Genomic DNA, 114,567 nt, shown 5'->3' with positions numbered 1-114,567 from the left:
TAATGTTTTTAAGTTTATATATAGAGTATTTTTTTTAAGGAATATATAGAGTATATGTTGTGTGATTAGAAGGGGGAAAAAAGTATATTGGGTCGTTTAGACACACAGTTTTATCATAAGTTTGTTGTTTTTTCTCTTATTCAATGTGGTATCTAGAGTATATTGAGAGACAATCCTAAATTATTGATAATTTAGTGGACCAACTATTCTTCGTGAGAATTCTTTTAACAAACCTTGTTCCAAATACATTTATCCGTTCTCTTGTTGCCTAAATCATCTCAACACTCAATTTCTACTTATTTCAAGGAAGAACATTGTTTATTTCTCTTTGATTAGACTCGCTCCACTAGTTCCATATTATGGCCCGCTCTTTGGTTTTGGGCTATAGTTACACATATTATGTTGCAAACAACACTTTATTTCTCGGGTTTGAACACATTTTCTCTCTAACAGTTTCAATGTCTGTTGTTTGTGACCCTTTGTCTACAATTTATGGTTGTTTTTATTCTCATGGACGACCATCCACATCAAAGGCTCGTCCCAAATGCAACTATTGTCGCCGTTTAGGATAAACTATTGTTCGATGTTGGAAACTTCATAGTCACCCTCCACGTCCTTAGATTTTCTCTATCTAGCACTATCCAGACCAGACCAACGGTTCTCCCAAGGCCTTTCAAGCTACTTACTGAAATTGTGTTTTAATGCGTAAATACGTGCAAATTTACATATTTTAGGTGCCAAAAACGAATCAACTCTCCAATAGATTCGAATTTCAATAATTTTGTGCTTGAGACTGCCTTCACATGCGTGGAATCGTGAATTTACCCTTAATTATTGTGGATTTGTACCGGTTGGCCCAAATTTACCCTTAATTTTTTATTTTTTTTAGAAGTTGTGTATTTTTTAATGTGGTGGATGACTTACATAGTTTGATTTAAGTTTATGAGCGTGAAACTTTATTATGATGATTTGGTATATTTTTGCTTTATAATTAAGTTGAAAGTTTGGACTATGGATTATTGAAGAATGTATTGTATAAGTATATATATGTCATGCATACATAATTTTTATATTATTTGAATATGAAATAAATTCAATGAGTTTACGTGTTGAATCCACTCAGACCTTTCACCTTCATGCTATCTTATAAATCGCATGCCCTCCTCTGTCTGACTGTCCATGGTGACCAAGTCTCCCACCCAGTAATTTTTGCTAATACTTTGTTACACTCTCTTCTCGATGTTATTTGGGTTCAAATGTTTTGTTTGTAGTATTTGTCATAGTCTTTGAAAAATTGTTGGCTTGGTAACTCAAGTGTGTCTTAATGATTAAGTAAGTAGTAACATTATCAATGTAATGATATTTTATGGTCTTATCAATGACATGTCATAAAAAGAAAGTGATTTGAAATACGAAACATGAAATTTTGTATAAAAAAAATGGTTAATATTGAAAACATGATATTTAGAGGGACAAAAATTGGAGAATTTTTTTTGATGGATTCTTGTAGCTGACACATTTTAGTGCGACAAGGAACTATTTAGCCAATAGATATTTCTCGTAGTTGACACATTTTAGTGCGTCGAGGAACTAAGAAAACAAACAGATTAAGTTAAAAATTAATATAAAACAAGAAAATCAATTGAAGTTAATAAGGCGGAAGTATCAGACATCTGCCTCTCTTATGTGTCTGGCCACACAGTTCGCACACAATGACATGGATGACAAATCGTATGGGGCATTGAGAGATGACTCCCCCAGTAGTTGTGGCAGTGTCTCCTCCTCCTGATCTACCTTTGCTCGATGCACATCAAGTTGGTTCTAGTTGTGGCACATGCGCAAGCTCTAGTTGTGGTGCATCAGGTTTGCCTCTCCCGGCTCTGCACCGTAGCTGAAGCTCCTGCATAACAGAGGTAGTGATCCACTCCATGTTCTCAATAATGTGATAAATGTGTATGTCCATACCTGAAACATTGATAAAAGGCTTACAAAAATAAACTTTTCCTTAATTCTCACACACATTTCAGATTTTAGAATCCAAAACGTCAAAGAACAAATTTCAAATTCGAAATATGAATGAAATAATTCTGATCGGAAAAAAAATGCAAATCAAAACACAATATTTGAGCAAATATTTACTAACATCTTGTGTAATAGTTAGAAAACTTTATATGTAGTAGTTAGAAACCTTTAAAATGTGATGGATTCGAGCTAGTTTAGACAAATTACAATACGACGGGTTTTGAATTTTGGGATATTTTGAGAGATTCTTAGGTTGAAATACAACACCGAAGAAATTCAACAGAGAGATTAAAAAGTATGTTATTACTTTTCTCACCCTGTTATCTTCTCACGCGCCCTATTTATTTTTTTACAAAAATGTCCATGAGATTTCAGATTATAGAATTTGAACATAGTTTGGATTTGAACACCCTTATTGCTACTACACCTATATCATCCAGAGGTATGCTTGCTTGGACACAAACCCAAATAAAAATATTTGGGCTCACACACAAAACTAAACAAATTTAAAAGAGAATGAAGTTAAATAATGTCAATTGATGTGACTAAATTATTTTCCTAAAAAACTGTTCCTTTCATGCGAGGGTGCCCAAATAATATTGATTTCGAGGTGTGCCCATGAAAGAATTTCTCTATCATCTAAGTTGATTTTTTTGGGGTCTGAGATTATCAAATTAACAAACTAATTTTTTTTTTAAAAATATAATATTAAATCAATAAATATATTAGTAATCAATTAACCTAGTTTAAATTAATTGAATTAATTCCTTTGAGTTAATTAAAGTAAATTTTTTTTTGAACAAGCCAAAATAAAATATATTAACAATAAAAAGCATTCCTTATAGCATAAGATGTACTAGAGAGGAACACAAGAGTCTTACGGTTGGAATATAGTCGATCCGGCGAAAGTAAAAAGAATAAGAGTTATTAACCAATGCCCAAACATGAGAACATTTTAAGCCACCAACCATACTAACCAAATTTCAGTAATAAGTGCTTTAATGACATGTTTTTTAAATTCAAAGTTATTTTTGTACTTTAATAAACAATAAACAATTCTCACTCTTCCATCAAATCTTTTCTATTTCTTTTTATCTCTTTTCACTCTCTCTCACCGATTTCTTTCTTTACAATTTTTCTTTAGAACCAAACACACCATAATTGATATGGTGATATTACCATGGGGATGCAAAAGGGTGGCTGAATGTGGCATTGATAACCCCCAACTTTTTAATTTACTTTTTATTTTATTTTTTGTTTTTATAAAATAATGTTTAGATGAGCTGGATTTCGATGACTCAAAAGAGTTGAGACAAACCTTAAGGCTCAGTGAATGTTAACTGAAGTACTTATCAATCATCTACCAAGAAGGTCACAATAAGAATTGAATCCACAACCTTGTGTGTGAATCATCTCATTACCACTTGAGCGAACCTTTGTTGGATTACTTTAATTACTTAATATGCCAAATGCTTTTTACACCTTAAATTTGTATGCTCTTCTTTAAGTTGCCAATTAAATTACAAAATAATACTTGAAATCATGTGAATCACTTTGCAATTTTTTTTCCTGTGAACTAAATATCAAATGAACGCAATTGTAGATACTAATCTCTCAAGGTAGTTACGATTATAATAAGTGACAAAACTTTTCCTTAAGAAATTTAAAACAACTGTATTTTCAAAGCTGGATTTGAACCCATGACATTTGGTTTAGTTCAAAGAGATCCTCTATGTGTTTATCTCTCATGTATAATACAAATAATGCTAAAGTTAAAAAAAAATATTAAAGAATTCCTTTTTTTTTCGTTTGTTCATATAGTCTAAGATAGTATATATATTGTGTTTTCTTATTCTCGATTTTTCTACTTTTTTGCTACAAAAAATTATTAGTTTTTTTTTTTATAGCAAAAATAACTAATTAGTTTACACTTGTATGCTATCTATATTAATTGTGAGCTACTGTCTCTTTTACTCAACATAATTATGTAATTTTATCAAAAAGAAATATATAATTGTGCATTCATTTTAATTAATTTTGTTAAGGTTATTAAAACTATAAGTGATTAGTTTTATATTATATTCTTTCAAAAAAAAAAGGTTTTATATTATATATAAAGATATATACGTGTGTGAACTGCATTTAAAATTTTGAGATTTTCTTAGTTTAGTTATGCTATTTAGAGTCCGTTTGTTATAGTTTTTTTAAGAAAAAAATCATTTTCAAAAGTATTGCATGCGTTTGTTACAACTTCTTACAAAAATCAAAATCAAAATAAAATCTAAAACAACTTTAAATGAGAAGCTTGTAGCTTCTGAAAAAATAGATATTTTTTAGAAAAGAGAGAAAATAAGGTCAAACGATTGAACTAATTTTGTAACAAAAATTCTATTTTTTTTTGCAGTTGTATCAAAACAAACTAAATTATTCAAAACAATAATAATTTTACTATGGTAAATGATCGCAAAATATATTATGATTTTTATATAAAATCTGTAAAAAACAATCATTAAAGGAGTTTGCTAACTTAGACCAACAAAAAACATGAAGGTTCAAGTTAACAAAAGTGCACATTTTCATTTGGACAAAAAAACCAATATCCACTAAGTTTAAACCAATTTAAAGTAAGGGATAGTTTAGTGAATATCCCTCAAGATATTTGTTATAAAATAAAAGCGGGTCTAAGTTAGCAAATTGGTGTAAGTTAACAAACATGTTTTAATGAAAATTATTAAAGTAGCCCTCAAGCTATTTGTAATAAAATAAAAGTGGGTCTAAGTTAGCAAATTGGTACAAGTTAACAAATATTTTTAATAAAAATTACTAAAGTAACCCTCAAGCTATTAGTTTTAAATAATAAAGATGAAGGATATTTTTGTCTAAATAAAAAGGTGCATTTTTGCTAACTTGAACTTTCATGTTTTTTGTTGGTCTAAGTTAGCAAACCCCATCTTTAAATTATCGTTTAATATAAGTTTTATTTTGACTTGTTAAAAAAAATATCAAAATTAATTTTATTTTATTTTTACCAAAAAATTAATTTTATTTTAATCCACCCTTAAACATGGTCCCACTCAAAATCAATTTATACCTTCGCAGCTAAATTATTAGAGGAGATTTACTTTTCCCACCCTACTGCCTTCTCGCGCGCCCTGCAAAATTTCCAAAAATACCCCTAGTCCGGATTATATAATCTGGACAAGATTGTTAGTGATTTCCGAAATATGAAATCCGAACCAGATGTTGTGTGCTTTTTTGTGTCTTTCTTTGATGTCAAGGGTCTCTGTTGACCGTTATTAAACCCCACACAAGCTGCAATGCAATTGCAGGGTTCATATGAACGGTCAACAATGACCATGACACCACCGACACCCCTAAAAAACTAGAAACATTTGAAGAAAATGGAAGAAAAGAGGTGAAGTGAGGAATGAATGTATTTGTTGAAGATGGAAGCCTATTTATAGTCTAAAACAAGTCCTAGGTCATTAATATAGTCAATGAAAACGTGTTAGTGGTTGCAACCGTCCAAACCCACATTAATGGCTCTCTTTCAAAAGAATCCAAGCTCTCTTTCAAAAGAATCCAATGCTGAAGCTTTCCGGATTTTACATTCCGGAATGTCCTTAGCCCTACAAGAAGTGCCAATTTTTCCCTCGTTCACCATTATCGCATTAATCTGGAAAATATATTCTGGAAAGCAGACGTGTATTCCGGATTATATATTTCGGAATGCATCAGTCGTGGCCGGTGGTCTGCACCACACGTTTTTGTCGGTGGTCAAGTAAAAAAAAACGCGTTTTACCACGTTTTTTGACTGCATTTATGGCCTCCCAACCGTTTTTGACCCACCCCTCCCTATAAATAGCCTTCTAAACCCCACCATTTCTCACACCATCCTCTCCCACCCTCTCCTCCTCTTCTTCCTTCTACAACCATGGTTTTCCATAGTTGGCCTTTCATAGATAAGGGCCTCGTTGAAAACTTTCATGGTTTGTATGAACGGTCAATGAGGATGGAACCGCGCTGCAAAGAAGTGCGGTTCATCTGAGGGTCATGTGGGTCAGTGTGGTTCTTAGCTTCGTCTGTCTGGGCGTAAGTTCGAGCACCCCCTCCTCCCTCAGGGGCATTGTTTTCTTCTTCCCGCCCTCCTCTTCCCTCCTCCTCCGGTTTTCCTCCAATAGCCAAACTACTGGTATGTCCTATCACATACAAGTGGTTAGACTCTTAGGAGATTAGAATTAGGCTCTTAGGATATTAGAAATAGATTTAGGATCTTATGTAATAAGCTTAAAAAGCTTGAAAATTATTGTAATGTATTGTTCATATATTAATAAAATGAGTTGTTTTTATGTTTGTGTCTTTTTATTTCTGTTTTTTATTTTATTCGCATTTTATTTTACGAATTGTAGAGCTTAAAATTGCAAAAGTTCTGCTAAAATACTATTCCGGATTTTAAAATCCGGAAACATCTGAAAAATTCTAACAATTCAATCCGGAAAACGAAGTCCGAACCAGGTGTAAAATTGGAAAAAAATAGGGCGCGCGAGGAAAGACATAGTGTGGGAAAAGTAATACTCTTATTAGCGTTGCTGATAGTTTGGCCCATTTAGCCCATACAGATCCTAACTTGGTCTGGATAGAGGAGGTGCCACCAGCAATTAATGATGTATACTTTCATGATCTTATAAGCTAATAATATCTCGTATTTTAATCAAAAAAAAAAAAAATAGCGTGAGTTCCTTAAAAAAAAAATTATTAGCGTGAGTGGTTATGTGTACGAAAGATATTAATTTCCCACAGCTTAGCAATTAGCAAATAATCACTATGTTTGATTTAATTTTTAGAGGGGTTAAAATTAATTATAGAGATATATAATTGATTTTGACATTTTTTTTGAAGGATAATTGATTTTGACATGTTTGATTGTTATGGAGTATAATTTATTTTACCTTTAGAATTGATTTACTTAAAATTAGAAATTCAAGCTTTTGATTATATAATTAATTTTAACGCTTAAATTTATTATTCAACTGACTTTTAAATAAATGTATCCAAACATAAATCAATTTAAATTTATCCGCTTTTTATCAAAATCAATTTTAGAGTCAATTTTTTTCAATGCAAGCAAGCCATTGTCCTAAAAAATAATGTATATGACTTAAACAAAACAAACTAATGTATGTTTGGTTTTACTTATAGAGGGGCCATAATTGATTTTGGAAGCGTAGAATTCGTTTTGATGTTTGGTTGTTCTTAAGTAGAATTGATTTGTCTAAAAAATTGATTATGCTTGAAGTAAAAATTTGTGGTTTTTGCTTTTAGACATGATTTTTTACGTATAAATCTATAGTTTAATTCACTTTTATATAAATTTTTTAAATACAAATCATTTTATATTTAACTCACTTTTAGTCAGAATCAATTTTACAAAATAAAATCACTCAAAATCAATTCTCGGTGACACAGAACCAAACACAAAACCAAACATACACACACTCGTTGAGTTACAATGCAGTGGTTCCTGCTGGATGATGTTGGGCGCCATTTTCCTTAGTGGGCTCAGCCTCAAAGCCTGTGGATCTAACAGCCTGTCAGACAGTCGCTTTTGTCAAATTATCCATACATCAACGAACCAATTTGTTGCTGACATGTGATTTCATGCCTGGAACTGGAAATTCATTTATCTACCAACTCCAACTTTGGAGCAGTTTCCTCAAAGCAGATAAACTAGTTGGCATTCTGCAAAAGTAGAATTAGTGTTTATTATGCATGCATTGCTAAACTGAAAGCTTTAATTTGATATAAACTATGCACTTGGAAGAAAATAATTGTTTGACACTGATCGGTTGTAGAACTATGGTTCAATTTTTGTATGAAAAATGCTGACAAAGTGCTTCTTAAGCATTTGTTATGTAACGGACTATAATAAAATTATCTTAAAATTTGTGTAATCAACTTTCTAAAAGTACTATAAAAAAGATCTTTTCAATACATAATTTACCATATTTTTTGTTTCATGACAAATTTCAACACTAGTTATCATGACCCTTATTTTTTGATTTTGGCGTGCGGTGAAACTTGTATACATGCTAATAATGGGAAATGTTCTAATTTTTTATTTATTGTACTTATAGAACATAACTTATTTATGTGAAATAAAATGACTTTGAAGGCATACAATTTAAAATTAAACTATTTAGTATATGCGAAATAAAATGATAGTGACAATGTTCTCGTGAGCTTAACTCAGTTAATAGACACAATACATAATATATGCAAGGTTCAGGGTTCAAACCCCGATAAAAAAATGACAGTGATAATGAGAGGAAGGGACTATAAGGGAAGCTATTATTTAGGGGACTCTTCCATAACAAACCAATACCTTATGGATCTTAGAGAAGTAGGGACAGACCAAGGAAGAGAGTGAGATGCCTTTTGATGGCTATATATGATTGGCATTGACTAACTTGTCCAAACCCTCTTTGGAAAGTTTACTTTTTCTGTCCCACGGTAGGGGAGGGAATAGGGATTATTATACTAACACCTTGCCAAACCCAATACCAATGTGTGTTCATATTACACACTGTCTCTATCTCCTTTCTCCCACACGTTTAACTAATAGACACCACTAGTGGATATAGGCAGTGAAATGCAATGTAACATTCAAACTATGATTCAAATTTTGGAAACAACACCACACCTGTGATTTTGCCACTTCACTATAGTGGTCTCATAAATTGGCCAACACATTCATACTTTGTTTTAAAACTGTCACTTTCATGGCGGAGCACCTACATTTATTATCAAAGATGTGTCTGATGTCCAATATGCGTCAGTATTGACACTAATACACACGTTGAATTATATTATTTTCCAATATGTGCCGGTATATGTATCTTGTGTTCTTGTTTGTGTCTGTACTTCATGTGCTAGATAATTAATTTTTCATTTCTCAACTTCATTTCTCTAATAGCAAGATAGAATATGGTTTCAAAGTGAAAAAACTTGCCAAGAACAATAGACTAAATAGTAAATACAAAAACAACGACTGTCATTGTTCCACTAGCTTGTGTCACTTTAATCTAATTTCTGTCGCAAGTGTTCATATAAAATTATTAAGGTTCTCATGTGACAACAAAACACACCAGTTAAATATAAACAACGACAAAAATATCACAGATTGAAAGTACAACTTCACGCAAGTTAGTAAGCCCTAGAAGCTTATTTTGAACTTCTGCATATATGAAATAACTTCTAATTTGTCTTCTTTGATCAATTCAGCCAAAATAACCGTGTCTTGTTTGTTTTTTTGACTAACCGTGTCTTGTTTGTTAAAATATATCTTGATATAAAACATATTTGCGGGCTTGTTTGCTATTTCAAATACTATGATGACATTGTTTGCGCTCTCTCTTAGAATTTGAATTGGAACTAACTCAAATCTTACAAAATTGGTTTATAATGTGATGATTGTCATCAACTAACAAGCACATTTGCGGGCTTTATCTCATCTAGAGCATTACCCGAGTTTCTCAATGACGGATAGTCCAATGAATATTGGACACTCCCTCACGCCTATAATTGGACACCTGGAGCATGCATGACCTGAATAGTCTGATTGCGGATGGTTCAATAGATATGGATAAGCTCTTATACTATTTAAGAATTTGGACTTGACCTAATTCAACCCGTACAAAAATCACTTGTAGGGTGATGGCTATCCGCCACTTATAAACACAATTTTAGACCTTATCTCATCCAATTCAACACGTACTCTACACACACTATAGCGTTCAATTAAAAATGTTTAGGCAAAACAAATATTTTACCATTTCAGACTTTCAGTGAGCTAGTCTAGTGGTGATAAGTGGATTTTATTGGTTGCTTTTAGGAGAATCTCAGTTCTATAGAACTATGTGAATTTTGATCCTTACTAATTATTGGGATGCCACAGTTTTTTGTACTCTTGTAATCCTATTTCTTAATTAAAGAGTTTTGCATTATATTTTTTTCGATGATTACATGGATCAAGGAAGCATGTCTGTCAGATTCATTTGAAAAATTGAACCTTCAATTCAATTGATCTGAATCCATATATTATATATTGATCTATCTCCTGTTTTATAGTGTTATTTTTTAGCATTATATTGAAAATGGTTCTTCTGACTTATAATAAGATAAAATAGAAGTTTCATTAGTTTATTTGTTGGGAGCAGATACATATTTGAATTCACCATTGAAGTTAAAATATAAGATGAGTCCAAATAAGAACCCTGCATTTTGTTTTTATTGTTCATAGAGAGACTAACTTCACAAAACTTTTGTCAAATTTTTCACTTAATATTTGAAAAAAAGAAAAGTAAAAAAATAAATTTCAGATGTTAATTAGAATTCATTTTCCATACAAGTAATACCAAAAAATATGTTGCATCCCAATAATTAATAAGGATTAGGGGTTCGATCTCTAACTTATGCATATAGAAAAAATCCAGTTGTAAGAGAGAACCTACCTTGTGTGCTTCATATGTTATTCATCAACTGTTGAACAGCAGCGAAAATTTTGTATCTAAAATATGTAATCCAAAAGTAAAAGAAAACTAACATTACTTAAAGTGAAATGAGTTAAATTTTACTTATATTTTGGATAGCTAAATATGTTTTCTTTGTTTATATTTGATTTCAAAATAGGAGGGAGGTAATATATTAGCGTGTGTTTGGTATAGCTTTTCTCACACCAAAACCACGGCACGCGTGGTTACCAATGCAAATCTGCCGTGAAAAAGCAGAAGCTCCAAATTGGAGCTTTAGTCAAAACGGCGTTTTTCCCACTTCCATCGGTATGGCAAACACGTACTTAGTATCTCTCTTTACGCCTTGATGCACATAATCTGGATCCTCCCTTCGCTATGATGGTATAACTAAGTATTTTTTTTACAATTTTTTTTATATGAACATCAACTTTGATCTCCAACACATTAGTGAGATTTTCAACCCTACATCTTTAGTTAGCCCCCCAACCTTTTTTTAAACTGGTTATTGATAAGACGGCGGACATGTTGACCCTTTTTGCGATCCATACATAGAGCCCAAGTTGAAAATTTTGTAAAATATAAAAAATAATTTCTTACTAACCATGGTTAACGTTCTTTTTCTTTTAATGAGTCCTAATTTTTAAGCTCCACTCTTGCACTCTTTTTACCTTTTTCTTTAACACAAGTGTGCAAGCAGCAAAAAAGAAACTTTATTTATGAGTAGGGTTGTATGAGAGAACTATCACCTTAGCGCACTCCCATCCTTTTCTTTTGTTGTATTGGTTTTGGAACCAAAAAGGTGACTCCACATTACTATATTATATTTGTGGATTCTATGACAAACGTTAGTTTCTTTGATACTCAAGGACAATTTAGGTATCTCCCTTTAAATAAAAGCCATTTTGACAAAGAGAACCCCACAAAACCTCTATTCCTTTCAAGTATCCAATGCCCTTTTCTGCTTAACTTTCATCACTTTTTAGGTAAATCCTTGCTTTTCTTTCTTGCAATCCAGCATTTTGTTACATAGTCACTTGTTTTCTCATTATTGTTGGTTTTTACCCTAAACTTTACTCTTTTTTTTTTTTGGGTAACCACATAAAACTTTAGCCTAACACTAAAAGTCCTAAAAAGTAAAAACTAAATAAAAATAAATACAAAATCAATGAATTAAACAAAAATGTTCAACTATAAAGATTGAATGTAAATATTTAGTACCACACCAAATATATTTTTTTACTTAGGCTTCTCTAACACTAAACATATTGCTTAAAATATACATAAAAATTAAATGGTACCATGTTATTATATTACTTACCATACAATGAACCACAATATTGTATCTTTTGAGCTAAGAATAAATAAGTATTCAATTATTGTCCCATTATTTTTTGTCCTCATTGTTTTTTGTCAAATCTAATGGCTTAATTTCTAAGTATAATATACATAACAAAATGGTAGATGTAAAATGAGACAAAAGGGTGGACGAAATGTCACCAACTCCCACTTGCTTCCCAACGAGAGAAGAGAATGTTGAAAATAAATTTGTAGCTATTCATTTATAGGTACATTTTTCTACTTAGCAATTAAGAGACTTGCAATTATTTATTTTCTTCTTTTATAGACTTTAGAGTGAGACTTCACTTTTTATATTTATGCATGTTTTGACATTTTCCCTTAGTTCACATTTGTCAAAGTTATTATTCTATAAAGACTTTGTTCTTGTGTTAAAGCCTTAAAGGTATTCTCCAATAACTCCTTTTCATGCAAAATGCAAAAAGTTCATCCTTTACAAAGGCCATAGCAAAAGAAGAACACTAAACTTGAGGGAGAGTCTTGAAAGAGAAGGCTCATTTGGTCAAAAGAGTTACTAGTCTTTTCTTAACATTCTTGCTCATGTGATTTTGACATAATGCATTAGTAGCACATGATCACTTTCAGGATAGTTCCTGAAATGCAAAGTGACTTGTGAAATATTTGGACTCTTGGAAGCTTTTTTTTGGCTCATAAGTGTTATTCATTTGAGTTCTCTCTACTGTGAAGTTTTTAGGTAGGATGGTGAATCTTTTGTAACTTTGTTATTATTGTTGTCTTGTGAATTGTATGTGAATAGATATGGTTTTTGTGGCTTTCAGGTATGGGACTTGAAAAGTGTGGAGAAAATAAAATGTTAGGACTTAGATTTACTCCAAGGCACAACCGTTCAAACAGGTTTGTTTCTTTCTCATGTTGCTTGAATTGAGGTTCTTTTTGGTTATTTGTGAATTGTGATTATTTATATCTTAATATATACCTGAGGTTCAAACCTGTTGTTTTAAAGTAGAATTGGGTTAATTAAGCTGCAACTAGCTAAGTTTTAAGCATCTTAATAGTGAAAACAATTTCAGAAAAAGATGAACTTATTTTACTTTTTCTGTGTTTGCTCTTTCTATGTGGCAGTCTTCCTGATAATAAGAAAGGAGTTGAAGGGGATAATCCAGATAATCATGTTGAGGCCTTTGATACAATGAAGATGGTATAATCAATCACTCCATTCTTTTTCATTATGAAATAATCATCACTTCTTTCCTTTTGTTTTTTACATCATCTTACAATTGAATGTACTATTCCATACATACGCATTCGGTTGTAGCACGAAAACTTTAGATTGAAGGCATGTCCACTGTCTGACACGTGTCGGTGCAGACACATGTGATCACATTCAATTGCTTCTATTTTCTCAAATTATTAACGGTGTCGACATGTCAGTGTCGTGTATTTCTGTTGGTGCCATGATTCATATTTGGCATATTGAGTCAATTATGTATCATGAGTGCCAAGGGGAGCCAAAAATTCAACACAGAAACTATATTTTAAAAAGTTTGTTATGAAATGGATGAACAGATAGTTGACCTTTTTCTTTTTTACCTTTCTCAAAGGTATATGATTGTTGTTATTAGTCCCAACCATAATGTTGGGACATTAATGGTCCATATTGTTAATCATTCCTTATAGTCCCCCACACACAACAATTTTAATTTGCCTCAAGTATTTGTTTGAATTGGTTTTAGGATATGGGCTACGTCACTGAATGTGCTAAATCAAGGAATAAACAAAGCCCTAAAGGTGAAGTCCATAGTGCTATGAAGCAAGAGGTACAATACCAGAACCTCATCATAATTGGTTTGGTGCATGTTTTCCTGCAGTCATATAATACTTATTGACATTTGGACCATTTAATCATGTTCTTTTGTTTGTCCTTTTCTGTTTGGTGCATTGCATTCATCAATTTCTAATGACTTTGTGCATCCTCTGAGTGTGACTTTTTGCCATGTTATTTTAATCATGCTTCTTCTTGGCCTAGTTGCTTTATGCCTATTTTTTGAAGAAAAATAATTACCTTGTGACAGATTCTACAACTAGAGAGAAGATTACAGGATCAGTTTGAGGTTAGATCCACTTTAGAAAAGGCACTTGGAAACACATCCTCATCACTGGTCCATTCAAATGAAAAGATGATGCCTAAGGTAGCAACAAGTTCAATATACTTAGGAACTATAGAGTTACATTGTTGTAGGCTTTGTTTGTCATGTTTTAATTTTTGTTTATTATTTTTGTTATGCAGCCAGCCACAGAATTGATTAAGGAAATTGCGGTGTTAGAGTTAGAGGTTGTGTATTTAGAACAACATCTTCTCTCCTTGTACAGAAAAGCTTTCGATAAAAAATTATCTTCGGCATCTCCATCTACCAAGGAGGAAACTGTAAAACATTCTCCGACAACACCTCAAGCACCATTGGTTACACCTTCTATGCCTGAGGTCTTAACCAAAACTGAATGTTCTACGCTACAATATAATGACTATGATGAGCTCGAGACTTTGCAAAATGAACATAGTAGATATGAACATCAGAGTTTGAGGAAAGAAAATGACTTAGATTCTCGTGTTTATCGTTGTCATTCGTCATTATCACAGTGTACAACATTTACAAGGGCATCTCTTCCAGAAGAATCATTAACGAAATCTCTGCGCGCTTGTCATTCGCAGCCATTGTCCATGATGGAGGTAAATCCAGTCTCATGGAAAATCATTTTACCTGGTAAATGCAGTTTAATAATTAGAAAATACTTTTGATAGATTGAACTTCGAAACTCTTGCTTCTCTCTTTTATAAACATGACAATAGGTCATGCACTTCATTGTGAAATTGATAACGATATCATCAAAAATTCTGTTATGTCCATTTTTCTTTGCAACTATGTTATCAACCTAAGGCTCTAGTTGGATATACAACTTAATTAAGTGCTGATGTATAAGTTATTTTTGTAATAAAAGATGACAATAAAACGGTTTTCGTATACAGTATAAATAAATGGTTTTCATAAGTTATCGTGAAGAGCTTATTTTTACAATGAGTTGATTCTGTGCAGTATATCGAAAGCTCATCATCAAATATAATCAGTCTTGCTGAACATCTCGGTACGCGAATATCTGATCATGTTCCAGTGGATCCAAATAAACTTTCCGAGGACATGGTAAAATGCATATCAGCTATATATTGCAAGCTTGCAGACCCTCCTATGATACATCCTGGCCTTTCATCTCCTAGTTCATCATTGTCCACAACGAGCGGCTTTTCTATTGGAGATCAAGGCGATATGTGGAGTCCAAGGTTCAAGAATAATAACTTCTCTTTTGATGTGAGTTTAGACAATCCTTTCCATGTTGAAGGACTCAAGGAGTTTAGTGGACCATACAACACCATGGTTGAAATATCATGGATTTATAAAGAGAATCAGAAATCAGGTGATACAAAAAAGTTGCTCCAAAATTACAAGTGAGTCTCTTATATTCATGTGATTAAGATAATGAAGATCTTATGTTATAAGCACATAGTCAAGTTTTATTGAATATGTCATTTTTGTTGTTTAAGGTCACTTATTTCTCGATTAGAAGAAGTAGATCCAGGGAAGTTGGAACATGAGGAGAAGCTAGCTTTCTGGATCAACATACACAATGCATTGGTGATGCATGTAATATTGTTATCTTGTCAGATAAAATGCTTCCCTATAATATTTTTTCCAATGCATTTATCTAGTTTGATTATAAGTTGGATTTATAATCTGTTCTTTGTCTTCTGATAGGCATTTTTGGCTTATGGCATTCCACAAAACAATATGAAAAGAGTATTTCTTCTTTTGAAGGTAAAAAAATTAAGGACTGATACCTTATGCCATTTAAAGATGAAACTGTTAAGTCTTAAGTGTATGATATATTTGTTTGTTTGGTCTTTGCAGGCTGCATATAAAGTTGGAGGTTATACAGTTAGTGCAGACACAATACAAAATACTATACTTAGGTGTCGAATGTCTCGCCCCGGACAGGTGAATCCTATGATCCAAACCACTTCCATATACCAAAAAAATAAAATTATAAAGAAAAATGATCCTCAGCATGCAAATTTTTACTAAAAATAAAATCCTATAATGTAGTGACTGACATGGGAACATGTTCAAACTTGCTTCCTTTTGTAGTGGCTACGTTTGTTTTTTTCTTCAAAGACAAAATTCAAAACAGGAGATGGACGACAAGCATATGCATTGGAACATCTTGAGCCACTTTCACACTTTGCTCTATGTTCAGGAAACCATTCTGATCCAGCGGTATTCTCCTAATTCCCATTTTTACACAAGTTCATTACATTTCTAACATACTCATTTTTGGATTAAAAGGATACGCACTGTTGGTATAAATCAGTTTTACATTAACATCTTGTAAAAATCCACAAATTTTGCGACATCAGCTTATTTTTGTAACCGGATTTTAAGTGTCGTAGTCCATAACAAAGATACTAGGAATTTCTTCATTATCATTTTCCTTTGCTTAACTCTAATGAGTTGTTTATAATTCTGATGAACTATGATAGGTACGTGCATATACACCAAAGAGGGTGTTTCAAGATCTGGAAGTAGCGAAAGACGAGTACATTCGAGCTACATTAGGCGTACGAAAGGACCAAAAAATACTTCTACCAAAGCTTGTTGAATCATTCGCAAAAGACTCGGATTTGTGTCCTAGTGGTGTCATGGACATGATCCTAGAATCTCTACCTGAATCACTAAGGAAAAGAGTTAAGAAATGTCAGATTGCAAAATCCAAGAAGTGCATTGAATGGATTCCACATAACTTCAATTTTAGATATCTCATATCTAAGGATGTCTTAAAATGATACTTCTTGGTAGTATTACATCTTAATGGAGAAACGGTTTTACATTGTTTGCTCTATGTAATTCTTTTTGTACAAAGTATATTGTAGTTGTATGATTGTGTTGTGATGTTGGTAAATAATTTCCTGATAAATATAATGACAATTTGACTTTTGCACCAAATCATTTTTTCTCATTCAATTGACAACAATCTCAAGAAACACAAGAGTTAAGATAACTAAACTCGTAGATTGATATAACATATAGCCCTCGATTTTGTAACCAAATAGTTGGAGACTCTAATCCAAATCACATCATTTTCTCCAAATTAAGTAAAGAAGGAACAAACATATGGCTCAAAAATAATCAAATGCAAATATATAAATCCCTTAAAAGTAGAATGCTTGAAACAAACAAATAAATTATGGAAAATAAATAAATCTTAAACATGTTATCAGAGAAAGGTTTCTGTTGCGAAAAAATGTTATTGTTATAAGGCATCATGCTTGAGGACTCTATCTTGATTCCAACTTCTTGGCAAAACTTATCAGAAATTCCTCTAGCTTTCGTACCCTCCACCGTGCCTTTACTGCAAAATCAAACATGTATAACTTCTGCTCTCATGTGCTCTTGACTCTGGTTTCAACTGAAAAAGTAACCCATTAAGAATGTGAACTTGTATTCACTTTCACACAAATTCATAGTATAAGCCTTACATATCAGTCACGTACAATTTATGCAAAGGAGTTAACAAATAATCAACATTCGTATATAAAACCTGGCAGCACCTAACTATCACTCACGTACATTCGATAAATCCACGCCATTGCACCTCCCACACAACAAATACCGTAGCAATAACAACTAACTTATCATTCGTGTCTTCTATGAGCATTTAATTACCAATAAGAAGATGAAGTAATCAATATTAATTCCACTACTCACAGTTTCTAGTTTCTGTGTTCCCTTAACATTTACAAATAAGTTTGTTATTCCTTTCTTCTTGTCAACCTTTATTGACCTCAAACACAAAATATTTTCTTTAAACAACCAATAACTAATATCCACATTTTCATGGAGAAGGATGCAGAAACAAAATTACTAAAGCAAAAAATATCTCTTTAAAAAAGTTGAATGCACATCTAACCTCGACCATTCTATGATGTCAACGTTTGCTGAGGGTGACTTTTGAAGCAAAAAATCCACTATTCCATCGGGTATGGATACATGTTCCACATGTACTATCAGTGACTTCAAGTTACACAAGGAAGGGAGCTCAACCTTCAATAAGTTAGGAACTAAGGAAAGAACCTAAGAAATCAATGCGAATTAGGACCAGTTTAATAAAAGTCATATTTTTTAAGAAATTTATAAGTAGAATAAAGAAACATCTCAAAACAAACATTGGCTTAAAGTACCTTAAGAGTAGTTGAAGTGACACATAATGATTGAATATTAACAAGCTCAAGCAGCCAGTTGAGTAGAAGCAATGAAGTCTGTGCAGAATTTTTCAAATTGATTAAATCAATATCCACATGTTTGATGTTGGGGAGATTGGTGTTGCTCCCACATAGTTTTTGAAGAGGAATACCCCTAAAACAAAAGTCAATAAGACTTGGAGTGGAGAGCTCGATTCCGAAATGGGGTCGGGAGCCATTTATTATTCTTAAAGTGACAAGTGTTGTACTTGATATGTAAAGGTTTTGTGCATCCATAACTTCACATTTGCGAATGACCAAATGCTTCAACCTTTTTAATTCTGAAAATGGTTCGGCACGACCATCATATCCAAGAGGAAAGCAAAAGTACCATAGAACTAAGCTGGTTAAGGCTGGCAAATTAAGAGAATATGGAAATAATATTTTGCTAGAACTTGTAGGGTTATTAACCTGTAGGTGGAGAGATGTTAAAGTGGGAGATGAAAATAAGCAAGGAGGAAAGCATTCAATAGGAGAATAGAGATAGATATCTAATAGCTCGATATTGTGTGAAACAGCGTATTCAATGATTGTTTCGAGTAGGCGAGGGTCAATGATAAATTCAATGTAGCTAAGATAGACGTTGTTGAGGGAGGTTGAGGAATCGCGAAGAGACAAAATGTTAGAAATAAATGTGGTGAAAGCATTGACAGTGTTAAATTGCGAAGAAGTTGTTAATATAAGGTTGGGAAGATGCTTCCAGATATTCTTCCATCTTGTGGATAAAATGCAAGTTTGAATGGCTTCTTTGGTGTCCAAAAAGGAGAGTATGTGAAGTACAAGACAATTAGGTAAATCACTTAGCCTGTCGTTGTTTTCATCATTGTTGTTATTCTTCATAATTACTTCACTTGCAACTGAAACTAACTCAAATAATTGTAATTGTGAATAATCAATAATCACGCAGGATAATGAATGAGTTAAGGAGGGAAAGAGAAAATTAAAATACCTCGCGTTGTCGTTGTTGTCGCTGTTGAGTTGTGAATTGTGAGTGATGAATATTTAAGAATCTTAGAACTGAGAAACACGAACGAACGTCTGGTTTGATTGTGCAAACAGGCAGCCACAACGGAGAAGCTCCACAACCAAAACGAATGCCACTTAAGGGACGAAGAAGTGAAGAGGAAGAAGAGGGTTGCAAGAGAGATTGAAAGAGTGAAGTAGAACCAGATAGATAATCGGTTGTTTTGTTCTTCTGTTATGATCACCATTAGGTTAGAGAGTGATTAAAACCTCTGAGATTAGGAAGTTTTTCGAAGCAGAATTCAGTTTCATTTCAAAGCTTTAAACTTTGAAAAGTTATGGAATCTGATCAAATTAGAAAGGGTTGGTTTGATGAAATCCCCCAACTGTTTGTGTTTTACAGGTAATAGGTAATTGCTGCTCTTAACGTACAGAGAGAAAGGTGTGCTTGATAGGGTTTATATATCTTTCAATTTGTCGATAAAAAAATTAGGGTTTCAATTTGTCGATATATCTTTCAATTTAACCACGTGTGTGAATTAGGGTTTTGGCGGATCTAAGGTAAAAAATTCATCCGATTCAATAATTTAAATACTTGTATTTCGTTTGGTTTGAATGACTTCAAAAAAAAATGATTGGATCCAATTTTATGCGGTTTAGCTTGGATTGATTTTGGATGACTAAATTACAATTTTATGATTTTATGAATTTTTGTATTAAAATTAATATTCTAATTCTAATAATAACATGGTGAAATCATCTTGTCAAAAAAAAAACATGGTGAAATCATAGATTTGAAGAAAAATATAACAAATAGTATACTAAAAACTAACAATAAGGAATGAAAATAATTGATTGTGTTTAAAACATTTGATATAGTAAAAAAAAAAGAATAAATTTAACGAGCAAGTTTTACTAAATAATAATAATAATAATAATAATAATAATAATAATAATAATAATAATAATAATAATAATAATAATAATAATAATAATAATAATAATAATAATAATAATAATAATAATAGATTAATGTATACATTAAACTACCAAAAAAATAAAAAAGTTTTCATGTATATATATATGGCTTTTTTTAACATGTGCAATGTTGGCTTAAGAAGCTGTAAATGTCCTCTTTAATTCACTGTCATTTAATTAGTCTTTAGCTGAAAATGATTTCTGTTTCTTTCTCTCTCCTATTGACTATTCTAGAGAGACATTAATGCAACAATATTATTTAGTCTATGCTAATATGAAGAAATTATTTAAAGTTTCAATATAATTGAGTATATGAAAATAAATAACGGGACTAACGAGAAATGTGGCCTCCCCTGCAACATATTAGCTTGTCGCCGAACAAACTTCACCCGAGAGGTGGTAAACTTGGACGAGAGCAAAGACCGGGAAGCAGTGATGATGTTACCGACTTCAGTCATGTCTTTCCGACCCAAGTAAAGAGCTTCTTTTGTGGTTTTAGAGTCGACTTCAAAATTCATATTATCAAGGTGCATATCACTCACCCATTGGAGAGCATGTAAAGACCCAATGCTTCCCCAATATCAACCGGGTCTACACAAGTAAAACTGATTGTTCTAGCCAAAACAAAGACTCCACCTTCATCACGGATGCAAATGCCGATGCCGGTTCTATTACAGTGACTGGAGAACGCTGCGTCAATGTTGCACTTCATGCGGCCATGCTAAGGAGGCTGCCACTGCAGCTAAGCAGAAGATGGAACAGCAAGTGTAGCAGCGCTAACAACTGCTGGTTGTAAAACAGACGGAACAACAGCTGGTGCAACAGAGGTAGCAGCGCTAACATCTGCTGGTTGCATGACAGCAATAGTCGCATTCAAGGTTTCAGCAGTAGTCGCATTCAAGGTTTCACAAGTTGCAAATCTTCAACCAGACCGAGCTCTTTCAACCACTGTTGCACAAGTTTCTGTAACATCTTCTCTCACCTTTATATTCCTATGTTTCCAAAGACTCCAAAAGATTGCAGCCAACAGTTGAGAAAGTGTGGCAGATAGAGATTGTAGCAAAGAAAGATAGCCTCAATAGCCGAAGGTGACACTGCCACCACACCTTTAAATCTCTCCCCATAAACCTGCCATTGACCAGACCTGAACAACAAAAGGGCACTCGAAAAATATACGAGCTAAATCATCATGATTAGAATCACAACTTACAAACTGAGTGGGACAATGGACGCCTTTATCAAGCAACCGAACACGAGCTGGTAGGCAACCCCGACACATACGCTAAATCAGATTTTTAATATGAAGAATGACTTGATACCAAAGTTATTTTGATGATGCAAAAATGTCAATTGTTATTTACATACATCTCCCGAGTCATATGAACCAAACCAGTTCTATATAGCAAAAAAAAAATAAAGAAAAATGATTCTCGACATGCAATTTTTTGTGTGAATAAAATCATATTAAAGTAGCGATTGACATGGAACATGTTCAAACTTCGCTTCTTCTTGTAGTGGCTACGTTTGCTGTTTTCTTCAAAGACAAAATTCAGAACAGGAGATGGAAGACAAGCATATGCATTGGAAGTTTGAAACATCTTGAGCCTCTTTCACACTTTGCTCTTTGTTCAGGAAACCATTCAGATCTAGAGGTATTCTCTCTTGATTCCCATTTTTACACAACTTCATTAAATTTCTAACCTACTCATTTTTAGATTAAAAGGATACGACCGTTGGTATAATAATCAGTTTTACATTAACATCTAATAAAAATCCACGAATTTTTTTACGTTGGCTTATTTTTGTAACTAGATGCAAGTGTTGTAATCCGTAACAACATTACTAGGAATTTCTTAATTATTATTTTCCCTTGCTCAACTCATTAGAGTTGTTAATAATATTTTGATGATTTATGATAGGTACGTGCATACACACCAAAGAGGGTGTTTCAAGATCTGGAAGTAGCAAAAGACGAGTACATTCAAGCTATACTAGGCGTACAAAAGGACCAAAATATACTTCTACCAAAGCCTGTTGAGTCATTAGCAAAAGACTCAGATTTGTGTCCTAGTGGTGTCATGGACACGATCCTAGAATCTCTACCTGAATCACTACGGAAAAGAGTTAAGAAATGTCAGATAGCAAAATCCAAGAAGTGCATAGAATGGAATCCACATAACTTTAATTTTCGATATCTTATATCCAAGGATGTCTTAAAATGATACTACTTGGTAGTGTTACATCTTAATGGAGAAACGATTTTACAATGTTTGCTCTATGTAATTCTTTTGGTACAAAGTAGATTGTAGTTGTATGATTGTGTTGTGATGTTGGTAAATAATTTCCTGATTTTTGTTTTTATCAAAGCTAGAAAAATTAAATTGCAAAGGAGGAGTAGGCCTGATCCTTATTACAGCAAATAAGCAGGCCAACTATAAACAAACTCAACTAAAACAAATTTCAACCAAAACAACATATATGCAAAGAATCAAATCAACTGTCTAAACTAAGTTGTCAAACAACTAGCTATTAGCACATATTAAGAAACATCTCCTGGCAGTCAAACATATTTAGGGTTGCTTTTGATTACACCCTTTTTGAGATGAGTTTGGATGTGCTCACTACTTGTGATGCCATCAGAGCCTTTGCCTCTTGCAGAGCCGCTACTCTTTCTTGTAGGGCTGAGCATCGAACTGGTACGGTTTGGGCCCGAGAATCCCGATCTAGTAGCTTACACCTTATGTCTATCAAGTGCAGTAAAGTGATCACCCTGCCTTGCATAATTACACATTTCGGTCGGGCTCTCGGCCACCGGTGAAATAGTTAAGCATGAAACCGTACCTGCCCACTTGTATCCGTGCCAAACCAAAATTTTCAATTTGTTAAACCGATTACCCGTCCGAACCGACCCATTTGCACTTTTTTTAAATCCGGCTTTTTCGGTTTTCGGTCTGGTGGCGGGTTTATGCTCATCCCTACTTTTGAGGCCATTTAAACCGGTGTTGTTAAATATCGGCTATAGTAGCATTTTTGTGTAGTTGATTTTTAACAAATTGCTACTGTTTTGTGTTATATTTATAGTATAAAATATTGTTAAATGAAGCAATTTTGAATTCATTTCTTGTTGTTTTTAAACTTTTTCACTGATATTTTTCTGCCGAGTTTCATGTAGGGTTTTTGAAGACTCTGCTCAGTATTATGCGTGTTGTGTTACTTGTTGTAACTGCCGATGAGGTACTTTTGAGGCCATTTGTAACGCCCCGGATTTTGCTCCAAGACATTACTTAAAAATCCTTACTCTTTTGAAAAATGATTCTTTTAACAAAAAAAAAATTGTTTACTCAAATTCATAATGGAATAAATAACAACTCTATAGTAAATTTAAAAAATATCTAAATTACAATTACAACTAAATAAAAACCAGTCTTCTTTTTTCATTGAAAAACCCAATTTGCCCCCGCAAGCATTTCATCACACATCAAGCTTCATATTTCATCTTTGGTACCTACAACATTATATTAATGTAAGGGTCAATTTCCATATCCAAATTGGTTCATACTCAAAGCACAAGAAACAATGCCTTAAAATAGATAGTATAAAAACTTCTTGATCGAAAAGAAATAAAAATACACTCAAGTCATATTTTAAGAAAAGAACACAAATGAAATTATGCATGAGATGCATGCTCTTAATCACTACATGATCCGGATATAAACAAGCCACAAAGGCTAAACAAGCCACAAAGGCTATGCAAATGTCATGATAATGAAACAAGCCACAAAGGCTATGCATATGCTAGGAAATGGAAAATAAAACCCGGCCATTAAGGCAACCACACAATTAAATCTTAAACGAATTACATCTTTTTATTCTCAAACATCACAAAGCATATAAAACATAATAAAAATCAATACCACATTCTCATATATAAATTTTATAAATAAATCCAAACTTTAATAAATATATATATTTTAATTATTATTATTATATTTATCTTCTTTCAAACGACAAGAAATTGTACCACCATTTCAAAACACAGTCCTAGCGCTTAGTAAGAACGTATGGGAAAAAGCCCTTACCTATGGATGTTTCTCCTTTGAAACAAGATGTCTCTAAGATTGGTTAGAAACAGGACGCACGAGCAAGTCTTGGAGAAGCTTAGGACTTTTCACCAATAGAAAAAATAGTTGAAACAACAACAAAGTGGATGCTGGTGATGGTTGGGCTTGAGGTATCTTAGTGACTAATAGGCTTTATATTTTTTTTCTCTCTTTTTTTCTTTTAACGGTCTAGACGCAAGGCTTCTTGGTGAAGACAAGGATGATTTAAAACATTAATATCCCGATGATATTAAAGCAAAGCACGTACAAAATGAAGGAAAGTTTTCTTCAGAAAAACAAAATGAAGGAAAGTTAAGGTGGTATTGATGGAGATAAAGTCAATATTAAAAAAATTAGTCTAGTCAAAGGTACCATAAATTAGAATTGGAGGAAGGTATTGATTTGGCTACACAGTTTTAGTGAGTTTTCCCAAATACAAGATAGGCAAGAGATCAAAAAAAGAGTACATCAATTAGGAAAATGAATTTGGTCAACGCCACTCCTATAATTGAGTAACGATATGAAGGGGCATAGAGAAAATATTTTTCTGTTGAAAGGACAACATAGAGAAAACGTTGAAAAGCATTTAAATAAAGATATATGTGCATATATTTTTAATAATAACGGATTAACACCAATGCTGAAATTTTGGCCAGTCCTACTATATGACTAAAATATTAATTCCTATATCTTGTAGTTTAATTAATTAAAATAACCGGTACACATTCTCATAATTAAAACTAGTATGGATACCCGTGTCAAACACGGGCTAGAATTTCGTCGTAATTAAAACATTGGATGAAGATGTATTATTCTCATTTATGTGGTTGCTCTATGTCCAATGAGTAGATCAACACCAGTGTTGGCTCTCTCCATAAGGTTCAACGATGGTATCATAACTCGATTCGACTTTGCGAATGAAGCATGGGTGAATCTCAGTGGCAGATGTCAGATGCAGAAAGTCTTATACTTAAGTGAGATACATTGATGTGTCGAGTTTGAGCTAAAGTTCCACCTTGGATGCAAGAGTAGATTTTTAGCAACATATAAGTGATATAATCCATATACTAAATTTCTTAAGGCTTAGGTTAAGATGTGGTGTCAAACTCACTTGTGTGGATTCTTAAAGTTTAGTTTTTAGATGTCATTCTCTTCCATATGAATTTTTTCATTAGTAACAAAAAAATATATGAATTTTTTCATTCAACATCTATTATTTCAAATTTATTCACTTTTGAACTTTAGTGGCAAGTGAAAATGGTAAATTGTTGATGTGTTATGCTTAGTTGACAAAAATATATGTTTATTAGACAATTTAAAATCATGTAAAAAAAATATCATGTGACGTTTGTTTAATTGAATCTACTTTTTTGGTAAAATAATTACCCAAAAGTCATGGACTCCTTCAACCAGCCCACTAAAAAACCCGCAACTCACGCTATTCTTTATACTCTCACAAAAAAAAAACACATTACTTATTTTCGTTCGCCTATCTTCCCTTGTGTTTCAATTCCTTCTTTTAATTTTTTTTTTACTTTTAATTTTCTATATTTCTTCTCATGGAAGAAAGAAACATAAACCTCTCTCCATGAAACCACCACCAACCAAACTTTTAAATATTTTGCGCCTTCATTTGACCATATTTAAATATGTCGTGTAATTACGGACGTGGATAGTTGTGCACTTGACTAAGAGATGATAATTTATTAAGTGTGTATTAAAGTTCTATATTGGGTGGATTAATGGATTTTGAACATCATATAAGTGAGATGACTCATGATGCCTAAATGTTTTAGACGAAGATATGATATCAATCTCACTTATGAGGTTTCTCTTAATCAAAGATGGTGATCAAACTCGTATAGAATCCCTTAGAAGTCCCAAAATCATGATGAACTGTTTTGTTAGTTTTAGATGTCATTTGTTTAATTTTTTATCTTAAATTTTAGTTATTGAATTTTTTATTCAACATTCATTATTTCAAAGTCATTGACTTTGGTCTTTTGTGAATTTTGACAATGGAAAAAGATAAATGTATTATTTTGAGTGTACAAAAATATATACTTATTAGAAATTTTAAAATGATATGACTCTTTTTAATTGAGTCTATTTTTTTCTTACAATAATTACTCCAAAATCGCATAATCCTTCAACATACCTGCAAAATTGCAAGCAACTCAATCCATTTCATGTACTTTCAAGGTTAAAAAACACACCCCTTATTTGTTTTCCTTACCATCCATCTCATGTAAAAAAATCTCTTGATCCTTCAATAAACCTGCAAAAGTGCAAGCAATTCACTACATTCCGAATACTTTCAAGGTCAAAGTACACACCCCTTATTTGTTTTCCTTACCATCTATCTCATGTCAAAAATTCCTTTTCCATGTTAGGCCTGAGTTTGTCCTTATAATTTAGCCATGTCACCATATTACACATGCAAAATGTCTCACATTTAAGAGAGATGTTAATGTGTCATATGTGAGTTAAAGTTTCACATTAAATTCAATGGTAGATGATGAGGAAAATATAAGTGAGATAACTTATGTGTCTAATGTCTTAAGATTTTAGATGAAGATGTGGTGTGAATCTTACTTTTGTGGTTGATCATAGCCTAGACTAATTATATAACATTGTTTAGGCTCCCTTAGAAGACACAATATTATGATGAACTATTTAGTTAGTTTTGGATATCATTTATTAAATTTTTTCATCTTAAAATTAAGTTTAGGGATGTCATTTGCTTTTAAGCTGTTTTTTATTCAACATCTATTATTTCAAATCATTTTACTTTTATCCTTTGGTGGGATCTAAGAATTGAAAAATGTAGATGTGTTAATGTTATGCTGAATTGAAAAAAAAAATACATGCTCATTAGATATTTTGAGTCGATATGTGGTGTCAATCTCCATTGTGTGATTGTTCTTTGCATAATATGTTAATCAAACACAATATAGGCTCCATGTGTCGTCCCAACATTAATATGAACTATTTTTTTGGTGTTTAGAAGACATTTGTTTATTTTATTTTTTTTAACTTAAATATAGTTTTTGGATGTCATCCGCTTTCATGCCATTTTTTTATTCAACCTTTATTATTTAAAATTACTTTACATTTGGTCTTTGGTGGGATGTTACAATGGAAAAATGCATATGTGTTATGTTAGTTGACAAAGTACATGCTTATTAGACATTTGAAAATGATGTGACATTTTTTAATTAAGTCTAATTTTTTGGTAAAATTATTACATAAACATCTTCAACCCCTTCAACAAACCCATATAATTACCGGCAAATCAGTCTATTCCCAAGAATTTCATGGATAAAACACGCTACATATATTTTTTCCTTATCATTTTTATCACGTTTAAATTCTTTTTTCGTATTCTATTTTTTCTTTTTAATTTCCTTTCTCTACTATCATGAAATAAATAAACATAAACTTGCCTCCATGAAATTACTATCAACCCACATTTTTTAACATGATGTGCCTCTGATTGACCTTATTTGACTATGTCACATATTTTCAGATGTAGATAGTCATACACTTGATTACCATATGTTAATGTGTCAAATGTGAGTTGACGTTCTACATTGGATGAAATAGTAGATTTTGAACAACATATAAGTGATATGACATTCCTTAAAAAAAAAAGTGATATGACACATATGCTTAATGACTTAAGATTTTTTGGGAATATATGGTGTGGCAATCTCACTTATATGGTTGATTTTCACCTAATATGATGATCGAACTCAATGTAGGCTCATCCGAAAGTCCAAACATTATCCCAACATTATGATAAACTGCTTTGTTTGATATTAGATGACATTTGTTTAATTTTTATCTTAAATTTTAGTTATTTATTGTTATTCACTTTCATACTATATCTTTCATTAACTTTTGGTCTTTGGTTGGATTTGACAATGGAAAATTGCATGTGTTTTGCTAATTTGATAAAATAAAGAATTGTTATATTTATTAAAACAACGTGACATGTTTTTATTTAGTTTAATTTTTTGGTAAAATTTATACTAAAAAATTTCGAACTCCTTTAAAAAACCCGTAGATCACCAGGAATTCATTCTATTCTATATACTCTTACAGACAAAGCACAAAAATTTCTTTTTCTTCCTTATCATATCTTTCTGTTTGAATTGATTTTTTTGTCTTTTTTTCTTTTTCTAATATATTTTCTCTCTTCTCATGAAAGAAAAGAACAAAAACCTTCATCCATTAAATCACCACCAACCCACTTTTATAGCATGCTATGCATTCTCTAATCTTATTTGGTTATGTTACCGGATTACAAATGTAAAAAATCTCACAATTAAATGAGATATGTTAATATGTCATATATGAGTTAAAACTCCATATTGGATGCAAGAGTATATGGTGAAATTGACACCACATCTTCGTCCTAACCTTTAATGCATTAAATGTTAGGACGAAGATGTAGTGTCAATTTCACCTATGTGGTTACTCTTAATTTAATGTGATTATCCATAAGAAGACTTTTGGTATTTGCTGGAAATTAACCATGGAAAAATATTGATTTGTTACTTTAGTTGATAAATTACATGTTTATTTAACATTTTAAATGATGTGACATTTTTTTAATTAAGTAAAAAAGAAATGGTAAAAAGAAATGTCATATTAAATATTCTCTTAATTTAGGGATGTGATTGTAAAAAGAAGTGGTATACTTATTCAATCATTTAAATTGAAAATAAATCATATTTACATTAAATTGAAGAAAAATATTTACATTTACGGTGATGTGTATTTTTATTTTTTTTTATGAACGATGATGTATATACACTTTTTGGTAAACATTCCATTAAAATTCACCAAATGAAAAATATGCTTGTTGGTGGACATATTCAAAATTACAAAATACATTTGAAAAAACAAAAGAAATATATTTTGAATTGCGGACGTTTTTCTCACAAAATAAAATTGTTATTTTTAATTTATTTATTTTTTTATAATTGAAAGTTTAGTGTGTCAGACCCCAAGGACTCATCTGAAATAGGGTAAACTTTTAGATTTATCGAGCTCTAATAGAGATACTTATGTATCATCCATCAAGAAGTTATCATGTTAGCAGTAAAAGCTAAACTCGCGACAATTGAAATAAATCTTCATTGAGCAAGAATATATGTTTTTGATACTAAATGGAAGACCTCCATAAATTGATAGTTGAATTAGGAAAACATGTTAGTATCACTTGAAAGACATTTATTAAACAAATTAGTCAACGTCCACAATGAACATATATATGAGCATAACTTGACCCAAAAAAATAAATAAGGGCATAATTAGTTTTTTGTGTAAATGTTGATATAAAAAACATTTAATTTAGAATGGTTCCATAATCATCATGGACAATTTTAAATATTTATTTGAATATTTTGTTTTAAAAAAGAAAAGAAATATAATAACATTAAATGAGGTAGGAAATGAAAGACCTCCACATGTACTTTATATGTAATGTAGGATAAATGTTTATTATAAAGATAAAGATAAAGATAGTGTGATTGAGAATGTGCTTATATTGTAGATATATGTTGATTTAGTTGATAATAAATTGACTCCTACCCCCATTAAAGTGTGAGTACAACTCTCGATACCAGCGTTAGGACATCCTAGATGGATAATACGTAAATACCAATTATAATATCTTTTTGATCCTTGAGGCTTTTTCTTTGGATCCAACTCACCTAAATAAAATTATCAAAAAAACATGAATATGTTTTTCTTAGTGGAAAATAGAGTATTTTTATATGAGTAAAAAAAAAGGAACATACTTATATGGTGCGCTTTTTTTGGAGCTATTTTTTATTGTTATGAAAACATTAAGATATATTAATTTCCAACTTCTATTCACGTGATATAAATCAATCCAAGTTTTTGCTAATTAATTCCTTTTCATTTGGAAAATATGTACACTTGATTTTATCAATGTCTAGGAGAAAAATGTGAAGACCAAATATTGATTGCAATTAAATTGAAGAAATCAAATAAGAAAAAGGGGACAATAACCTTTACTTGTTTTCATGAAAAATAATTTCATTTTTTTTGCATAATGAGGAATGCTAACAACACTTTAACACACAATTTTCAATACACCCTCTTTGATTGGTTAAAACTCACATGAGTTACACCAAATTTATTTGGCTCCCATATGATTTGGTGAGACTCATGTGAATTTTAACCAATCAAAAAAAGTACGTTGAGAAGTGTGTTTAAATTTATATGTGTGTCGCTAATATTTCTCTTTGCATAATACTGCTTTTTTAGAGGTTTAGAAAGATCATTTCATTGATTTTATTGGTAGTATAAATTATTATACTTTTTGGAGTTTAAGGAATTTAGATTTGTGTCAAGTTAAATTATTATAATTTTTTTTTTTACAAAGAAAAAAATTCCTATTTCGATAGGTAAAAAATTAATTCTTCACCAAAAAAAAAGGTAAAAAATTAATTACTTCACAAATATTTATAATTTAAATCTAATTTCCATTGAATACCGGTATTACTCATATTTATGTTTTTTTTTTTAAACAAAGGAGGTTACAGCAAAAGCTGAAACCCCATATTAATACCGGTATTACTCATATTATGTGGTTAAAGGTCAGAGCATGAAATATATTAACAATGTAAATATAAATTCCATATTAATAAAGGGAAATGTTTCAAAGTAACTTTTTAAAAATTAGCAACAAATTTGCTCAAATTTATTTTGGTACCAATTCGTCCAAGACAAAGAATTTGTAAATTATAATTAGTGATGATGGTGCTGAAAAAATTCAATGTATATCATATAATATTTAAGGCTTTAGTAACAAAATTAAGGCATTTTTTTTACAAAAGTTTAAGGCATTGTTGTATTCTTAGAAATATTTTATCACAAATTAATTTTAGCATATTTGGTCATATCAATGAACAAAGATCGTTTGATTAAATGCTATAATATTTTCAAATGAAATTCAAGATGATAAAAAAAAACTATTGGGACAAAGACTATCACTGAATTGAATAGAAAATAAATGCTTTTTTAATATTAAATGTTAGTAATTAGTTGTTATATTTATTTGTTTTTTTCCCGAAACAAAATTAATTTTTTCTTCTTCGTTCGAGTTTGTACCAAGAACCTATAGCATCATAGAAAAAACACAATCAAAGGAAACCAATAAATATACATTGAAATAGAAAATTGATATAACATTAAATGCTTACATGATTTTGCATCTTTTGTAGAAAAATAAAAGAAAAAAATGTCACGTCAACATGCTATGTTATGGTTGAAAGTTGAAAGTTGAGCGAAAAAGCATACATTTTGGTTGTTAACAAATACGTGTAAGATTGAAACCTTTGATGATTTAGTTAAATCTAATTGGTCAAAAATTAAGACAAAGGGTACATGAATCCATTTGATAGGAAACATTTATAATAATTTGATGTCTGTCATTGAAACATGGGGGCAAAGGGCCATTGAAACATGATTAATAAGTAATCAAAAATTCATTTAGTTTTGTCATTTTAAGACTTTTACAACTTTCCGCTTATAAATAAGGGAATTAATAAAAATATTAATACAATTTTAAAGCATATATGATTATTAGTTTTAATAATAGAATGAATGATGGATACAAAAATATGACATGAATAAAACATTACTATTTTTTCACTTAAAAAACATAATAATTTAATAATATTTAATTGGATATTATTTTAATAATAGTATAAACTCGTTTAAATATTTAATTAGGATGAAGGAAATAAAATATAAATGACTGTTAAGTTTTTTTTTTTTTTTTGAAAATGCACTTAAAATTTTAGGGTAGCACCTTGCTCCCTTTTAGTTAAAGAAAATGGAACTTTTTGACTCAAAAAACAAAAATAAAAGGTGTCATAAAATCGATTTTCTATTATGTATTTCTTATTTTTTTCACTCCAAAGTTATCAATTCAACCAATTTTGTGAAAATGGATGTGTTTCTTCTTATATATCGATTGGTTTCCATTTCAAGCATAAAGTAGCAAAAAAAAATCAAAATAATCACCAAAATAAAATATAAAAGAGCAAGATATTAAAAGTGAAATAACAACATAAGAAACATAGGAAAAATTATTTGTCAAAAAAAAACATAAGAAAAATTAAACAAAAAAGAATAGATAGATAGAAAACGTTGTGAGTATTATCAAAAGGGGGATGAAAGTGATTATATTTGAACGTGGTGATAGAAATCCTTCGTATATATTCTAATTTATATATGATGCAAGTCTTCTTTTCTCTTGATCGGCTTCCATGTCCAAAATAAAGACCCGAACAAAAACAAAAAACATATAAACACCAAAAGAAAATTGAAAAGAGAATATGAATAAGAATCATCAACCTAAGAAATCACAATAAAATGGAACATAACAATAAGAAATGATAAATAAACAATAAAACAATAAAAAATAAACAAATAAAAGAAAATAGAATGGGATTGAAAGCAGTGATTTTTTATGGGAGGAAGAGGTAGATTTTTTTGAAAGGGGAAGGGGTAGATGAAAATAATAAAAAACCAAATTGTTTATATATAGGAAAAAAAAATCATGTTATGATCAATTTTGATTGGCTGATGAAAAATAAATGAGTAATGATTTATTTTGATTGGTTAATAGAAAAGGAATAAGTCAAGATCCATTTTCATTGGTTGATGCAGAAACATTAAATGAAATGGGAAGTATGAAGATGCCATGTGTACTTTTCAAAAAAAATTAAGGCAAATGTTTATAATAGAGATAGAGATGAGGCATCTAATAAAATAACATAAAGATAGATAACCAATAATTAACATGAAAAGAGATGATTGAAGATTAAAATAAAGGGTCATGCTAACTGGTGCCTCCGGGCACTGGTTAAACATATCATAAAAGAAAGTTATTACCATAAAAGGAAATTGTTTTTGACTTTATTATAAATTAATTACACAATTTCAATGCATTAACTACTATATAATTTCTTTTTTCATACCCTTAACCAGTGTCCCGGGGGCACCGGTTAGCATTTCCCTAAAATAAAATATATCACGAAAACTATTAAAACATTTATATAGATTATTGGGACGTTACTCAATTTAAACCGGTGTTGTTAAATATTGGCTATAACACCCTTTTTGTGTAGTGGATTTTTAACAAATTGATATTGTATAGTATAAAATGTGTTAAATGAAGCATTGTGGATTCATTTCTTGTTGTTTTGTAAACTTTTTCACGGATGTTTTTCTGCCGTGTTTCATACAGTGTTTTTGAAGACTTTGCTCAACATTATGCGCGTTGTGTTAGCTGTTGTAACTGCCGATGAGGTACTTTTGAGACCATATAAACTGGTGTTGTTAAATATCGGCTATAGCAACATTTTTGTGTAGTGAATTTTTAACAAATTGTTATTGTTTGTTTTTTTGACGTTTCAAATTGCTATTGTTCTGTGTTATATTTACAGTATAAAATGTTGTTAAATGAAGAAATGTGAATTCATTTCTTGTTGTTTTGCAAACTTTTTCACTGATATTTTTCTGCCGTGTTTCGTAAAGGGTTTTTCAAGGAACTACTACTACCATATCTTTGGTGCTTGCATAACAGAGAAACAAATCATTATTTTTAAGTAAAAAATGATGTAGCATAAATAAAATAATAGATCTGGAATTATATATATATATATATATATATATATATATATATATATATATAAGTGAGAAAATACATAAAAGATATATTTTTTCATTATTTCAACACTAAAACATATTTTTCACTATTCATGATTATCTAATGCAATGATTTTAATAAATAAAAAACAGAAGCATATTTTTTACTAAAACAGTGTTTCTTCAGTGTTTCTTATGATTTTCAATTCTCACGCTTTCCTTCTGATTTTGCGACTTCTTCAGTGTTTTTTTCAACACCCTCTGTTTTGCTTACGTCACCTTCCTCTGGTTCTTTGGTCTTGCTTTCAACACCCTCTGTTTTGTTGACGTCACCTTCATCTGATTTTGCAATTGCTCTCGTCTTTTCTATTATCACCCTCTCAACTCCTTTTTCTGACTCATTTTCTTGATTCCATATTTGGGAGATTTCTCTCCCTGAAATCTTAATCTCACAACCAGGGTGTAGGTTAAGCCCCCAAACATTGTTCACATAAATTCCAGTACTGAAATTCCAATCTTGGTAAGATTGGAAGTTAGCGAAAACTTTGTTTCCTTTATAAGAGTATCTCCCATATGGTCCAAGGCTTGTGTCCAAGCCAACGTAGAACTCATGCTTCTCTGTTTTTGCTACTACTATCTCGGTTGTCGATTTAATTAAATGATTGTTGGTTGGTTGAACTCAAATGAGCAGGTCTTGACGATTCGCAGAATTTTTTCATCAAACTCATCTACAAAAATCAAATAAATTAATTCGTAAACAAAATCATAAAGACAACCTTAATTTTTCAGACAACCTTAAATTTTCCATTCTTTTTACCTTTCCTTCGTTGCTGCAACTGCCGATGGGGTACTTTTGAGGCCATTTAAATCGGAGTTGTTAAATATCGGTTATAGCAGCATTTTTGTGCAGTGGATTTTTAACAAATTGCTATTGTTCTGTGTTATATTTATAGTATAAAATGTTGTTAAATGAAGCATTATGAATTCATTTCTTGTTGTTTTGTAAACTTTTTCACTGATATTTTTATGCCGTGTTTCATACAGGGTTTTTGAAAACTCTGCTCAGTATTGTGCGCGTTGTGTTAGCTGCTGTAATTGCCGATTAGGTATTTTGAGGCATTTTAAACCGATGTTGTTAAATATCGGCTATAACACCCTTTTTGTGTAGTGGATTTTTAACAAATCGCAATTGTATAGTATAAAATGTTGTTAAATGAAGCATATTGTTGTTTTGTAAACTTTTTCACTTATATTTTTCTGCCGTGTTTCATGCAGGGTTTTTGAAGACTCTGCTCAGTATTATGCGCGTTGTGTTAGCTGTTGTTACTGTCGATGAGGTACTTTTGAGGTCATTTAAACCGGTGTTTTTTTTTTTGACAAATAAACCGGTGTTGCTAAATATCAGTTATACAAGCATTTTTGTGTAGTGGATTTTTAACAAATTGTTATTGTTCTGTGTTATATTTACAGTATAAAATGCTGTTAAATGAAACATTGTGAATTCATTTCTTGTTGTTTTGTAAACTTTTTCATTGATATTATTCTGCCGTGTTTCATATAGGGTTTTTGAAGGAACTACTACTACCATATCGTTTGGTGCTTGCATAACAAAGAAACAAAGCATTCTTTTTATGTAAAAAATGATATGGCATATATAAAATATTAGATCTAGAATTATATCATATATATATATATATATATATATATATATATATATATATATATATATATAATATAGTTAGGGTCTGTTGACACCAAATCTCATATGTTGAATTGTATTAATCTAGAGGCTATTAATTATTTATTCACTTAAAAGTGTATTGTGACATCAAATTTATTTTGCACACCTTATTACCTCTATTTTCTCATCCTTTCTCTTCTCTATTCTTTCTGGTTTTCACTTTCTCTTACCAAAGTTATTGTTCACGTCATAAAATAAAATAAACATGTTAAATCAATTGTATTGTTCAAGATAATGGATCTGAAACAAATTGATTCATTATTTGCTAAATTCCAACCTTCAAATTTACACCAGGGATCCAATCTATAATCCTTATAGAATTCATTACCTTGAACCCAATGAAAATTGAAATAGAGGATTTTCAAAGGTTACGTCCATAATTGATTTAATATAAAAAATGAGAAATGCTAGGGTCACATCTACTAACACTCTCTTTTAACACACCCAATAAAAATGGACCATGTGTCCCACTTTTTAATTTCAATTAACCTGAAACATGTTTAACCTCTTTCTAAACATTTTGATTTTTTTTTAATAATTTAATTTAACAGTTGGAGAGAGAAAGAGAAGAAGAACTCTATCCACCATTCAACATTTTGATTTGGTTTCAGTGAGATTCAACCTTGTGCTCTAAACGGGTGTGGGAATCAAGAAAAAGGATTACAGCTAAAGGAGATTGTAATGTAATACCTCTGTGTCCATGTTGATATATACTTGAATTTTAGGGTTGTAGTGAAAGTGAAGATCTCAAGTTTGATGAGCAATTGAGCATGATGTTTAATGGAACTGAACAGACCGATGGAAAAGGGGAAGAGATGGTGCTTATTGTCGTCTAAGGCTTTAAATTTACCTTGTAGCTACCGTACAATTTCATAACCTTATTATTGATATAAGTCCTGCTTGCCGCACCTGTGTAACTCCAATTCCAATCATGAATTGTTGTTGCAATTAGCTGGTGCCATACTTTAATTACTTCCCTTTTGCTGCGTGTGTTGTTCAATTGGTTGTCGTGTGGTTATGCTGGATGGTCGATAGAGTTCTTCTTCCCTTTCTCTCTCCAACTGTTAAATTAAATTATTAAAAAAAATGAATGTTTGGAAACAGGTTGAACATGTTTCATGTTAATTGAAATTAAAAAGTGGGACACATGGTCAATTTTTATTGGGTGTGTTAAAAGAGAGTGTTAGTAGGTGTGACCCTAGCATTTCTCTTAAAAAAAATCATCTTTATTAAAATGTTGCCTGGGGTAGTTGTAGGAGAAGAGATCATAGAGGGAATTGCATTTAACAACTAATATTTCCAATTCATTCCAAATAATAATATTTTGGAAGTATTTTAATTATTCAGTTATGGAGTATTCTAATTTTGCAGACAAGAGAATAACGAGAATTATGATAGGATCATGTTTCCAATTTGAGTTTTGTAATCATTAAAAACAATAATAATGTGTGATTGAAAAAAAGGATACACAATAAATAAAAATGTGCCACTATTATTAACCTTTGATTAAATAAATTTAACCGTTGAGATTTGGTGTCAACGAATCCGTTGACACCTGGTGCACAAGACATGACAATGAACGCGTCCTGACAACTTCTAGGAAAACTAAATCACATTGGAATGAGAAGATCCTGAGGCTGTGTAGGTATGAGGCTTCATGGTTGAAGGAGGACTTATAAGAATTGTTTGGTACTACCTATATAAATAAAATGCATCTTCTTTTCGGTATGAGACTTCATGGTTGAGCACAAAAGACGCTGAAAAGAATCGCGTTGGTTTGTAGGATCGGTCGACAATCTTGAAAGTCGTATGGGATGATACATGTTGTTACAAATGCACATTCAAGTACATCTAATAAATTTCAATTTTAAAGAATTTTCAAGTTTTTGTATCGATTTGCAGATTTAGTTTGGATCGGTTTAAGTGTGAACACATCTATTGTAAATGATGTGTGGATCGCACATGAGTGAGTTCCTCTTCTAAATATCTGACTCATTCATGTAATATTGTTAGTTTGGAGTTCCATATCTTCTATTGAGCCTATTGTGCATTTTCTGGGAGAAATTCTTCTCACTACCACACCCTCTCATACACGTTTCGTTTGAGCTGTCAAAACATGCTACCGACCTGTTTCGGGGTGCACTAACGAGTTTTGTAGTTTACATGTCAAACACTCTAAATTATTCTTAACTTTAGACTATTCCTCAAAACTTGCATAATATTAAAAAGATAATACAAGATTTGATTTGTAAACTTATTTTATTTGTATAAAGTCACCGGAAAGATCCACCTAAATAACAATCATAGTAAAAGACAAAGTTAAGCTAATCAAGCAGAGAAATTGCCACGCACACTAGTAACCCTGCTTAAATGAACAATTTCATATTACTAATACCTTGCTTGACGTTGACAAAGTGACAATGTGCATGTTTAATTTTCTAACAATAAAAATTGATTTTGAAAGAATTAATTTTCTAAAATTGATTTTAGCGGAAAATGAGTTCAACATAAAATCACTCATTACATTTGGATACATATATTTGCATGAAAGTGAGTTCAACAATAAATTTTAGTCTAAAATTCGTGTTTAGACTCAAAAACTATAAATCATCTAATTGCCTTTGGTGTGACGGAAAGTGAATCCTATCTTTTTCTCCACTGTGATTTGGCATGGGTATATGGTTGCATTTGATGAGGTGGACTAACTGATTCTTTTTAATTCCTCCAAATTTATTTATCCAATGGGAGTTGGACTGCGGGAGGGTATCAAAAGAAGATCCGGAGGGGTTGGAGAATGATTTGGCAAGCTACTATGTGGGTGATTTGGAAAGCACGTAATAGCCGTCTTTTCAAGAATGTCATGAAAGGAGTTGATGAATTAGTCGAAGATATTCAAGTTCTTTCTTGGCGATGGCCATTGGAAAGGTTGGATACCCCGACGTGTATGTTTTATGAGTGGGTGTGGTGTCCGGAGGAGTGTTTGTGGAGGTAAGGAGGGGTCGACTAGTAACAGTAGGGGGTTTATCTGCGGAGTGTTGTGGTTTTGTGTTGTTGCTGTCCGTGGTGTTTTTGGCTTCTACGGGCGTGTCCCCCTTTTGGTTTGGCTTTTAGACTGTTCCGGCGGAGCTATGGAACTGAAATCTAGTGTTGTGAACTAGATTTAAGAGTCATAACTGTTGTCTTTTGGTTGGTTTTCCTTTGGGGATTTTGTCTTTCATGGTTTTTCGTGGTTTTTTTGTGTGGATGTTACGCCTATATGCCGTATCTTTTTACCTTTTTCACAGCCTCTTTTCGTCTTGCTAGAGTTCCGATTTTAATAATATTTGCCAATTTAAAAAACAAAATCTACTTAAGATGGATCAAACATATCAAAATCAATTTTACACAAGAACCAAAGTAAAAACATAGAATCAAACATAGGCATATTGATCACTGTAGCACAGTTAACATTACATTTACATAATCTAATTCAAGAACTTAACTAACATTACTTGAAATACATCATATTATTCATATCATCATACATTATCACCAATCAAAATGGACTCTCTCCAATGACATTACCAGGTGGATCATAGAAACAAATAGTCAAACTAGCTTCCTTCTTACCCGTACAAGTAGCTTGTGAACACCCAAGTTGTACTGATTTCTTCCACACAACTTGCGTATAAACACCACACTCATGATTCGCAACACAAGTATTATTCACATGAATGTAAAACTCCTTCTCCTTCACCCACTCCTCCACCGCTTTGCTTGGCGTTACGGCTGCTGCGGAACCCGCCCAAAGCTGATTACCACCGTATTTGCTGCTTGTTAAGTTTGCAAAATCGCAACCCATTTTGTTTCTTTGGTAACGGACTAGTAAGCTTGTGTCTTTTGCTAGCTTCTCGCTCCATTGAAGTGGCTCAACACCTACTTCAGCTCTTGCTTTGTTGTGTGATTCTAAGAACTCTTTGGCTGCTGGTGAAAGAGGCGGCGGTGCTGGCTCTGGAATGGTGGCTGCTGGTCTTGCAGCGGTGGAAGAGACAAGGAGCAGGGATAGTGTGGCTAGAGAGAAGAGAGGAAAATAATGTAACATTTTCATGTGACCTTTATCGGTTGAAAAAATAACAATAATATTAAGGTGTGACAAAGTTGAAGTCACGGATGGGACCATATTTATATAGACTTTGGTCCAATGGGGTAAAGTTGATTTACTAAGCTGTCCTTGATTGTGAAATTTCAGTAAAGGACATTGTGATACATACTTTGGGAGCTTGGAAATTTTGACATGGAGTGCAAGCTGTATTGCAATTTGTAGAGTGAGAAGAGTTTGTGATGTATGCTATTGCTAGATCTTTGCCGACTTTAGTTGGTAAGGATATTGTATATTATACGTAAGAGTTGAGGTTTGAATTCAAACACATCACTTCTCCACGTTTAAAGTGTGTGAATTTTAACTACTAAAGATCTCTACTAACTAGTCATTGGATTGGATGTACATGTACACGTAATTAGTCGTAAACCATTTACTAACCATAGAATAATTATTTAGACTTCTAGATAGTTGAAAGGTAAAGATGTTCCAAGCTATCATTTTCTATTCATCACAAGAGGTACTCCCTCCGTCTCACAATATTAGTCGTTTAAGGTTTGTGCACGATTATTAAGGAAAAGATTAATTGTGTTAATTTCAATGGTAAAATCAGTATCATTTACTATAATACCCTTATTAATTATAGTTAGTGTAGTAATTAAGTTGAATGAAATTCAATAATAGTGGAAAAAAATAATAAATGCTGCATTGATATTCTAAAGTGACAATTATTTTGAGAAATAGAAAAAATGCTAAAGAGACAATTATTGTGAGACGGAGGGAGTATACTATAAATACAAGGATGGTTGCCAAGATATGTGCTAAGATTTGGCAACTAAGTACTTACAATTGATTACAAATATTTTAATGATTATCAATAAGAACAAATGATATTGCAATGATTACTAATAACAAATGATAATTTAATGAGTACATGTTAAATTAATCTTTTCTTTCTTTCAATAAAAAAATTTAATTTTTAACTTTTTCATAAATAAATTGACACAATTTTTAAAACAAAATTTCTACATTGAGTTTCTTATAATGTGTCCTATCTTAGGGCATATGTTAACATTTTTCAAAGAAAAATTGTGATCAATAATGACTAAATATTGCTCCTTTATGCCCCTTGTAGATGGAAGAAAGGTTCAACGACTCCAAACTAAGAAGTAAGAAATTGATGCGAGGTCCGTGAAAGTGGCTTAGTGAGCAAATGTTCTAGTTGATAAACGGAAGAGACTTGAAATTCCTTCTTAGCAAAAAGGCCACAAACAAAGTGATAATCATCAATTGACAAATGTTTCATCCTTATGTAAAAGATATGATTGGAATTCCATATCTTTTATTAAGCCTATTGTGTATTTTTTGGGAGAAACTCTTCTCACTACCTCACCCTCTCGTACACCTTTCGTTTGAGCTGTCAAAACATGTTACCCGGCCTGTTTAAGGGTGCACTAACAAGTTTCGGAGTTTACATGTCAAAAAATCTAAACTATTCTTAAATCTAGACTATTCCTCTAAACTTCTGCGTAATATTAAAAAGATAATACAAGATCAGATTTGTACACTTATTTTATTTGCAAAAAGTCGTCCGAAAGATCCAACTCAATAACAATTATATTAAGATATAAAGTTTAAACTAATTAAATAGAGAAATCTTCTTTCAAAAAAATAGAGAAATCTTGTGCAATGCACACAGGTAATCATGCTTACATGAACCATTTCATATTATTCTTAGTGCCTTGCTTGACATTGATAAAGTGACAATGTGCATATTTGATTATGCGGTGATCATATTGATTTTGAATAAATTATTTTTTTTAAATTGATTTTACTTGAAAACAAGTTGAACTAAAATGACACATTATGTTTGAATACATATTTTAGATGAAAGTGAGTTCAACAATAAATAATTTAGTCTAAAAATCATGTTTAGACTCAAACACTACAAATCATCAAATAATATAAATTTGAGACCAAAGCAATTTTATTTAAGATTCATCAAACATGTTAAAATCAATTTCACACTAGAATCCACACATAGGCATATTGATCTCTTTAGCACAGTTTACATTACACTTACATAATCTAATTCAAGAACCTAACTAACATTACTTGAAATACATCATATTATTCATATCATCATACATTATCATCGAATCAAAATGGACTCTCTCCAATGACATTACTAGGAGCAGGTGGATCATAAAAACAAATAGTCAAACCAGCTTCCTTCTTACCAGTACAAGTAGCCTGTGAACACCCAAGTTGTACTGATTTCTTCCACACAACCTGCATATAAGGCCAACAGTACTCATGATTCACACAAGTATATATTATTCGCATGAATGTAAAGCTCTTTCTTGTTCACCCAAGACTCATTTATAAAATAATATTTTAATGATTATCAATAAAAACAAATGATATTGCAATGATTACTAATAACAAATGATAATTTAATGAATATTAATAAGTGTTATCGATTAAGATATTGCTTCTTTATGGCTAGTAATTGTGATCAATAATCTTTTAAAAAAATAATTTTTAACTTTTTGATAAATAAATTGACACAATTTGCAAAACATAATTTCTACATTGAGTTTCTTAAAATGTGTTCTATCTTAGGGCACATGTTAGTTTTTCAAAGAAAATTTGTGATAAATATTGCTCCTTTATGCCCCTTCTGGATGGAGGATGGTTCAACGACTCTAATCTTAGAGGTGAGAAATTGATGCGGGGTCCGTGAAAGTAGCTTAGTGAGCAAATGTTCTAGTTGATAAAACAGAAGAGACATTAGAGACTTGAAATTCCTTCTTAACAACGAGGCCTCAAACAAAGTGATAGTCATCAATTGAAAAATGTTTCATCCTTATATGAAAGACATGATTGGTGCAATGATATTGAAATGGGGTTGAGGAAAACAAAAGACCATGTACCATTATTCATGAAGGCTATAAATTCATCAGACATAGCCTGCTTCCATCCGCTATGAAAGAGAGCATGAGAAAATATTTTTTTTGTTAGCAAATTTTGGTATTCCGCAAGTTGTCATGGAATGAGTATCAACGAAGAGTGCATCTACATTTGATGTGGTCTACAAACTTATGAAGTTAGTTTTGATTTTGTTAGTGGCAACCGTAAGTATTAAGCGTGTTTATTCAACTATGAAACATGTAAAGAGTCGACAAAGTAACAACATTGATGATGAGTGGTTATATGATCGTTTCATAACTTTTATAAAAAGAGATGTTGGAACAATTAATAATGTTATTTTATCCTATTTTCTACAAATTGATGTTAGACTATTTTTTTTGTAAATTTAGATGTTACAACTTTTTAGTAAATAAATTTAGATCTTAGGTCAATTTATTTCTAGATCCGCCCTTTGGTGGTGGTATGACGCATAAGACTTGGTTGTCGAATTCTTGTGTGACTCGTGTGGCCTATAGGACGTGGTTCCAAGGGGATGCATAGCATCTTTTGGTTGTTTCCTGTCCATTATTTCAGTCAATGTTTCTAACTCTCTGGAGCACCAAAGGTGGGATATGGGTCCAATGAAAAGGTTTGTGTAACATTTATATACGTTTTGCAATTTTTTTCGTTAAGTAATCTAGTAGCAGACGTTCATATATTTTAAATGTGGAAGAATGAGGAATTTGTTGCTCGAAACCCAACCTCTACATGATATTATTCTTGTAGCTACCAAATTTATTATGCTAACATGACCATTTTGTTATTTTTTTTAACACTTACTATAATGAAAAATCGCTTTTAAAAAATTATTTTATTCCTGAAAAGTAAAAGTTTATAATGACTGAATAATCATCAACTAAACTGCGCGTCTTACTATATTATTTTATTCCGTAGACAACATATTAATGTCGCAAAAAATATGTATCACTATAAGAATATTTTAAAGACACTCATTATAATTCTTCGACTAACAAAACCTATATAGACTATTCATTGTCGGAGATTTGCAAGTAGGTATGGCATATATGCAGCTGCGACTCCATGAGTACACGCACACACAATTAGTCACAATTTAACCTTAAGATCGATATTTTAAAAGATTGAAAAATTTATATCAAAAGGGCCCTGCTAACGGGTGCCCCGGACACAGGTTAAGCATACCATAAAAGGGAATTATAACTATAAAAGGAAATTGCTTTTGACTTTATTATAAATTAATTACACAATTTCAATGCATTAACTACTATATAATTTCCTTTTTCATATCCTTAACCAATGCCCAGGGCACCGGTTAGCATTTCCCATATCAAAATCTAGACCTTCAATCAAGTGCGGCTCACTCATTGCAGTCATACTACATACAATCCAAATTCTTTGAAGGGGAGAACTACTTTCCTTTCACTTTGGAAGAAGCAAAATGCACAAGAGGTATCAATATCATGAGTTGAATAAATATATCTTTCTTCCTGTAAAAATTGACACACTTTGGAATGTTTTGTACTAAAATGTGCGTTCAGCACCATACGAATGTGGAAACAAACATTATTTGTGTAAACAAAACATTAATTTATAGTTGGAAATTGGAACTTTTGGTTTGGGAATTGATTTTTATACAGGAATATATTGTTCGTATCAGTTTTACCAAATATATTCAAATATAAGTCATTTTACTTGTAACTTACCTTTATTTTATATAATCAATAATAAATTTTTATCATCGTAAAAAACCTAAACAATGCACTTTTATACCGGATAGGCAATACAACAAATCGAACACAAGCCGGGGATTTTTAGAACAATTGATAAAGATTTTAGAACCCCGGGCAGAATTAATAGCAACTTAATAACTTTGGTTAGTGCATTTCACTAGTCACTGGGGAGACAGACAAACATCAACAGAGACATGAAGCAAGGAACCAATTTGGTTCTTGCCTCGCCAGCTCATAAAATTTTTAATAAATAAATTCAAAGATCCCACTAGGTGAACTAAATTAGTTAAATCATACAAGAAATTAAAATTAAAAGAAGAACAAAAACGAAAATGTTAAAATTAATATACAAAATGTAACTGTTAACGCTATTAACTTACATTGGAAAGTGCGGAATTAACTTTAACAACGAGATCACATAGAAGTTGAAGAGACAATGGATAATTAGAATTCGAGATAGGAACAATGAAGTAGATTCGACCCGGTAAAAGCTCGTCTTCATCAGAAACTCGTGGCATACACTCCCCTACGCACATTGATTCTGCATTTGAGATATAACAATCATTGTTATCACTATTCTCCGAAACAACAATGCTTGCAAGAACCGGTTTCTTGTATTCCTTGATTGCACCATTAGAAATGTTCATGACCATGATCGATGATGGTCTTCGAAAAGATTCAGATGAACATGTTGTAGCAAAATCAACCAAACCATTTTCACTAGCATCTCTTGTTGATGATGTTGTTGTTGTTTTCTTTGTTGTTTTCACATTGTGACATGATGCACACACGCCCATTGTAGATTCTATCTACAACTTTTCACTATTTCTATTTTTTGGATTGGTTTTGTTGTTTCGTGATTCCTTCCACTATTTATCCTACTTTTTTATATTATTGTTTTTTTGTGACAGATTGTCATTTTTAATATATAAATATTGGTGAAGTATGGATCTATAGTGTGAAGATGAAGATGATGCTAAAATACATTTGATAATGTGAAATGTCACATAACTTTAAATATTTTGACTTTGACCTTATGCGTGAGCGTGCATTTGAGGAAAAAGACAATCAAAAGCGACTACACAAGAGAATAATATTGATAGGATATTGATGATGATAAAGAAACGGCTATTATCAAATGTATAGTGAATGTTTGACAAATCAAAATAAATGGACTAATAAAGGCTATTTGATTTTCGGTACAATAATAAAGGATAATTTAATTCTATTAAAATGTGATCCTTATGTGTTTTGTTTGATTTTTTTGAGTGAAGATGAATTTTGTACATTTCTTAAAAAAAAAATGAATTTTGTACATGAAAAATTTCCAAGATTCAATTTAATATTCTTTCCTAAATGTAGTACAAAATAAGAACATTGTTTGAGGTTCATGAAATAATTAACGTATTTGGACAATAATACGAACTAAATACATCATTTATTAAATAAATCTCAAAAAAGAATAATTGTTTTATATTTATGATTTTTTTTTTGGTAGAAATATTTATGATTGGAGGGAGCATGAGAAAAGTAAAAACAATTTTCGATCATTAAAAAAATAAACATAGTAAGTTAATCTTTTTCCTCTTCTTACTTGGTTTAGTGGATAAACAAAATATAGAGAAAGGAAAGTGAAGTTCCGTGAACTTAGCTCCATTGGTAGGGATATCTATATAATAGAAATTTACGACCTGTTTCATGGCCCTTTATGGAAATGTTTTCCTCACTTGACATTTGGCACTTTAAACCAAATTTTCTCACTTGACACTTGGCACTTTAAACCAAACCAAACAATTTCATGGCTTTGGCAATTAATGAATTAAACTAATTTTTATTTTTATTTTAAGAATAATAATAATAATAATGTGAGACGATTTGGGAATTAATTAAGTTCCCAAATAATGCCAAAGAAAAAGGAAGAAAACGTATATTCAAGCCAAAAAGGAAGAAAATGTTTGTAAGTTAATACAAATACATGATAGTGCTATAATGTCAAATTAAACGTGGTTATTTTACCAAATTAATCAGTGAAAAAACCTATAAAGTAGACCTATAGCTTAGCAAATTTTTCACATCACAGACAGCTCATCCATTTGTTTTTCTATTTGTTTAGTTTTTCTAATGTTTCTTCTTCTAACTTCTTTACAATTCATATGGCACCGAAAATCAATTTCGTTTCTCATATCTCTTTTAAAAGAACATTGTTTTGTTCTAACTTCTTTACAATTCATATGGCACCGAAAATCAATTTCGTTTCTCATATCTCTTTTAAAAGAACATTGTTTTGTTATTATGATATAGGTTAATCTTCGTTTAACATTTGGCTGTCATTATTTTATAATTTTATATATCAATTTTTCAATTTCTCAAGGAATCTTTATTTTTAGGGGTCAATGAATCGTTTTTTGTTATCTATAAAATATTTTTTTGAAGGAGTTATCTATAAAATATTGAAATGTGTATTCCTCAAGGAATCGTATTTTTAAATTTTTTTGGTTTTATTTTTTTAGATCTTTTTTGACATAGTAGATAGTTTGTTTGTCTGCTTTTTATTTTACTATTTATTTGTCTCAATCAAATATTACATCCAATGAATTCGTTCCCGATATCTCTCATTCGTAGAAAGAATTTTGGAGTATCATTATTGTTCGAATCATGTGCTTAATATTTTTTAGATTTTTTTTATTTAGTTTCTTATTTCTTGGTTAATCAAATATGACAATAACTAATTGAATTTGCTTTCGATATGTTTGTAAGTCAATGTGAAGACGTTACAATGCTATGATGTGCTATGATGTCAAATTAAATGTGGTTATTTTACCAAATTAATCAGTGAAAAAACCTATAAAATAGACCTATAGTTTAGCAAATTTTTCACATCAATGATAGCTCCTCCATTTGTTTTTCTATTTGTTTAGTTTTTCTAATGTTTCTTCTTCTAACTTCTTTAAAATTCATATGGCACCAAAAAGCAATTTCATTTCTCATATTTTTCTTTTAAAAGAACATTGTTTTGTTATTATGATATACCTTAATCTTTGTTTAACTTTTGGCTGTCATTATTTTACAATTTTATATATCAATTTTCAATTTCTCAAGGAATCTTTTTAATTCTTCGAAATTTTATATATATGGTAGTTTTTTTTTTCTCTTTTGATTCAATTTCATTGATTTGTTATATATTTTTTAAGTCAAATTTTATAAATATGGTAGTTTTTTTTTCCTTTTGATTCAATTTCATTGATTTGTTCTATTTTTTTTAATTCATATATATTCATTCAAAGATAAAAGCAGGAAACTTCAAGAATTGAAATTAGATACTAGGGTGATTTCTCATAAGAAGAAAAAAAAAGTGTACAGTTGTATATCCTTACATTTGTAGAGTTGTATATGTATTAATGTACGAGATATGTATTAATTCAAATTATTATCATTTTATGTAGTCAATCACCTTCAAATCAACATAAAAACAATTCTCTTTTCTTTTTACTAACATAAAATACATACATTTAATTACATTAAACGTAACAAAGAAATTAGAATATTTGCCATGCGCCAATCAAGACTATCTTAAAAAAAAATCATGATATGCTTTAAATAATATATATTAAGTTTTCCTTTTTTTTTCATAGTCAATCAGTAATCACCCTTGAATAACATTTAAACCATCATAAAAAAGATCTCTTTAATTTTTTCAAAAATAAAACTCAAAAATTAATTGCATTAAAGGTAAACAAATTGTAGAAACTTTGAAATGCTTAAGTCACAAAAAACAAATTCACGGAATATTTAAATTACTCAAGAATATATAGTTAGGTCTCATTATCTTATTTGTGTCTTATTACTCTTGATCCTCATGTCATCCATTAGGATTAGTTTTACATTGTTTAGTAGGCCAAATTCCAGGATCTTATATATATAATGAGTTAGGATCCGTTGACACCAGGTGTCAAACTTTATATTGACACCAAATCCTAGCCCTTCATTTAAGTTTAATCAAAGGCTCTCATATCTCATAATCTCCTTAGTTTTGATTCCCATCACATATTAATTTTACCCTTTTTTTCATTTATTGTTGATGAATCGAGAATTACATCACATATTAATTTTACCCTTTTTCATTTATTGTTGATGAATCGAGAATCACGTTGACCATATCTTTTCCTACCTTTCTCAATGATTCCTCTCTATCATTATCTCCTCCTCAATGTATAATATTTTTTTGTTATGCTTGATAAAAATTTAAACCCAGAATGCCGGAAGCACCCGATTTTGTTCTTTGCTCAAGGATTTAAAAAAAACTAGCAAGCATTTTCTGGGTGAACAAAATTAAATCGGCATGCACTAATTCTAAAGATAAAAGTTCATATTTTTCCATATTAATGAATGTAAATTTCCAAAAACTTTGTAAATAAAACTTTGAATAAAAAGTGTTGACTTTATCTATCCCTAATCAGTACTTATTTTATCTACTTTTACGATCAAATGGAAATTCAACATCATTTTGCCATTGATCCTGTTTTCAACAAGAATTCTTTTATTTATTCATAATAAAATAACTATCATGAAGATGAATTTTACTAACACCAGTTCTTAGCATCCATTTAGATTTATGTTTAGAGGAGCATGCATTTAGATATCGATAAAGTTAACCTCCATTGTTGACCATGATAATTTTTTGTGTTTGAAATAATTCTTTTTCAGCACTTGAGTAATATAATTAAAGAACAAGATTTGTTTACCATAAAAGAAATAAAAGAGCGAGATTCACCTACACCAAAAGAATTACAGATTTCTTGAGGCCTTAAATGAGTAGTTATAAGCCTTTGATTAAACTTAAATGGATGGTTGAGATTTGGTGTCAATATAAAGTTTGACACCTGGTGTGAACGGATCTTATCTCTCACACACACACACACACACACACACACACACACACACACGTTAATTGAATTATAAACTATTTATGATTGAAGAAAAAACAGTTATTTGTTGTTCAATTAGATCTCATCATTTGTAGCTATTTTTCATGTTTCTACAATGACTCGCTACATGTACATGTGTTCATCACATTCTTTAATTAAGGTTTCTACTATTCTTTGATAACCAATAAATAATCAAACCATCTTTAAAATAAAATCATCAAACCAAGCAAGTTCTAGATAACCAAGAACATAAATCAAAGTTTCTTCACAAAAAAAAAAACAAGAAGAATAAATCAAAGTATGGACAAATAACTTTTTGATATCATGTGGTTGCTAATTTAAAATTGAATTGGAAAAAAGCATATAGTCAACCTCAAATCAACAATATAGCATGTCATTGTTTTTTAATGAAACGGAAAAGTTCCATTTACGAGGGGAATATAATCAATCAACAATAACTGACCAATAATACTAAAAATAGAATCATTCAATTGAAATATACTAAAAATATAGCATGAAAGCTCATTGCTCCAAGAGTTGAAGTTTGACTACAAAGATTTGCTAAAAAAGCAAAGAATTTGTAGAGTTGTAATTTTTTTTACACGAGTTGTGTATTTTAATCAAGTTTTACATTTGTAAAGTTGTATATATATTAAAAATTTGATTAAAGTGTCTAATGTTATGTGGATTGTAAGTAGTTTTGTTCGTGTTGAGATTTTAAAAATGCAGCAGTAATATTGTAATTGTTGCAAGTGTCTAACTAATGACACTAATGACGAGTTATGAGTGTTTAAATCTACCGATTCAAAATAAAATATTATTGCATATGTTTGAATGTTCTTTTGTGAAACCTATCGGATTAGATCATATTTTGATTTGATTATTCGATTAGTTTTTATCTTAAAATTGATCGAAACCGCATCATGAACACCCATATGACGAGCCACTGTTTTTTTTCTTAAATGAATATGTATGAGTATAGATTTGACTAAGTTTGGTGGTTACTTTTCAATTTCAATGAAATTTGGGTATCAGAAGGTAAAGCTTTCAACGACAAAAAATAAAAAAATAATTCTCATCATTTTCCTCTTCTACTTTACACTTACACATTGTATCTTTTGAAAATACTTTGTAAAGTCCAATCATTGGCCTCTCATTGCTTCTCATGTTTTTGCTTACATAGGTTACCCTCATAAAGTCACTCAAATTCAAATAAATCAGACACTTTATTATGCAATCAATGTTGATGATATGCATTAATTTAAATATTTATTATTTGCTATAGTCAATCACCTTTAAATCAACATAAAAAATCATCTTTTAATTTAAATCATTCAACAATAACTTATGTATCTGATCTATACAGTGTTGTCAGATAGATCGATTATTTAATGAATCTAAAAAATAACATTTTTTTCTACTTATAATGGTGATCGAGGGAAGTATATAGTTATGTCTCACTCTCTAATTTGTTTCTTACTCATGATCCTCATCACATCTATTTGGATTAATTTTACGATGTTGAACAACCCAAAATCAAGTAGCATAATTTTTTATTTTTTTTTGCAAATTTTTATAATTTTTTCTGTTTTATTTTGTTTATAATTGAAGAAATAACAATGATTTGTGTTCAATTAGTTCTCTCATCATTTGTAACATTGTTTCATGACTCGCTGCATGTGTGTCAAAATAAGCATGTTATGGACTTTTAGTGCAAATGTTTTAAAAAATTGTTTGTGGTTGTTTATTTGTGTCAAAATAAGTACCGTCAAGCACACAACTGATAGATGTGATCTCTAGAAAAAAAGTTGTTAACTTAACGTAAATTTTCACACAAGAGCGCACACACACTTAGTCAAGAAGAAATGCATCAAATTTTAGGAAATACCAACGCTAAATTAGAGCAGTTTTTAACTTCATAGGAAATTAAGCCTCAATAAAAATCATGGGATTGACTTTCTACCGTGTTTGATAAATCATTGCTCTTCACCTCATGTATCTTTCTTGGTTTTTTAAAGTTGAAATTTTTGGGTTGTCTTGATCATATATATAGCATCTATACTCACACAATAAAATATTGAAACATGAGTACATGACATAATTTCATTATTATTTGCATATGTCGTGCGTTATTAGTATATGCTTGGGTCTTTGATTTTAATCTCTCCGTCCATGTATGTAAGCACCCTTTGCATTTTTCATATTTCTTAAGAAAAGCTGCAACGAAGTATGCCAACCAAAATCTTTTACAAAAGAATCAATCAAAGTATGGACTTCATAATGAAAGTAAATGTCTTTTTTGTACATTATGTCTTTTAATAACATAATAATGCACTTAAATGTATTTTAATACAAAAATAAATTAATGATCATTGAACCATAATGATTCTTGAGGTATGACTTTTAATGTCATTATTAAAAAAAATAAAAGTCCCAGTAATTTTTTTATGGTAAAAAAAAGTTACGATGATTGAGTTTAATTTTGCACCACGTAGAAAAGATCTTAGAGATAAAAAAAACACTCAGTGTAATATTTTCATTACCTATCCCCAAGGGTACTTGAATGGCTCACAACCTGTAACCTCTAAATCTATAGTATGTATTTTTACTACTAGACTAAACCCTTTGAGTTAGAGAATTGCAAAGAACTAGAAAATGAATTACTATTTCAAATTATAATCACGACAAATGACATACTTCTTATACCCGAACCATATTTCATCTTGATTTTTTTATTAAAAGCAGTTATTGGTTGGTTTAATTGTTCTTGCTGATTGGGATTGCTTAGTCAAACACATTTGTTGGTAATTTAATGGGTTTGTTGAAGGAATAGAAAATTTTGGATAATTAATTTACCATGACAATAAAGTGAGTTGTTGGTAATTTTATGATTTTGTTGAAAGAGATAGAGTTTTTTTGGTAATTATTTTACCAAAAAATTAGACTCAATTAAAAACCAATATTTTTAAAATGTCTCATAAGCATATATTTCGTCAACTTAGAAAATGCATTTCAACCAATGACCATATGTATGTAGGAATTTGAAATGATATAGGTTGACTTAAAAGGGCATGAAAGTGAATAACATCCAAAAACTAAATTTTAAGATAAATAATTTAAAAATGACATCCAAAAAGTAACAAAATAGGTCGTTAATAGTTCAGAGAGGAGCATATACTGGGTTTGATCATCAAATTAATCTAAAATCAACCACACCAGTGAGATTGATACCACATCTTCACTTAAAATGTCTAATAAGCATGTATTTTGTTAACTCCACATAACACATCTATATTTTGTCATTGTCAGATGTCACTGAAGACCATATAAGAAGGAAAGTGAAATAATGGAGGTTGGATTAAAAAATAGAATCAAAGCGAATGACATCTAACAACTAGATTTTAAGATAAAAAAATTAATTAAATGACATAAAAAAGTTCATCATAACGTTGGGACTTCCAAAGGGGCATAAACAGGGTTGGATAATCACATTAGGTTAAGAGCAACCACAAAAGTGAGGTTAATACCTCATCCAAATTGTTAAGGTACTAGGTATCTGGGTCATCTCATTTATATGTTTCATCGCTTAAGTTTGATACTCTCTGCATCTATGATCTGGTAGCATAGCTAAATAAGACCAGGGAAGGTGTAACATGGTAAAAAAAGTGGGTTGGTGTTGAGTTGATTTAATGGAGGAAATTTTTTGTTCCTTTCATACGAAGATAAAAAGAATTTGAAATGAGAGAAATGATAAGGAATAAAGGGGTTTATGCTTTTTGATAGTGAGAATATAGAGAATAAAGTTAGTTGATGGTAATTTTACACGTTTGTTGAAGGAGTTGCAGTTTTTTGGGTAAATGCTTTACCAAAAATTTAAAATAAAAAAGAAGTTACGTTATTTTAAAAATTCTAATAAACATGTATTTTGTTAACTAAGCATAATATGTATCCAATTTTCCATTGTCAAATTCCACCAAAGATCAAAAGTGAAGGATTTTGAAACAATAGAAGTTGAATAAAAAATATAGCATGAAAGTCAATGATATCCAATAAATAAAATTCGAGATAAAGAAAAAAAAATTACTCCCAAAAACTAACAAAATAGTTTATCATAATGTTGCGATAATATTAGGACTTCTTGGTGAGCCTACACTAAAATGGATATTAATATTAGGTCAATATGAACCGTACAAGTGAGATTGAAACCACATCTTAACACAAAACCTTAGGGCATTGGGTACATGGAACATCTCATTATATGCTGTTGAAAATTTTCTCTTCCATCCAATGTAGAATGTCAACTCACACTTGACACATTAACATCTCTTAATGAAGTGAGCAAACATTTGTGCCTGTAATTATATGGCGTGGTCAAATAAAGTCAAATAGAGGAACAACATGTTCAAGAAGGTGGGCTAAAAGCGGTTTCATAGAGGGAGATTTATGTTCATTTCTTTCATAATAATAGATAAAAGAAGTTATAAAGAAAAAAATTAATATGAAAAAGGATTTTTTCTGTTACATATGTAAAAGGATTTCAAAGATGAAAGAAACAATAAAGGAGAAATATATGTAGTGTGTTTTATTCGTGAGAGTATATTAAATAAACTAAGCTGTCGATAATTTTGGGTTTGTTGAAAGAGTTGAAGATTTTTGAATAATTATTTTACCAAAAAATTAGGCTTGATTAAAAAAATGTCACGTCATTTTAAAAAAAAAAATCACATTGTTTTAAAATAATGTAAGACATGCAAATTTTTCCATTGTCAGATCACACCAAAAACCAAATGTGAAGGAATTTGAAATAATAGAGGTTGAATAAAAAATAGCATGAAAACAATGACATACACAGATTAATTTTTAAGATAAATTTTTTTAAACAAATGACATCCAAACACTAACAAAGTAGTTTATCATAATGTTAAGACAATAGGGATCCTACATTGGATTGGATCACCATATTAGACCAAGAGCAATCACACATGTGAACTTAACATCAAATCTTCACTCAAAATGTTCAATGAGCGTGTGTTTTGTCAACTCAACATAATACAATTATATTTTTTTTAGTGCGATCCCACCAAAGATCAAAAGAAAGAAATTTGATATATTTGAGGTTAGACAAACAAATTGCATGAAAGTGAATGACTTCTAAAAACTTATATTTAATATAACAAAATTACGCAAATGAGATATCAGAACTAAAAAAAATAGTTTATCATAGTGCTTGAATTTCTGAGGTAGTCTGTAATGAATTTGATTGTCAAATTTAACTAAGAGAAACCTCACAAGTAAGATTGACACCACATTTTCACCTGAAATCTTAAGACGTTAGGTATATTGGTTATGTCACATATATGTTGGTTAGTGTGTGTATGTGTGTGTACACACACACACACACACACACACTCTTGCATCAAATGTAGAAGTTTAACTCACACATGAAACATTAACATCTCTCTCTTAAATATTAGACTCCATGTGTTTGTGATTTTGTGAGATAGTCAGATAAAGGCTGAGACACATCATGTTAAAAAATGTGGGTTGATAGCGGTTTCATCGATGAATGTTTTTGTTCCTTTCTTTTAGATAAGAGAGAAAGTAAATTAGAAAAACAAAGAAAAGAAACATGAATTTAAACATGAGAGAAATTATAAGGAGAAGAAAGTAAGGAGTTTGTTTTATCTGTGAGAGTATAGGGAAAAGAGTGAATTGAAGGTAATTTTATAGATTTGTTGAAGGTGTTGGAGATTACTGGGTAAATATGTCACCAAACTATTAGATTCATTAAAAAAATGTCACATCAATTTAAAATGTCTAATAAGCATGTATTTTATCAACTCACCAAAACACATCTATGTTTTTCCATTGTCGGATCCCACCAAAGACCAAGAAGAAAATAATTTGAAATAACAGATGTTGGATAATTGTTTTTACATGAAAGTGACTGACGCTTAAAAACTAAAATTTAAGATTAAAAACATTAAACAAATGACACCTACAAACTAAATTGGATTGTATAATCACATTAGGCTAATAGCAACCACACAAGCGAGATTGATATCACATTTTCATGTCCTTATATGTTGCTGAACATATACTCTTACATAAAATTTGAAACTTTAACTCACACTTGACACATTAACAACACTCTGTTCGCCCCAAAATGTTGAACTAGGATATCATGCCACTATTGGGCCTTCTAAGGGAGCCAACACCGGTGTGGATAGTGTCAAACTCTCTGTGCCCGTGATCGACCACCAAGAACCACTCCGTTCCCCCCAAAATGTTGAACTGGGTTATCATGCCACTGTTGGGCCTTCTAAGGGAGCTAACACTGGTGTGGATCCACACATTTTAAAAAGAGTACCCACATAAGTTAGAATGATATCATCTTCATCCAAAATTTTAAGCCTTAACTATATGAGTTTTTTTTTTTACTTATAAGTTGTTCAACTTACACTCTTTTATTCAATGTTGAACTTTAACAATACCAACTTTCTCCCTCAAGTATGACGAAATTCTAGCCCGTGCTTGGTACGGAATTTCTTAATGGTATTAAGAGCTCTGGCATTTCAAATCACCGGTTGAAACTAAGGGTGGGATGTCCAGTTATGCTGATGAGAAACATCGATCAGGCCAATGGACTGTGTAATGGTACGAGGCTGACAGTTACACATCTAGGGAAGAGCACGATAGCTGCTACCGTAATTACGGGAAAAAGGGCAGGTACCAGGGTATTCATTCCCAGGATAAATCTTATTCCGAGTGATCCAGGACTACCCTTCAAATTCAGGCGTAGGCAATTTCCATTGACGCTTTGTTTTGCAATGACAATAAATAAAAGTCAGGGTCAATCTTTATCTCGAGTGGGAGATTATCTTCCTAAGCCCGTGTTCACGCATGGACAACTCTATGTCGCTATCTCTCGAGTTACTTCTAGAAAAGGTTTGAAGCTGCTCATGTTGGATGAAGATAATAATGTTTGGAAGGAGACCACAAATGTTGTGTATCGTGAAGTTTTTCAAAAAGTATGATCATTGGTTATGTTTTAGAATTGTTGTTGCTATAATTTAGAAAACCAAAGTTGCGTATTGTTTGGAAGTCGTTTTTTTTTAATTTCTTTGTAAGGCGTACTGGTCATTACAGGACATGCAATTTCTATATAAGCAGGTCCTCCTGCCATTGACTTTTAATTGATGCACTTTTCAAGTATAACAATACGCGAAACATTTTTTTTACATTATTGTTACCCTAAAATACAATAGTACATTAGACCATTGGTTTTGTAAAAAATAAAAACAAATAACAGTCGGCGTTTCTGTAGCCCAAACTATATTTATACACACCCGTAAAAAATTTAATGTTTGCATTCACAGACGCTGACTATTATATAAAAAAATACAATTTTTTTAGTTTTTGTGATTAATAAAATACATTATGTCAACAAATAATAATATACAGTACGTCAGCGTATTTTTGCAAAAATATTACATATGCTAAGTTATGTGCAATGTTTAGATATTTCAAAATATATACAAAATTAACAAAATTAAAATGATATTTTTTTCCATATCAAATTTAAATTATAACCACACTTATTATAACTTTAAGATAACATAATATAAAATCTATACATTTGATCAAAAAAGTTTTTTATTTCCCCGTGCTTGGCACGGGTCACTATACTAGTTGTATATTATATACAAAAGTTGGATTCGAACTGCGGACACCTCATTTCTCCAAATTTAAAATGTGTGAGCTTCAACCATCAGACTACTTGACAAAAAAAAAAGGAAAGTGAAAAGAAGAGATGATTTAATAATTTTTTTTTGAAAGAAGATATGATTTAATAAGTTGGTAGGAGAGAAATTGAAAAATACTAACACTAATGAACCGGATCTTATTAAAAGTAAATTATGTTAGAAAAAAATTGTGTTAATAAAATAACATAAATATATTACCAAAAAAATTACATAAAAATCCTTAATCAATTTTCCTAAATACAAAATAAGAACATTGTTTGACACTATCGATCATCTTTTTTTTTTATAAATAAAACCAATATAATAAAACCGGGAAGAATTACATAATCATATCTTTTTGGATATGATGGAAAATGGGCTTAGGGAAATTATGATCATCTAAACAATTATAAAAGATAGTTTTTTTTTGTTGGTTAAGTAGTTAGAATTCACTTTTTAAAGTGAATAAACGGGGTGTTCGAAGTTCGAACTTCAGTTCTGCATATAACAATGCATTGCCCGACAACTGAGGTATGCTCACAGAAACTAAATGAGAGTTTTATTAACAATAAAAAAATATTAAAACAACACTCAAAATATATTTAATTAACTTCTTTAGATTTGGCCATCTCGTAAAAAAATAGATAGCCTTGCCACCGAAAATAAGTATTTTATTACACTCAATGAAAATTAGAAAATACTAGTATACATGTACAAAATATACTTTATAACAACCAGAAAATTTCAATATAACAAATTATTAATAAAATTAAAGAAACATTTTTATCCATTTTACATTACATGTTATGAGTAATAAATTATAAGAAAATAACACTAATAGATAAAAATATCAATCACGTATTATAGAATAGATTAAAGGTTGAATTTGTTTTTTTGCCTCTATAAAATTATCAATTTTTTTAGTCCATGTGAGATTTTTCTTCAAAAACAAAAAAAAAAAAACTAAATTGTGTTACACTCGTGTGACACGTGACTCATCAGATTTATTGTTTTTATTTATGTAAACACGTCTTATTAATTTAAATATTTTAATTAATATGAATTACATCTTTTTTAATGGAACTAATTAATTTAAATCTAAAAATTATCCCTATATTTTTTTTGAAGGAATCCCAATTTATTTTTCTTAATGACTAAAAATTGTTCTTATAATTCTGAATGGCAAACTTATGTCTTATGAAATTTTTTACTAGGTCAAAATAAGTCTTCAATCTATAATTAATTTATTAAATTTAAAAGGTATGTGATTCTTATGAAGAATATTTTATCTCTCTATTTTAATTTTTCAAGGGAGTTTTTTTTTTTATAGTTTGTAATCTTCGTTGATTGTAATAAAATACTTATTTTATAAAAAAATTACTTGTTTTAGTTTATTTTTACTATATCAAGTTTTTACTTCAAGTCATTTCATGTCATTTTATTCATACATATATTTGTTTTCTATCAAAATTTCCTTTCATTTTCTCTCATACTAAACTATTTAATTATCTCTTCTTTTCGGTGTGTGTTGGGTTGTGTGGTGTGAAGTATTGATTTTGATATAATTTAGTTAACCGTGATTCTGATTAAAAGTTATTTGTGTTTGTATACATTCATATAAAAGTGAATTAATCTATAAATTTGTGTTTGAAAATCAATTCTAAAGTTAAAGCTATAAATCTTAGCTTCAAGCAGCCATGGAATGAGGGTGGGGGCAGTGGGGTCACCCCACTTGCCTATCATATTTTTTAACCAACATTTTGATATTTATGCAATTTGATCTCATTTGTATAGTATTATTGTCTCTACATAATTAATTTATAACATTATAATAAATTATAAGACTAATAAAGATGCTAATGAATGTCTTAAGGGTTTTAATTTAGAAAACAAAAAGTTATTTGAAGGAAGAAAATAAAAGGTTATTTTACATAAAAAGTGTTGTAATTATTAAACTGATGAAATAATTTGTATTTTTTAGATAAAATTTTCTTTTATGAAATCCCTATTCATTGTTCTTACGACATTTGTTAGTAAGACCCTAAAACTACTATTTATATTTGTTGAAAAATGACTTATGATTAACGTTTATTGGATGGAAAAATAGTTAATCAATGTTATATTTTTTAATATGTTAGAAATGAAAAAATATCAACATTTGAGAGCAATTTTTTTTTTTTGTATAAAAATTTATCATTTAGATATTTATATATTTTTAGATAAATTTTAATGATATGACATTGATCCCACTTACTCAAATTTCTGGATTTGTCCTTGGTTTCAAATTGATAAATTATGGAAGTAGAATCAATTCAACTCCACAGCAACCAAGCATATCAGAATCAATTCTACAACTTTAGAATCAATTATGTTCCCTCTAAAAGTGCAACCAAACATACTCAGTAGTCATTACTTTCCGTTTCTTTTTTTTTTCCTCTATCTTAAATCAATCAAACGAAGTGTAAAACGGGTAGAGACTAACTTGTCCCGTTGATCTTGCGATTTTTCTCATGGACCAAAATGAGCCTTAACTTTTTTGTACTGAAAATAAGGTGTTTATTATTTTAAATTGGTAAACTAAATTGAAAACAACACAAATTATGTGTCACTAAAACTAGAAAATTATGAATCTTTGAACAACCATATGACATATAAGTTAATAGCATAAACCAACCTAATGCCTACAAAAGTAACAAAATTAAAATGATCAGAATAATTATGTCTCCTTATCTATAACGTTGACGACCAAATCTTATTAATAGAATTTGTAATGTGTTGAAATGTCAATTTGAACGGAACCAACAAAATTTATAGAGCTCGAGTAGTGACTATTTGGATAAGGGTTTACCATGCATATTAGGAGACCTAAGATAAAATTTATAGTGACAATTTTTGAAATAAAATAAAAGTTAACACAACTTTTTTAAAAAATAAAATAAAAATTTAGTTTTGAATTTGGGTCAAATAGGATATGAGAGTGAGACCTCACTTTAAACTAAACCGAGCAAACATCTCAGACTAATAACTAAAAAGAAATGTTAAAGAGTCGCCTTTGAGACATTGATTAAGAGGAAAAAAAAATAAAAATATTGTATTAGAAAATAATAAAAAGTGATAAATTTAACTTTTTAAAATTTCAAATATTGTTAAATCCAACATAAACCAACTATTTTTGATTTCCTTAACAAGAGCACTTGTTAACATAACCAATAACTAAATTTAAATTTTTTAGACATTTTATCGGACTAAAATTTTGAGATCTAAAACTCAATTTTAAGCGGCTTAATCCTTGAGTCGACCTTTAAACTTGACACTTAAGCCCCTTTTCGATAGATAGGTTTGCATATGAGCATTTATGCCATTTGCTTAGCAACTAGATGGTGCACCCGCGCTTCGCTCGGGTCGATAATGAACACAGTAAATTAAAAGCATGTTAAATATAATCTAATTGAAATTTCATTACAAAATCACATGAGTAACAATAACAGGAATTAACAATTCATTATATCAGACACGTTAAATACAACAAAGTATTCTACACCCGTGCGTACACGTAATAATATCAGTCACTAACAACAACAACAACAGCTAAACATTTTCCTTCAAAAAACATCTAAGCATCCAACTGGCACCGGTGCGAATATGTTTGCATCTTTTATTGTTGTCTTGCTTATGAGGGCTTCCAACTGCAAAAATGAAGAGAATGATAGAAATTTAATGATGAATACCATAAAAGGATGTAAGTGTCCTGTCAATTGACTTCTCATTCATATACAAAAGAACCCAATCACATACAGAACTGAAATATATAGAAAAAGCAAAGAAATTGGAACGAATAATTGCAATCACGAAGCTCAAGTAAGAGCACTACCAATACCAATTATAATGTCATGTATACCTAATTGAATTATAACTACTAATTTTATCTTGGATGGACAAATGCAGATTAGTGTATGATATATACAATTTTACCTGTAAGTATACAACAAAGTAAGTAAAGAACTAAACTTATTAGAGAAGAAATGACATAGAAAAAATGAACAGATCAGCAGAATCTCTGTTTACAAAATAATGAAAAGAAATTGGAGAAACACATTTTTGAAGAAATTGGAGAAACTAACAACAGTACTATAAAGTCATGATCACAATAGAGATCACATTTATCTATCTATAGTTAGATGCATAGTAGTCATCTTTAATATGTCAACTTATAAAGAATTGAATACAAAATGCATAAAAACTCATATGGCCTCCCATTATAGATGTCACGGGTAAAGAAACTTCTCATGCTTGCGAACCAATATGCACAATATATTGTGAATATCAAATATTGAGTGGTAAACTTGTAAGATAGAGTATATCAATAGCACACAATAAAATTACAGAAATTGAATACATACGTGAATAAGCTAAAGATTGAAGAATAGAAAAAAAAATGTCTTCAAAATGAGAAAATGATTTAATCTACATGACTATGTCTAGTGTAAATCTAGCTATGCAAAAAGAAGTAGCTTGATATGCATAGTAAGGCAAATTGTGATTCCTGAAATATATATGGTAATAGAAACAATCAAAATCAAAATAAGTGATATTTGTGAAGTAACAAACATGCACAATCTCAGAGACGTAGATCAGCAACATTCAATTTTTGCATCAACACAAATGAATATGCAATCAAAGTCACAAATTAAATTTAGTAAAAGTAAGAAACAATCAAAAAAGTGAAATTTGAGAAGTAAACACCCTAAGTGATGTACAACGACAGAGAAGTATACCATTGTGAAACATACCATTACTGCGAGCTGCTATAGGTAATCACCACTGCATGAACTGTCACCACGAGCTACAATACAACAATATTCAACCAGTGCAGAAAATAACCTGTGTAAGCTAGCACAGAGAGCTTTCTGCCAACAATATGGATTTTTTAGTAACTTCATTTTAGAAAGGAAAGAATAAAAATGAAGATAGATTGAACAATCAAGAAGGTGAATTAAAGAAGCAAACTAAATTCACATATTTTCAATAAAAAAACTGAAAACCTATTACCGTAAAAATACTTTTAGCATCGAAGAAGCTGTCACACTCACTCAGTTTGCACGCTCACTTCGTCTGCCTCAAATTCTGAAAATAAAATACCAGACAAAAAAGACACAACACAGTGAGACAAAAGCTAAAAAAACAAAATCAGAACAACAAAAAGGAAAAAGTGAAATAACTGAAGTGGAAAGAAACTTGACAAAGGGTCACCTTCTCATCAAAGCTTCACTCTCCATCATCTTCAACATTTGAACTCAAACCTATCAGCACCGCCATCATAAGATACGGAAAAAAAAATCATAAATCTAAAAGAGAAAACGAAAAAGATGAAAGAAATGAACATATAAGGAAATAGGAATGAGACTTGCCTCGATTAAGTTCTAGTGATCCTTTTATCAAACAGTTCGAATGCAAAGTAGCTTTTATCAAAGTAAATGACTCATACTTGATGCTAAATTTCGTACAACTATAAAAACATCACATTCCCATTTCTACAATCTTGATGCCATTCCATGGCTAACTCCAGTGGAGGTTTGGCTACTACTTCATACACATCGTCCAACTTTGTATGCGGCCACTCTGTCAGACACAAATCAAATCGAAATTCTAACATCAACATCAACAAATTCCACACCAAAATCAAGATTATCATTAATTTTATAGTGAAAATCCAGTTTACTTATCTCAATTAATATAACATAAATTCGAAGGAAGGATCCTTTAAAAAAAATCAAGGAAGGAAACAAAAAAAAAGGCATGTAAATTCAGTTAGATATTTTCAAATATGTGAATAATACCACATGTAATCCTTTCCTCCCTTCTCAGCTTTGAATAAATTGTCTCCTGATCCAGACAACTCCTGAACATTCTTCCTCAATTTACACATGCGAAAAATGGATGCACTTGTTGTCATACATCCTGTGTTATACAACCTGTCAAAACAAAGGAAATTATTCAGCAACAAACTGTGTTGTACAACCTGTCAAAACAAAAGAAACATATTGTTAGGTTGCAAAATACATAGCCTTACTACTGTAACTTAAACAAAATCCCACAATTCTTTTTATCAGTTTTCATTCTCAAAAACAACATTGTTTAATCAATAAAACAAATCTCTTATTTCAACCCCCCCAATTCTGATACGATTCAGAATCGAATCTATCAGCCCAGTACAGATGAATCATAAATAAATCAATCAACACAATGGTGAAAGAAGATCGTAGAGGGCAGAAATGATTCAGAAAACAGGAACCCAGTAAGAGAATTAGAGAGAAATGAACCCCAAATGGTTAAAACAGGCTTACCAGTTACCTCCAAGAGAGAGAGAGAGAGAGAGAGAACTACTCAGAAAACCAAACTGGAAGCAGATCCTAAACAGCGGTGACCGTCGTCGGAGCGTGGACGGCCAACAAAAACGCAAACCCAAAAGGGTTTCAATCCCTGTTCATCGTGTTCCTTCTGATACCAGTTGAAAGCCATTGAAGGTGGTGATGGTTTCTCTCTATTCAGTTTTTGCAGAGAAAGAGAAAGGGAGAAAAGAAGAAGTTACAAAGAAAATAGAGATTGAAGGAGGGACTCTACGGGCTTGTATAGAACAAATTCACCCACATGCAATAGTCATCATGAAGCCTATAGGCCTAGTTAACGTGTGTCAGATGGAATTGGTTTTTTGAATTAACCAACTTGCCGCCTGCTGTATTGCACTTCACAACTTTTAAACTTAAGGGTAATGCAGTCATTTTCCTAACAGAAGTCCTAGGGTTTTCCCGCCAGGGTTGTGGGCAGGTTAAAATTGTGGAGCTTGCTTAGGGTTTATCTAGGGTTTGAGGGCAGACCTGTACTTCATTTAAAAAATTAAGATTAGGCCTACACATTTGACACTTAGGACCCTTTGTTGGCATTTAGGGTCTACATATATAACTTTTTGCGTATATGTATTCAATAAATGACTACAACTTGCTCTTCCCATGAAATATATTGTCTTTATAGCAACAACAAAAAACATAAAATTGAGGTAGATATACATTCTTTCATGCTTCATTTCTGCTGAGTTGAACATCAACTTGCTTCTCTCATTATTATTATTATTATTATTATTATTATTATTATTATTATTATTATTATTATTATTATTATTATTATTATTATTATCATCATCATTATTATTATTATTATTCTATTTTTTCTATTATTTTCTAATGTATCGTTTATTTTTATTTTTTGAAAAGTTTATAATTTCTCATTTACTTAAAGATAAAACATTGTACGTAGTGAATGCAAATAAACTAGACCTTGCACCCGCGCTGTCGCACGGGTCATATCGACGGCAAATAGAATATTCAAATAAATAGAAAATAATGTGCTTTTGGTGCAAATACAATTTTAATAGTAAAAATACAATAAAAAATGAGTTCACGTTGGTACATTGCGAAAAAATTCCTTGTAAACAATATTCGAAGTGCTATCCATGCTAACACCATTCTCATCGGTGATTAGAATCTTCAGATGTTACATCTAAATAGCTTCGATGTTACATCTTAGAATAGCAATGTAAAAATATCGTCTTAAATAACATAAATTTACCTTGAAGAATAGGACAATTAAAATATCAACAAAAATAGCAGTTATTATATACCTCAAAGAATAACTTAGATATAAATTCCGTCTTATATTCTTTCAAAAAAAAAAATTCGTCTTATATAGCGGTTACTCTACATTGAAGAACACAACAGGTAAAACATTTTACTAAATAGTTGTGCAATGACAATTAAAAATTTGTATTCATTTAGTGGTGATTTTACAGTGAAGAAAAATAACAAAGTTAAGAGTTGGTTCTAAAAAGCGGTGATTTTACCGTGAAGAACAAAACAATAAAAATCTCGTCCTAAATATTTGTGATTCTAAATAGCGGTGACTATACATCAAACAATGACACCGTAAAAATATCGTTCTAAATAGAGGTGATTTAGATTGAATAATAGCACGGTAAAAAGCAGCTCCGAAATCGCGGTGTTTCTACAATTGATCATAACCTGTACAATTCATAACTTTCATCTGTTAGTGAGTATATAATATTATAATTACGGTTGAAACCAATACTGTCACATTTTGAAGTCACTGTCATCTATTAGAACACAAAACGAACAACCGCAAATTTGTATCTCAAAATACAAAAGCATAACAGTCACATTTATGGCTCAGGAAAATGATTCGATACAGTTTATTTAAAGCTCTGTTCTGCTTCGGACCAAGCAGTTTCGACCTATGCATGCAGCATCGAGTTTGAACACTTGATAAGAAAACACAATGAAGGAGTGTGTCAACATGATTGAATCTGTTTAACACATTAAGAAGATAGTTTGAATGTTAACCATTTACTTTTGATTATTACACTTTATAGACACACACACGTTGCCATTTACTTTGGTATATTACACTATATATCTATACGTATATATATGTACGTTGCCATCTAAATGTGAATGTTGGGCTTGAATCTGTTCAACAAATTAAGAACACATTAACCGGCCTCCAAATACCACCTATGGACCATCAAAAAAACTGCAGCAGCAAGACAGCCCCTCCGTGATAGAACCTCCACCCTCGCAACAGAAAACAATGCCATATCACTGTTGCAAAACTTTGATTTCACTAATGGTGTTCTCCTCGTCATGCTTGTAGGTCCTAATATCGAAGAAATTGTTTACAACTAAGCCCATTGCGTCTGGGATCAATTCTGGTTCTGTTACCATCGGAACATCCATGAATCCCATCCTTACATATGTCGGAGCAATCTTATACAACTGGGATTGAATCACCTATTTTTATTCAAAAGTAAAATAATATAAAAAAAGAGATATCTTGTTGACAAACTATACTTGATTCTAAAGCTCCTATTTCATCCTATGGTAGTGGTTTTAAAGTTTTTTTTAACATAAAGCATGAAACTTCAAAGAAAAAAAATCAAAAAGCAAGTGAATTCAATGTTCCTTTATCATCTTCCGATAGATTTTTAAGCTCACTGTTACAAACAAAATTGACAAAAGCAGTCACATTTAAAATCAAACATAAGAAATGAATAAGTGCAATGTGGCTTCTTCAACACTTGGTTTTGAATATATCAAAATCTATATTACCTAAGAGTCAAGAAATATATTGAATAAAAAGTTCAAATACTTGCAAGCTTGAGGAACCAGTTCCTACTAATAGAATAATATAATATACAACTCACATTCAAACCATTTCAAAGATTGAAAAAATAAGGAAGAAAAAAGTTACCTGGTCCATGATTTTATAATTACCACGCCTATCCTTAGATACTTCAAGTCTAACCTCTTTATTTGTTTTGGACCAAGACATCTTCCAACTACTAATTAACAAAAAAAATGATAAATATTTGTGAACCTATAGAAACAAATAACTAATTAAAAATGATCAGAGATACGACTTTTGGATGAATGGATCATGGAAAAAGAAACCCAAAAACGCAACATCCTTATCAAAATACATAAATAAAAACAGAAAACCTACAAAAAAAATATTTCTAAGAGTTTAAAATGAAGTTACAAAAAATGAAACTCATAAGAGTTTACTCATAAACCGCAGAGACAATGAGAATTGGAAACATCATCTCTTACCTTTCCTTTTGGTTGATTCAATAAAAGAAAAAATCCAAAAACGCTGAATCATAAAACTATGATAATATTAAAGAAAAAATATAGCCGAAACCTAACATTTAAGAGCACAACACACGATCATTAGAGCACAAAAAAGCTTATAATATTTAACCCAAAATATTTGTAACAAACTACAATGCAAAAAGAGAATTGTCCTACCTTCATTATAATTTAAGAAGAGCTATGATGTTGTTGTAGGTGAAATGGAGAGTGGCGCTAAGATAATGGCAGAGATGAAAATGAAAATTTATGGGATGAGATGAAGAGTAAACCCAGAAAAGGAAAATCGGTTAATTCAAACTCAGTCGGCGGCGGTGTGTTGTTGCAGGTGAAATGGAGAGTGACGCTTAGATAATGGTGTAGGTGTTGTTGGATATGGCAGAGATGAAGATGAAAACTTCTGAGATGAAATGAAGAGTAAACCCGTAAGAGGAAAACAGAGAAACGGATGCGGAGTATTTATGCACCATTGGAAAAATAGGCAGCATTAATTGTTTGTGTTTGTTTTGATGACATGGCGTTGGAAACAAACTCATGGGAGGGAAAAATTCATTGAGCAGTACAGAAGTCTTCTTGAGCCATTAAATATCAATAACCAATTAATTGAAAACAGCAGCAATTAATTGACTTTGTAAAATGTGTGAGTGAGTTTAGCGTTGGTTAATAGTTTGTGTGTGGGAGGGAAATTTGAAATTCAAATTTCAAAGAGTTTGTAAGCATAATTTTCCCGCCCATAATCTAGGATTAGGGTTTTGCATTAGTTGTTTACATTGTACATTAGGATTAGATAATAAGGATATTACGTGACTTATAAACAATCCCTTTTCTTTCATCATGTCACACCCAAGCCCGGTTTAAATTGAGGTAGATATACATTCTTTAATTTCATGCTTCATTACCGCTGAGTTATCCTAAATAATCAATTTTGTTTTATTCTTAAATTCTACGTAAGGTTAAGGAGAAGCTTTACTCACAAACCAAATTAAACTTACACACATGGTGAAGCACTTTAAAATCATTAATTGAATGAATCTAAAACTAAAATTCAAAAACAAAACTTCAAGATTCCCAAGAGATGTCATTCCACAAATATTTGACCCATATCCAACAAATGTAAATACAAGGATATCGCCAAACATGCGACTTGTATCTTACTTCAAGCTGAAAAATCATGCATCAAGAAACTAAAATGGTGAAGCCAACATGCACCCATACAAAACCAATAGCATGACAATCCTATTGAATATATACTGCTTCGTCACTTAATTTCTTACATACAAATTTTGAAAAGCATCAAGGAACAATAAGCGCTTCAATATTGAAACGCACATGCTCAACTATAATCTTAAAGTTTACCTTTTTCCACTCATTGACATGTATAATCAAAATAATAGATCTCGTCTCGGGGTGCAGCAAAAACTTCAACGTGAAGAAGATGAAAATAATCATGATGATGGTTGCATAATTAATAACGTGGGCTGACACGCTAAATTTTAGGTTCGATTCGCCTCCACCATTTTATGTAAATCAGTGTCAATAGAGAAACGGGTTAAACCCAGGGGTGGATCTAAACATTTGATATGTGTTGTAAAATTAGGCATAAATTATCTCTATAAATAATAATCAATAAATAAATATTAGAATCAATTAAATATAAGCAAGAGAGTGATAATACTTAACACACAATGAAGTTGGTGTAGCAAGCTATATGAACCAAAATCACTTGGTGTATGTTAGCGGTATACCATTCGCGTCACACCCCCACAATTCTTGTCGTTGGCGCAGTGGTGCGCGAATAGGCCGTGCGCGTGCCTGGATTATTTCATGAGTGCTCCAGAGATTTCGCCAAGATCTCATACAAGCGGCCCCACTTGACACTCACATAGGTGATTTCATCAAGTGTATGCTACAAATCATACACCACCCATAAGGGATATGAAATTCATTAAAAGCTTTATAGGCTTATCCTCTCAATAATGCAGTGTCTAGCACTTCTCACACACACCATAGGAAAGGGGCGAGAACAAAAATTAATTAACTAATTTTTGGTGCTAGCAGAACTAATAATTTGACTTGTTCTTACCCATATGAACCTTATTCATGGGATCTCCAATCACAAAGGTTGGGTTCCCATCACTTATTAATTTCGAATGGCTTAAGTCCCAATCCCCTTGATGTACACAAATTTATTTCATCCCAAGGGGCTTTGTTTAGTAGCTACTTTTACACAAATGATGAAGACATTTTTTTTCTTTCATCATATAAGATTGACTAAGACGTCTCTAAGTCAATCAACCTCATATATTTATCAAAGTCTATAACAATAAACTTGATCTCTATAATTATATTTCTACAGGTCTGCTTGAATGACTTCAAGCGACAACATCCCCTAAAATAATTCCACATTTTGATTTATTATCATTAGAATTCAATTTCAATTAACATCATTCTATTATTTTGATACAATGGTTCATCAATGCTAAACAATATTTCATATATTGTCAAACTGAATTCCTTAATATACTTCATCAGGTCTACTTAGATAAATTCTAAGCGACAAACCCCCACATTGAGAAAATATAACTATATGTATAGATTTATTTAACAGGTCTACTTGAATAATTTTCAAGTGACAATAGTTCCACAATGAAAAATAAATCCCATAAATATATATATATATATATATATATATATATATATATATATATATATATATATATTTTCTCTAAACAAATTTCATTAAGCATCGTTGTATTAATATTTTAATACAATGGATAATCCATAATATACCATATAATATTTTATGGTATCTCACAAATATTTCATGATTCTACCATACATATTTTTCATAAATTTATCAATAAAATATTTCGTGTCAATTCATTTCTATCAACTATAAGAATCATACTTGATTTTAGTATGTCTTTGACATCAATTTAGATGTCAGATCCTTTAAATAAGTGTTAGCAATTTAGCAACAGATAACAAAAAAAAAACTAATGATATCACAAAAAAGATGCAACCAAAAAGTAACTTCAACATAAATGCAAAGCTTTACAATGTTATGATAAGATGGCATAAAAAAGACAACCTTGTTTCAAATAGTTCAATCAACAATTAAATTTAAAGCTCAAGGAAAATTAACTTAGCATCACATAAGATCTTGGTTTCTAAACCAAGAAAGAAAGACAGTATTTTCAAAATAAATAAATAAATAAACCGCTCAAAGCAAAATCATAAACAACATATATATGATACTAATGCACTAAAGAAAACTTCATATCACTATCAATTTTTTTTTTCGACAAAAAACTCACATATTCACATATTCTAGAAAATAAACAACGAATTCTTAAGTTGAATAAATTTTTGAAATATGATACACCATCAATTAAAGTTCACAGGAAAATCAAATTATGGACGAAAATGTAACTGACGAGTCAGCCAATAATAAGGACTTAAATTAGCTAATAAATAGGAACATTATGAAATTCACTTGACTCAGGCATATTTGCAACATTTCTTTTAGAAGGATTGTTATAAAAATTATGCTTGATAAATTTCTCCAATCATATAGATATACATACTAGCATAACAAACCATATATATGCATACCATGTAAAGAACTTATATCAAATTATCACATATATGTATTTCTATATCAGTGGCAACAAAACTTACCTGGCTTCTTCAGATAAACAAGGATATCCCATACGTTTAGTATCCGTGAAAACACAAAGAGAAAAACAGCTTAATACCAAAGAAGTTTGTTCATTGCCAACGCTTGTAGTTCTCCATAGCTTTAATTAAAACCATTCACCGAAGCTGATCTCAAATCAAGCCACAAGCAGATTTCATTAGAAGAAAATCCTTAAGATTGTTGTAAAATTAGGCATAAATTATCTCTATAAATAATAATCAATAAATAAATATTAGAATCAATTAAATATAAGCAAGAGAGTGAGATCAATAAACTTATCTGTCTTTGATGTTGTTGTATAATCAGGTCACCGACACAACTCTATCAACATCTTTGACAACCATATCAAACTTGCTACCAAATCAGTTATCAAGATCTGTAGAACGAACAACCAGTGAGGGAGTCTGAGACGTACTGATCGCACTGTCATTAAGGATTTTCCGCGTAATTATACACTAATCCCCCAGGATTTAACAGACCCTTCTCGATATGGAATCGAGGAAACAGAACTGACAAGAAGAAATTTTCAGAAAGATGAAACCCAAAATTGATTTTTGTGAGGAAGAGCTCATAATTGTTTTGTTTCAATATTTATGAAATTAAGCAAGTGAAATTGTGTCATTTCCATATTCTATACGTGTAATATCATTAGGCAGCACACATATGTTTTCAATTGAGAGAATTAAGGTTTGGCTGGCCACTATTATTTCCACATTCATGAGATATCAAAGCAAAAGCGGTTATAAAACTTTGGAATTAAAAACATGTCTCAAAACCAAGTCAAACCTTATAATTAATTATAATATCATAATAGTTTTCTATTAAAATATTTTCTATATTTCTCAATTAAAAATATGGGATACAAAATATTTGAAACTTTTGAAATATAATCAAAATTTACAACAATATGTGGGGTTAAAATAGTCCCTCAATGTATCAAAATTTTAAATTGTCTTTGATTGTACACTTCGTTAGTCAAAATAGTCTCTAACATTAAAATATTTCATTAATATTGTTATATTAGCCTTTCAATATACTTACTTATTGTCACTTCAAGGACTATTATGACTAACAAAGTATAAAATCAGAGACTATTTTAGATTTTTTTCTTCAAACAAACGATTATTTTAGAATCTTAATATATTGAGAGATTATTATGACTATTTATTACATATTCAGGGACAAAAATGACTATTACATATTATAATATATATAAAAAAATATAGGGAAGTGGCATGTGGAGCTTTAACCCCACATAGCCCTTGAATAGATCCACCCCTGGTTAAACCCCTTTTAGAATCCTTGACATGAAATACATACTCACATCAAGGGTATATATTAATGATATTTTACATGACAAAGTTCTCTCTATTTCTAAATTCCACTGATTAAGTGTATATTTGAATTCACAACAGAAATAAATTCTAAGGGGATCTTTAGTTGATGTATCTTAGAGTATCCTTAAATCACATAGAACCGTAGCTTAATATTTTTTATCGTTGGAGGAGGACTATGTGACAGTATGGTTATATAAACTTGTGCGAAATATCTTAAATAAGATATCGCCCCATATCAATTGAAAATAAAAAATTAATATATTAAGCTAAATAAAAATTATTGAAGTGTTGGTTCCTTGAAAGATGTTTATTTTTTTACCCTAAATAAAAATATGTTCAGATAACGGGTAATTTGATATTGCAAGACCACTTAGACACTTACAAAACCAACTTAGGTCGATTACCTTTCTCCATTGGAGATCCTCTTTAAGAACTCAAACATAAGAAATTTATTAGAGTATCCTTAAATCACATAGAACCGTAGCTTAATATTTTTTATCGTTGGAGGAGGACTATGTGACAGTATGGTTATATAAACTTGTGCGAAATATCTTAAATAAGATATCGCCCCATATCAATTGAAAATAAAAAAATTAATATATTAAGCTAAATAAAAATTATTGAAGTATTGGTTCCTTGAAAGTTGTTTATTTTTTTACCCTAAATAAAAATATGTTCAGATAACGGGTAATTTGATATTGCAAGACCACTTAGACACTTACAAAACCAACTTAGGTCGATTACCTTTCTCCATTGGAGATCCTCTTTAAGAACTCAAACATAAGAAATTTATTAGAAAACGTGGTTGGGCCTAACACAACCCCACAAAACCGACTTGTGAGGTGAGGATTGCCCCCACTTATAAACACATTGTCAGGCCATCACCTATCCGATGTGGGACTCTTAACACACCCCCTCACGACCAGCATTATTGGGCTTGGTTCGTGGACATAAATGGTGGGTGGCCCGATAACGGAAACCTGATAGCAGGTGGCCCAATGGATTTGGAGAGGCTCTGATACCATATTAGAAAACGTGGTTGGGCCTAACACAACCCCACAAAACCGGTTTGTGAGGTGAAGATTGTCCCCACTTATAAACACATTGTCAGACCATCACCTATCCGATGTTGGACTCTTAACAAAATTTATGGGGTATATTTGAACCCACAACAGAAAATTTAAGTGTATGGATCAATAAATAAATCCTAAACTACATAAACAAAGAAATAACAATTGTTTCGAAATTATAAAGTCAGTTTATCTAAAATAATACTTCGATATAAAAAATAAAGGTAGATTCTCAAGTATCTTGAAGTTTGGTTGGATATAAATAGTCATAGAAAAAAAAAATCATTCAAAATTTAGTTTTAGTTTTTAGATATTAATACAAAAATATGTCATGGGTAATAGTATATTCACAAAAAATAAACAAAAATCAAACACTTGGAGTTAGATTGGATCATTGTGTTTATTGTTTTTTTTGTTAGAAGAGGCAAAAAGAAGCTTTTATTAATTATTAAATTAAAATGTATAACACAAGCTAAATACATGGCAATATCAAAGTCTGTAGATGATCAATCCCCCGACAACACCTCAAACAACAACAACAAAAAATCATGAAACTTCAAACAAAATAAAAGATTATAAATAGTCATTACTATCCATTTAATGTCTCTTTCCCTAAAAAAAAAAAATCAATTTAATGTCTCTTAAAAGTTAAAACAAACCACGATCAAACCTCCAACAACGGAAAGAGAGAAATCCAATATAGACATTGGGTTTATTGAATTGACACATAAAACTCCCTAATCTTATTTTTATTGTTTTTCCCGTTCATTATAACACTCCCTAATTTTATTTGAAAAGACAAAAGAAAACTAGTAGTATTAATGAAAAACCATGCAAGACATAGTTTTTTTTTTTCCATGATACCTTGTTCCTTTGGCAATTATTTTTGTCTTTTCAAAATATTAATTGTAACACCCCCTACTTTTACTCGCGACATACATGTTAGTGGAAATTAAGTTTGATTTGGCATCCTTGTAGTCCACAGAATAATCATCCGTAATCATATCTCAACAGCTGCACAACTCAAAGGTGATCCATACACAAACCATGTCATATTAATGGTAAAGGCTACGGTGCATGACCTTCATAGGTCTCTTACCGGTGCATGACTTGATTTTTACTTTAATTTTGTTGCAAAAGGGACGTGATCCATTGGATGTAAGTTGAATATTTTCAATGGATGAGATTAATAGGTTAAGTGACTCACTATGATTGTATTCTTTTTAACATATATATTGATTTAATAAATGCAATTGATTTTGGATTCAATTTTATAAAAGGGTGTTTTTGTCATTGTTGAAAAATTGAAAAAATCTCCCAGCAACCTAATACGTACCATGTATTCTCTTTTGGTGAAAATTCCAACAAGCAATGTTCATATTCAACCATAACCATAACCTTCTTAAATTTGAGATATTTTTTTGCATCCATTCTTTTGTAGTAATAAAATTGCATATTTGAAGAGTTTTACCACCACCGTAGGTTTATCACTAGAGTTAAAATGCTTATTTTTAGTTTAATACAATCAATGTATGAATCTAACGGATGGTTTTCATGAAAGTTTTCACAAAAATAAAAACTCATAAAGAAAATTTAAAGTTATTTGGTACTAACATATACACACAGAAGACTAAATGTTTTTCTAGAATTAGATTTATGTTTTTTTGTTTATTTAGAATCTTTTCTTGAATTAAACTAAGAATATTTAAATAAGGCTTAAATATTTTTTTGGTTCCTATAAATATACAAACTTTTCGTATTAGTCTCTCTAAAATTTTCATTCAACTTCTAGTTCTTATCAAATTTTCAATCACTACTTTTGGTCCCAATTTTTGTATTTGGCTAAACTGTACTTTTTGCCCCTTAAGTTTCAAAATGTTGCAATTTTGGCCCCCTATTAAAAAAAATGGCAAAACTGACCCCCATGTTTAGGGAAATATGCTCTTTTGACCCTCTAACATAAGGGAAATATGCTTTTTGACCCCTTATCTTTAGAAAAAGTTGCAATTATGGCCCCTTTTTTGGGACATGTGGCCTCTTCTCAGCAATTTTTGGATGAAGAGGGCCAAAAATGCTATTTTTTTTAATAGGGGGCCAAAATTGCAACATTTTGAAACTTAGGGGGCAAAAAGTGCGTTTTAGCCTTTGTATTTTTTGATGAAATTATGAAGAAATTAATAGAATATTGTAAAAATCACTCCCAAAAAATATTAAATTTTTTTAACAAAACATAAATTAAATATGAATTTTTTACCACAAAATTTTTCTACAAAATTTTATTGAAAAATATGAATTCTACATATCAGTTTACTTTAAAGGATGGACCAAAAGTGAAGATAATTTTTTTTTGAAGGACTAAAGTTGAAGAATTTTTTTAGAGAGACTAAAATGAAAAATTGACATATTTATAGGATCAAAAACATATTTAACCCTTTAAATAATACATGAATTTATGATGTTTGTATTTTATAGCGACTATTTTGGAGGACTGAAAGTATTCATTTTTCGTAAAAAGTTTTCAAAATAAAGACTATTTTTAGAAACTATAATATTTTGGAAGACTAAAATTACCATTAAAATTTTATAGAGACTAAACCTAAAAACTCATGATTTTGTAGGGATTAAAAACATATTTAACCATTTTTTTAAAATTCTCAATTCAAAATGTCTTATTTAAAATATTACGTGCGTATTAGAGAAATGATTGGAAATGTTGATTTTTTTAATGGTAAAATGTGTTTCATTTACTTAAAAAAATTGACCAGATACATTCACTTATTATAGAACTTTTGGTCAACAAAAGTTTGTGTATTTGGTTAAAAAAATTGACCAAATACTTTCACTTTGATAGACTGAAATGTCTTTTATAAATAGGACCGAGATAATATTTTATAATTTGCGTTTGTTTTAAATACCATTGACATCACATATAATATGAACAAAATTTGGATTGCAAGATGGGGATGGAGTATTTTTTGCAGGAAGGGGAAGAAAGAAGAATCTCAGAATATGAAAGTGGGTGTATTGCCTTAATCACATAAACTAGATATGGCTATTTTAATTAAACAGGAATATCCAAACTGCCCCTTTAATTATGGTAGTAGCATATATTTACAATAATGATTTCTTTATTTTCAATAATATAGTTTACCCATTATAAAAGGTTAAAACATAGCCTGGACCTACAGCTAACGGTAACATAACAAAAAAATCATATCGCACGCATACGCGACCCATGCCGATCTCGCACGGGAGACGGCGCCCATATTAATTAGTATCAACCTAATAGAAGCAAGCATAGTATAGTAGTATAGTACAATTAGTATCAACTTAATTGGTAACAAAGTGCTATGATCTGAATAATGTATTAGTAATTTTATAGATGTCAATGTACAGTAATTTTTAGCATAAACTCTATTTATTCATCGGTATGTAAAGACTCCAATAAATCCCTCAAGAAAAAGAGACTCCAAATTCAATCAAGCAAAAATGGTTTGAAGGCACATTGATGAGTAAATATCATACCAAATTTACCAAACATTCTGACCTCTTTCTCATTCCACTTTGCCAAAAGCAAAATGACATACCAAAAAAAACCATTAATCATATTGGAAAGTGATATACTGTAGTACATGAATTGGTGGGTGGTCACATTTGCCATATCATATGTCTTGTCATGAACAACAAACAACAAGTAGCAATTCACAGCTCAAACTCAGCAGTATAATAATATTTCGTAGTTGCATGTTTTCAATATGCCATGATGCCTTACTCTTTCTCCATCATAATAACACCCCTTAATAAATTTTTAATCAATTCTAACAGCCTCTTTGCCTAAAACTGCAAAAAAAATCAAGTGGATCTGTTTGAGTCTTGCTGGCAAAGACTATGCACAATCTGGTTAATTTCAATCGATGTGATGTGTGGAGGACCCATACATACATACATAGTTACATACACAATATTCGTTACTCAGACATTACAAGCCAAAAATTGAACTGATTCGTTTGTACATTATAATTATTATAATTACCGTACCATCACAAACTTGTTACATTACAGCTGTAAACAATTCCTTCACACCACACATAAAACTTACCAACCCTGCCCATTCTTTACTAGTTTTGTTGTGTTTGTGTCCTCCAATGCCAACCCTATAATTTCAATGCCAAATAGAGCACCATGCCTACATTCATCTCTCACATTTTGATTCACGTTTTACATAAGAAATTATGTCTTTATTTACCTTCACAACCTTACATTTTGTCCTCTTTCATATAACACTCCTCTAATTGTCCACATTCATAATGGTACGAGCCTAACTAAATTGGTGTATTTGTTATTATGATCGTAATTATTATTATTTAGTACAAAATAGTATAGCTTCATCTGTCAAACAAGCATTATTTGGGACTTAATGGAAAGGTAGAAAGCAGGAAAAAATAACGTTTTTCCTTGTCTAAGTACACAAATTTAGATCAAGTAATGTGAAAATTGTGTGAAGTGTGTGTTTCTTTCTATACTTTTTATCCTTCTAGAGAGGTCACATTTATTGGGTTTGTACCTCTTCTTTTGCTAGACCTAACCCTAATTTGAGTGTATGCATTATGCCACCTGGTATTAGTTTTCTCATGATCAGTAATAATTAGGCGAGATATGGAAGATGGATACACAACTCATTATGTTCGAGCTTCTTCTAGTCGTCCCGCCTTCATAGGGTGGTTCGTGATTGTAGGTGGTCTTACACTTTTGACCACCTTTGTTCGATACGTTTGGTCTTTAATTAGTCTAGGATCCCTCATCAGTGTTCATGTAGAGAGACATACTTAAGCGGACAATCATCTTATATGGTCTAAACTTTTAGTATCGAACACAATTTCGAGTGTCAAGCCTAAATGTCAAAAACACTTTTAATTCCAATCGAGTAAACACCGATTTCAGGCAGCAAACACAGCTCCCGAGAGTCAAACCTAAAAGCAAAGACACTTTAACCAATCAAGTAAACTAATATCAAATACGAAACACAATCCCAAACATCAAATATAAAATGTGAATGCATAACAATTCATATTTAAATTTAATTGTCTCATTTCGTCACTTTGACCTTTTTAGTACTATTAGGAAATACACGTGGATAAGATAAGGTAATTTTCATGAAGCCATTATATTACACTATAGGTTTTGCTTGTTAGCATTGATCTATCTAAAAATCTGTTTATATTCCCCTCTTATCTTCCACTACACACGTTTGTCGCAATCTAAGCAGTCTTTTTCTTACATTATAATATAATAATAATATGGAAGATATGTTTTCTATCAGCTTATTATCCTATTGCACAAAGCTATCAGTCACATAATTACAAGTTACTACACGACAATTACCGTTACTTTCATTAGTAATAAACTATACTACTACGATATGCTTGTATGATCTGTTAATGTTGGACTCTTATGCTATTTTTTCTGGTCAATTAATCAATTGTACAACTAATAATAATGAATAACGCAAGTTACACGCAATGTAAGCTCAATTGTTGAGTTAAATAACGCGGACAAGATTTTAAAGAAAGCTATTTATTGTTCAAATTATGGAAAGCTAGTTAAATGATTTTCTTAAAAATAGGTTCAAATTATGGAAAGCTTGTTAAATAACTTTCTTAAAAATAGCCATATAAAGTTCAAATTATGGAAACTAATACGAGAGTTATTAAGAAAGCTAGTTGTCTCTTACGCGGAAAGGATTTTAAGAAAGTTATTCAGGTTAGAAATTTAATGTCAAACATTAATAATTTGATGGTTGTGATTGATTAACATTCTAAAAAAAAAAAATGAATAGTAGTCCAATCAATTTCAAATGAAATGATATACTTTGAGGTCAAAAACTAAAATGTAAGAATCTAAACACTTATATCACATGGTAAGAGATTTTTCAGTTTGACGATAAGTTTCTAAATTCAATTTCATCTATCGAAATACAACGATGTTAAATCTATGTTTTGAGATAGTACTATTGTAATCGTTCGTTAAATTAATCACTGTAGTTGTATGTAATGTGCATCGGTTAAAAAAATTAAATTGAAACCGGGAAAGAGTTTAATAAAGAGACAATTTAACGGAATATCCAAATTCCAATTACCACTTGGTCTAACTCCAATCAAAAGAATCTAAATCTACATCAAAAAAATTCTTCTCAAAAAAAAAAAATATATCTACAAGAAAAAAAATCACCATTAACCATTTTCTTCCGAAACTACCCCTACTCCGGTATAGAACTCAACAACGCCGTAAACTTCTCAACACCAGCACTACCACCTCTAGCACTTCTTCCTCTTCTTGATCTCTGCACAGTCACACCAGTAGCCGGAGAAACTCTTTTCGAGTCAGACTCAACGGAGAACAGAATCTGTTTCCGGCGACAACCGCATTTATCACCGCTTTTCATCAAGGCAGAACTCGCTTTCACAGCCAATGCAGCCATTTCTTGAGCTTGTAACGGTTGCCGTAACCAACTCAACGGAAGAGCGAAGTAAAGCTGTCCTGGTTGTAAAGTTTGGTTTTCGTCGACGGCGGTAACAACGTCGTCGAAATCCATTTCATCTGCGTTGCAGATGAAAGAAGAAGGATATTGTTGAAGAAGGTAAGAAACTTTGACTGGAGAAGTGAATTCTTGTAACCGTCCGTCTTGTAAAATGAGTTTCGCGGTTGCGATGCGAGTTGAATCGGAGGAGCTACAATTTCCCATGGTGAAAAAAAAAATGGAAGAGTGGTTAATACTTATTAGTATTAGGTGATGAAAAGAACGTGAGGAAGAGAATATATATAGGAAAGTTTTTGGAATTGAATTTGTACACTTTTGCCACGTTGGATTAGCGGGAATGGCTTTCCAGGCTGTAAGTTGTTGTTGACAGGTTGTATTATTTGTTGGTGAGGTTTAGCATGGGAAAGGAAAGTTCTTTCCCATCATGGGAAAGTTGAACCACAGCCATGGATTTAATACTTTTTTATTTGGATGGCTAAGATTTATGACCTATTAATGGTTGTAACTTGTTGATGGTATTGTGAACCACACCAATGGACCCCACCGATTGATTAAACAACAATTATTTTATAATTATTTTTCATTTAATTTTTTTTCAGCTGATTTTTTTTATTAAGGAACGGTTATTTAAAAAACAAATTACATCATCCCTACCAACATCATCTTCATCCTTCAAACCTTCATCACCCCAACCCAAATCTTCTTCTAAACCCTTTACCATCTTCAATTCTTTTCAATTCCAAAACTGACTCAAACACCAAATCATTCATTCCTTTCCGATTGAAACCCATTTAGAATCAACCCAAAAAAAATTGGATTAAACCAGATTGAGTTTTAGATCTTTCAAGAAAATTTCAGCATTTCATAGTAAATCACATCCATATGGTAAATGTTTTGCAAGATAATTTGATTTCATTTTCAGCATCAACAAGTATTCCTCTTTTTGTTATTCTGAAAGTTTAAAGCTTTTCAACAATTTACTTTCATGATGATTCACAATAAGTAATAACATCGATTTGTTGAAGGAATTTGATTAAGTGTAGAAGAAGATGAAATTGTTGATGGAATTTGATGATTCACAATAAGTAATAACATAAATTCCCAAGAACTTGTTGATGAAATTTGATTTCACTGTTATTATTAGTACCAATAACATACTTACTTTATTAAAGGAATTTGATTTTGTTGTTTTCATTATGATGGTTATTAAGATGAAATTTAATTACTGGGAAGAAGAAGAGCCGAATGTATCAACGAAGAAGAAAGAAGTGTGAGTGGAGAGAGAGAGTAAAAAGAGGAGAAGGAATAAATGGGGTGAGTGCCACAAAGAAACAAAAACCATTAAAAATCAATTTTCATTTATTTTTTCTTTTCTCTAAACCGGTTGCCAACTGCCACCTGCCTTAGAAAAGGGGACTTTCCCATGGTGGGAAAAAACTCCCCATTCCCAGGCTAAATGCCACCTTATTTGTTAGACCCTATTTTCGAGATTTTGTACTAGTGTATATTTACGGTTATTGCCACTAGGTTTTGGACCACTCCTCCATATGAGAAGAGAAGGTTCAAGTAGTTGGAATGAATCTTGAATTTGTACACTTTTGCCACTAGGTTAGGCATCACTTCATCTTCACTTCATCTTCGTGAAGATGAAGTGGTGCTTGCTAGCTATAAAAACTTTATAAGTCGATGTTTGATTAAGATTGAAGGTCTTATGGATAGAAAAGGTGTAACACTAGTGGGATGATCTCTTGTTGGACCCTTTCCTTTTGTGTGTGTTTATGTGCTAGGACATTGAATTAGAATGAAGGTTATGATTCTAGAAGGTGTAGAGATGCGTGCCTTTGGAGAGGTCGTTGATGGATTGAGCATTTGGGTTCTAGACGAATTGAGCATTTCGTCTAGTCGAAAGAAGAAAAAAATATACTAGTATATGATTCGAACATTTTGAGCGTAGTTTCGTTTCAGCTTGAGTTTTTTTTTTGTGGTGACCGGGGTTCAAACCCCATACCTTGCATATATTATGCATTGTCCATATCAACTGAGCTAAGCTCACGAGGATTCGTTTCAGCTTGAGTTGTTTAATACAATTAAGTGTATTTTTTGTTTTTGAAGAAAGTGTATTTTAAATTTGATGACGAATTTGGTAAATTGCAATGTGAGATTATAAAGTATAGTTTGTGCAAAAATCGCAGTGGCTAACAATAATTAATTTAATGTTACCGTCAATCCAAACGTTCATTATGAAAGGTTTGATAGCTCATCCGATTTAAGTTAAAAATTAAATTCTGAATTCAAACACAGACTAGAGAGTAAATATTAAACTAACATCTTGCTTTTAAAATCCGAACATTCATTGTATGATTTATAAATCTATTATTAGGTGAAACCATGAAGTGGTGGAGGGCACAAGCAAATCACGTGAAGGGTGTTTTACCGTGTTGACTGTTGATAATGATACCTAACCTTGTAGCGTAGCAATTCAATGAGCAAAGCTGGATCTTGTTGTGTTGTTGTGGTGGTTCTAAATTAAGAGTGGAATGTAAAGTTGAATGTAATAAAGTGGGATGTTAAAGTTTGCAACATTGAGGAATTTTAGTAAGGACTATTGTCATCACGGGCCACAAATTCACCCAATAGGAGTAATGTGTGATTCAATTCTGAAGATTTACATGACATACTGGAAATCACATTTGCCAGGACATATTTTTTTCCCACGAGATGTAAATGAAACTACCCCATTTCTAAATTCAAAGGACAATCTCCTTGGTTCATTATAGTGTGGTCCTTGTGAAATGTGAATTTTCCTTTTCCTTAGCCTTTTCTTTTGGTACATGTTTTTTTGGCTATTAGTATATGTTAGAGAAAAAGTTGTCATGTTGGATTTAACCTCTATGAAATCCTAAATCATTAAAATATATTAGTGGACTAAAGATATGAATAATACTCCCATTTGTTTTTTGATTAGCACGCCATTGTGTATGAAAGTGGATGATTATTCTTATCTAATGAGTAGCAATACGAAATAAAATAAAACTTTGACTCTTTTTTGGTCGTTTACTTTTCTTCTAACACGTGAAAATCTCTCTTTCTCATGCCTTGTTCGTATATATAAATGCATGGTTACTTTTAAATAATTGAACGCATTCACAATGATTCTAATTTTATTTTTTATAATGATGATGATGAGCTGCCTCATAAGAAATTACCAACTATTTTATCAATAAAACAAATGACGATGATTACGAGTCCTTATTTCAGTGTTTATTTGGGTCTTCCTTTTCTAACTAAAAGAAAGAAAACCCAAATAAAGATTTCAACACTAAGGTGAGAGGTCCCGTTTTACGCTTTTTATATTGTGAAGTGCATAATGATTTCAAAGGCTATCTCACTCTTCTTGTACACATATACTTTTTTGGTTTGGATTTTAATTATTGAGCATATCATATGCACCAAAAGTTGTGTTTTATTGTTTACTAGTGTTTAGAATGTTGGAGTTGATAACATGACTCTCTTTAAAATGTAGATGTCTTATTATTTAAATCGGGATAAGCGAGTAGAACTACTTTAGTGTTTTGATTTTTAAAAAAAAAGTGTTAAAATACTTAGAGGGTGAGAAGAATGACAGGTTATTTATACTTTAATTTTGCTTTTTTTCTTTATGTTCAATGAAATTTTCGATTTGAAATCGCATAAAGAAGTTTAATTTGTCAATATCTAAATTAGACCTTAAAGACATTTAATTATGTTTTATTTACATAAAAACATATGATTTTTTTTTTTTTGAAGGAATAAAAACATATGATTTTCACTCTTTAGAATAAAAGGATTTTTCCAAGAATAAATACCATTTTCATCATAATTTGTTAAAACTTGAAATAAACATTAAAATGTAAAGTTTCAATCATCATATTTCTAAGAACAAATTTGCAATCCATAAAATAACCCTATATATATCCTTTTATATTTAATTGTTTTTTATCGAGTTTTATATTTAATTGTTTACAACTGATTTAAAGTTATTTTTAAACCAAATCCAACTACAAACAGTCAAACACTATGATCTTAATCTGTACATCTAATAATCTAATCACATCAAAATCAATTCAAATAATTTCATGTGAAATGAAATGTGATGTTTGGAGTTTGGCATTAGCTCTCAAGATATTCACTTGTGATGATTGAAAATGGACAAAAACTTCCATCGAGACCTAGACATGTGGATCATCGACTATTCAAGTGATTGGAAGGGTAAAAACAAAAGTGTACGTGGTGTTTTGGAGAAGACGACGTGGCGAGGAATGAAGTCCATTGTTCTTTGGTGCAAGGTAGAGGGGATGCCACGTTGCTAATAAAAGGCTTTGGAAAACGTAATCAAAATAACAAATAAAATAATGATAACAAATAGTAATTGATAAATAATTAAATAAGATTTAAAGGAAAATACTCCGACAGAAGCTGGCGTAAGTTGATCTTGGTGAAAGCCTCGACACCAATCCTGCAGCCTCGTTAGGTATCAGAAATCCATTATTTCCGTCTACATTTTTTTAATTTATTTTAGTGGATTCAATTATATATACGAAACTAAAACGTGAGTTTATTTTTCCCTAGAAAAAAAATAAGAGAGTTTATTTTCAGTTGATGTGCAAAAAAAGTTATATATACATTTGTATGTCTATTAATTGATAGAGAGTTTTTTTTGGATAGTTAATGGAGAGTTGACTAGGTTCATACGGAGATGTAGGACATGTATATTAGTATGGATATGGCTCCGAGAGAGAGGATTATGCAACTTGAAATGGAGTGGCTAAAAAAAATTGGTCGACAAGGTAAAAGGGAAGTCTAATATTAACGGGGGTGTTTCGACATTGATTTGGCGTATCCATGATGGAAAAGGCATGAATTGGTATATTCATATCAACCATGCATGACATGAAAGCAAGGAAGTGCAACTTCCGAGATAAACTTATTCATATTATTCACCACTATATCACATCCCTTACCTACAATATTCTTATCCTAATGAGCTATGTTGTTTGTTTTTTGATTATTTTTCTGAGACTTATATGTCTATAAGTGTATGACTAAATTCTTTGTTTCATATCTTTTTAGTTTAAACCCTCTTTTATATAAAAAAAATACAAAAACCATTTGGATTAAAAATTTCTTTGAACAAATATCTTAAGTATTGCATATAGAAATAATTTTTTTATAATTCATAAAAAACGTCTTATAATATTCAAGCTAAGTTCATCGAAAAAAAGAGATTGAACTTTATTTTGTTTCCTTGTATATTTTTATTGAGCGGATAGAACCACTCATTATGTTTTGACTAGCAAAACATGTTTCACCTAGTGTTAGAAACACTTTTGCTATGTTGTTGTGGCCTAATAAGAAAGCTTTAGGCAGATATGGTCATTCATGTATGTTATTGAAGAATTAACACGGTTTAACAAGCTAGTAGTGGCTATTCACTTACTTGCCCTTGCTGTAGTTTACATGATGTGTCTCATGGATTGTCATGCTAAAATATGACATGATTTAATCCCCCTCAATAAAAACATCGATCAATTGCCAAATTTAGTCTACAGGTGTTCAAGCCTATGGAAGGGATAGATGGTCAACACCTCCTTATTTTCTTATAGAAAATTACTCTTCTCATTTTGAATTTTACTCATTTCTTAATTAACCCACGCTCGACATTTTTTCAGTCTAAGTTAGCTCACGCTTGCACTTTTAAAATCGATTGAACCAACTTAAAAAGTGATTGAATTAATCATTAAAACGCTAACGTAAATTAACTCACGTTAAAAAAATATCAAGCGTGAGTTACTCACGCCAAATCAAAGGAATGGGCAAAATTTAAAGTGAAGAGAAATTTTCTATGTTATATGCAACATTATACTTGGTATTGGTTTTTGTCTATGGAATGATGTGCTCCTCACCCTTTTTAAATGTTTATGTGGGGAAGCCTTGGAGTTATATCAAATCATAGGGAACCACTTTGGTGCCATTAATGGCACCAATGTCACCATACCATTACATCTCCACCACACACACACACATTCCCACACACATTCACACACATCAACGGCCAGGATTTCTCCAATGGCACCTAAGCTAAGTCACTGAAGTATTTCCCCAAATCATATTGTGGATGATGGACCTTAATGATAAGATTATTATTTTGAGTTGAGTGTCAAATATGTGGTGGATAGTTTTTAAGCATTCATAAGACACGTCACTTATAAAATATAGAAACTGTGCCATTAAATATTTTATTAGTTAATCAATGTATAGTTTTCCTTTCTTTTTCATTCCAAAGCTAGCTAGGCAACAAAATGAGGAATCAAAAGCTATAGAAAAGCAAGCATACCATGGGCTCAAAAATGAGCACGCACCAATTGATTCTTCTTTCATTGCATATATTAAGAAAGTCTTCTCTACGAAGTAAATGAAAGGTATATTATTGCATTTTCTGTGTGGATCTTAGTGGGGGAACTGGAGTGAAGTCTTCTCTTTTCTTTTTTAATTTAAAAATAATAAATAATAAATAAATTCAAGGCCTATTATATACTGTTAAAAAAAGGTTGGCCTTTAAGATGGGTCAACTATATGGTGCATGCCCGTGGATGACAAACGCCTAACTATATTAAATTTTTTGTTTAAAATATAAATATTAAATAACTTTAACTAGGGAAATGATTTGATAAAAAAATAAAACAGGATAAATATTTGTAATACAGAGTTTTTATATGACATTTGTCTTGTTAAACGTTAGTCAATAAAACAAACATTCAGATAGTCAGATAATTCAGTTAATCTTTGATATAGTGAGTTGATTGTTTGATGAAGGAATACAAGAAGACTTTTAATACTTACTCAGCAAAAAGTTTTTTAAGCGAGTCTCATAGACATTCATCAATTTATAACGCCTCATTCTTTTTATTTGAGTGATGAACTTCATAAAAACTCGAAAATACACCCTAAAATTTATCTAATACATCTGAAAATGGAGTTCCATAATTTATCTCATATAATTATATTTTAAGCCGTTGAACTCTGATCAGTCGTTGCTCGAGGAAGAACTCGCTGTCCACTTTAGCAAACTCCAATTGTGAAGAATTGAAAATGTTGGTCCGTAAGACTTATAAACCATGAATGAAATTCCCATTAGAGGTGCTCTAAGGTTGAAATGATAAGGAATTGCATTGCAAATTCGTAAAGGAGAAGAACACGCGAGATTAAATTACAAAGTTGATCTAATAATAACCAACTCACTATCATTCCAAAAAAAAAAAAAACTGCATCAAGAAGAACACATGATATGTTCTTATTTGTTTAGAGATTCTCACGAAATCACATTCTAACAACAAAATATACTTTACTTATATGTCGGATTCAAAACCAAAATTTCCGTTTATATATTGGTAGGTGTGGTGTTGAAAAAAAATTAAATCACTACTTCATTGATTGTGTAATGTCTCAAAAAGTTCGGTCTCCAATTACAATTTGGTTAGGTGTTTCTCGCGCACTTTTAAATAACACATCTGTTAATTTTGACCAATTATGTGGTATACATGTCCTCAATGTGAAGTCAAAAGATTGTTTTCTTGTCATTTGGTTAGCTAGCATTTGAATGATTTGAAAAGTTAATAAATAGTAACCTTTTGGGCAATAATAATTAGTGTTGAGTTTATCATTAAGCAAATCAAAATCTAATGTGGTGGTGTGGCTCAAAGTGAAGGTGAAGGAATTAAAATATGATCACTTCATTCATTTGGAGTTTTGGTGAATTTTGTTTTTTAGGTTTGTTGGGAGATTCCCTTTGGAACTTTCGATAGTAAAACCTTGTGAACCTTATTGTAATCCTTTCGTTCTTTGGTGTATGCATTATGCCGAAGGAACAAATTCATGTCTAAAGGAACGAATAACGATACAATAAAAGGTCCAACATGAAAACAAATGCCTTAGGTATTTTATGATTTGCCGGTCATACTTGTTATTGTATTTTTTAGCCTTAGGACTATTTATTATTTGTTAGAACAACAACTCAATTTAAAAGTAAAAGATATGAAAGCAACACAAATAAAAAAACACACCATATTTGATCACAAAGTTTGGTTAATTGTTAAGTCTTTGACTTTATAGGGACTATTGTACCTTTGTATTACCACCAAGTAGACAATGATTTTTTTTTTTTTAAGAGAATTAGACAATATGGTTTAATGAGTACTAGTTGTATATATATTCAACAATCCAACGACTTGTCTAATTATCAGTCACTATGAACCATATCTTATATTATTTTGTAAATTTGAATATCAAATTACTTATCCATTCATACAATTGTTTTTTTTTCATAGTCGTGGTTGACTCGTTAAGGTTATAGAACACAGAGCAGTGTTATTTGAACATAAAATTCTTGACATTTTATTCGAATGCCGTATAAATTTATAACTTAAAATGGAATAATAAAACCAATGTTGTCAAACTAACACTCCTCTTGATTATATTTGCTGTGGCGGCACCGGTACTTATTCAGCTGTACTGGAGTTAAGATCCTCTCCATTTGGAGAGATGTAGACACAAAAAAAATCTCGAAAAACTAAAAAGTAATTAATGATGGTGGGACCCACTTAATAGTGGGACCCATTATCTATTTTATGTGTCTATCTCTCTCCAAACTGCAAACTCCATTTATTATACAAAATGGAGAGGATCTTTACCCGCTGTACTGTCCAATTGACCTTTAATATGTCCTATATTTTGAGTGGTCAAAGGTAGGGCACGTTAACTTTGCTGGCAAAATGTGTTGAGTAGGAAGGAAGTTTCATGGCTATTAACGTGCTCAACTTTATCTTAATATCGATTCGATGAGTTACAAAAATCTTGTGATAATTGTCACACGACTTGAAAATCTAATAGTTTGACATATCAAAGATGTTTATAGACTATACACATAACATGTTATCATGTTCATGTGTTATTGCCGGTTGGTGGATTTTATGTTTTGCTTCACTTAATTACATTCGTGTGCTTTCTAGTCCTATATATTATTAATTTAGCCAACCAGTACACCAATACTGTGCAATATTATTATGTGCTCAATTATTGGGTGGATTATTTCACTATGGATTTCTTTCCATAAGCAAGCATATGAATATTTTTGCCTTTGAATTTTCTTTATATGAATGCTGGAAGCTTAAAGAAAGGCACATGCTGATTGAAATAATCATTGGTTTGTTGAGTACATTTTACAAAAATGGCATACACAATGCATGGAGTGTGAAAGTTTGAAACTTGGAAACAGGGCCAGGGCTTTTAGCTTCTAAATAAGAAATTATATTCAAGTTAACTTAATTGTTCAAGTTAATTATATGAAACTATATACTAATATTATTGTACAGTCCAATGAATGTGGCTAATTGCTCTGCATTTTTTTTATCCCATTTTGATCCAATATTTTCCTAATATTTTTCATGTCATCCCATCTTTAAGATTCTGAATACATGTTTGAGAGAAGCACATAAAGACCAGAATCGTATCGTGTCAACACCAGCAACGGCTTCATTATTTGCTTACTAAAATCCCCACACTTGTCATACATATCTACAAGCGCATTGGTGACAATCGAACCAGTTTCAATCCCGGTACCAACAACATAAAGGTTTCACTTAAACGGAAGTTTTAATAGAAGTTTTGACATCAACGGAGTATCGTATTCAAATCAACATTACTTGGTTTTGACTCAACAACATCATCAACCATATTTTCAATTATAACCATTAATAAAGAATAAAACATTGTAAAAAAATTTATCAATAATTTATCAAATGACTCAATGCAAAAACAAAAAAAAAAAAATAAATAATGAAAAAGGCAACAAAATTTCAAAATTGGACACCAATGGTAGTTAACAACCGTGGGCTCTCAATGGCAGTTAACTGTCATTACGTATAAGTTGTCAGAAAACAGAAACATGACAGAAAAATGCAACAATGCAAACGTGTTAAAAAATATATTACATGTTTGTTGACGTCAAATAAGTGTAAAAAAACCTTCTAGCAATTCTTCTCATTTAAACCAATGTTTTGCACCAAAAGTACGTACTTTGAGGGTTTTTGTATGGAAGAGGGAAAAAATATGTGAATGAAGTGTCAGGTGGAAGAGTCTGCCTAATATTGGAAAGCTACCGGCAACGACATTTAACCGTCGTTGGGATATCGGTGGAATCTTCGTATCAATAAATGTAACAAACAAAAAATATAGATAAAATTGAATTTAGTTTGTTTTTTTTTACCGAAGATTTAGATTATATTTGAATTAGCTAGATTAACATCAGCTATACAGAGATAAAACCAAAAAAAAAAAAAAGGATAAATATTAGATAAAGGAAGATTTGTTTTTTTTTTGTTTTGTTTTTTTGAGGTGAATAGATAGATAAACAAAGATTTTTTTTTTTGTTTTTATTTGTATTGACGCGTTAAGCGGAGCTATATATACCGGAAAGAAGTCTACTATATTTCTACTAGCAAAAAGACGGACAGTCACGTGTCCGTCTTTCCGCTCTTTTGATTGCATTAACGTTTGAAAATTATGAACGGTGTTTTTTTTTATGAAATTTTAATTTTGATTAAAACTAAAAATAAATATAAATGTTTGTTGATTTCAAGTTATAAAAAATTAAACTTACCATGATTATTTATTTCAACGACACCGACAATAATACAATATAACAAAAAAAAATATAATCTAAATTCTTTTTTTAATGACACCAACAACAATTTTATTATAGAAAAAGTTGTTTAAGGGTATAATTGGAATGATGAAAAAGTAAGTATAAATATACTCATCTAGTTTGTTACACTTTTTAAATGATAAAGTAAAAAAAAACAGAATAATATATATTCATATCGTGTTTGTTACATTTGTTTTGATATTTAAATTTATTCTTATCTATTTGTTACATGTGTTATTTGCATTGAAAATTGAGGGTATTTTTGAAAAGATTTTTTTTTTTGTGGTGGTTAGGGTTCGAACCGCATACCTTGCATATATTATATATGCATTGTCCCTAAGTTATGTTCACGAGGACGAAAGTGATAGGTTTCTTTATATATAGTATAGATACCAAACAAATCCAATTATCGTAAACCCTAAGAGCATAAAGAAAGTTAGAGTGAAAATCTAAGTCTACCTCTGATTCAATTCCATTTATATTCATTTGATCAGAACCCTAAGCGCATAAACCCTAAGTATGTCACGAATGACAAAGTTGCGTTGTGCATGCTGGCTTATATTTTTATTTTTGATCTCATTCATTGTCGTGTCAGTGTTAATACATGGCTGGCCACAACTTATTTTTCTTTATTTGGCCCTTGCATCGGCACTGATGTTGTCCATTTGTGTTAAAATTGTGCGTGACAATGAGTATATTTGCAATCTATTACTCAAAATAACGATGCATTGTCTATGATGGAAGATGGGTCTATGAGTGAAAGGGTACATTATAACCTGATTCAGAGATCAATATGCCTTTTGGCACAAATGCACCCATGAGATCATTGCCTCCGGTTAAAAGTTTCGATGGTGACGAAAACAAGGATTGTCCTATTTGCATAAAAGAATTTGAGAAAGGAGAATTGATTCAATCTTTTGGAGTTTGCGCTCATGAATTTCATGCCTGGTGTCTCAATTATTGGTTACGAGCAGAAACTACTTGTCCAGTTTGTCGCCATGATTTGTCTAAGATGACTTCTACTTTTGTACAGTTTCGATACATGTAAACAGCAACTTTAATTTGATTTTTTTTTTTTTACTTTTTGTTTATTCGATTAATTAATGAAATTTCCCTTATTGAAACGTTTCTCTCTCAATAGTGTGTACATTCTCTCAACTAATAAACCTAATTTGCATTGATTTTTATGTTTCAAGTTCACTCCATATTTATTTATTGCCGTAGTGTTATACTAAATTTTATTTATGTATAGTACCATTATGATGATGAACGATCATTCTTTCCCTTTAATCAAAAGAATGATGATGAACGATCTCTTCTTCATATAACACACATGTATCAACCGCTAGTATAGGACATATTGAACATTTCGACTTCAATTTATTAGGACGATTTGTAGCGGCCTCACAACTCTGTCAGAGTGATTCATATCTATTCTAAAGTCATTGAAGATTGCATCTACCAACACCTTCATTGAAATCACCAACTTTTGGAAATAACATAAGTTAGTAGAGGTTATTTACATATTGGCACTTGTTGTAATTAACATGCTTTGTGTGTCATGGATTGTCGCAAAAATACATTCTTAAAAAGAAGAACTTTAAACTCCAACCTACGCACTTAATTAAAGACAAAAGACTCATTGAAAAGTTACAATAAATTTCACTTTTATGATATCATTTTTGACGTTGATGAACATTTCGAAAATCATAACTAATGAATCTAGAAAAAAATCCAGAGAAAATACAGTATCAGTTTGGTATATTTACATGAAGAAGTCAAGGTTTTCTATTAATAAATACTTGATGTTACGAAAAGTAATTTATTGAAAATACACGAGTGACTCTAACAGACTACATTATATGCACATCCGGCATGATTTCCATCAAACTTGAAAGATAAAACCTATGTTTCGAACCACGTTTGTCAGTCGAGTCACCTAAGTCCAAGGCGAAGCTATCTCTTGAAACTTCTTATTCATCGCGCTGTGAGCTATTCCCTACAGAAGCAAACAATGCAACAATTTTTTTTATTTTTGAAATTCAAGACACATAGGTATTTTTAAGTTGCGTGGAAACAACATTCATACTCTTTAGCATTGCTCTTTTATATTTTAATAGGAGTTCATTCTTTTGTCATTCAAATCTACTTTGTTTATCCAAAAGCAATTAGATGAGATGGTTCGGGTTTCTTCCATTTGGACGTGGAGGACTTCCAATTTAAAAAAAATGATAATTCAATTTTATAAATCTATGCATTTCCATCAATCAAACTTGAAGCTGAATCAAATATAAGAACAATGTATTTCCTCTATACCGGATGCTTACATGGATGCCCCAGCCCCAGCCCCACAGACTTTAGATGATCCAGTAATTGATCCAGCATAGAGTATATACTTGTTGAAGCTCCATGTCTTTTGTCATCCACCATAAATTGATAACACCAACCATTTTGATCCAATATTTTCCAAATATTTTTCATGTCATCCCATCTTTGAGATTCTGAATGCATGTTTGAGAGAAGCACATAAAGACCAGAATCATATCGTCCCAACTCCAACAACATCATGGCAGTCTGAAGAGCACCGCATTTTGCATACATGTCTATGATGCATTGCAAAGCGTCACACTCAGGTGCGGGTTTCTTCCTGAACATGACACCAAATGATTTAATTCCAAGAAATCACATTCTTCACCGGCATCTGGTTAAAAACTCCAAAGCACAATCAATAAGTCCATGATTAGCATAAGCATTAATCATACATGTCTAAGAAATGACATCATTAACAAGAATTTGATCAAAAACACTTTTAGTGCTTTTCAAATCCCCACACTTGGCATACATATCTACGAGTGCATTGGTGACAATCAAACCAATTTCAGTCTCGGTAACAACAATATAAAGGTTTCATTTTAACGGAAACTTCAATAGAAGGTTTGACATCAACGGAAGCATGGTAGGAAGCTTTATCCTTAAGCGGTTTAAATTGCCATTACTTGATTTTGACACATTCGTCAAACGCATTTTCAACCATATTTATCAATAAAGAAAACATTGCAAAAAAAAAAATATCAATAATTTATCCAATGACTCAATGAAAAAAAATTAATAATAAAAAAGGTGGTGACAAAATTTTTAAATTGGGCACCAGCAACCGTTAACAATCGTTGCTCCCAGCGGCAATTAACTATAGATATACCTAGGTTGTCAGAAAACAGAAACATAACATAAAAATGCAGCAATGTAAACGTGTTAAAAAAATACATCATCTGTTTGTTGACTCAAATGAGTGTAAAAAATTTCTAGCAATTCTTCTTCATTTAAACCAAGGTTTTGCACAAAAAATCCGTACTTTGAGGGTTTTTGTTTAGTAGAGGGAAAAAAAATGGTGAAAGTGTCAAGTGGAAGAGTCTACCTAATACCGAAAAGCTAGCAGCAACGACGGTTAATAACCGTCGTTGGTGGAAACTTCGTATCAATAAATGTAGCAAACAAAAAGTATAGATAAATTGAATTTAGTTTGTTTTTTTTTTTACCGAAGATTTAGACTATATTTGAATTAGCTAGATTGAATTCTGGTATACAAAGATAAACCCATAAAAAGGATAAATATTAGATTGAATTCTAGTATACAAAGATAAACCCATAAAAAAAGGGACCTATATATTCTGGAAGAAGTCTACTACGTTTCTACGTGTTCGTCTTTCCGCTCTTTCTACAAATGTTTGTTGCTTTTAAGTTATAACAAACCAAACTAACCATGATTATCTATTTCAATGACACCAACAATATAACAAAAATATATAATCTAATTTTTTTTTAATGACATCAACAACAATCTTTACTATAGAAAATGTTGTTTAAGGGTATAATTGGGATAATGAAAAATAAGTATAAATATAGTCATCTATTTTGTTACACTTTTTAAATAATAAAGGGAAAAAAACCAGACATATATATATTCATATCGTGTATGTTACATTTTTTTAATATTTAAATTTATTCTCATATATTGTTACATGTGTTATTATTAGTATTGAAAATTGAGGGCATTTTTAAAAAGAGAAAAGACAACCCAAAAGAACTGAAACGGGTTATTTTCTTTATACTAGCGAAAAGACGGACACTCATGTGCCCGTCTTTCCGTCTTTTTTATTGTGCTAACGTTTGAAAATTATGAATGGTGTTTTTTTTTTATGAAATTTTGGTTTTGATTAAAACTAAAAAAATATATATAAATGTTTGTTACTTTCAAGTTATAAAAAATCAAACTAACCATGATTATCTATTTCAACGAGCCCGACAATAATACAAGATAACAAAAAAAATATAATCTAAATTCTTTTTCTAATGACACCAACAACAATTTTATTATAGAAAAAAGTTGTTTAAGGGTATAATTGGAATGATGAAAAATGAAGTATAAAATATAAATATACTAATCTAGTTTGTTACACTTCTTAAATGATAAAGGTAAAAATAACAACAAAAAAAATATATAAATTCATATCGTGTTTGTTACATTTGTTTTAATATTTAAATTTATTCTTATCTATTTGTTACATGTGTTATTTGTATTGAAAATTGAGAGTATTATTGGAAAGAAAAAAAATTCATCCCAAAAATGCTGAAAGGGGTAGTTTTTTTTTTTTTGTACAAAGGGTAGTTTTCTTTATATAGTATAGATAGCTACCAATTTCAATCCAATCCATTCGTAAACCCTAAGCGCATAAACAAAGTTAGAGTGAAAGTCTGGAGCCGATTCAAATTTATTTTCAACTGATCAGAACAGAGTTTTGTTAGTTTATTTGATCTCTAAGTATGTCACCAATGACAAAGTTTCGTTGGGCATTGGGGCTTACATTTTTATTTTGCATGTTATTCACTTTATTGTCAATTTTTACACATGGCCGGCCTCAAGATTTATTTATTGGTTTGGCTTGTGGATCGTTACTGATGTGTGTTGCAATTGTGGATGAGTACGATAAATATAGAGTTAATTTGCAGTCTATTAATCGAAATAACGATGCATTGTCTACGAGGGAAAATAGTGAAAGGGTACATTATACACCTGATTTACAAATCAATATGCCTTCTGGCACAATTGCAGACGCCATAAGATCATTGCCTCCGGTTAAAAGTTTCGATGGTGACCAAAACAAGGATTGTCCTATTTGCATAGGAGAATTTAAGAAAGGAGAATTGATTCAATCTTTTGGAGTTTGCGCTCATGAATTTCATAGCTTGTGTCTCAACTCTTGGTTATGCGGAGGAAAAACTACTTGTCCGGTTTGTCGCCATGATTTGTCTATAAAGGAGAATTGATTCAATCTTTTGGAGTTTGCGCTCATGAATTTCATACCTTTTGTCTCAACTCTTGGTTACGCGGAGGAAAAACTACTTGTTTGGTTTGTCGCCATGATTTGTCTATAAAGGATAATTGATTTAGTTTTGTTTATTGGATTAATTAATTAATGAAATTCTCTTATTGGAACTTTTCTCCCAATAGTGTGTACATTTTTTCGACCAATAAACCTAACTTGCATCGACTTGTATGTTTCAATTTCACTCTCTGTTTATTTAGTGTCATACTAAATTTGATGTATGTATAGTACTATTATGATGATGAACAATCATTCTTTCCTTTTAATCAAACGAAACGAATGATGATTAACAATATCCTCTCCATAACACACGTGTATCAACTGTTGGTAGGACATATAGAACATGGAAAATGCAACTTCTCAAGAAAAATAGCTTCAAAAATTTTTCAAGAAATAGTTGGCAAATTTTAATTGGATGATTTATTTGTCAACTTCCTATTTTTCAGCCACACCTCCTTGAATTGTGGCAAATAGTGCATTGTGATTGGCTATTCTTTATTCTTGAAGAATTCTTGATGTTATTTTTCTAGAGATATAGCATTGCTCATAGAATATATCGACTTCAATTTTTTAGGACGATTGGCAACGGCCTCATGATCCTGTCAGAGTGATTCACATCTATTCTAAATAGCACCTACCAACACTTTCATCGAAGTATATGTTGGCTTCAAGAGACCTCCATAGGGTTGGATCAAGCTCAATATAGAGGAATATTGATGCTTCAGATTGTTGAGATGTCTTTCACTATTCAGACGGGCGTGGATCACATGCCACAACATTAGGAATATTGATTTGTGTCAACACACTCCATGCAAAAATGTGAGGTGTGCATCTAGGCTTGACTATGGCGTGGAGAGGTCATATTCCAAGATTCGTTGTTGAAAGTGTTTCAAAAATCCGGATTGAGATGATAACATATAATTGCAACCTTGGGAAACAATTCCCATTTTGATGAGTTGTATTCGCAACCTTTTGAGGTTGAATTGGAATGTTCAAGTTTGTCATACTTGACACAAAAGGATCAGAAGTGTTGACTAACTTGCTAATAATAGTCTTTAGACAAATTCTTATGATATTTTGTTGTGGAGTCTATTCCTGGGTATGATTATTTGTTTTTTAGGTAACTTGTCTAGAGTTTGTATGTATAGAAATGTTCGACTAATTCTTAGTTTTATTTTTTCTTTGCTTAGACCCTTTTATCTAAAAAAATAAAATAAATACAAAATAGCATATGGATTTATTAATAATTCCATAAACTAATATCTTGAGTATTGAATATAGAAATATATTTTTTATGATCCATACCAAACGTCTTGAACTATTCAAACTAATTTCATCCAAAAAAAATGAGATTAAGCTTCATTTTGTTTTCTTAATTATTATTGAAGGGATAAAGATAAAATAAAACCATTCATTATGTTTTGTCTGGCAAAACACGTTTCCGCTAGTGTAATTGGAAACAATTTAAGAATGAAAACAGTTTAACAAGTCAGTAGTGGTTATTGACATATTGGAACTTGTTGTAATTAACATGCTTTGTGTCTCATGGATGAAGGTGAGAAAAACACAAGAAAGGGGGGGTTGAATTGTGTTAGATTTTTCTTCGTTTCTCCTAAACTGAAGCACACTGATCAAAAGCAAAGTGAGACAGCTTCTGAAGTGATATTCAGGATCTAAATGCAGCGGATAAAAAACAGGGAGAGAAGAAGAAAGACACAAAGCAATTATACTGGTTTCTTTCACAATCCGGAAGTAGTCCAGTCCTGTTGGGTATTTGTGTTGGCTGCATTGTTGCTAAAACAAATATCCTTGTTCTGTAAGTTGGAACCAATGTTCCAGCATGTGGTTAGGCAACTCTGTAAGATGTTGGATACAATGTTCCAACATCCTGGCACGGTTCAGTGTGCCTGGGTTTCTGCCATATCTGTACGCGCGTAGTTTATCGTTTAAGGAAACCATATTTCCTTTACTTACTGACCAAGTAACGCGCATATCTTATAAGAATCAGCTGTGGAATATTACTAAAATAGATATTTTATTTTAGGAAAATATTTGTTACGATTTGGAATGTTTCCTAATAGGTTCCGACATATTAGGACTTTCCAGAATTGTCTCTGATTCTGTTTTGCAGGTTTGCTGAACCGATCTGCAAGTTTACTGAAGCCCAATGAATTATTTAGCCCAAGCTGCTTCAGTATAAAAGGAAGACTTCAAGACCTAATTGCTCATTCAAGCCGTCATACTAAAAAGTTTAGATCTTTAGGGTTTGAGTCTTCATGTATTCTGTTCTTGTGTCGTTTGTGATGCAAGTCTAGAATCTTTACTGTGTTCTTTTTTGTGTCGTGTTAGATACTTGTTTAGGACTGGTTTTGTGAGTATTGATACTCTTGTGCATCAAACCGAAGTTGTGAAACAAGGTTTGGTTGTTTGTGTTGGAAGGTAACTTCTATCTTGTTGTGTTTGAGGTCTGATAGGTCACTGGGCAGTGACTGACCATTAGGATAGTGAGATGGGATCTCAGATCTAGGAGTTCCTAGGTTGAAGTCTATACGGGTAGGTCCTAGGTCATATAGTGTAAACGAGGAGTTTGCTGAGAGCTATTGAATAAGGACTACACAAGTGGATTTCCTTCCTGGCTTGGTAGCCCCAGATGTAAGCGTCTTGTGCTGAACTGGGTCAACAAACTCATTGTGTTCTTTATTTTCCTGTCCTTTATTTTTCTTGTTTTTATTTCTGTTTTATCGCTCGATGTTGAAACATTAACTAGAACATTGCAAAACGTTAAAACATCTGACAGAACTTTTAAAACAAGTACGCTAGAATTTCAAGTCCCCCTTGCACTTCCAAGGAGAGTTCACTAAAAAGTAATATCTGATTACAATTGCTCAAGCACACAGCAAGAGACTTCCTTTGCTCAAGCACACTTTGCAAGAGTCTTCCTATGCTCAAGAACACAATCAAGAGACTTCTATGCTCAAGCACAACTGCAATAGACTTCTAATCAAACAAGATTACAAAGAAAAATGTTTGAGGTTGAACACTTGATATACAATCAGAGGTGCTCACAATACAAATCAGATACAGACTCTTTAGACTTTAGAATTTCTAAGATATGAACTTGAGAAATAGAAATTCTAAGTGAACTTTGGATGTAGAATGATTTCAACAGAGTTTTGACGCTTTCAAATTGTTGTAGAGTCTTGTTCATTCTTCAAGTATTCACTCCTATTTATAGAGGTGTGAAATGAACGTTGTAAGTGCCAGTACATCCAAAAAGAGTCGTTGCTGAAGCTTGATCTTTCACCAATGATTCTTTGCCTGATTTAGTGATTGTCCTATGAAGGATCAATTTCAAATCCATTCCAGTTGAGAGGGAACATTTCTGTAGGCTTGGTTGTATATTCAGAGTTGTTATCTTGTCTTGTAGTGGAGACACAAAATAGAGTAGTGGAGAAGGTGGTTATACAGTTCGTACATAGTACAATGTCAACGCTCTTGTTCCTTTTTGCAAGCAAATGCCTTCAAATACTTTTGAAATGACCGTTGCAAAGTTCCACTAGTCTTCTGCCATCTTTAGACGAGTTTCAATCCATGAAACAACTCTTGAATCCTTGAATTCTACAAATTCAGTTGATCTTCAGCTTCTTGTGAAAATAGCTTCTGATGAGGTTGCTTCTGAGTAACTTGCTTCTGATGAACTTCAGCTTCTGATGACGTCATCATCTTCAGGAGCACTTTGTCTTCAGGAGCACTTTTGACTTCATGAGCACTTTTCTTCAGACGCTTTAAAGCTTCCTTTTTGTGATTCCTTAGCTCTCTTTTGTTCTTCAGAACCTTTACATGATGTAAATTTTTAACTATGGTCCTGTACACTTGAACAAATATTAGCTAATCCAATTGACAATTTTTAATACCTTCTTATCATCAAAACTTTCTAATGTTCATTGTTAAACACATTTTGTTCCAACAATGGATTGTCGCAAAAATACATTCTTAAAGAGAAAAACTTTAAACTTATATGAAACTATACACTTATATGTGGCTAAGTTAACCAAGTTTTGCTCAATTTTTGGGGAGGACTTTGATTTGATTTTCGCAAAAAAACATTCTTAAAGAGAAGAACTTTAAACTCCAACCTAAGCACTTAAAAACAAAGACAAAAACCTCACTGAAAAGTTACTATAAATTTCAATTTTATGATATCATTTTGAAAATTGCTTTTCTAACATCCAAAACTTCATAATAACACATGGAAATTGTTAGCAGCCAACACTCAGTGGGATTTAGTCCTACATCGGATAGATAGGATTCTTGAGAAGAGTTTATAAAGAAGAGACACTCCTCACCGTACAAGCCGGTTTTGTAAGGATGAGTTAGGCATCGATATTCGTGACATGGCACTCGAGCCTGTCAAGTCCATCGTTGGGCTTCCTGCATCGTCCACGCTTTAGGCCCATTGTGTTGGGCTGAAGCATGAGGGGGTGTGTTAGCCGCTAACAGAAATGACCAAAAATATCCCAGCGGTCCGACGTTGGTAGAACAACAATCCAGAGAAAGAACTACATTATATGCACATCTGGCATGATTTCCATCAACCTTGAAAGATAACACATATGTTTCGAACCACATCGTTGGGCTTCCTGCATCGTCCACATTTTAGGCCCATTGTGCCGAGCAGAGGGGGTGTGTTAACCGCTAACAGAAATGACCAAAAATACTCCAGCGGTCCGACGTTGGTAGAACAACAATCCAGAGAAATAATTACATTATATGCACATCTGGCATGATTTCCATCAACCTTGAAAGATAACACATATGTTTCGAACCACGTTTGTCAGTCGAGTCACCTTAAGTTCAAGGCGAAGCTATCTCTTGAAACTTCTTATTCATCGCGTGTTGTGAGCTATTCCTTAGAAAAGCAAACAACGCGGCCATTTTTTTATTTTTAAATTCAAGACACATTGGTATTTTTACGTTTCGTGGAAACAACATTCATACTCTTTCTTTTCTATTTTAATAGGAGTTCATTCTTATGTTATTCAAATCAATTTTGTTTATCCAAAAACAATTAGATGAGATGGTTCGGGGTTTCTTCTACTTGGACCTGAAGGAGTTCCAATTTTTTTATTTTTAAAATTCAAGACACATTGGTATTTTTACGTTTCGTGGAAACAACATTCATACTCTTTCTTTTCTATTTTAATAGGAGTTCATTCTTATGTTATTCAAATCAATTTTGTTTATCCAAAAACAATTAGATGAGATGGTTCGGGGTTTCTTCTACTTGGACCTGAAGGAGTTCCAATTTTAAAATAAATAAATAAATCAATTCTTTTTTCATGTATACATGGAAAAACTTTGGAATAGAAATGATAATTCCATTTTATGAATCTATGCATTTCCATCGATCAAACTTGATGCTGAATCAAATATAAGAGCAGTATATTTCCTCTACATCCAAATGTTTACATGGATACCCCACAGACTTTAGATGATCCATTAATTGATCCAGCATAGAGTTCTTACTTGCAGAGGCGGAACTGGGGGGTGGCAAGGGGGAGCCATCGCCACCCCATCCTTTTATGGAAATTACTATTATGCCCTTCATTAAAACTAATATTTTCCAGTCCAATTTTCATTTGGTCATCAATTTTCTCTTTCATCAAGTGAGAACAGAGAAACGCGTTCTCTTCTTCTCCCCTAACAAAGCAAATAGCGATCCAATCCACGGACAACCACCACACCACCGTCGGTCAGCCGCCGCGACCACTCACCTCCTCCTCCTCCTCCTCCATCTTTTGTGTTGTGTTTAAAGAGCTATCTCCATCTCTCTCTCCACAAACCCTAGTTCTTGTAAATTGTAAGGTAAATTAGGTAATGTGAAATTGAAGTTTGATTTTGTTGATGGTAGTTTTACAAATTTGGTTTTTGTCTTTGCTAATTGCTTTTGATTATCACTTTGACTAGAGTCATACAAAGTAACCTTTGCATTGGATTAGAAAATCATAATAGCTGTTATTCCAAACTTGCTTTGAGAATAAGTTCGTCCAAATGTAAAACACTTTATTTCAAATTCCATCATAACAAAATCAATATGTTTGATTATCAAACAAAACTAGTTAATCATTAATATTTTCAAAGGTCATGAGATCAAGATGGTTGTGTGGTTTAGGAAAGATTTGAATATCATGAAGTAAAAAAAGAGGAATGTGACTTCATTCATATAACCTGCAGAAATTTTAGAAGCGAGGTTGAGTTTTAAACTTATAATATCAGTTTTAACATTATTTGTTTATATATTGTGAAATCATAGTTCAGAGTTAATCTTAATCCCCTAAATATAGTTTTAATGTTACAAATTTCCATTTCCTAAATGCTAAGGCTAAGCTGCTTTGTATTACAGAAGTTTGATTTTGTTGATGGTAGTTTTACAAATTTGTTTTAGAAATCCAAAATAAACAGAGGCATAGCTACTTTGATCTTGCTGATCTTGCTGTTATGTTCCTATTTTGAACCTATTTTGTACCTACTTTGATTGTTGCTGATCTTGCTGATTTGTTATAATTTTATGTTCCTATTTTGATTTGCTTATTTTGCATACTACTTTTTCTGATCTTGCTGTTGGTTTATTACGACTTAAATGTGTTGTGTTTAATATGATTTATATATTATAGTTTATTTTGATGGCGAGATGGCGGCCACCCCAAAATTTTTTGGCTGGCTCCGCCACTGCTTACTTGTTGAAGCTAATTGATAACAACAGCCATCAATTTCAATGAAGCTAATTGCGCTGCACGTTTTATCCCATTTTGATCCAATATTTTCCTAATATCTTTCATGTCATCCCATCTTTGAGATTCTGAATACATGTTTGAGAGAAGCACCTAAAGACCAGAATTGTATCGTCCCATTCTAACAACTGCTTCATGATTTGCTTACCAATTGCTAGATTCCTATAGGTTCGACAAGCACCAAGTAAAGCACTCCAAACAACAACATCATGGTAGTCTGAAGAGCACAGCATTTTGCATACATCTATATCTATATTATATAAGGATAGGTCATGTGTTCTCTTAGGCCAACTGCTGTTTGGTGCTTCTCGGGTGTGGGTGTTGGTTTTAGGTGGTCCGGTTTTATACGGAGTCGCTTTTGTAATTATCTTGTTGATTTTATCCGCAAGTTTTTGTGTGTTTTACACAAACTTGACGAGAATAAAATTTGTTGTTTCAAAACAAAAAAAATACATCTTTCAGCTCTTTTGAACTGACTTTTTCTCTTTGCAAAAATGTCACTAATTTTCAATACAAATAACACATAACAAATAGATAAAAATAAACTTAAATATTAAAAAATGTAACAAACACGATATATATATATATATATATATATATATATATATATATATATATATATATATATGTCCAATCCTTTAATAAGTGTAACAAACTAGATGGGTGTATTTATACTTACTTTTTTATTATCTCAATTATACTTTATAATAAAGATTGTTGTTAGTGTCATTCAAATAAATAAGAATTTAGATTATGTTTTTTTATTATATTGTTGGTGCCAATGAAATAGTTATTCATGATTAGTTTATTTGTTAATTTGAAGTAAAAAATCATTTTTATTTTTACTTTTAATCTAAATCAAAATTTCATAAAAAATGCAATTCATAATTTTCAAACGTTAGCACAATAGAAAGTGCAGAATAATGGGCCTATAATAGCGTTGCAAAGTGTCACAGTGTCACAGTCAGTGTAATGTAATAAACAAAAAATATAGACAAATTGAATTTAGTTTGTTTTTCTACCGAAGATTTAGATTATATATGAATTAGCTAGATTCAATTCAGGGATACATAGATAAACCCATAAAAAGGATAAATATATAAAGAAAGTTTGTTTTTTTTTGGTAGAAAATAAAGCTTTTTTGTTTTTGTTTTTTGAGGTGAATAGATAAACAAAGATTGTTTCAAAAAAGATAAAATAAGATTGTTTATTTATTTTGACTCAAGATTTTTTTATTTATTGACAAGTTAAACGAACTATATATACCGGGAAGAAGTCTATTATGTTTCTATACCTAACAAATCCAATTATCGTAAACCCTAAGCGCATAAACAAAGAGAGTGAAAGTCTACCTCCGATTCAATTCCTTTTATTTTCAACTCATCAGAACAAAGTTGTTAGTTTATTTGATATCTAACTATGTCGCAAATGACAATGTTGCGTTGTGCATACTGGCTTATACTTTTATTTTCTATCTCATTCATTGTCGTGTCATTGTTAACAGATGGCTTGCCTCAAGTTATTTTTATGTGTTTGGCTGGTGCATCGGCAATGATGTTGATGACGTTTGTTAGAATGATGCATGACCATATAGTATATTTGCAATCTATGACTATGAGCGAAAGGTTACATTATACACCTGATTCACAAATCAATATTGCAGGGATTGCTAATGTCGCCATGAGATCATTGCCTCCGGTTAAAAGTTTCGATGGTGATGAAAACAAGGATTGTTCTATTTGCATGGAAGAATTTGAGAAAGGAGAATTGATTCAATCTTTTGGAGTTTGCGCTCATGAATTTCATACCTCGTGTCTCAACTCTTGGTTACTCGGAGGAAAAATTACTTGTCCAATTTGTCGCCATGATTTGTCTATCTGAGATGACTTCTTTCTTTCTTTTTTTTTTTTTTCTTCTGTTTTGATACATATAAACAGTAGCATTAGTTTGAATTTTTTTTTAGTTTCTGTTTATTGGATTAATTAACGAAATTCCTTTATTGGAACTTTTCTCCCAATAGTGTGTACATTCTTTCAACCGATAAACCTAACTTGCATCGACTTTTATGTTTCAATTTCACTCCATGTTTATTTATTGTCGTAGTGTTCATCGGAACTATCTCTGGTTGGAGTGTGATTCTACTCTGGTTGTTAATGCTTTCAAAAACAATTCACTTGTGCCTTGGAAGTTAAGAAACATATGGAAGAATTGCTTGCACATTGCAAATAGCATGAACTTTTTGGTTACTCATGGGAAGGTAGTTATTGCAGTGATGCTTGATACATGGTTAGCAAGTGTATTAACTTATATCGAAGTAATAAAATTTATAAGATTCGTATCCACATGGACTGTTTCAACATCTACTCGGTAGTAACGTTATTATTAAGGATGTTTGTAAAATGGAGGGAGGGGGTGCACTGAGGCAATTGGTTTGAGAAATAATATGGAGAGATGACTAGGTCAATCGATTCATCTGTTCATCACTCATTAGCAACATGTTTCTTAAGTTTACGAACGCTATAAAGTTCAAGACAAATTAACAAAATAGCTTAGGTCAATCCCTTGATCCTAAACCCTCTTTTCTAATTATAATTCCTTAATCCCTTAGGTGAACCTATAATCATCAAAGGTTTTAAGTCCGTTAATTCAAGTATCACAGCCTAACAACGCTCCATCCCTAGATTGTCCGTTAGATTGAACAATATAGATATTTCCGAGTTACACGCTAATGTTAATAGTCATATAAACTCTTGAATCAGTTATATTGGGTCAGAATCATAAAAGCATTAAGAACGATTTATACTAAATAAACTAGAATGACATTCATAAATATAAAGAGTAACAGGTTACATAAAAATGAGCTAGAACAGATTCATCTCTTGACCTAATCACAAAGGATCTAGCTACTCATGGCTAAAGCACAAATAACTAATGTAAAAGAAGAATTCATTACATGAAATTGGTAACCAGATATGAGTTTTGATGGTCTCCCATCTTCTCTCCAGATCTCCAACTCCAGAAGTCAGTTTCTTTCTCCAAAATTTCGAACCCTTGGCTTAGAATGCAGTTCAGCTTTTATAGAGAAAATTTTGGTTCGTGAAAATCGTACTCCGATGCTAAAAATCGGAGTATGATTGCTTCATTAAACTCAAATCCCAGCTGGAGCGTCTGCCAAATCGTAGGATTTTTTACGAGACCAAATGTCGCAAAACAGCTTCATAAATCGGACTCCGATGCTACAAATCGGAGTACGATTTCCTACTAGCTTCACCATAAAAAAATCAGTCTTTTTGCAGCTTCTAACTCATGCATAATCACCTGAACTCAACCAAAATTGCTTAAAAACCATAACAAAAGTGCCATATGACCTAGTGTCATCAATGCTCTAGCTAACCTTGGCCTAACCTTGACTAATTTAACTGCTTGGCTAGAGATCCCTAATTGTATTAGAAGCTATTATGTTCAAAACAGGCTTGGTTTGCCTGGTTTTACGTTTGTTAGTTTCCGAAGAGGTTTTTGGTTTGGTCCCTCTCTTCCTTTCCTTGTACTTTTTTATATGTTGGCTTGAAGCATAGGGTTGGATCAAGCTCAATATAGATAGTTCTTGTTAAGGGAATATCAATGCTTCAGATTGTTGAGGTGTCTTTCACAATTCAGACGAGCGTGGATCACATGCTACAACATTAGGAATATTGATTTGTGTCAACACACTCCATGCAAAAATGTGAGGTGGGAGTCATTGTTGAAAGTGTTTCAAAAATCCGGAATGATATTAGAACGTATAACTGCAACCTTAGGGAAACAGTTCCCATTTTGGTGATATGTAGGTAGTCTTAACATTTTGAATTTGAATTGGAATGTTCTAGTTTGTCATACTTGGCACAAAGGGAATATAAGTGTTGACTGACTTGCTAATAATAGTCTTTCGTCAAATTCTTATGATTTTTTGTTGTGCAGTCTACTTTCGATGAGTCCAATTGTTTGTTTTTTAATGGCTTTTCTATAGCTTGTATGGTCAAAGGTGTTCGACTAACTTCTTAATTTTGTTTTTTCCGAGCTTAGACCCTTTTATATAAAAAAAATAAAATAAATACAAAATAACATCTGGATTTATTAAAAATTCTATAAACTAAATCTTAAGTATTGAATATAGATTTTTTTTTTTATAATCCATACCAAATGTCTTCAACTATTCAAACTAATTTCATCCAAAAAAAAAAAACAAGTGATTGAACTTCGTTTTGTTATCTTAATATTTTTTTATTGAGGGGATAAAACCATTCATTTTGTTTTGTCTAGCAAAACACGTTTCTGCTATGTTGTTGTGGCCTAATAAGAAAATTTTAGGCAGGTAGTGGTCATTCATGTATGCTATTTAAGAATGAAAACAGTTTAACTTCTATAAAAGATAGATGGTCTAAACCTCCTTATTTTATTATACGCAACATTGACGATATAATACCTTATAGGAAAATGTTAACGAGTGCTTCCGAAACACTCTTTAAAACCATTAAAAGGTAACTTTTTTTGAATATTTATGTTATTAATGCATTGAAAATTGAAATATTTTAACTTTTGTATGAAATAATTTCTTCTTTTAAACTGCTTAAAGAGTGTCCCGTGGGCACTCGTTAACCAGACTCTATTTTGTATTGGTTTTTTTCATAAAAAAAAAAAAAAAAAAAAAAAAAAAAAAACTACTTAGTGTTGGTTTTTTGCCTAAAGGAATGATGTGCTCTTCGCCCTTGTTAAATGTTTATGTGGGGAAATCTTGGAGTTCTATCAATTCATATTGTGGATGATGGACCTTAATGCTAAATTATTATTTTGAGTTGAGTGTCAAATACGTGTGGAAAGTTTTTAGGCGTTCATAAGACACGTCACTTATATAAAATATAGAAATTGTGCCATTAAATATTTTATTAGTTAATCAATGTATAGTTTTTCCTTTCTTTTCTTTCCAAAATTAGCCAGGTAACAAAATGAGGAATCAAAGCTATAGAAAAGCAAGCAAGCATACCATGGGATCAAAAAATGAGCACGTACCAATAGAACTAATGTTTGCCAAACTCACTATCCTCTTGATTATATTTGCTGCGGCGGCACCGGTACATATTCACTCTACTGTCCAATTGACCTTTAATGTGTCCTATATTTTTGGGTTGTCAAAGGTAGGGCACGTTAACTTTGCTGGCAAAATGTGTTGAGTAGGAAGGAAGTTTCATGGCTATTGACGTGCTCAACTTTATGTTAATATAGATAGATTCGATGAGTTACAAAAATCTTGTGATAATTGTCACACGACTTGAAAATCTAATAATTTGACATATCAGAGATGTATTTAGACTATACACATAACATGTTATCATGTTCATGTGTTATTGCCGGTTGGTGGATTTTATGTTTTGTTTCACTTAATTACATTCGTCTGCTTTATAGTAAACCAATACAGTGCAATATTATTATGTGGGTAGATTATTTCACTATGGAGTTCTCTCCATAAGCAAGCATATGAATATTTTCGCCTTTGAATCTTCTTTATATGGAAACTGGTAGCTTAAAGAACAGGCACATGCTGATTGAAATAATCATTGGTCTGTTGAGTACATTATAAAAAATGGCATACACAATGCATGGAGTGTGAAAGTTTAAAACTTGGAAACAGGGCCAGGGCTTTTAGCTTCTAAATAAGAAATTATATTCAACTATATAATAATATTAGGGGAATTAGTCACTTTAGTCCTTGAATGGGAAAGGAGTTGTCACTTTAGTCCCTGAATGCTGAGAAATTGCAAAACAGTCCTTGAAGTAGACTCTGTTAGTCAATTTCAGAGACTAAAGTGACTAACGAAGTCTGCATTCAGGGACTAAATTGACTAACTGAGTCTGCATTCAGGGACTAAATTGACTAACAGAGTATACATTCAGGGACTATTTTGCAATTTATCTGCATTCAGGGACTAAAGTGACGACTCCTTTCCTATTCAGGGACTAAAGTGACTAGTCCCCCAATAATATTATTGTACAGTCCAATGAATGTGGCCAAGTTAACTAAGTATTGCTCAACTTTTGGGGAGGACTTTGATTTGATTTTCGCAAAAATACATTCTTGAAGAGAAGAACTTTAAACTCCAACCTAAGCACTTAAACAAAGAAAAATACTCATTGAATAGTTACTATAAATTACGCTTTTAGGATATCTTTTATGATGTCGATTAACATTTCGCTAATGACACCAAATGAATCAAAAAAAAATCCAGAGGAATATAAATTTGGTTTATTTACATGAAGAAGTTAAGGTTTTCTATTGGGAAATACTTGATGTTGCTATTAAGTAATTTCATGAAAATAAACGAATGACTCTAATTGACTGCTTTTATATACACACCTGCATGATTTCCATCAAACATGGAAGATAACGCCTATGTTTGGAACCATGTTTCTCAGCCGAGTCACCACATGTCCAAGTCAAGCCTATCGAAGCTTCTTATTCATCCCGTGTCTGTGAGCAACAAGATTTTGATTCTTAAAAATGCAAAACACATCAGCCTTTTTATGATTTGTGGAAACAAACATTCATACTCTTTAGCATTGCTCTTTTCGATTCAGTAGGAGTTCACATTTATGTCATTCAAATCAACTTTGTTTACCCAAGAGCAGCTGGATAAGATGGTTCTGGTCTCTTCCAGTTGGGCGTGCAGACTTTCTGGTTTACAAAATAAAATCAACTTGGTTTTCATGTAACAATAGAAGACTTGGATAAACTTTGGAGTTGAAACGATAATTCCATATATGAATCTATGCCTTTCCATCAATAAAACTTGATGCTGAGTTAAATATAAGAGCAGTATATTTCCTCTACATCCAAATGTTTACATGGATACCCTGCAGACTTTAGATGATCCATTAATTGACCCAGCATAGAGTATATACATGTTGAAGCTCCATGTCTTTTATCATCCACCATAAATTGATAACAACAGCCATCAATTTCAATGAAGCTGATTGCCCTGCACTTTTTTATCCCATTTTGATCCAGTATTTTCCAAATATTTTTCATGTCTTCCCATCTTTGAGATTCTGAATACATGTTTGAGAGAAGCACATAAAGACCAGAATTGTATCGTCCCAACTCCAACAACTGCTTCATGATTTGCTTACCAATTGCTAGATTCCCATAGGTTCGACAAGCACCAAGTAAAGCACTCCAAACAACAACATCTGGTTTAACAGGCATCTTCTTAATCAATGATATCGCTTCTCCTAACAATCCACGGCGACCTAAAAGATCGACCATGCACGCATAATGTTCAACATCAGGAGAAATCCCAAAAGTCGAATTCATAATGTCAAAGTAATATTGCCCCATGTCCACAAGACCACTGTGACTACAAGCAGAAAGCAAACCTGTAAAAGTAATCTCATCAGGACAAACTCCACTTGCCTGCATCTTCTCAAACATCTCAATAGCTTCTTTTCCATAACCATGCAGAGCAAGTGCCCCGATAATAACATTCCATGACACTGCATTCTTCTCAGGCATCCCGAAGAAGACGTCCATGGCAATCTGAAGAGCACCGCATTTTGCATACATGTCTATTATAGCGTTGCAAAGCGTCACACTCAGTGTAATGTTGTTATCAAAAATGTAGCTGTGGGCTTGTTTTCCCAATGCTAGATCACCCATGTGACTGCAGGATGAAAGAATGGCAACAAGAGTAGCATCATTAGGCATCACGCCTGAATCACACATCCTATAGAAAAGATCAACGGCTTCCGGATAAAGTCCCTCTTGAACATGACACCAAATTATTGAATTCCAAGAAACCACGTTCTTCCCCGGCATCTGGTTAAAAAATTCCAAAGCACAATCAATAAGTCCATGATTAGCATAAGCGTTAATCATACACGTCCAAGAAACAACATCCTTATCAAGCATTTGATCAAAAACACTTTTAGCACATTTCAAATTCCCACACTTGGCATACATATCCATGAGTGCATTTGTAACAATTGAATCAATTTCAATACCGGTAATGACCATATAAAGATGCACAAATCTTCCCAAATCCAAATTACCATGTTTTGTCGAAACAGAAAGCAAGCCAACCAACGTAAACACATCAGGCTCCAATCCAACTTCTTGCATTTCTCGAAACAACAAAATTGCTTCTTCGGACCAACCCATTTTAGAATACCCATTAATCATCGAATTCCACGAGACCAAGGTCCTTTCAGAAAGATCATCAAACACTCTCCTTGCACTTGTTATCAAACCACAAGCAACATAAACATTCAAAATTGCGTTCTGAACACAAGCATATGACCCCATTCCAAGCTTAAAAGACTGAGCATGAACACAAACACCGATCCAATAACACGATTTGGCAGCACAAGCTTTCAGAACAAAAGGGATTGTAAACTGGTTTGGTAAAAGACCATCACCCACCATTCGACGGTACAGCAACAAAGACTTAACTGGGTCATTGGAATTAGAATAACCCTTAATTAAATGGTTAAACATGAATTTATTTGGTTGAGGAATTTGATCAAACATGTTGTGAGCGTAACGAAGATCTCGAAGTTGGACACTTAAGGAAACTAGTTTTCCTAATGTGATAACTTGGGTGGCAAGTCCATGGAGGATGATTTGTGCATGAACATGTTTGAGTTGTTTTAGGGAGATGCATTGGTCTATGAGATAGTGAAGGGTTTGATGAGTTGGAGACTTTAACTCTTGCAAAATGGTTTTGCTGATTTGTGTTTGTGTGTGTATGCAAAACACGTTGGAAACAGCTTTTGCTGGTTTCAGTTTGAAAATGGAGGACATTAAAAATTACCTCAGTTAAAATGTTGTGCTACAAGAACATGACGATGATGAAAAGTGCAGGCAAGATTAGTTTACCTTATGAAGAACATTAGTCCTGTGTGAATATGTATTGTTAATGGCGTGCTTTCATAGGTTTATCATTTCAAGTATTTTCGTGACATATATGTAGAATTATCAAATTATTACACCAATGTAAAATTTGAGGGGAATGATACACGGTCAATAAAATTTTACTCGATGCATTGTTAATTAACATTATACAAGACATGGGGCGAAAAATATTGGTTGTGAGTTGGAGTATCTGCAAACACTTGAACACTCAAGTCAAGTCATGAGGAGAACAAAGAGTAAAAGGTATTAAAAGTTAGGTGTTGTGTATGGTGAATTCTAGGGTGAGGGTTCAATCAAGTCCCTCACCGGTGCACCACTAAATTTGACCATTAGATTAAATAATCTCATTAGTCACTACCACACTGAATCTAATCTCTCCTCTTTACATTCACTTTCTCTCTCAACTTCTGCCTTTACGTGAAACTCTCTCCATCCCCATAAGGCCACACTCTTGTCTTCTCGAAGCTTAATTGCCTTTCCATTCCAGATAATATGTGTTTAGGATTCCCGTGGAAATTTTTTATTCTAAATTAAAAACAATTTAGATATTGAGAACTTTTGGGAAGAATGAAACAAGTTTTGAGAATGAAAATGTTTTTCTCTGTACTCATTACGGTCCTTTTTGTTCAAAGCCGCTTCTTTCTTCATCTTTTTTCTTGGTAGTATATTGTTTCATTCTTGTACAGGATTACAGAGATCATGTGTACTTAAGTTTGATGTCATTTTGGTTTAAGATTGTTAATTGAAAAAATAATTCAAAGAATTTTCACATCACTTCACACGAGAGATTCAAATTTTAATCTATTAATTTTTATTGGCAATTAAAAACAGCAAAATTGAATGAGAATTTATTTTAAAAAGGTTACGGGGATGGAGAGAGTTTCACGTAAATGCAGAAGTTGAGAGGGGAGAGAAAGAAAGTGAATGTAAAGAGGAGAGAATAGATTTAGTGTGGTAGTGACTAATGAGATTATTTAATCTAATGATCAAATTTAGTGGTGCACCGGTGAGGGACTTGATTGAACCCTCGCCCTAGAATTCACCGTTGTGGTGTATTAAGGAAATAATTATACAATTGAGGAAAGAGTTGTTGAGATAGCCGTTGAGAGGCGGTTACGATCGGCGCGCATAAGCGTTGAAATCACCAATCATTGTTCTGCATTTATGGTCGGAAAGCGTTACTGACCTGACTTGCACGGATCCTAAGCCTCCTGATCATTAAAGGTATTGGGTTCGAAAATGTGGTTGAATGTGTAGTCTTGATGTGTTTCGACTTTTCCTGCAACTGAACCTTCTTTATATTCAAGTCAGAGCGCTTTGGGCTTTGTATGAGTGGAATTTAGGGTTTTAGTCGAGTCTAGAACAATACAATTACGTATAAATTTATAGAAATAAGCTATATAATATAAACTTTCAACTCCTTTTAAAAAATGTATATAAACTTTCAATTTAACGGTCTGATCTATATAATATATATTGAGAAAAATGTTATTGAGTGGTGTGATATTCTTCTAATATTATACTCATAATTTTATCTCTCTTTGTGTCGGACAATAGTCTAAGTGGCATTTCAATTTTTTTATTACAAATAAAGGGTAGACTTTGTGTGTGATGAAACTAATTTATACAAGTTTTGCATATTGGCATTGATTCAATAGTTTAAATAACATGTAGGATAAGTGTCAACTAGTATATATTCAATGAAAATTCACTATTTTATTCTGCCAGTTCTTACTATATATCTTAAAATTAAATTTGAAATGTTGAGTTCTAATTAGATATCATTATTCGTGTATGTCCTTCTTAACTTAACTGTTTGAAACATTTTTAAATTATAATATATAACAACAATTATTATTTAATTATAGCACTTGATTGATATTATATTAAGTTTTTATTGTGTTACTAGTAGTGGGAGACCTCTTTTTTTTCTCTCTCTGAATTTGGGCAAGAGAAACTATTATTAAAATGATCATTTTACAAAGATTCTACTAAGGATTTGAACTTCGTACTTTAAAGTTACAAAGTTAGGTGGCATTTAGCATGGGTAAGGGCAAGAGTTTTCCACCATGGGAAAGTAAATTTTGACCATTAGATCAAGTAAAGAACACTCTCTTATGGTACACTCTCAACACTATATTATTATTTCACTATCTTCCTCCATCATCTCTTCTTCAACGTGACATTTAATCTTCAACCAAAAACATAAAAACTCAACAATTCCAAAAATTAAAAACTCTTCAAACTCTTCTTCATCAATAATCCGGAAATCAAATTAAAATTAAACAACTCAAACAAAGTCAGATCTAAAAAAAGGAAATAAGTCTACAAAATGAAAAAGAAATTAGATTTGGAAAATGAAAATTGACCGGCTAATGATATTGGGTTATTATTAGTCTGAATACAACAGCAACCTTTTCGAGTATGAACAACTACCCAGAAAGTGAACACATAGTGCAGCGACCAAATTTTGATAACCCAGTTGCAAAAAATGAAACTTTATAAATATATATCATCATCTTGTTTAACTGGACGGTTAAACTTCTACAATCCTCCAAACAAAAATTCAAAAAAGAAAGAAAAAGAACTAGGAGAGAGAAAGATCATAAAGCCATGGACATTGTAGACAGTTTACTTGGTGAAGAAACTCTTGGTGTTGGTTTGAAATTCAACTATGTGTGTAAAAACAAAAAACACACAAATTTGTCAGTGGGATTTTTGACAGAATATTCAAGAAAGGGAAAAAGTTATTTATAGATCGTGAACTTGAAGTTGCTGGTGGTGGATTGGGGCATGGAGGAGAGAGAGTAGCATGAAAGATAGTATAGGAAAAAATATAGTGTTGAGAGAGTATGATAAAAATGTGGTCTTCACTTGATCTAATGGTTAAAATTTACTTTCCTATGGTGGGAAACTCTTACTCTTACCCATGCTAAATGCCACCACAAAGTTAAACTCGTATCATTGTGTTGACACATCGTGGACTAATGAGCTACATACTTGTATTGGAGTGTTTTCTTTATCAAACCCATTGCATTGAAAGATATGTTAATACATTGTATTTTTGGTGAAGAGCTATTACATTGTTTATTGTCAGCAAAATTCTATTCACAAGAACACAAAACATATGCCAAAGAGAAAATGACTTTGTCATTTGCACCCTTTTCATTCATGTACATGTATGATGTATCAATAATCAGTAAGATAGTATGTTTACAGAGAAGGTAA

At 31.5% G+C, this 114,567-nt stretch overlaps 5 protein-coding genes, 3 long non-coding RNA genes and 2 pseudogenes across 11 annotated transcripts in view; 2 read left to right on the top strand and 8 right to left on the bottom strand.

Moving 5' to 3' along the window:
- The first annotated feature begins 12,290 nt into the window (after positions 1–12,290).
- LOC146919890 (uncharacterized) lies at positions 12,291–16,921 on the top strand. Its single transcript, XM_085713279.1, has 12 exons — positions 12,291–12,603; positions 12,689–12,764; positions 12,993–13,068; positions 13,604–13,687; positions 13,943–14,059; positions 14,158–14,598; positions 14,963–15,369; positions 15,466–15,565; positions 15,677–15,736; positions 15,830–15,916; positions 16,067–16,195; positions 16,459–16,921. Exons 2-12 carry the CDS (start codon positions 12,691–12,693, stop codon positions 16,759–16,761), a joined length of 1,878 nt encoding a protein of 625 aa, XP_085569405.1. The 5' UTR covers positions 12,291–12,603; positions 12,689–12,690; the 3' UTR covers positions 16,762–16,921.
- A 46-nt stretch (positions 16,922–16,967) lies between these two features.
- On the bottom strand, positions 16,968–19,072 carry LOC146919889 (putative F-box/FBD/LRR-repeat protein At1g78760). The gene is made up of 3 exons (XM_085713280.1): positions 18,157–19,072; positions 17,886–18,049; positions 16,968–17,384 (listed from the first exon to the last, which is right to left on the bottom strand). Exons 1-3 carry the CDS (start codon positions 19,054–19,056, stop codon positions 17,381–17,383), a joined length of 1,068 nt encoding a protein of 355 aa, XP_085569406.1. The 5' UTR covers positions 19,057–19,072; the 3' UTR covers positions 16,968–17,380.
- Positions 19,073–33,415: 14,343 nt separating this feature from the next.
- On the top strand, positions 33,416–35,312 carry LOC146919888 (uncharacterized). Its single transcript, XR_015010707.1, has 3 exons — positions 33,416–33,614; positions 34,998–35,059; positions 35,229–35,312. It is a non-coding gene; the product is annotated as an uncharacterized LOC146919888 (long non-coding RNA).
- Positions 35,313–39,091: 3,779 nt separating this feature from the next.
- LOC146919887 (STS14 protein pseudogene) lies at positions 39,092–39,832 on the bottom strand (annotated as a pseudogene). Its single transcript, XR_015011626.1, has one exon. The product of XR_015011626.1 is annotated as an STS14 protein pseudogene (transcript).
- A 2,100-nt stretch (positions 39,833–41,932) lies between these two features.
- LOC146919886 (uncharacterized) lies at positions 41,933–45,251 on the bottom strand. Its single transcript, XM_085711075.1, has 2 exons — positions 44,835–45,251; positions 41,933–42,064 (listed from the first exon to the last, which is right to left on the bottom strand). The coding sequence occupies exons 1-2, from the start codon at positions 45,249–45,251 to the stop codon at positions 41,933–41,935; spliced, it is 549 nt and encodes a 182-aa protein (XP_085567201.1).
- Positions 45,252–60,557: 15,306 nt separating this feature from the next.
- On the bottom strand, positions 60,558–63,433 carry LOC146919885 (uncharacterized). 2 transcript variants are annotated; one of them, XR_015011625.1, is made up of 3 exons: positions 62,375–63,433; positions 61,915–62,248; positions 60,558–60,810 (listed from the first exon to the last, which is right to left on the bottom strand). It is a non-coding gene; the product is annotated as an uncharacterized LOC146919885 (long non-coding RNA). The 2 variants fall into 2 exon arrangements; XR_015011624.1 differs by having other exon boundaries at positions 61,915–63,433.
- A 1,483-nt stretch (positions 63,434–64,916) lies between these two features.
- LOC146919884 (uncharacterized) lies at positions 64,917–67,632 on the bottom strand. The gene is made up of 2 exons (XR_015011623.1): positions 66,443–67,632; positions 64,917–65,982 (listed from the first exon to the last, which is right to left on the bottom strand). It is a non-coding gene; the product is annotated as an uncharacterized LOC146919884 (long non-coding RNA).
- An 11,407-nt stretch (positions 67,633–79,039) lies between these two features.
- On the bottom strand, positions 79,040–79,739 carry LOC146919883 (uncharacterized). Its single transcript, XM_085713278.1, has one exon. It carries the CDS (start codon positions 79,687–79,689, stop codon positions 79,204–79,206), a length of 486 nt encoding a protein of 161 aa, XP_085569404.1. The 5' UTR covers positions 79,690–79,739; the 3' UTR covers positions 79,040–79,203.
- A 28,803-nt stretch (positions 79,740–108,542) lies between these two features.
- LOC146919882 (pentatricopeptide repeat-containing protein At2g29760, chloroplastic pseudogene) lies at positions 108,543–111,505 on the bottom strand (annotated as a pseudogene). The gene has a single exon (XR_015011622.1). The product of XR_015011622.1 is annotated as a pentatricopeptide repeat-containing protein At2g29760, chloroplastic pseudogene (transcript).
- Positions 111,506–114,375: 2,870 nt separating this feature from the next.
- The window catches only part of LOC146919881 (CASP-like protein ARALYDRAFT_485429), a 2,579-nt gene continuing 2,387 nt past the window's right edge, over positions 114,376–114,567 (bottom strand). The window contains exon 3 of the mRNA XM_085713277.1: positions 114,376–114,567. This exon is cut by the window's right edge and continues 180 nt beyond it. Coding sequence (XP_085569403.1) covers positions 114,553–114,567 — 15 coding nt within the window. The 3' untranslated portion in view covers positions 114,376–114,552.

Source organism: Medicago sativa, chromosome 5 (assembly GCF_051527215.1).
Source record: "Medicago sativa cultivar Bolivia chromosome 5, Bolivia_mono, whole genome shotgun sequence".
Classification (NCBI taxonomy): domain Eukaryota; kingdom Viridiplantae; phylum Streptophyta; class Magnoliopsida; order Fabales; family Fabaceae; genus Medicago; species Medicago sativa.
This window is presented reverse-complemented; position numbering and strand designations above follow the sequence as displayed.

What these genes read in the sequence shown, in the direction of transcription:
- LOC146919890 (XM_085713279.1), top strand. Translation starts at nt 12,691, where the DNA reads ATGGGACTTGAAAAGTGTGGAGAAAATAAAATGTTAGGACTTAGATTT. An exon ending in AAGTTGCTCCAAAATTACAA is followed by an intron (nt 15,370 to 15,465) that starts GTGAGTCTCTTA and finishes TTGTTGTTTAAG; the next exon opens with GTCACTTATTTCTCGATTAG. An exon ending in GAAACCATTCTGATCCAGCG is followed by an intron (nt 16,196 to 16,458) that starts GTATTCTCCTAA and finishes GAACTATGATAG; the next exon opens with GTACGTGCATATACACCAAA.
- LOC146919889 (XM_085713280.1), bottom strand. Translation starts at nt 19,056, where the DNA reads ATGAAGAATAACAACAATGATGAAAACAACGACAGGCTAAGTGATTTA. An exon ending in TCACTTCAACTACTCTTAAG is followed by an intron (nt 18,050 to 18,156) that starts GTACTTTAAGCC and finishes TTGATTTCTTAG; the next exon opens with GTTCTTTCCTTAGTTCCTAA.
- LOC146919886 (XM_085711075.1), bottom strand. Translation starts at nt 45,251, where the DNA reads ATGGGCGTGTGTGCATCATGTCACAATGTGAAAACAACAAAGAAAACA. An exon ending in TTAATTCCGCACTTTCCAAT is followed by an intron (nt 42,065 to 44,834) that starts GTAAGTTAATAG and finishes CCTTATATGCAG; the next exon opens with GTTGTGTGGAAGAAATCAGT.
- LOC146919883 (XM_085713278.1), bottom strand. Translation starts at nt 79,689, where the DNA reads ATGGGAAATTGTAGCTCCTCCGATTCAACTCGCATCGCAACCGCGAAA.